Consider the following 143271-nt stretch of genomic DNA (forward strand, 5'->3'; position numbering starts at 1 on the left):
CAGATAAATGCTCCTCCTAAGGACTCTCCTAGCCCACGACTCAATACCGCAGCCTGCTTACAGCCCAGGAAGGCTAAAAGATGTGGAATTGCTTGTACGGTGTTCCTAGGAACTACGAAAGAAAAGATAGTTGGGGTTTTGCCCTTCAGGGCTACAACTAGGTTGAAAATTCACCTCTGTATGAACACCAGCAGAAAGATTTACACCCATGAAGTACCACTCAAAATAGGTTTTAAGTGAGAATTAATTGGTATCTGTACCTCTGAGCAGGGTGAATTTCCCCTGGGCCTGAATAAGTTCTGCCTGAGCCTTTCATGGAGTTATTATTTCTTTCATTAAAGGGGGAGAAAAAGGGATGAAAATCTCCACTGAGAACAGCTGGCTAATTTTCGCTCTTTCTTTATAACAAACTGAGGCCATGATCTGGTTGCTGGCAAGCACAGACCCAACATCTGCAGGAGGAGAGGCCTCTGGCCTCCCCAGCTCACTGGAATTTTCCAGCTGATGTGAAATATTTCCCAAGTTAATGACAGCGTCTGTTGAGGCAGGGATGGGGTAGCCAGGTGGTCAATTTTTTTGATACGTAGCTGGGTATCACAGGGCAAGTGACAGAAGGAAAACCCAAGCTTGTGCAGAGCTGGACTCCACAACCATGCTCCGAGGGGTTAGGTTTTCCTTCCATCCAAGGGAACAGGAACCTCATAAGGTCATGTTGGCCTTGTCCAGTTTGCACCTTGATTCACCTTGATTTGGGGGACCGGTATAAGGGAAGGGTCTAATATCAGTCCCGTGTCTCAAAAGATCCACCATCAGTCTCATAAACACTGATACCACGGTCTCCTCACCAGCAAATTTCCAAGAGCTTTACTCAGCAGGTCAATAAAGCTGTTTGTCTCCATGCCCACCTTGGGAAAATGAGGCCCAGTGCTGAGAAGTGACTTCCCAAGCTCGCCTGTCCAGCAGCACCATCAACCTCCTAAGGGCCAATGCATGGGAGGGCTCGTCCTTCACCTCCCATACCTTTGTGATTTGACTCCAGATGCTTCCAAAAGTCCTTTCAGGGCTGATCGATGGGTTCAGCATGAAATGAGACAGTGGGATGCACCCAGGGTACCTGCAGAGCAGTGATCGCATTTCCATTGGTATTTGCAGGACTGGCGCTGGGGGAGAAGGTGAGGAGTGAAAGCATCAGGACCAATCTCACCTCTAATTCTCATCAAGCTGAAATCCCCGAATCGGGGCATGGGAAGGCCCCAAATTAGCTAACTTAGTTAGTCTTAGAGACTAAGTGCCCTGGAGTGGTGATCCAGCAACTCTCACCTCCGAGCCCCTAAACACCCTCCATCCTCCTCAAAGTTCAGCCGCAAAACAAAGGGAGCCAGCTCCTGAGCAGGGACACGCCGGGCATCCGCGGGAAGGAGGCGGCTCAGGGGTTAAGGCTCTTGGCAGCATTTCAGTTGTACGATGCAATAAAATATTTTATGACATTTTTACAATATTGTGCAATGGGATTTTGAGACCTCAAAAGAAAACACTATGTAAAAGTAAGATGCAGCCGAGTGGAGCAAGCCCAGCAGGTACGAGTTCATCTCCTTCCCTCCCCTCTCTTCCCTTCTCCCGCTGCCCTCGCTGCAGGCAGGAGCACTTGCTCCCCAGCCCGGCTTCCCTGGCGCTTCTCGGCACATCTGTGCCGTTTTTATGTGCGTGCCACATACTTCCACAGTGAGCACATATTCCATGTTGCTACAAACAGCCCCAATAAACGTGGGAGCCAAGCGTGCCTAAATATTACAACATATTAAACACCTTTTAGCCTGATCCATAACCTTGTAATTGGTATAAAAATAACAAGACTCATCTTTAAATGGGATTCGACGGTGGCCGTTGTCTGTTTGCTGCACGACATCGCAGTTTGGGACACCGGTGGCAGGGCCAGGAGAAGCAAGCCTGCAGCAATCAGCTAAAATCCTAACTTGGTGGCCCCCAAAACTAACTCAAGTGATTCTGAATCCAGGAAAAACACGCTCATCTTGAAAGGATAGGGGGTGTTTCGTTTTACGATGGGACATGGAAAAAGAGCAGATGTCTGAAAGGAAGCGCTGAAGTGAGTTCATCAGAAGTAAAGCTTATCCCAGTGGTTCAGCATCTTCATGACTACGTGGAGGTCACCCGCATTCCAGAAGACCAAGGTCACCTCTGAGCAGTCCTTACTTTCCTGGAACAGCCGTGGCAAAGAGCCTCCAGCAGATGTGGGATTGTCGCCCAGATGTGCTGAGCACCGTTATCTCTGTCATTGCACCGTTAGTCCTTGTAGGAGATGGTCTAAGGTGAAAGCTCAGCTTGTCTCCAAGCCAGAGATCACTGAGGCTGCAAGAGCATCCTGGGGAAGTGCCACTGTCCTAGGGACAGGACACTGGACGAGCTCAGCCTGGTCAGGACCAGCAGGGTCATTTTGATGATCTTCTGTTCCTGCTCCAGAAATAAGGCTCCCCTTTGAATGCACCAGTTAGATAGAAATTTTGTCTGCAATTCCAAGGTAAATTTGTCCAGGACTGTTCCAGACGCTCTGAGATCAGAGATCGCTACGTAAAAACATGCAGGAGCTTTGAAACAAATCCCAAAGATTGGGTGGTGGAAGAGGAGTCTTTAGCTCCCCCTCGCAGGCTCTTCCTTCCCCGTTTCAACCCTTCTGGTAACAACGTGGGACAGGAATGTACTTTTATAACCGAGGCAGCGACGAGGTTCTTCTGTAATCACTTTATTCCAGGAACTGACACTCTTAAGAAAAATCCCAAATATCACAAGGCTTGGCATAAAATCATACAAATTGGCAACACTACATTCGGAGTGAGGCAAGCTAAGAAAAGCCTAATCCAATCTTATGCTTTAGAGTACCAGCGTAGCGGCAGCAGATTGCCTGGGGTGGTCGGGAAAGAAACGATTGTCCCCGCATGGGACGTGTCCAGGCTCTTGGCGGAGCAGAGAGGGGGTCTCAGAAGAAGCCCCAGCGTTTGAACTTCTGCAGGCAGAGACATCCGACGTCACGCCTTATTTGTCTGATCAAACGGAGCAAATCCCGCGCTCTGATCCTGCTGATGGCTCTAAATTGCTTTAACCGTTGTTAAATGAACCGCACAATATATTTTCTATGTAAGCAATTTTTTTTTCTTCTTCTTCTTTTTAACAGCTCTTCGGCCTGACTTCAGTAGGTGTTTCAGCTCCCTTGGAAGGTACTGCCGAGAAACTGGTGTACGTGAACTGGGTTTGCTCTTTTGTTTCCTCCTGGTGACTGTTCATGTGGTTTTTATTACATGGCTCCAGCCATGCCCAGAGCTTCTTTGCAGTGGATGCTGCACACCCTCACACGAAGGCACCTCTGTTTGGAAGGGTGTAATTGCAGCTTAATTAGGCAAGAGGGAGAAGGCTGACCTCCATGGGGTCAGCCCTTGGGTTGAGGCTGGACACGAGCCGTCTGGCCCCCCGCAGGCGGGAAGCCTCTGGCTCTTCCCAAAACAGGCTGCCCCTTGGCTTCCCCAAGGGGAGTGAAGCTGCTCTGTGGGAAGTGCAATGGGAAGAGTCGTCACCCATCCCATAAATCCCCCTTGTGTCAGCTCCTGCCTCTCCGCAGCACCGCTTCTCGCTGCCAAAGAAACTCTGTGGGTAAAAGCAACGAGAAAAGTTGTATCTTGAATTGCATTAACGCACCAGCCCGTTTGCTGCTGTGTTACTCAAGAGTTTTCCTCACCCCTTCCAGTTCTGAGGGTCTCATGTCCCTGTCCCCCCCCCCCAGACTTCACGTTTTTTGCAGTACTTTTGGAACTGGGTCAAACCTGGTACAAATTTAGATATCAAAAGTTTGAGCAAAACTAACATGTGACACCCTTTGGAAATCACAATGAATCTCTTGCTGCTGGGAAAGGTATTATTTGAAAGCCCCAAATTTTCTCACAGCGTGAATTTTCCAGCCAAATAGTTCCCAACTCAAACTGGTCGTGAAATGTAAAAAAAAAAACAACACCAAACAAACCAAACAAAAACAGGAAAAAATATCCTGGCCATACCTAGCTACCTCTCTCTTCAAATGCTAAATTACTCTGCTTTTCATGTCAAATTTGTAGCAAGTATCTCCAATTATGAGGAGTTTTCCTGGGATATGGTGAGGAGATTCTTTCGGTGTTACAAACTTGCTCCTGAATCTGTGTGCAAAATCCTGGAGGGCTGTTCTGGAAAACATCGTCCTCCCCGACAGAGGTGCTTCCCAGAGTGACACCTCAAGCCGTGGCTCTTCATAAGCCAAAGAACCACTTCTCTGGGGAGCTGCGGTTGGAGTGATGTTGTTTTGCTGGGGAACGTGGGCATTATCCTGCTCACACATTTATATACTGGATATTTGTGTGTTTCATGGGTGACGTAGTGAGTAAAGGATCTTAGTGTTCATCCATCCTTAGCACAATCTGCTTCTCACCTTGGTATTTTCCATGGGGTTTTTGATGAAACTCTTCCAGAGCCTCAAAAAAAATAATAATAAAAAAAATCCATCTTGCAGCAGGAGAGGCTCCTGGAGTCCTGAAGAGCTTTGGATGGAGAGCAGGAGCCCTGCAAAGGGACAGGTTGTGCGCCGAATCTCAGCTACATCAGGGTATGGGACACTGCTGGTTGTCCTCCCCTTGACAAATGTCCTTACCGTGAAGGGACCTCTTCGTTGGGCTGCTTCTCCCCTGCCTGCTAAGCCCTGTCAAAGTCACAGCCTCAACCGCTTAAAAACCTTAAAGGAAACAAGAAAAAGCTTTGGCTCAGAGCAAAGAAAGGGTTTTTACAAGGGATGGCAGGAGGGAAAATTTTCTCCTCTGAAGCAGTTGTGACTCCACCACTGGGCATGTCCATGCTCATAACTAGGGATCTCCACAATCCCAGTGAGTGGAAAACCCTTCCCATCTGCCTGCCTGTTTATCCAAGTCCCCCTCCAGCATCTCACAGAGTGCCCACCATTGCCTCTGAGTAGTTTTTCCCACTTTGGGCTTTCTTAAGACAAGAGGCCTTTGGTACCCCAGCTTGGGCTCCCAAAGCACCTGCAGATCATCTTGAAGGCTTCTTCTTCCTCTGCCGGTGGCAGTGGCTCTGCTGGGAGAGCTGGGAGTGTGCCTGAACACCGCCCCGGGCACCCTGGCTCCTGGGCCAGCTGCTATCGATGGCATCAGAACTTGGATTACATCAGTTCTTGTGACATTGCCCAACTGAAACCCTGCTCCCCAAGGGAGGCCCGGCTTAATTGACTGTGGTTATTAATATTGTATTATCAGCAGCCAGATGGTCCAGAGACAGGCAGTTTTCATTCATTTTACTGATGTCCTTCAGTGGAAAATTATTTCCACTTATCTTTCGTCCTCGTATACTTCAGGTAGAACAAAGTGCTAACAACAGCACCCTCCACCACGAGCAAAGTCACCACGAGGAAGTGCCTGGCTGGGGAGCAGACATGAAAAGGTGTCTGTGCAGGTTTTAATTAAAACAGCTCCATGGAATGGCTGGCGGGTAGGAGGAGGCGGTGGGTCCTTCCTGACAAGCCTGGGAAACACCCAGAGCAGCTTTGCTGGGGACGCTCTCCCCTTTGCTGTATTTGTTGGGGTTTTTTGCTTTTGCTGACTTTGACTGGTACTCGAAGAGCTCGCAGTGATGGGTGCTCAAAACACAAAAGCCCCCGGAGGCATCACCAAAGACTTTCCAGGTAAAGCCTCCACGCGCAGACAGACAGGACCCACACAGGTCCTTTGGCCAGTCAAAGCCTAAAACTCAAATGTGGAGTTCAGGAGCGAGGGGAAGAGCACCTTTAACAGCGCGGTCCTGGGAAGAAAAGTGACCATGGAGAGGTGCTTCAGGGAGGTCTTTAGCCAAGAGTTTTTCTGCCTCCAAGGACAGTCAGATGGGTACCTCTTCATAGGTCATTTCACTTGATCCTAGTTCCAGCATCGCCTGTTTGCTCCTTACACACTTGAGATTGCAAATGATGGTTCAGATAAACAGAAAGACCCTGGGCTATATATTGCCAGAGGAAATTGCCCTGTGTTGCTCCGCATGCACCATGGTGTGCAGGGTGGTCTCCACCTGAGGTCCTCAGCACTGAGCCCAGTCCTGGCTCTGACACCAGCTCACTCCGTGGCCCTTGTCATGTCCCTGGTGCCCACACAGATAGCCCAGCACAGCCCCTTCCTCATACACTTGCAGCATCGTGGCGTAGGCCAAGGCTTGTCCTGCAGGAAAGCATCTCTCCAAGGCATGGTGGTGACAGGGTTATCCAATGACAAGCTACCACCTCCCTCAAAGTGTCACCAGCACGTCAGATTGGGGATGAAGACCTCTGTCGTTAACTCCCCTCCTAATGAGTATTGCTGCTGACAGCTCCAGCGTGACCGCAGGGAAGGTTTGAGGGGGGGCTGGAGGCTCAGGCGGTGTGGACGGGGTATCAGTAGAACGTGCTGGTGGTACCAAGAGCTCTGGGGAACTGCTGTACTCAGACTCATGATATGATATAAATACAACAATCCTGCTATTCCTGTGCAAATTACAGCTTCAGCACAGCCTCTCTTTTCTCCTTGCAGCGGGAAGGGTATAATTTGGGGGATTTGCGAGGCTTTTACCCAACCATGTGCCCAGCCAGGCTCTCTGCCGGGCAGCCCTTTAGTCCCATGAGCATGGCTCTTGGGGCACAGCATGCATCCACCCTGCCCCTCCGGCCAGAGCACCGATCCTGCCCCACCACCCTCCTCCCCTCCCCGCAACACGGCCAAGGGTCGGAGCTTGCGCCGGTGCCTTGGCTAAAGCACATGGTCACTTGTGGAGTTTGTGGGAAGGAGGGGACGGTGGAGTCAAAGGGTGTTGGGGAGGCAGGACCATGATCTTGACAGCACAGCTCTGGCCCACGCTGGGCAGCTGCCAGTCGTCTCATGATGGACAACCCACCAAAGAATAGCTCTAGGAACAGTCATCAGATACCCAATGACATCGATAAACTGTATGGCGAGCTGTGGATCCCAAGCATCACAGAGGGGTGTTGTACCCTAAGGAAGCTGTGGGGAGCACAGCTCCTCAGAGGGAAACGGGCAACTCTAGAGTGTAATTCCCATCTCAGGCATAGATTTAGGTGCAAATTGCTCATTGCAGGCTATAGAGGAAGACCAAAGTAATAAATCCCTATTTAGGGGTCTTAGTGAAGTGCTTAAAACAAGAATCCTCTCTAAGGGACAGTGCTCAGACAATTATGATGATATTTTTGGGCCATCGGATGACTCAGGGTATTTTGGGATTTGCTGTGGAGACTTGTACTCCGTGGCCAGCAGGGTGATTTCACTGAGCTCAGTGGAGGTGCGACATCTCCTCCGCAGTTCCTCCTTGCTCAGCCCATGCTGTAGCAGCCCCAGCAGTGGGTCTCATTCCCATGGACGTGGGGTACAACCATCCCCTCCCCTTGCCCTGGTCACCAGACATGGGAACACAGGGTGCAAATTTGTGCCGGTGGCGTAACTCTCGTTCCTGGCCCAAATGCTGTGGTGCTTGGCCACGATATTTCACCATCTTGGCCAAACCTGAAGTCACTCCTCCTTCAAATATTAGTTTCTTAGATGAAGTTTCTCCTCCTCCCACAGCTGCCCAGTGAAAGGACACATCTCACACACAGCTAGAAGCAGAGCTGGTCAAAAGCACATTGCTCTGAAGGAAACCAGGGCTGGGCTGGAGCCCTGGAGTCTCCAGCGCTGCCTGGTGAGCCTCGGACACATCATAGAGTCACAGAATGGTTCGGGTTGGAAGGGACCTTAAAGCCCACCCAGTGGCACCCCCTGCCCTGGGCAGGGACACCTCCCACCAGCCCAGGTTGCTCCAAGCCCCGTCCAACCTGGCCTTGAACCCCTCCAGGGATGGGGCAGCCACAGCTTCTCTGGGCAACCTGGGCCAGGGGCTCACCACCCTCACAGCCAAGAATTTCTTCCTAATACCCAATCTAAATCTACCCTCTTTCAGTTTGAAACCCGGCTGATCATCCTCGGTGATGCTTCTCCAGCCTGGACCAGCCTGGGGCCCCCAGGGCCATGCTCCAGCGCAGCAGCCGGGACCTGCTCCGGGATGGAGCATCTGACCCCTGGTGTGCTTTATTTTCCTGTCGATCCACCTCGAGGGCTCACCTGATGCCGGCGCTGCCAGCACCGACGTGTGCTCCCCGGGCCGGCCGCTCGCTGGGAACATCACCAGCAAAATAGCAAACAGATGTCATCCAAGATCGTTCATAAATATTTCATAGCGGCCTGTGAGCCACCCGGTGAAAGACAGAGACCTCAGCGCCGGCTCCGAGCTTATTACTGAGCACCGACAAATGCTTCTAATTGGGTCGGTGACAACGACAATATTATTGACAGCAACAGAGGGAACAACCCGCTACAGTTTATTTGCTTTGCTGTGGGTAGCCGTGCTAATAAAATGTAAATTGCGGGTGATGGATAAGAATTTGTGGGGAGCTTCTTCTCTGCCTTATTAGATTAACACGGAAAAAACTTAAGCAAAGGGGGAGACGTCAGGGAACGGGGTGAAGCCTGCGGAGACGAGCGCTGCTCTGAGGGGCAGGCAGACGTGCGAAGGGAATCACTCGGCATTAAAGCACTCGGTGTTTTCAACCAGCTGCACCCAAACGGGGGCCATGGAGTGAGGAGGGTAGAGGAGTAGTTTCCAGAAATCCAACCTATTTGCTGCCAGATTGCTCAGTGATCCCAAAATCCCGTCGTGCCGCCCGTGAATGCTGTGAGCATGCCATTTTTCCCAAAGGGCTGCTACTGCAATCAGAGAAAAAAATCCCATTTTCTCAGCTGTCTCCCCGTGACAGAGATCTCAGAAAATGGGAGAAAAGAAATTAACTGGGAGAGGGTGCAGGACTCGAAAAGACTTTCCGTTTCTCTTCCTGGTTCGAGATCTGGTTTAGTGATGGTTTTGGCAGCGTCAGGTTGATGGTTGGACTAGATGAGCTGAAAGGTCCCTTCCAACCTGGGCAATTCTATGATTCTATGTATTTGCCACACGCCACTTCTTATTTCCCAAAGGCTGCAGTGCTGTCCCCGTGTCACCAGGGATGATGCGACACTTGATTTGTCGCTGTTTGCAGAGCATTTTGAGGTCTTTGCTGGAAAGGAGCTTTTATTAAAGTTCCTGCATGCTAAGAACTGCCTGGGACTAATAAACACGGTTTAAGAGAAGTAATTTGGGGACATGACAGCAGCTTGGTGCTGTGTGCTTTTGGGCACGTAATTGTGTGTGTGTGTGTGTGTGTGTGAGTGCAGGCAGTTCACTAATTCTCCTGAGATCCCCCTTCCGTTTGGAGGCAAAAGGCTCCCATATGAACGTAAGTCTTGGTATGGCAATATTTCGTATGCAAGTATTAATCCTCTTTTTAAGCAGCCCGTTTATTAAAACTCGGCAAGTTTCAATTTTTGAAGCCGGTTTCTTGAGATGTCATTATCCTCCTGCTGGAGCAGATTAGCGGATTGCTAGGAGGATGCAATTTGAGCTCAATTAATTCTGCTTCAAGTCCCAATTTGGTGTTGCTAAATAGCTCTCCAAACCTCTCATCAGGCCGGCCAGCGCTCGGCTGCCGGCTGAACGCTGCCTTGGGACGGCGTTTCTGCCGGGACCGTCCTGCCTGGCTCTGCCCAACGCCAGCCCTGTCCCCGCCAGGCAAGCGGCGCGCTTGCTCCATCGCTCCCTCTTTCCTAGAGGACTTCTACCAGACTTTCTGCTCCGTTACGCTAAAGTATCTCATGTGCTGGGAGTAAAAGGCTGCGCCGGTCTTGCAAAACGCCAAGCCCAGCATTCAATTTTTCTTCTCTTTTGCATCACTTTTTTTTTTTTTTTTTTTGGAGCAATCAGTTTCATGTTTTTCAGTTTTGGAGCAATTCAGTTTCGTATCTACTTGAATACAGCAACGAGAGGGAATGGCAGAGTAAAGCAGATGATAAAATATAAAGCAGTGAAATAAAAATAGTCAGTTTACAAGAGAGGGTTTCTCTTTTCTTTTTTTTTTTTTCTCCTTGGGTAAGACTTGCCTTGACGGTCATAAGTCGGATTAAACCAGAGCCTTGACTTAACCTGCCGAGCGCAGGGCCTGCAAGCCCTCACTCCCGTGGTTAGGTTTATGCGGGTGGAAATCGGGCTCCTGGCGTGGGTAAAGCGAAGACTCTGTAAGTCACCGCCGGAGCGGAGCCATCGACTGCTTGCTCTTCCAGGCAGGAATTGCCTTTTCTTTCTCTGCCTTTGCAAAACCTGTAAAATTGGGCCCGGAGCCAAGGCTATCCAAATCATTATTAATCTCGACCTAGTTTACAAACAGGTATCAAGTCCATTTCCTTCATCCCTGTCCTTCCCCTCTCTTCCTTCCTTGCTCTCCCTCTTGTGCTCACAAGTACATACTGCACGTCCTCTTTCCTCCTTCCAGCCAGCATCAGGTACAATCAACCTACCTTAATTATTTTTTTAACATAAATACGGACCTTATCACAATATTCAGGATTCATTCAGACTGTATCTGCTGTATCTACTCTCACCGGATGCTCAAGAGAGGGGAGTTTGGGTACCAGGAGGCCATCTAAGGCATCACCGTCAGCATCAATATGGAGTAGATGACTCTTGTAGCCCCATCTACTACTTTTATTTTAAGATAAGGGGGACTCCTGAAATGCAGACCATCTGAAAGAGAAAGGACTGGGGCAGGTGGGGGGATGGAGCTCATTTCTTGGCAAGGGAGGTGCAGTGCACAGAGTGTTCCCAGCCGTCGTGCAGAGGGAGGTAAAGACCCAGGACAGCTGCAGACTCGTTGCCCACAGCCTCCTTTCTCTCCAAATGTGAAAAAACAGACTCTGAATTGCCAGGTGGGACCACAGAGCCCAAACAGCAAAAGCGCTTGCGCTGAGCTCTAAGAAACTAGTGGAAATGCCCCCGTTCCTGTCTTCATAGTGGTCTTCTAGACGTCTCCGGGACTTGCTTTTGTGCTGCCGTCCACCTGCCCGCATCCTTTCAAGCATCACCCCGGGGCAGCTGCGCTGAGAAGGTTCAGTCCTGCGGCATCGCTGCAAGCACAAAGGCGCAAACCAGCGCGGACACTGTCCCGTGCCCCGAGCGTGGTGCTGTCATTTATGCCCAGCTGAGTGAGCGCAGGAACCTTTGGAGCTGGCAATACTTTGCACGAGTCGAGGGTGGTCCAAGGCGCTGGCAGCGCAGATGAGCCTCTCCGAACACATCGCCGAGGGAGGGCGGAAAACGCGGCTCGCTGAGAAATGTCAGCTTCAAAGGGATTCCCCACGTGCATTCCAGAGGCTTGGCCCGTCAGGCAGCAGCCTGAAAAAATACTCTGTCCCTAAAGGTCAGCACACATCACAGCGGTGGCCCGGCCGGGGAGTGAAGGGCACAGCTGAGGGACATGCCGGGAAGGTCCTGCCGCTGGCCACAGGTGCCACAGGCCAGCAATCCCCCGCCAAAACGCCTCTGCTGTCACCGCGTACTCTCTTCATTCCCCTTTGCGTTCAGGTTGGGACAGAAAGCCCAGTGACACCCAGCCTGCAGAGCAGAGAGGGCTTAAGTGCAGGAGTGCTGATGGCAGTGAGACCTTGCTCCCTGCGACGGATGGGGAAACCTCGGGAGAGATGCCACCGCCTCTGTGGTTGGTGTCCGATTGCCGTGGACCTGCTCACCTGAACGCTGCGGGGTGGACCATGGCAGCGTGGGGGCAGCCAGCGCCTTCTGCGCTCGATGAGCCCCAGCTGTGACGAGGAGGTGACCTGAACCCCTGCGCTGTCCCCTCGCAGCCAGCAACCTGTGCTCTCTTCTGAAATGTTCTCCTTCCCTGCTATAAAGCTTGCGGCATCAATGCCAATTGCCATCTTGCTGGTCCCACATCTTACAGCCAAACACACAGGTGGATTGTGTGGCTTTCCCGATGCTCTCCTTCACACACGGTGATATTAAAGTGTGGGAGCGCTCACTTGGGTGTATGTGAGCACGTTTTCCCCCAGGGATGTGCTCTGACCCACCCGTCCAGCTGCGCCCTATGGAGATGACATCCAAGCAGGGAAACCTGTATCACACCGCGTGTCCTGCAGCGCAAGCTCTGGCTCCGATGGGTCCGTACAGCCATGGCAGCACCGGGACAAGCAGCTCTGCATGGTGGCAGAGAAGCCGGGTCTGTGCTCCATCTTCTCTGCCCAGACCACCGCTGTCGCTCTGGTGGGGATGCTCCCGGGGGTGCTGAGGGCATCCCTCTCTGCTGCCAGCCACCCCCACACTGGCAGGTACCGGGGCTGCCTGCTTTCCCATGCGCTGCCATTGCCCCAGGGCAGCACATCGACCGCCGGCGGGGCTTTGCCACAGGCGAGGGGAGGGTATGGACACAGCAGCGAGGGCAGAGCGTGGGAAAGCAGCACAGTGCCAGCTCTTCAGCCGTCGTTTGTTCTACCGTTGGTGCGCAGAGGGGATAAATGCAGCCCTTCACGCTGCTAAAACACTCTTTCTCAAAGCCTGTACCAGGATTGGAGGTCGCGGTGGGCACAAAGGTGGTGCAAGTTTCTCAGATGGGCTGACTGCATCCAGCCCACCGTGCCGGGGCTGGGGGCTTGGGGCACAGTGTAGCTCATGGGGCTTCGCTACCCCCCTACTGTGGCTGCGCCGCAGCCCAGCCCTCTCTCAACAGCGCTCAGCAGCCCTTTCTGCTCGCAGGGATGCTGCCACGGCGGTGGGGGGTTTGTAGCTATTGACTGAAGGGCGCTGGATCGATACACAATCTGCGTTACCTTTGTGGTCGGGAATCCTCCAAAACACGGTTAAATGCTTGGGCAGACCCAAAGGAGGATGTCACAGCTGGAGATCATGACCCCAGCAGATGCCTCATCTTGTGGGGCCACCCTGCCTTTTCCGGATATCCCCATGGGATGATTCCCAGCTCACGGGAATGACTGTGAACCGCACAGGCAGGACTCGGATGCCAGCACATGGATATGAGCTTACCAGCCGGAGGCAGGACAGCTTTGTGCATAGACCCAAGACCCAACGGGCTTTACCCAATAAATGCCACCCGGGATAATCTTAATTTTGGAGCATGATTACAACCTTGGATCCTTTAGGATGTGCAAGTGTCCCAATAGAGCTGAAAGCAACAAGCCGGGTTGTTGTTTGGCCACCAAGTTGGGTGGCCAACATGGCCCAGGCCAACGCTGAGCTGCCCTTGCCGGGGCTGTACAGAGCTGCTTGGAGGTCAGAGCCACAGCCATCAACCCAAGAGGTCCTGCAGACCAGGATGCCAAGAAAATTTCTCTTTACACATTAATTTTCTTAGGAGAACCCCATGGCTTGGAGGGTCAGTAAGAGTATCAACTACACAGGGAGGGAGACCCAGAGCAGCTCATGTAGATGGCATGGAGGGGCTTCGACTGCTACATTTCTACACTTCTCTGCTGCAGTTTCCAGGGCTCTTTTGCCAGATTACATAAAATCATAGAATCATCTAGGTTGGAAGGGACCATTGAGATCATCGAGTCCAACCATCAGCCTAACACTGCCAAGTCCACCTCTAAACCATGTCCCTCAGCACCACGTCTACCCATCTTTTAAATACCTCCAGGGGTGGTGATTCCACCGCTTCCCTGGGCAGCCTGTTCCAATGCTTGACAACCCTTTCGGTGAAGACATTTTTCCTAATATCCATCCTAAACCTCCCCTGATGCAACTTGAGGCCGTTTTCTCTTGTCCCATCCCCTGTTCCTTGGGAGAAGAGACCGACCCCCCCTGGCCATCCCCTCCTTTCAGGGAGCTGCAGAGAGCGAGAAGGTCTCCCCTCAGCCTCCTCTTCTCCAGGCTGAACACCCCCAGCTCCCTCAGCCGCTCCTCACCAGACTTGTGCTCCAGACCCCTCACCAGCTCCGTCGCCCTTCTCTAGACATATCAACACCAAGTCTTTCAGCCGCTGCTGCGTCAGTCAACCAGCAGCTCATAATGCCCAGCCGGGCTGGAAAGAGAACAAGCAGCTGCCAAAAATCACAGCCCTGAGTCTCACCCCCATCCCCAGTGCTCAGGGCAGGGGCAGGAGCCGAACAGGCCTGGAGAAGGAGCAGGTCAGGGGATGCAGGGGGAGAGCAGGCAGGGAGGAAGATGCTTTTGGCAAGAAGAAGTAGAGCCGATTAGTGGAGATGTTGTTATTTTTTTAAAATGGGAACTCCCTGCAAAACACAGACATATTTTTCAAAGACCTTTCCCAGTGGTGCCGTATTACTGGAGGTGCTTTACCATTAAAATTACCATTACTCATTGATTAAACAAAAATTGCCCCCACCTTAAGGCTATCCTACATGCCACCTTCCCTTGGTGAAGACGATGTCGGAAAACTAGACCGCCGCCACCAAACCCCTCAAACGGGAGGTTCAAAAGGGTTGACCCAAGGGTGAGTATCACCATCCAGAAAGAAAAATCACCCGACATATCTCTAGAGCAATTAGATCCCGAAAGAAGGTGATTTGTTAACGCCGCGGGTCCTTCTCTTTTGTGCCGAGCCCAGACATCTGGCAGAAGCACGAGGGGCCGGTGGTGGCCGGCTCCATCCCCATTGCCGGCCAGCGAGCTGTGCTCATTGAAACACCAACCGCGATTCTCATGCAAATGGCTGGACGGCAAGAACAGATGTGAAACATTTGGTTCTGTTCTTGTTGGCTTGTAAAGAAATAATGTGACTGGAAGGGGGGAAAAAAGGGGCCAAGCAGGGTGCGGGGGGAGAAAGTTTACAACAATGGTTCTCCCTTGGTGGCCCGAAGCGATGGAGTTTATGTCAGGCCGTGCCAAATTCATATCTCTAAGTGAATGGGACTAGCCCTGTCAAGCTTTGAGGTAGGGGCAATACACAAATATTATAAATACAGGGAAGTGTAGAAGCTGTGTCATGTCCAGTGCGGAGCCATCAATCATCTCCTCCCCATCCTGAGTTTATAAAGTGGTTTCTGATGGTACTTAGACAGTTTACGCCGGCCGTGTGGACTGGCTGGAAAAGCTGACTGCATGCTCCAAGTATGTCGCGTTTGCTCTCAGGGAGCTCCGGTGATGAGGTGCCCTGGCAGGTTTTGTTGATATTAGCAGACGGGAAGAAAAAAGAATCCACCACCGCAAAGAAACAGGCAAGCCGAAAACACATGCTCCGTCTGAGCCCAGGCTGGATGGAGCACGGGGTGTCCGTCACCTCCCTCCCGGCAACCTTGTTCAGCGCACGGGGTGGGGAAATGGGGCCCATGGGAGAAGAAATCTGGTAGTGACACAGATGCACAATGATGTGCTCAGTCTACTCCCGTTTTTCATCATTCCTCTGGAACTACAGAGTTACTGTTGTCTGTTGGCATGGCATGCCCATCCAGACATAGATGTGTCTTCAAAAATGCGTGAGGCCCTTTTGCCGTGGACGTCCCTGCAGAGAAACCTGTGAAAACGCACAACCCTCAGTGAAAAATATGCATGACATGCAGATGCATAGAGCTTGCACATTGCAAACATGCAAATGCCCACCACAACCTTATGCATGCCATACCTCCATCTGCTCTCCTGTGCATGCATGCAACGCGAATGCTTATACACAGGCAAGAGCATCCCTTTGCACGCACACACGCTGAGTCCTGAGCTTGACTTTTCCCTGCCTTATCTATCTGGATCCCTCTGAGCTGGGACACAATCTCACAAAATGAAGGGGAACCTCAAGGCTGAGCTTTCCCTGCCTTTGGTAGTGACTGAGCCCTCCCAGCATATTGCTGCAGTTGCCTCCGAAGGCTCATGGGTGAACATGGAGGCCAGTAAGGGGGTCGAGAGATTGGGAAGGTGGAGTCTGGGGGGCTGGGAAGTGGCAGATCTGCTTAGTGCATGGCAGATGTGGAGGCCAAGAAGAGCCACTGTTGGTTATCAACATGTTCAGACTAACCTGGCTTCGTCTCAGCCCTCTTCCTTGTGTAGAGGAGGTGACCACGTCCTCCCTGGGCTTGTCCAGCTGAGGCTGGTCAGGTGGACCTGTCTAACCTTCACCCAGCCCCACCGCTTCTCTCGGCTGAACCTCACAGGCAGCTGCGTCGAGGGAAAGGTGTCTGCTGACGTTTTGTGAAGCACTAAAGATCGTGTTTTGAAACAGCCGAGCTGACGACTGCCTGTGCAGCTCGGTAATTACACACTCGGCGCTGTGCTGCACATGCAAATTAGGCTTAAAACGACACCGGGATATTGTGCTCCCAAGTCGTCAAAAGCTCGGTCCTGGGATTGCCTCCAAAACCCTCCAGGGCCTGGGACACACTCGCTGCCGGGCGGTCCCTGGGGGGGCTGGCTCTCGGGGAGTCACACCCGGCTCCGCTGGCATCCAGACCTCATCCCAGCGGGGCGACGGGCTTATCCGCGAGCTGGCGTGTGGGTGGGAATGCCCGTAACCACCCCAGAGCACACTGGCAGGTGGATGCACAACAGGGCAGGTTCCCCCTGTCCCTGAGATTTTTCTGGTGGGTCGAGCGCGGTGGTTGCCACCGCTGGGCCATTGCCCAGCCCTATCTCGAAGCCTCGGTGCGTTATCCAGGCGTGACTTCACCCGCCGCTGAAGCCCGGCCGTCTCCGAGCTGGCAGCGGTTTTTAGCACTGCCTAGCAGGAGCGCGGGCTGCCTGTGGATGGGATGCTAAGAATACAGTATTCAGCCCAAACTCCTGGGGTGATGCAAGCAGGCCAAATTTCCCATACAAGGCAGGAATGCGCGTCTCTCGTTCCCCCCTTCCAGCAGGAACTAATGCCGTGTTACTGCTTTGCTTCCTTTTAAAGTGCTCTCTTCAGCCCAGCGAAGCCAATAAGAGGAGCTGTCACAGCTCCGCTCAGCCGGGACGGAGCGGGAGCAGCAGCGCGGGGTCTCCCGGGGAGGGGGGCAATGCCGGAGCCCTTCCCTCGGCAGCCCCCAGGGATTTGCCGGCTCTGAGGCTGGTTTGCTGGGGGTACATCATTGCCCCTCTCTGCCTGGGGAACGGGAGGGCTCGGTGTTTTCTGGGTGTTACAAAGGCCCCGGGAGCACCGTGGGGCTCCGGGCTCGTGTCGTGTTGCTGGGCCGGTGGTTCCCAGATGTGATTTCAGCCCTCCTGAGGCGGGGGGGAGATATTTCAAAGGGATCGCATGTAAAGAGCAAACCATGAGACTCAAATCGGCGCCTCCCCTTTGAAGCCCCACACGTAAAAGGACGAGTTATTCCTTAAAACCTGCTGTAAAGGGCTTTATGCCCAGCACTGCATCAGTGGGTCTCTGGCTCTTCTGTCCAGCTCAGCTGCCCTGTCCCAGCCCTTCGGGAGCCTGATTCAGCCCCCAACACTCTCTAAGCATTGCTCGATGTCCGATAAAGTCCATGAAAAGACTGCCCTTAACTTCAGAGCCCCTTGGTTAAGCTTTTGGGGAGAGCCAAGGCTTTGGACGCTCTCTCATGTGGAGCGAAGTGAACCAGGACACGGGCACGTCTCCACCTGGGTGAGCCTTGTCTCCAGTCTGGTCCCTGGGGTCATGTTCTCCGGCTGGCGTGTCCATCCTGGACTGTGAAAACCTTACCGAGTAAATCTTCATCAAAGTCACCACTTCCCCACGAAACACGCCACCTTCCCCGCGAGCACATTTTTAACAGGGGAAAAAAATACTCATCAACAGTTTGAACCCAGCCTTGCTTGCGTGTTTAATATAGAACCGTAAATGCAGATTTAGGGTTTAATTTTCCCTGTATTGTTTTCGTTGTCTGGCTTGGCACTTCTTTGGAAAGGGGAGAATAATATTAAAAAGCACAAAAGGCCTGGAAGGTATTTATTGTTGTTCCAAGCCGTAGCCAGCCACAACTGTATCAAACCCAGCACAATGAAGCACACAGCGCACAAATAAAACGAGACACAAACAAAGGTAATAAAAGAGACAAGTATCTGTTTCAAAAGCACTGGAAGAGCAGCAGGAGTGTAACTACTTCATGTTCCAGCTAATATAGCTGTCTGGAGTGATCCTCGGGAAGCTATACCAGGGAGCAGTTTATGGGTTTCCCTTGGAGAGCTCTTGTAAATATTTGCCGGCGGTGGCTGAGGACCGTTGGGAGCGCCGGGGAGGTGTTCATCACCTCGCTTTGCCAGCCCAGCTAACGAACCCGCCGTTCGGGGTCCGTACAGCTCACCCTGCGCCGCGGGCTGTGGGCCAGGAGGTGTAGACAGGACACGGCGCTGTTATTCTCAGGACGTGCCCGATGCTGGCTTACTCCGAGAGTGGTTTTTTCCGCGGATGAGACATCCTGCCGCGCGAGCGCGCTTGGGTGTAACAGCTTGCTGTAATTCCCCTGCGCGCGGATTTGTACTGAGCACGGCGCGTCCCCGTCTCTGTGCCTGCCCCACAGCCCTCCAGGTGGAAATCCATTGCTTCCCGCAGCCCCCTGCTGCCTGGGGAGGGGTGGGGGTCATTCGAGCAGACCCAGAACAACACAATGCCTTTCCCCACCCAATTAAAGCCAAGATGAGAGCTGGTCTCAGCGCCCAGACCCCTCAATATAGCACCTAGACCTCTCCGTGTAGTTCTCAGACCCCTCAATGTACCACCCAGACCCCTCCATCTTGCTCCCAGACCCCTCAATGTAGCACCCAGGCCCCTCAATGTACCACCTAGATCCCTCTGTCTTGCTCCCAGACCCCTCAATGTAGCACCCCGACCCCTCCGTGTTGCTCCCAGACCCCTCAATGTAGCACCCCGACCCCTCCGTGTTGCTCCCAGACCCCTCAACGTACCACCCAGACCCCTCCGTGTTGCTCCCAGACCCCTCAATGTACCACTCAGACCCCTCCGTCTTGCTCCCAGACTTCTCCATGCACTTGCTCTTCAGGCTCACAGCCCTCTGCAGCCAAGCGAGTGCCACCGTGGCCCCACGGTACTGCTCTGCCTGGTGTAAAGGGGTCCTTGCCTGCTCTTGGGGTGTACTGGGGAGACTGCAGCCATTGCCCCGGTGCAAACAGGATGTGGACAGGGTGGGTGGTTGCTCGTCGGTAGGGTACCATGATTGGCAACATACCCAACATGTGTGTCTTAGATGGCTGAGGCGTCTCACAGATGCGGTACCAGTCCCCTGGGGCTGCTGGTTGCAGTAAGTGCCACTAGCTGAGGTCCATGGGGCTGCTTCTCTGCTGGACCTGCCCATGGATGAGCACCAGAGGTGGGTTTGGTGAGGCCCTGGGTCACTTCATGGGCCGCAGAAGGAGCTGGGGTGAGCAGGCACCCGGCCAAGTATCTCAGCAAAGCAGTGAGGCTGCCGAATTCGCCCTGCCTGACTCCGCTGCCTCCCAGCCTGTCCCACCATCACAGCAGTGGTAGGCCACCAAGCCCACAACTGGGAGCTGCGGCTTCAGTAAACAGGGGAGAGGCGAGATCAATCCCACTGGCCCCGGAGGCTCCATAGCCCACTCCAGCCTTTGGGAAACACTGATGCAGCTGCTTTCATGGGAGGCTGAGCTGTTAACGAGCTGTGGAGACCCTCCAGATAAATCATCAGCCCGTATATCTCAGGGAAGGACAAACAGGGATCATTTAAACGTCAGCCCTTTTACCCCCTAGATTATATTGCGCATGACAAAGCGCCCGGCTCCAGGCCATGCTCTCTCCTCCTTTTCGGCAGAGGCATCACCTGGGGCGTGATGGCGTTGGGAAGGGCAGGACCAGAAATCAGGACCCTGGTGGCAGCAGCCGGGCAGCCGCGGCTGGCAGCCCCCAGCTCCCGTCAGGGCTCTGAATCCCATTCAGTCTCCTCCTCTTACTGGTTCTTATTAATTCATGCTCCCGATCCGAGGCCTCCCAGATGTCCTCACATCCCGTGCCAGCTCTCTAATCAAGTTGGCCTGTTCTCCATCGCTGCCGGGCAGGAGGTATCAGACATGAGGTGGACACAGTGCCACGGCCAGGCAGCGGGTACAGAGATACGCTGCCTCCTGCCTCAGCCAAGGCAGGACTAAGATTTCACCCGCTTTTTGCCGACAGGTCTGCTTGCTTTTTGGGAGCAGGCATCGCATATTCTGCAGCAGGCCAAGTCATTTTGTCAGGTTAAGCGTGCGCAGGCTGAAAATACTCCCTCAAAACCTTTTTTTTTCTTTTATTTTCCTTTTTTTTTTTTTTCCCCTGGTCTATATGATATTTCATGTGGATAATCTTGTCCTTCAAAAAAAAACCAAAAAACTAAAACCAAAAGAAAAATCCCATCCCTACATTTTTAGTGTCTATGGCTCGATATTTCAGGATACCTTCTCAAGAAACCCCTCAGCACTGGAGACACTGCTCGGCTCTCCATAGAATCATAGAATGGTTCGGGTTGGAAGGGACCTTAAAGATCATCTAGTTCCAACCCCCTGCCCTGGGCAGGGAATAGAATCACAGAATGGTTCCTGTTGGAAGGGACCTTAAAGAACATCTCCAGCACCTGCCCTTACCTGCTGGACCCCACGGTGATGCTCGGCGAGGATGCAGCTCCCATTCCCGGTGCTGGCACGGCTCTGCGCCGTGCGCCCTGTGCCCCCTCAGCACGTGCTGCGCCTCGCGAGGGCTTTGCGGATCCCGTGAAAGCCCACAGCTCCTTTTTCAATAATACAGGAGCGTTCGGCTGGGACCTGGCTACGCCAGGCTCTGTACGTCCACATATTCTGCCCCAAAAATCTCGGTGGAGCCAGAACCCAGCCGGGAGCCAGAGTGATGGGGTGAGGCCACCATCCTCCTGCCACCGCTGCCAGCCTGGGGCTGGGGACATCCCAGGGCCGCCCAGGCCACAGCAGCGGCTCATCCCTGGCATCCCGGGCAATTCCCACCAGCCTTCCCCACGCCACACCTCGCTGGCTGCCGGTCCCACCGGCTCGCCAGGACAATGCATGTCCATACAATCCAAAGGCAAAAAGTCCTTGAACTTTCTGTGTGATTTCCAGGGGGGGAAAGCCCAGGAGATTACCGAGATCAATAGAGGATTTGGGTAAAACAGGACCCGCCATTGACTCCTCCTCCCTCTCCTCCAGGCTCTCAAATCCCGGGCTGCTGCTGGCCCGTCCCCATTAGCTATTGTTCCTATTCATCTTAGATGAAGGGGCTTTTGTTGTAGGAGCCCATGCGGGGTCACATCGCCCCTCGGTTATCAATCTGTTTCTCTCTCCTCTGTCCCATACTCCATCTCCCCGGTACAATGGGATGTTTTCTTCGGCAGCAGCTTCCTGACAGGCAGCGGTTCCCTTTGCCTTCAGACCTTATAATCACTTGTTAAGCTGCGCTAGCCTCGGGCTCCCCGGTCCCTTTTCCACCATACTCCCAGTTTAACCCCTGATCCCATCGACGCCACGGGTCACTGGGAAAGGGGAAAAAATACAGCCGTCCCAGTGGGGCTGGGGCGGGCTGTGCATGCACGAGGCATCCGAGCCGGAAGCCTTCCGCTTTCCCGATTGTATGGGAACACCTGGAAATATCGGACGGTGGAAGCCAAGTCTTCGGCTCCTGTTTGCCAAAGCGACAGAGGATTTGGGTTGCTGAGTTTAAGCCTTTGCAGACTCGCTTGCCACGGGGCTCTCCTGGTGTCCTGGTTTGAGGTTAGAGAGCATCTGTCATTCGTTTGGTGGCCAGCCCAGCCCAAACCACGACACCCGGATGCCCCGTGAAGGGACACCAAAAGAAGGGCATCCCAAACCAGCCCACTTGGAATGGGAAACCTCGCTGATGGGCTGCTGCTGGGGGCGGAGGGGGATTTTGGCACGCTGCAAGAGCCACGCTTGCTCTTCAGAAGTAGCACCAGAAACCACTTGTGCAGCGGAGCATCCCTCGAGGGGGAGGCAGGAAGGGAGCAAGCGATAAAACAATAAATAGATAAAAGGAGAAAGGAACGACCGATAAAAGGTAAGGAACGGGTGCGAACAGGACCCTGGAGGAGAGCCTGCCAGGAGCATCCCTGGGCTGAGCCCATGCCAGCAGCGCAGCCGGCGCCAGGAGCCGTGGGTCCCAGGCACGATGCGAGGTAGGGTGGCCACGCTCGCCTGCGCCCTGCTAGCCCACTGAGGCGGGGGGGAACGCACGCCCCCATGCCCACCATGGCACACGGAGCTCCTCCAGACCCCGGGGGATCCCAGCACCCCGCTGATGCCAGGCTGCGGGAAAGGTGCTGGTGCCTGTGATGGGGTGTAGTGAAAGGCGTTCAAACAGGTAGATCCATCAACGCGGCAGAAATTCAAGGGGAAAAGCAAGGGGCTGCGCAGAAAATGTTAAGTCAGTTGTGTAAGGGGCTGAGTGAAATGGAAAGCACCTTTCGCTCAAAGCCTCAAGGTCATTAAAAAAAAACAAAACCAAACCAAAACCACCCCACGTTATCCCTGAGAAGGGTTATTTTTGCATTGGGGATAAAATAGGTAAGAGATGTAAATTCTCAGAACTGGCTGGCATGACGTCAGCCACCCAACTTTTCTGGCTTTATGGGTAAGAGCATTCACCAGGCGGGTTTTGTACCGAGAGAAACTCAGCTGAAAATAAGGACAAAACCAGCCTGCTAATAAACCCCTATGGAATCTCGTTTCTGCAGCTCTACTAGCAGAGTCCGCAGCAATACGGGGTACAGGGGAGTGAAACTATTCGCTCTTTTATTTCCCTGTATTTCCCTTTTTACCAGGTAAAACACCTTCCTTCTCAGAGAGCTGTTGCTGCCGGAGCCACCGGTGCCTTCAGCCCCAGCAGGCAGAAACGATGAGTCAGGTTCTGAAAAAAAAATCACAAGATTGCCTTAAATATCGTAAGGCTGTTTTAAATCCAGATATATTTGGCTTATTGCTTTCTAGACACTGAAACTTTTTAAATAGACTCTGGTCATATTTTCCCTAGGCAACTAGCGACTTTTTAAAGGAAAGCTGAGATTCTCACCAATATTTCCAGGAAAAAAAGCAGCGAATGTGAGTCCTGCGATATGATCACAGCCGATACACGCGCGCATCGTCCCTCTGCGCTCTTTCACACCGATTTTACTTCTCTTTTCTTGTTTCCTCTGCTTGAAATGGGCATTTATTCAAACAGAAAACGTGGCATTGTTCTAAGCGTCTGGGCAAAAAGTATCATCATAACCAGCATAAAGAAGTCAAACCACTCTGCATTGATCGCCCTCCTTCTGCGGGGCCCACTCCAAAGCCCATTGATGTCAGCAAAGTCTTTTCATTGACTTCAATGAGCTTCGGATCACAGCGCAGATTTATAAAGGCATTTAGGTTCCTAATGATGTAAGTAGTTGCCTAGAGGTGTTAGGGGCCTAACCTGCTTATAGCCTTTTGTCAGTCACACCAGGCATCTGCTTACATGTTCAAGCATTGCAATACCTGCAACGCTACAGTATCCTGAAGTCGCCAAACATACCAAGTTGGAATTACGCTCGCTAATTTTAGATAAAGTGATCTGGCAGCGTTGCAGCTGGGGTGGGTACGGATTTGGAACTCCGTAGAGTCAAGATAAGTTTCCTCGTTGGGAAAAATGTCATAAAGGTGGGAGAAGATCTACTAGAATAATTCATTGCAAATAACATTTGTTATTAATTTTGGCCTGTTCACTATTTGGAAACACATTTTTATTAGCCAGCCAGCCCTGCAGATGGCTGATTATTATTCATTGCAATTTTTTCCTGCCTTTTCATTTAATAATTTGTGGATACGCCAGCTTTATTTCCAAGTAGTTGAAGTTTAATTCCTCCGCTAGGTCCACACCAAACAGAGGAGAAAAAAAAAAAAAGTAAGTCAAGTGTTTCATGTGCAAGTTTGTTTAAAAATTCTATAATCTATGACAAACATTTCAAATTAAAAGGACATTCCCACAGGCAATGAAATAATGAAGCCCTTAGAATCAGGCAGCCGAGGCATGAAGCTGATAGCTATTTCCACATTTTATGTACTCTCAAAGGAGAAGAGCAAATTCTGAGAGCAGTATCGTGTTGTGTTTGTAGATATTTCTTACCAACCGCGGGCCAGATTCTGCAGCCAGCCTGGGGGTAATTTGTTCAAGCGAGTGGGGAAAGGTCTGATTTCAGGTCTTTCTGTGCTGCGTTCAGCACAGTGCTTCGTGTAACTGTTGGCTGTTAATCCTGCAAATGTATTTTACACGCATGTCAGTGGTTTCACCGATTTTAAGGGGGACTGTTCTTCCATGGAAAGGTATTTGTGTATGTAGGGGGGGATGTGATTGTTGGGTAAATCAGGAATTTGTGCTCAGGTACCAGAGGGATGGTGGGGAGGAAATTAAAAAATCTGAGTGGACGGACAGAAAGGCAGATAGTGCGCGGTCAGACGGACATCACAGTCTCATCACACTGCACAAACTTAACAGAAAAGTCCTGGAGAGTTTGGCTGACAAACGAGCCTGTTTGCGGGCGGCGGGCTGGATTTCCCACTGCAGCTCCAGCGGGCGGCTGGAAAGTCAGTCAGCGCCGAGAGAAAAGCTGGAGAGAGCTGAGGGCTCCTCTCTGCCCCACGGGACACCCCTCTACCCCCCGGGACAGCCTGGGGGGCAACCTCGCAACAGCCTCCCGGGAACCTCCGCACCCCTCTATCCCCCGGGACAGGCTCCCGGACCCCCGCACATCAGTCTACCCCCCGGGACAGCCTCCTGGGCACCCCTGAATCCTACTACCCCCCAGGACAGCCTGGGGGGCACCCCCGCACCCCCCCGGACAGCCTCACGGACCCCCCCCTGCATCCCTCTACCCCCCGGGATAGGCTCTGGGGCACCCCCCAGGACAGCCTCCCGGACGCCCTGCATCCCTCAACCCCCGGGACAGCCTCCCGGAGAGCCCCCAGGACAGCCTTCTGGGCACCCCTGCATCCCTCTACCCCCCGGGACAGGCTCCGGGGCACCCCCGCACCCCCCAGGACAGCTTCATGGACCCCCCCGCATACCTCTACCCCCCGGGACAGGCTCCGGGGCACCCCCGCACCCCGCAGGACAGCCTCCCGGACCCCCCTGCATCCCTCAACTCCCCGGGACAGCCTCCCGGACAGTCCCCGGGACAGCCTCGGGGGCACCCTCGCACCCCGCTCCACTCGAAGGGGGTCGGCGGCGGCTTCCCCGCCGGGGGGGGTGGAGGGAGGGAGGTTCCGCACCACCCCCGCACCCCGCGGCTCTGCGGGGCCGGCCCGGGGGCGGCTCTGCCCCCCGCCCCCGCCGCGCCATTGGCCCGCCCCGCCCGCCCCGCTCCGCCCCGCACCCGGCGATGTCCCCGCCGAAGTTTGCCGCGGCGGGTGCCGCACGTGGGAGCCCCGCGCCGAGCCCCCGGCACCGCTGGGCTCCCGGCACCGCTTCCCCGACCGGGCCCGGAGCGGGGGCGGCGGCTCCCCCCCCCCTACCCCCCCTCCCCGTCGGGGGATGCCCCCCTGAAGCGCCGCCGCGGCGTGTCCCCCCGCGCTGGGGATGCGGCAGCGCGCAGCCCCCCGCCACCGCTGAGCGCTGCGCGGAGGGGCCGCGCCGGGGGGGCGGCCGCGGAGCATGGCCAAGGCGCCCGGCCGCCGCCTCGGGGTAGCATGGCCGTGAGCGCGGCGGCCCCCCCCGCCGCCGAGCCGCTGCCCCGCAGCATCTTCAAGAAGTTCCTGGTGATGCTCTGCTCCCTCCTCATGTCCCTCTACGTCTTCTACTGCCTGGCCGACCGCTGCCAGACCCTGCCCGGACCCATCATCGCTGCCGGCGCCGCCTCGGAGGAGGAGGAGGGCGGCGGCGGCGGGTACCTGGGGGGCTCGGCCGAGCTGCCCCCCTGGCAAGCGGCGGCGGCGCGGAGGAAGCGGCTGCTGCAGCGGCTCAAGCAGCGGCGGCGGCGGCAGGAGGCGGCGCCGGGGCAGGAGGTGGCGGCCGGGGGCGGCGGGAGCCGGGCCGGCGGCTCGGGCGGCGGCGGGGGCGGCGCGGCGGGGACCCCCGGCACCCTGACGCTGCTGCTGGGCGAGGGCACCAAGCGGCTGCCGCAGGCCATCATCATCGGGGTGAAGAAAGGAGGGACGCGGGCGCTGCTGGAGTTCCTGCGGGTGCATCCCGACGTCCGAGCCGTCGGGGCCGAGCCCCATTTCTTCGACCGCAACTACGAGCGGGGACTCGCCTGGTACAGGTACGGGACGGGCTGGGGCGGGCGGCGACACCGCGGCGACACCGGGGCCGGGGCCGTGGCCGAGCCGGCAGTGCCCCCCGCTGGCCACCGAGCCCCTCCGCCGCCCACCCGCGTCTCCCCGACCCCCAACCCCTCCTACTCCCCCCCCCCCCCCCCCAAGCCCCATCGCTGCTCCCCGGAGCCCCGTCCCCGCTCCCCAGACCCACCCGCCCATCCTTTTCTCACTCCCCAAATCCCCCACCCTCGCTTCCCCCGGCCCCGCTCTCCGTTTCTCAGTTCCCCAAGCACTCCGCCCCGTTCTCTCTCCCCCGTCCCCGCTCCCAGATCCCCCAGCCCCTCTCCCCCCATCCTCTCTCTCCCCCCGCTCTCCCATCCCTGCTCCCAAATCCCCTTCTCTCTCCCCCCCCACCTCCTCCTCCCTGCTCCCCGCCACCCCATCCCCTAACCCCCCACCCCTCCTCTCCCCCCGACGCCCAGCCCCGCTGCCCAGCCCACCCCCCAGCCCTCCTGCCCCGGAGCAGTGTCCCCCGTCCCCCCCCGGGATTCCCCCCTGCAGCCCGCGGTGCTGCAAGGTGGGGTTCATGGGAAGAGCAGTGGGTGCTCCATCACCCTGGGGACTGCATGTGGATGCTGAGGCAAAGTTAATCCTTGCCCCCCCCCCAAAAAGGAGCACAGGCCCCCCCCAAGATCTTGCTGCTCCCCCGACTCTTCTTGGGGGTGGCTTTGCAAAACCTGTGGCTGATCTAACTCCCAGCCCCGGCTGCCTCCCCTTGGAAATCATCGTATCGTCACCTCCCGCAACTCCCCGCCTGGAGATGCAGCTGTTAAAAGCGACTTTAACTATATTCAGCATGGAGAAAAAAAACCGTATTTCCCATGCAAATGTTTCAGCAGCCCAGTAACCCAAAATGTCAGTTCCAGGATCGTAACCCAGGTGCTCGCCTTGTCTAAGAAACGAGCAAAAAGGTAGATGGGGTTCTTCTTTCATTTAATTAGTGCTTTATTGAACCAAATAGAAAGTATCCCCTTTAAAACAAGACAGTAAAATGTTAAAGCCAAGAGGCAGGATTCTCATTAATGTTGTTTAGATGTTTTCCTCGTGCGTTTTAAAGTTAATAGAGGAGCCTCTTCTGGCAGATTCCTATGGAGAGGATTGGTTAGGGTGGGGGCGAAACTGCTCTTTTGCAGAGTGTGTCTGTGGCTTTTTTGAATGAACAAGCAAAAAGGAGAGGATTTCGGGTACCCCCGGAGCTTGTTTTACTTTCATGTTAAGCCCAGCTATTAGCAGAGAGGAGAGGATGATTTTGGCTCAGCTTGCGGTGACGGCATTGAAATGTGGAGTAGGATAGTACTGACAGTCCGAGTGTTTATGTAAAAGTCTTAACACGTGGAAATGATGAGCTTCCTGGTGTATCCGCCGGTGTCAGAGACACGCTGGGTTTTTGCAGGCGGCAGAGTGTGGGTTCTCCGAGAAGGAAGATTTCCTTTCGTGTGGGCTGAAGCTGTCTACAGAATTATATTTTTAGCGCGCGCTTATCCAATTTCCACATGCTGACCCCGTATCAGAAAGGAAACATTAAAAACGAATCTGAAAAACCTTGAGAACTTTAATCGAGTCTTGACTTTGAAAAATAAACACGCGGCTTTGGGGTGGCATCTACTGAAATCTATGGTGGATATGCAGAAAAGCTCATTTATCAAAGATGCTCTCCAAGCCTTGAGGAGCAGATGGCAGCGGAATAGACCCGCTTCTGGAAACAGTGCCTGAGCGGGGACCTAGACAGAGGAGGAGCCACAGGCATTTAGGGCATAGTACAGCCCTCCGTGTAGGGGATTTAATTTTCCAGAGGTTTGGTCTTGATCTTGCAGCTCTTACTCATTGGAGGTGCTGCCCTGCAGGCTGTTTGTGTAATCATTATGTTTTAGCATTTGGTACATGAGCTCTCCCATTAATTGCTGCAGTTTGTTTGTTCTGGTATTTGATGTACTGAATTTCGTCTCTTTTTTTTTTTTTTTTTTTTTTTTATTATTAGCCCTGTGGAGGCTGAGGTACAGTGAATTCTTTGTACGGGATTATTCCTTTGAGACCTAATCTTGCCAGCTTCGCTTGTATGAGTAATCTTTACTAACACCCAGAGTCCCGTCGTGATGGCAGAGCTGCAGTGTCAGCCCGCTGGTAACCGGTTACCAGCCTGTTATAAATACTTAAAATAATATCTGTCTCTCTCCACGGGTAATCTTTGCGGCGAGTTCAGTGCCGGGGAAATGGCCAGATGTTTGCCGGGGGTCCCGATTTCTTATCTTTGGCATCAGAGGCTTAGGTTTCACGTGGGTTTCTGTTTCCCGGCAAGTCAGACTAAACAGCATCATTACAAGGTATAAACAGTTGGGTTTGCTTTCAGTGCCCGCAGGAAGTCCCGTCCAAGGGAACAAAAAAAAAACCCCAAACCCTCTTGGTTTGCAGCGACAAAGGCTTGGAAATGGGGAAAAGGCAGCCAGCCTTCCCGGCTGATGGTCGCTGCCGGTGTCAGTAGAGCGCGGAGGTGGGCTGTGGCAAGGATGCCACACCAGCACCATGGCTGCGGGGTCTCGGGCTCGAGGGGAGCCCCGGTTCCTCCTGGAAACAAACAGGGCATGAGGGTGGATCGGGGCAGGGGCAGCGGGATGGTGCTCCGAAGGGGCTGGTTAGATGGTGGTACCCGGAGGGCAGCAGCTCGCGAGGCACGGGCTCAGCACGTGAAAGTCCCGTCACCTACCGGGGTGCCACGCAAGGCGCGGACACGCTGGCTGTTCAATCAAGGGGGATAATCGCTCGGCTCTTACAGCCCACACCGTGCCTGGGTGAGAGGCAGCCATCCTACCGGGAGGCTGATTTTATAAAAAAACAATCCCAGTGATTTAATTTGGGAAGTGTGACACCTCCGCGTGTGGCTTCAATACCAAGGGAAGTTGTGTGCCGAAAGCAGCTTTCTGTGTTTCGGGCTTGCAAGTCCCTTCTTCGTACGGGGACAAAAGGAGGGAGGGGGCAGCCCACAACGCTCGCATTGACGTCCCAGCGCAGAAATCTCTGCTCCAGCCCTGAACAAGGCTATTGAGCTAATGGAGTTCAATAGCAGGTGAGCACGGGCTTTAATAGAGTTGAACTGCCATCACCCACCTGGAATACAGCTGGGGAAAACTCCCAGAAGAGGTGCTAAAACAGTCAAGTTAAAAAAAAAAAAAAAAAAATCTGGATTAAAAAAAATATATCTATTTGCGGGTGATATTGTGAGTCTGGCTGGTTCCCTCTGATCCTTTGTTAGTCTCGCGCTGATTGAGCTGCCTGTTGGAATGTCATTATACTGTCAGTCACCCCAGGAACATTTATTTCGTATGTTTTAATCTCCCTGCCTCCGTCGCACCGATGCCAATTTCACTAGAGCGAAGCCAAGCTAATGTCGTTAGATTACACCCGATCCAGGGGAACATGAAAGATGATTCAAAGTTACTCCGTCAGGTTGGGAGTTTAAGTATCGCTCCTCCCCGATGCTTCCAGAGCTGGGGAGTTCTGTCTCCTAATTAGTGTCCTCTTGGGATTTTTCTCCAAGGCTTTTGTGTTGGTTTTTTTTTTTTCCTCTTCTTTTTAATCGAGGCAAGCACTGATGTTTCTGAGTCAAAGGGAACAGAGAACATCTCAGTTGCTGAGGGGGCAGAGGAAAAGGAGGTTTGTTTAGGGGGGGACGCGTGCTTACAGCAGCTGGGAGCAGCTGGGTCCCACCTTGTTGTGCCGTTTCCCAGCCTCAGTGCCTCAAACCAGGGTGAAATCGGAGCCCTGGGGACGGAGGAGCTCCTGCAGCAGCGGATGGCCTGCAGGTCCACGGGGTTTTGTGGTCGCCGTAATTCGGCAGCGCAGTCTCGGGGTGCTTTGTAAGCATGGAAGTGGCGTGGGAGCGTGGGGGTGGGAGGCAGGAGCATGTGGATGATGCCGGGGGGACACGGGGGAACCAGTACAATTCCTGAAAGGTGGAGCAGGACCCGATGGCCACCAGGAGGAAAGACCTTGCTGCAAAACACCCTGCGGGAGGGAGATGATGTAGTTGCCTTGCAGTGATCTTCTCCCCCACCTTACCTCGGCCATCCTTGCAGCCTCTGCAAGGAACACCAGGTCTTGCGTTCAGGCTGTGCCCAGCCCGGAGCATGGGTTGTGCCGTTGGACACGGAGTTGGAGCCGGTTTGGGTTTTCCGCTCCCTGCTGCGTGCACGCCTGCCTGTTGGAAGGGCTGGTTTAGCAGCACCTGCTCCTCGTCCTGGGAACATCTCGTCTCCCAAACACATCTGAATTACTAATAGCATCAAGCGCAGCCTGGAGCAGTTTCTCTGGAAATTGCAGCCTTGGACAACCACATGCTGAAGAGGATCAAGGTCCTTGTTTATTTATTAGCTGTGTAATCAGACACCTCCCCGTACCGAGCTGCTCAGGGTGCCAGATGCTGTATAAAAAGGGAACAAAAGATGGTCTTGTCCCCAAAGCGCAGGTAATTCGCTGTAAACAACAGCTGGATGTAGGCTGAGACAGGCGCAAGGACGGTGGAGAGCATGTCTGTTGGTTGGGCAGCATGGGTCTCCTGGCCAAGGAGCTGTTGGAGATGGAGGATGAGGTGGGTTTATGAGGAGATTCCTCACCGGGGAAGAGCAAGGGGAAGAAGGAGCTCGTTGGAAAGGCCGATGAGGCCAGGGCTGGGCTCACGGAGTACGTTATAAAAAGACAGTCGCTGGTTCTGGCGCTCATGTGCTTTGCCGCTGCCGTTGTGTGTGACCTGGACTCGGGTACTCCAAGGCATTTCGGTAAAAATTTGAAGTAGTTTGAAGGTTGGCACCCTACTGCTGGGGAGATGTCTTGGTGTGCCTCGGTTTTCCCATCTGTAAAGTGGGAGGGAAGTCGCTGCCCTGTGCTGCAGGGGTGGAACAGCAGGGTTGTGAGTCTGTGGCACCTCTCTCCGGCACAGAGATGGGGAGGTATATGGAGGGTGAGCTTGTTGGGCCATGCTGTTGTGTTAAATAACACCCAAAGCAGGTGAACCCCACCAGAGCTGCTGGCAGAGGTCTTGCAGCCTTGGCACAGCTTCTCGCTGTCCTCTCATGGCGAGGTGGAGTGCCATCTACTGTGCATGCCTGATGGATCCAGGGATGGCACTGCCCAGACACACACCACCAGCAAGATCTAGGTGTGAAGAGCTGCGGCTGGGCTCTTTCTCCTCTTCCTCCTTAAAAAAATCCCCAAAGGGTTATTATTTTCGGTCAGCGGAGAAGTTCGTATCCAGGGTTCATGTCCATTCCTGATGACAGGGTGAGCTCCTGAGCTGGCGTAGAAGCAGAGGTCAACCCCATTCCCATTAGGAAGCATCAAAATAAGTACTCGGGGTTTTATCGGACTCTTCTCTCAGCAGATCCTCTGGTCTGCACGGGGATGTACAGGGGAGGTTCAGAAGTCAATAGAACCCGTCCTCTTTGGTACGGCTTCACTCTCCCGTCCCTGGGGCGCAGGAGCCTGGAGAGGATCAGCACCATCTTCATCCACCCCATGGCTCGGCCTGGGGCACTTGGAAACCGGGGCTCCCCTGGCCCTGCCTGCTGGTGCTGAGCAATCTCGAAAATATGGCCTCAACTGTCCAAGATTTTGTCAGTTGAACTCATAGAGCCGGGTCTCGTGAAAAGCAGCGAAGCTCCAGCTGGCTGGGGCGAGAGCCCTTTTATGGCAAAAATTGTGATACTCGTCAGAGAAGCAGCAGATTCACCCTCCTTAAACCTCCTTGAACTAGGCCTCCTTTAAGGTCAGATCTTGCAAATCCTCACCTATGGACGTAGCCCGTCCTCCTGCCGTCGGCTCTGCTGCCTTCGGGGGGGCTCCTGGGAGTAATTGCCTGGAGTCCGGGGTCCGGGGCCGCGCTGCGGCTGCACCGTCGCCACCGGTGCGTCTGTTCACCGCAGCCGAGCTAGGATTTCACCCCGACCTTTTGAAGTCTATAATAAGAGCAGTTAGGTCTGGGGAGGGGGAGGGAGCTGGTGCCTTTCCAAAGAGTTCAGAGCAAACAAGAAGTGAGCAGAAAAACCTGAGAATAAACCCCCGTGAGCCCCCTCCCTGACACAGGCATTAAAGCTCCTGAGCTGCTAATTATGCCTTTCCCCTGGAGAATATCGAGGTAACCCAAACTGCTTTCACGGGGAAACAGCGGAGGCTGGCGAGGGGGAGCGGGGCCGGTTGTTGTGGCCATAAATCTCCGCAAATTCTCATTCCGTGCAGGTATTATGGAAGGGAAGTGGATTAGGTTGCAGTTAAAGCTGCATTGCTGGCGTTGGATACTGGGGGGGGGCAGTCTTACCTCGTTACAAAGCCCCCTGTGGGTCAGTGGGGCTGTTCATGCAAGGCCTGTAGGAGCAGGGTCACCCCGGGGACCGTGGCGGTGTCTCTGCCTGTCTCCTGCAAAACCCAGCTCCCGGGAAATTCAGTTTTCCGTGGTTTGGCGTTAAGCATGTTAACCTCCAAGCTGCGCCCTCCTGAGCCCTTGCGACTCCCCGGGGAGGACGTGAGCAGGACGGTGCCCGCAGTGAGAATATAAATAGAGTTGCCTGAGGAAGTGAATTATTCTTGGCGTTTCTTTCACCGAGTGATGCCATTCTGCGGGAGGAAATCTTTCAGCAAAAGAAATCGCCCGTTCCCTTCATGCATGGCAAGACCATCCTTCTTGTTTCCTGGAAGTGAGGAGATTCAGAACGTGCTCTTTCTGTTGCAACACCATCTGTTGCAGAGATATAAAGATCCCTGCTCAAACTCCCCCGGGCTCGAGGCTGCTGCCGGGTACGTCTCTGGTGGGAGATAAAGGAGAAACTTCCCATTGCTTCCCCGGAGGAGCTTTGGAAACCTCACGTGGTTGTTTTCCCCGCTGTCGAGCAGCCGTGCCCAAGCGTCGCATAAAAAAATCCCACCTGGGCAACTCCGGGCATCTGGACGCTCTCCTTGCACGAAGCCGGTGGCTGGAAACTGGGATGCCAACAGCTGGATCAGGTCTGACCACAACCACCCTTCCCACACCTTCCCCTGGCGAGAGATGTTCAGGTTCAAGGCGCAACATGGTGAGGGGAAGCTGGATATATTTTTTTTTAATAAATATATATATTTTTTTTTTATAAATATATATATGTAGAGAGAGAGACACACACACATAGCTCTTTTATGGGATCTTTTTTTGGTGAAAATTTCCAAAAGCCAGGCCGATCTGTTCTGACATCGCCCCTTGGAAAAGGGCTCCCTCCCGCAGCCCGTGCTCTCTGGGGAAGCCTTTTATGGGAAAACATCAAATCTGATTGTTTTGACTTCCGTGTTTATCTGCCGGTTTGTGTGTGTGTGTATGTGTGCGCTCACGTGCGCATCTTTGGGCTCTCAAATGTGGCGTTTTGTCGTTGACATTTCATTTCTGCTTTCATGGTGTTGTATCGTAACGTTTAATACTGCATCCCAGCATCTTTCCGTGTTATTTAAACACTTTTGCACGGTCTGAACTGGACTGTTTGGGAAGCCCTTGTTGGGGAGGAATCCCCAGGTGTTGGCATGTTCCAGCTCAGAGTTCAAGAAGTGAGGAAACGTCTGCATTTCCAGCCCGGGAGAAGGTCTGTGTCCTGACCCTCCGGCACCAGGCAAGTGAGCAAAAGGCAGGAGATGCGACTGCCGGGGAGAAGGGGTGTGCAGAGAGCCCGCGGAGGTGACCTGACTCTGCTGGGACCCCCAAAAACATGCCCCAGGATCAGCGACCCCATGATGCTGACGTGCTCCGAGCCCCTGTAACATGCCGCCTGGAGATGCCGCTTTCCCCATTTTGCATATGGACTTTTGTTGGCTCCGGAGTCCTTCCCCCGGCTGGAAATTTGCTCCTTAAATCCCTTCGGTCTCAAACTTTGCCGGACTCCGGGTTGTGCCTTGCCAAGTTTTGCTGGAAGCCTCAATAAAAAGGTGTTTTGGAGGACCCGGGGTCACCCAGCGCAGCAAGGCATGGCTGTCCCCTGTTCCTACTGGACCTGTGCCCATGGACGGGGGGAGCGGTGGGTTACCCTGGGTGCAATTAGTATCGTGCCATTAACACGCTGTGATTTGCATAGGTAAAACTGGTGATGGTGAGAGGAAGCCGTATGATGTGCCAAAGCCAGAAGTGGGGGAGATCTCCCTCCTCTGAGCCACAAACGCAGCATCAGTGGCCTCGCCATGGTGTTTCTCGCCTTCCAAAACCGTGCCGGTAGGAGGGGTTGGCAGAGCTGTGACAGGGCTGTCCCCCTGCGGTCTAGTCAGATCATCAGAGGGCTGGAGCCCCTCTGCTGTGAGGACAGGCTGAGAGATCTGGGGGGACTCAGCCCGGAGAAGAGAAGGCTCCGGGGAGACCTTCCAGCCCCTTCCAGTCCCTAAAGGGGCTCCAGGAAAGCTGGGGAGGGACTCTGGATCAGGGAGTGTAATGACAGGACACGGGGTAATGGCCTCAAACTGCAAGAGGGGAGATTTGGGTTGGATATCAGGCAGAAATTCTTGGCTGTGAGGGTGGTGAGCCCCTGGCCCAGGTTGCCCAGAGAAGCTGTGGCTGCCCCATCCCTGGAGGGGTTCAAGGACAGGTTGGCCGGGGCTTGGAGCAACCTGGGCTGGTGGGAGGTGTCCCTGCCCAGGGCAGGGGGTTGGAACTAGATGATCTGTAAGGTCCCTTCCAACCCGAACCACTCTGTGATTCTGTAGTCCCTGGGCTAGTACAGTGACATGGCCATCAGCAGTGCTAGTGGAATGGAGGACACTCCGCTCTACCAGTGACGAAACAGGCAGAAAAGCACCCAGAACCTCTGGCAGGGCAAGGCTCAGCACATGGGACCTCTTGGCATCTAGCTCCACGCTGCTGTTGGTCTCTAACTGTGGTGGGAAGGATGACTGTCTGGTTCAAGCATCAGCGATGGGTGTTTGGTGTGTGCTGAGCTTCCATCGGCATCAGCCGTGTCCCCCCAGGTGCTGCTTGGCTCCTCAACCCGCTCCTCATGCTGAAGGTCATGGAAAGTTCCCCTGACTCCTCTTACAAGGGTTGAGGGTGCTAATCCCCGTGTCCGGGCTAACTTCCAGCTCAGGTAATTCTAGTCTCTGCCCCTAAAAATGAACTCTGCGGTTTCAACGGGCTCCAGTTATCTTTGTTCCCCATCCATCGACCTGCTGGGCACCGTGCTGCTGGCAGAGACCAACCACGAGACTCGGGGTTGTGGCCTCCTGATGGCTGGGAAGTGGTCTTTCTTCTGGTCTGCAAGATGATTTGGGTTTTTCTCTGTGCAAAAGCTGCGTGTCCCGGCAAGGGATAAAGCTAATGTGCAATATTCTTGCCCTCTTGCACTGCTGAACTGCGCTGCGTGAATATTAATATTTGTCTGTAAATATTTGCCTGGTATTTATTGGTCTTGTCCCTGCGTGACAATGGTTGTTAGCTCCTTCTTCATCTCTGGAGAAGGCAAAAACCACAAGCCAAGTCTTACTGCACGCGGCGGGCAGAGCACGGGCAGTGACATGCCGAGCTGGGGGACAGGAGCCTGGGCTGGGGTCAGTGGCCGGATCAGCCGCCTCCTCCGCAGGGCTTGGTGAGACCCGGCTTGTGAACGCCGGTTCCACCAACGTCTCCTTGCCCTGGGTGCCCTGTCCCAACCAGCTTCCCCAGCAGGGCGGGGCTGCACGGAGGAAGAGGAGGAGGAGGAGGAAGATGCTCACGGGTGCGCTGGTGCCGCAGTGCTGGCTCTTCCTCAGCCCAGCTGCATTAGGCGCAGCGACCAGCACTTCCCACAGCCTCAGCTCATGGGGTTTACTGGGTTTCTTGCTTCGCTGACGCATTATGATGCCCCATCCCTGGAGGGGTTCAAGGCCAGGTTGGACGGGGCTCGGAGCAACCTGATCTAGTGGGAAGTGTCCCTGCCCAGGGCAGGTGGATGGAACTGGGTGATCTTTAAGGTCCCTTGCAGCCCAAACCATTCTGTGATTCTATGATTAGAGATGACACAGCTTTACCATGCGCTGGGAAAGTCCCTTCCACCTGCTTCTGGGTTGGGGGCCGTCACTCCTCCAGCCCCCCTGGCTGTCACAGCATTGGCCGTGTCTACAAGTCCACTTTATCTCCTTTGGTGCTCACTGTCCATCTCACATTGTCCATCTCACGTTTCCTCCTCCTGGGCGCTCCTGCGCTGTGGTACCGAGTGGCCGTGAGCTGTGAAACTCTCCCAGGAAGGATGCTCTTGGGCTCTGCTAGAGCCTCTCCCTGCAGCCGGGGGCCAGAAGCTGCTGAGAGGGCGATTTCATGGAGTGGCTGAGAAGGCACCGGCTGTCCCTCTCATGTCTCCATCTGTACTATCTTGGAATGACGCAGAAATAGGGACTTTTTCAGTGTGAGATTAAATTGTGAAACTGGCTGTTATGGGAGTTTTTTGCCTAAAAGACTCTAAAAGGGCTCCAGAAGCATTTAGCAAAGATGCGTCAGCAGCTGTTAAGGGTGAGGGATGAGAAGCAAAGTCCAGCTGAGGGAGTCCCCAAGCCTTGGCTGGGAGCGACCCGAGGGTTTGCTCCTGCTGCTGGCACGGGGTCAGGGAGACCCTGGGGTGACCCAGGGAGGCTCATCTTCCCGTAACTGTTATCGGGGAAAAATATGATTGGTGTTATTTGGTTAGAAATACACTTTCTGAGAGGAGATGAATTTTTCTCATTGGCATCGAATGGCTGGTGGTTGAGAGCGGAGAAGGGAGCGTTGCGCTTTGCACCCACGGTCTGGGTCATTCCGGTATAAATGACCGTCGAACGCCTGCACCCGGTCAGCCCCTGCGCTGAAGGGCCTGGACGTGTGTGCGCGACTGCGTTAGTCCATACCAGATGCAAAGGAAAAAAGATACCTCCTATCACCTAGGGGCTCATGAGAGCTGGGTAAGGATGGCTGAACTTTCTGAAGTTCAGATTTATGCACTCCTAAGGTACCCAAGGCTGCTCCCCAGCAGGCAGGGGCTGGAAGCGACCCGGCCCCGTGGGGTCAGGACAAACAACTAGAGCAGTTTAAGGTCCAGCTGCCCCAGTTCTTCATTTCTGCCCGTCTGCCAGAGGGTTTTGCTGCCTGGATGGAGGGCACGAGCCCTGCTCTTCCGCCCCGTGCAAACCTGCCCGGGTTTTAAAGAGCTGCCAGAGGTTTCTGAGCAATCACACAAAACCCAGCCCATCTGTGGGTTTGGGTGGCTGGAAGGTGATGTGTCCCCCAGGAGAGGCACGGCAGGGACGGCCACATCGCCCAGTCCTGCTCTCTGTGGCAGGAGGTCACGTAGCGAAGGAGAGATGTCGTGCTGGGTGCAGGTGGGGGGCAGGCAGGAGGGCAGGGGGAGCCCAGCGGGAGCCCAGCCCCATGTGCTGCGGCTGCTGGAAGGGAAACTTTCTGCCAACACTTGTGTCTCCAAAGAGAGACCAAACTTGCCTGGAGTAATCTCTCCATGTTGTCGCAAAGAGGTGAAGGATGAAACCACCACCTGGTCTAGTGGGAGGTGTCCCTGCCCAGGGCAGGGGCTTGGAACAAGATGGTCTTTAGGGTCCCTTCCAACCCAAACCATTCTGTGACGGATAGGGAGGATAGGGAGGCTCTACAGAGAGACTTGGATAGATTGGACCGATGGGCCAATGCTAACGGAATGAGCTTCAACAAGGCCAAGTGCCAGGTCCTGCACTTGGGCCACAACAACCCCATGCATCGCTCCAGGCTTGGGGCAGTGTGGCTGGAGAGCTGCCTGGCAGAAAAGGACCTGGGGGTTCCAGTTGACAAGCGGCTGAGCATGAGCCAGCAGCGTGCCTGGGTGGCCAAGAAAGCCAATGGCATCCTGGCTTGTATTAGAAATAGTGTGACCAGCAGAAGGAGGGAGGTGATCGTCCCCCTGTACTCAGCACTGGTGAGGCCACACCTTGAGTATCGTGTCCAGTTTTGGGCACCTCAACACGAGAGAGATATCGAGGTGCAGGAGCGAGTGCAGAGGGCAATGAAGGTGGTGAAGGGCCTGGAGAATAAATGTGATGAGGAGCGATTGAAGGAGCTGGGACAGTTCAGTTTGAGGAAGAGGAGGCTGAGGGGAGACCTCATCACTCTCTACAACTACTTGAAAGGACACTGCAGAGAGGTTGGTGCTGGTCTCTTCTCACAGGTAATTAGCGATAGAACAAGAGGGAATGGCTTCAAGCTGCAGCAGGAGAGGTTTAGACTGGACATTAGGGAAAAATTCTTCACAGAAAGAGTGGTCGGACACTGGAATAGGCTGCCCAGGGAGGGGGTGGAGTCACCATCCCTGAACGTGTTTAAGAGTTGTTTAGATGTGGTGTTGGGGGATATGGTGTAGGGGAGAACTTTGTAGAGTGGGGCTGATGGTTGGACTCGATGATCCCAAGGGTCTTTTCCAACCTAAATGATTCTATGATTCTGTGAAACATTAAATGCCTCACACCAAACAGTAAAGAGTTGTTTTGTCAGGCTGCTGCTCCTCCTTTGAGCTAGGATGGCCGGTTCCCACCTCGCTGTTGCCAAGCGTAGCAGGGTCTGGCTCGGGCAGGAGATGGGATTTTGCTGTGCGCCTGCAGCGACAGGAGAGCTGAGCGCCGGGGACGGCGTGGGCATTGCCGTGGCACAGACAGTGTCTGCTGCCTGTCTCCTGTGCCGTGTCCAGGGCAGCGGGGAGGCTTTGAGACACTCACTCAGCCTGGCTGGGCGGCGGTGAGCAAGGGCCTGTTCTGTCCTGTGCCTCAGTTTCCCCATCTGTGAAATGGGGTCATGCTGATGAGCTCACTCACAGAACACTACGGTCACTGCTAAAGGTGCTCTGGGGGGGGCTGGGACTTGGGTTTGCTGCAGTCGGGGAGCGCCAGCATCCCTCCCTCCAGCATCGCCCTCTCCGGCGTGCGTTTGCTCTGACCCTGGGCAGATGCAGAGAGTTGGACGCAGAGTCACATCGTGTTTAGATGGTTTTTTTCCCCGTGCACGGGGTGCGATTCCTGCTCAGCCCAGCACGGGAGCCGGGCTGGGGGCAGAAGCGCTCGGCCCCGGAGCTGCCATCGCAACAAGTCGTGATGGGGCTCTGCCTGCTTGCTCCTGGCTCTGCCACCCTCCCAGCAGCAGTAAATCCGCTGGAAGAGCCTCAGAAAGAAAGAATTTAGTAGGACACACAAGCGGTCAGCCCGGGAGCCTCCCAAGGGGCCGAGCCAGGGGGAAGGACTTCACGGCCTGCCCCACATGCCGTGCGCAGCAGCTAATTGAGTTTGACCAGCTCCAGTGCCGCGGGTCAGGGTCAGCCCCGGGCGGCAAAGCCTGCTGAGACGCCAGAGCCGCTTCGTTGGGCACCCGGACAGGTTGAGCTCTGCCCTGCCTGCGCGGGGGGTCCCGGCCCTCTGTCACATCGTGGGGACCGGCCGCCTGCGCGGCACGATGCGGCAGGGTCGGGCAGCCACGCTGTGAGCTGCGGGTTCCGAAGGGGGGGCTGCGCCTCCGAGTTTTCCAGCTTCATCCGCTCGTTGCTTCCTAATTGCAGTTGAGTTGTTTGGCCAAGTGACAGCGAACTGCCGGGTCGCAGCTGATGCCTGGATGTGTCCCCGTTTCTGGCGCTCCCATCCCTGCAGCCCGGCTATTCGAGGGGCTTTAGGACAGTAAAACCCAGCGTTCGTTGCCCTCCCTTCCAGCCTGCCCCAAAACGGAGGTGGGAGGAAGAAATCAGTGCTTCCTCATCACCGCCGGCTTCTGCAGGCCAGACGTAAAACCTCTGGATTCTTTGGTACATAAGAAATATGCTATTGCAGCACTGGAATTTTGAATTATTATTTATTTTTGGACAATATAAGCACCTCCCCAGCACATGCTTCCTCGGCTGTCACCCCAGAGCAATGTCCCCAGCCCTGCTCTCACTCGGAAGCTGCCTGGGCTTGGTCACATCATAGCCCCGGGAAGGCGCATGGGAAAGGCATCAGGGGTGGTGATCGCAGAGGCGAGGAAGGAATTTGGGTGTGTTTCCTCTGGAGTAAATCTGGCTTAAAATTATGAGGGACTCTGGATTTTATTAAAGCCCTGAAAGCAGCGTTGGCCAAATCCAGCAGCATTGTACAAGCTGGTGCAAGCCCACGCCTAGATGAAGGAGCCCCAGCCTGGGTGACCTGCAGAGCCACGCTCAACCCTGGCTGCTCCAGGGGCTTTCCTGGCCATCACCCCCTGGGGACGTCCTGGGTGAGTGGGATGGATGAGTCTGGACCCGGACAGGAGCCCACTGGGTGTTTCAGTATGGATGAGGACCCAGGTCCTTTTTCACCCCTCCATCTCTGGGAGCTTCTGCTGATTAGGGAACTGGAACACCTCTCTTATGAAGAAAGGCTGAGGAATTTGGGTCTTTTTAGTCTGGAAAAAAGACGCCTGAGGGGGGATCTTATCAACGCTTATCAATACTGAAAGGGGGGGTGTCAGGAGGATGGGGCCAGGCTCTTTTCAGTGGTGCCCGGGGACAGGACAAGGGGTAACGGGCACAAACTTGACCATAGGGAGTTCCACCTAAACACGAGGAGGAACTTCTTTGCTGTGAGGGTGGCAGAGCCCTGGCACAGGCTGCCCCGAGAGATGGTGGAGTCTCCGTCTCTGGAGACATCCCAAACCCGCCTGGAGGCGTTCCTGTGCCACCTGCTCTGGGTGACCCTGCTCTGGCAGGGGGTTGGACTGGGTGATCTCCAGAGGGCCCTGCCAACCCTACCATCTGTGATTCTGTGAATATCCCATGGTCAGCCCAGAGTGGGTGCCCTGGTGGGTCTGGCCTCTGCTCGTGGGCACCTTTGTGGTCACCTTGGTTGCTGGAGCCAGCTCTTCCTGCAGCTTCCCCTTTTCCTTACACATCCCCAGTATAAAGCCAGATTTGTCAGACCAGGGAGTCGTGCAGCGGCAGCCGAACCTGCTCTCGCGGGAGTCTGTCTGTCCGTCTGTCTGTGTGTCTGTCTGAGCGGGCTGTGCTCTTGCCTGCCTGCGGCTGCTGGGGTTGCCCGGTATCCCTGGATCCGCAGGCGGCTCTGCCCAATGTGGGGAATACATTTAGGAATTGTTTGACCCCTTGGCTTCCTGAAGACGCATCAACAAAGGGCTCCAGAGGAAGCTCTGTCCGGGCGGCTCTCCTAAACCGGGCATTAAACCCACATCGTATCCTAGGAAAGGGCTTGGAAGGAAAGCGCGCCGTGTACTGAAAGCCATCCCCTCCCTGCTCCGTCCTCGGGGAGGGGGCACTTACCGCAGCCCCATACTCAGCAGTGGAGCCCTGAGGTTCCTGCCCTGACCAACCTTTCCCAGCCCGCTCCAAGCCCTCACGTCCCAGAGCCATAAAACGGATTCCCACGGGATCCTGGGGATGAGGGGAAGGGAGAGACGCGGGTGCTCTCGCTCCCTCCTGCCCCCCCCCAGACACCCCCGGCAGAGCCGCAGCCGTGTCCCTTGCTGGGAGCCGGGGGCCACGGGGCACCCGGGGAAAAAGGGCCAGGAGGGAGCTTTAAGGAGTGATTAACGGCCTCGGCCACGGCAGGGCCATGGGTCAAAGAGGCCCAATTATTTCCTGGTGATATTCCTGCTGGAGTGGGGGTGATAAGCCGACACGGCAGATACGGGTCCACCTGCCCACCCCCCCACCCCGGCTCTGGAGCACAGCGAGGGCAGGGACGGTGGGGACACCCCTGAGCCCATTCTTCTCTCCGCAGCAGGGTTTCAGACACGAGCCCGTGGGTCACCCCGACATTGCTGACTCAGGCACGGCTTCCCCCCCCAGCCCCGCCTCAGCACAGGGTTCCAGGAATGCCGTCCTTCACATCTCCCACCAGGCAAATCATAGCCATCATATGTTTAGGGGAAAAATTGGATTTGCCTTGTAATCTAATCAATGTTAAATAACGGTAATTCTAACTCCGAGGCTCTATGTTTAAAGTGCTGTTGGTCTCTGGGGATCATCGGAGTTATTTAATCTAATGAAATCACCATTACAGTCTAATGAGGGTGCGCCACGGGGACGCCTTTCCTGGGGAGGAAAGCAATGGTTAAATAACGGGCAGTCGGGGGCCAAATATTCAGCGGGGGGGGGGAAACAGGCAGCGCGTGGTAAGTTGAAGGCTTCACCTCGTAGGGACCTGAAGCTCTTTGGCTGCACCTTTCTCATGGTAATGCCTCATTGCTGAAGACAGGGTGGTGGTAGCATGTGGCCAGGTCCCTCTTGGGCAGGCGGTGCCACCTTTCCCCTTTTTCTGGCCCATCATTTTATGGTTTTTAACCCATCTCAATACTTCATCCCGCGTCACGGCTTGCTGTGCTACCCCCAGCAGGTTGCTTCCCATGGTGGCTTTCCCCATGGTGGTCCAGGCTGGATCATCTGCTGGTTTTTAAGATGTTTACCCCAAAACCCGCTGTACTACTTTTTTTTTTTTTTTTTTCCCCTACATTTTCATTAAGCAGTTTTTCCCTTATCTCCTTTTTAGAGGGAGATAGGACCTGTTCCAGTTCACATTTCCCATGCTGGCTTCGCAGCGATTTCTGAGCCACCGGTCGATTCAGTCATTACGGGGCAAACCGAGCCGTATTGAGCTGGTTGCTTCCCGACGCGCTGAACTTATTGTATTCAAATATATTGGAGTTATATCAGCAGCCGGCAGGGACTCTGCTGCTGTCAAACGCCAGCACGGCTGTATCCCACGTCACCGGGGGAGTGTTCCTTCCCTGTAGTGTGTGCTCTAATTTCCCATTATTATTTCTTTAATAAGACCGATACTTACTGTACATCATTCATTTGCTGCTAAAATCGGAGCCATTAGAGCAATAAGTGGCAATTACCTTCTGAGCGGTGTGGCGTGTGAACCCCCCCAAAGGAGGAGGCTGAAACCTTGCCTTTCAGGAGCAAACGCCGGCGAGCGGCAGCGTGACACCAGAGCGGCTTCTTAGGGACATGTGGGTGTCTGCCGGGGGCACCCAGCATCCTCCGGAGGGAGGATGGCACCCATGGGTGCTGGGAGAGGACACGTCTGGCTTGGAATTGGTGGGTGATGGGGATGAGGAGGGGTTGTGGCTCTGCACGTGCTGCCGAGCTGCCTCGGGACATGTTGCCAATCCAGTGGTTGGGCTGCTCTGAGCTGCCCGTCCCCAGGGAGTCGCTTCTCCGCTGGAAAACAATCTCCATGCTGGAAAAAAAAAAATAAATAAAATAAAGGAACACGTCTGGTAATTTAATCATATTGAGTGCTCCTAAAAATCACGTCTGTGCTGCACAACAGCATGCCAGAGGTCTCTGGAGGAGCAGATGCAGTGGGAGCGGCGAGGATTCGGTGCAGAGAGATGGGGCAAAGGAGCGATTTCTGGAGGAGGGGGTTCTGAGAGCCCTGTCCCCACACGCCGCCCCGTCCTCCGTGACCGCAGCCCGGCCGGCACTGCGGGACCCCAGCCCTCGCCCCCGCTCTGTGCTCGGCCCGGCGTGGATGAGCCCCTCGCGCGGCGTGGGAGCGCAGCGATGCCCTGCGCGCTAACGAGGAGGTCCGGGGGCGAGGACTGTCCCCACGGGCGGCTCCGCAGCGGCAGCCGGGATGTCTGTGTTCATTATGCACATCCTTTTCATGCCGCCTTCATTATTCGCATGCTATCTAGTGTCATTAAGATATCAAGTTCATTTAGGTACATCCACATTGGCAGTTTAATTATGTCTGGGTACTACTCTGTATTTTATTCATGGACTATCTGGGGGCGGTTGTCAAACACAAGCCCAGGAGATAAAGGTTCGGTGGCTGCAGAATGCTAATGTCCTGCTGGTTCCCTTTTGACAAATACACATGCCAGTTATTACCAAACTGATTATTTCATTCATTAACACCACATACATCAGCTCCCTTCACCCAGTATTATTGTATACATTCATCTTTTCATAAACAATTACCTGACAAGGTTGGGAAAGGCAAGTACTGGGGAATTAATGCTCTGATGGGAAGTTGCTGGCGTGGGTTAGTAACAAGGTGCTGGGGGGGGTGTGTGGAGTGCCCCGTTAGCGTGATCGCTTCATTAATCAAATTAGGGACAATAGCACGTCACATGTGTGCCGTGTTTCCCAACAATACCGAACCCGCTGGCGTTGTGCCGGGGGCTCGGCGGATGGGGCTCCCTGTCCCTGTCCCTGTCCCTGTCCACTTTGCGGTGATGGGGGAGATGAAATAAAAGCCGGGGGACCTGGCGGGAAGGCTTGGAAAGCATTCGCTGCGGCCGGTCCATGGTGTGCGTTTCTCATCTGCCCTTTTCTTTTTTTTTTAACTATGATTATGATTATTGTCCTGAGGAACATTTGCATGAGAACAGGTTCTTTGTTTATTGTTTGTGCCCTTTTTCCGGCTTCCTCGTATCGCTTTCCTGGAGCTGTAACCCTCCATGATAGCATTGGCGGTGGTGGGAATGATTAAGGTGCCATGGACATGCAAGCATCTGGGGAACAAAACCCCCTGTGTCTTCTTTCTACATTTTTTAACTGTAAAAGGCTGGCCATGGAGGGAAAAAAAGTACAGAGAGACATGACCAGTGAAGGATAACCAAACTCATGAAATAAGCGATTCCTGCAGCTTTCTTGGAGATCGCGGAGAGACCCACCGGAGAGGACTAGTGGCACTGCTCGCTCAGCTGAAGGTCGCTCTCAAAGTCTGGATCTGCCGCCAGGAGCATCTTCCAGCACATTATGTCCAGCCTTAACCCCCATGGAAGGAATCAGACCTGGAGCCGCTCTCGGCCATTTCCCCTGAACACGCAGCCCAGTGTTCAGTATGTTCTTGGGCCCTTATTTATTTCTTTAAAGACGTTGTACCCTCAACTGTTTCCACCAGCAAGCTCGCTCCCTCCGGCAGGGAGAAGGAGCAGCTGCAGGAGGCCACCAACGCGGCCAGAATCAATTCAGCCTTTCACTCAAGCAGACACGCTCGGAAAGTAACGCTTCAGGGGTCACACTCCTGCACTACGCACTCCAGCGCGGGATTTGCAAACTAAATAAAGGATCCGAGTGAGCCTTAAGTGCCTAACTCCCTTAGGCCCCTTTGAAAAAAGCCCCGCTGGAATAACTAAGCAGCTCTCACTGTGCAAAAGCATTAATCCTCCTTGCTATCTCCACCAGCCTTTGATCACACTTCAAAATCTTCATCTCCAGGGGTCCTGTCTGGGCTTTCCAAAGTGCCTTAAGAGCAGACGTCTCGCTGCTTCTCGGCGAGACCTGGGCTCCCGAGACACGCAATCCCAGTTCAAAGCTCTTCACATGGGGATGGAAAGATCACACCACGCCAAGGGTCCCCGTGGTGCCACTGCCCTGCCAGGTGAGACCCCCGTGCCCCAACTGCGGGGTGATGCCCGACTGTCACCCCCCCCACGGTGGGCCACGGTGTCAGCATGGATTTGAAATCCCTGCTGCTGGTAAGAGCATCAGCCTGGGCTTCGCCAGTTTTTTCTGCATCTCCTTACGTTTTCCCGGGGGATGCGCAAGGAAAGAGGGAGCTGGGTTTTCTCCCCTTTGCGGATGCTGAGAAATGGAGGGGGAAGGAGGGTTGGGCTTGCTAAGCAGGGCAGCCCTGCAGAACGAGAGGGCTGGGGGTCATCTTCAGGAGCCGATGTGAAACCCCCAGCCCATGCCAGTTTGGTGCTGCGTGAGGAAGATGAGGGTTTATTGGCCTGGATCCAAATGACTCAAGTTGACTCGTGAAGCTGAGGTCACTAAGTGGGTTTTTTCATCCATTCATGTTCTGGAAGGCACTTTTCTTCCTTTTTTTTTTTTTCCCCACATTAACGATCTGGATTCATACTTAGAACCCTTGGTGTCACGCTAATGCCCAGGCGACAACTTCTGCCTCCCCCGAGCAGCGACGAGAAGGCGATCGTGGTACGGATCCACCGGACCTGAGCGAGATGCCGCACAATTCCCTCATGAAATTCACATCTGCCGTCAACTAAAACTTCCTGAAATGTGCCAGATGACTCCATTAGGTACCGGGTTAGACGCTGATGCGTTCCCTGGGAGGAGGTGGAATAGCTGAGCCCAGAAAAGAGCTCTTAATGCGCGACCTCGTGAGCCGTGGCTCAAACCCTCCCACAGACCGCGGGGCTGGAGGAGGGCAGGGTGCCATTCCTCGGCGCGGTTTCTGCCTTGCCCAGAACTTGCAAATTAGGCTAGGAGGAATCTTTTTAAGCTTTCTATTTTCTGGAAACTTTTGCCCTCTTCGCACTTGACTGCTTTGCTCCGGGAACGAAAGTAGGGAGCCCTTTTCCAGCCATTAAAGTTTCATTTAGCAAAAGGGCGAAGAATTGGCGAAGGAAGGATGAAGAATGACTGCGAGGGTGAACTTGTGTGACTCCATATATTTTAGATCATAGCCTGAGGTCAGGCTCTCTTTTTTTATAATACAGACAGAGGATTTTTTGGCCTTGCAGCAGGAGGAAACGTGTAGTGATATATAAAGAAGTCACTTCTCAGCATAATTTAAGAAAGAACCGCTGCTCTCAAAACGGCGGGGGGGGGGGCAGCTTTGAGGTGTTTGGCTCTTTCATAAAGCTCTCCGTTGATGCGTGCGCACACACACAAATATACATGAAGCATCTCCAGCAGTATAGGGCATGTCACGGTATTTCCCAAAACTTAATAATCTCTGTTGAATCGTTTAGGACTCCACAGCAATATCTTGGGGGGCCAGATCCTTTTATCTCTGCTGGGAATGGAGAAAGCCCCGCTCCCTGCTCCCAACAGACCCCGGCAGTCAGTCCATTAAACCTGCAGGGACGGGGCGGGGGGTGTCCAAAACTCCCCGAGAGTGGCCGGGTGGCCCGGCTGGGTCTCAGCCTGCTGCATCCACTGTATTTCCATTACTATTGCCAATTATTTCCCCATTTTTTTCCAATTTTAAATGTCCGCTTTTAAATTTCCCATTTTATTTCCAATATTATTTCCCTACCTCCGACTTCAGCTGCTTTAATTTAGCTGCTTTTAGCTCCTGCACTCACCGGGGCCTGATGTTTGGTCACTGAGGTCTGGAGGGATTTCTCCTCCTCCAGAGGGAAGAAGGATGGAGGACCACCTTTTTTTCCCCCAGTCACCTCCATTCAGTGGTTATCTGTGTCCTTCCAATTTCCAGACAACATTTTGTCCCCTTTCCTGCTGCCTGCAGCTTCTCCAGCTCCCGTTCCCATCCTAGATCTTCTCCCATCCTTCTCCTCTTCTTCCATGGGAGGAACGCATGCATGGCTGAAGGTGCACATGTGTTTGCGCCTAAGAAAAATGAGGCAGACATGGAAAACAAGCAAATCACATTATATATTGCAGGCAATAATGTGCCTCCCAGGGGACAGAGATAATATACTGAGAGACAAAGGAACAATAGACTTTGCTGGCCTGAGCGCTCACTTGATTGTGGCTTTTCTGGAATTATTCTTGACTTCCTCTGGGCGAGTGGTGGATCGGAGCTGATAAGAGATGGGGATGCGGTCTGGGGACTGCGGGGGGGATGTGCAGCGTTTCGTACGGGAGCCCTTGCGGTACATATTGCTCTTGGGGGCAGAGTCTGGCTCTGCCCAGGAGCCCCCGCGGCACAAGGGACGGGGGTTATTTTCACGCTGGCTGTGATTATTGTGGTTTGGAGCCACACGCCGCTGTCGGAGGGACTTTGTGCAGAGAACTGTGTTGGTTTGCGTTCCCATTAAGGAATTCCCATTAAGGGAGGGGGGAGCAGCAGAGAGTCACAGAATCACAGAATGGTTCGGGTTGGAAGGGACCTTAAAGCCCACCCAGTGCCACCCCCTGCCCTGGGCAGGGACACCTCCCACCAGCCCAGGTTGCTCCAAGCCCCGTCCAACCTGGCCTTGAACCCCTCCAGGGATGGGGCAGCCACAGCTTCTCTGGGCAACCTGGGCCAGGGGCTCACCGCCCTCACAGCAAAGAATTTCTTCCTCAGATCTCATCTAAATCTCCCCTCTTCCAGTTTGAAACCATTACCCCGTGTCTCCTGTCATTACACTCCCTGAGATTTGGATGCAGAAGGAGACATGGGGATGAACCCACTGGCATTAACCATACAGAGTGACCCCCCCAGCACCGCACCTGGGGCTCGGGGTGCTGTGGGACACCACGGGGCTGGTTGTCCCCGGGTTTGCAGGTGGCCGAGGCGGGGGCACGGGGCCAGGTTAAGGCAGAGGCTGTTGGTGCGTGATGGGGATGGTTTTGCTCATCAGCCCTGGCGGCGAGGAGCCCTCCAAGGCAAAGCACCGATGGCTTTTGGAAAAAATCCCAGCCAGGATGCTCTCCTGGGGGCTCCCCAAAGTTCCCTCTACAGCCGATGCTTTGAGATATGCTTCTCACTTCTCTTCTTTCCTTTCACCTCGCTTTCTCCATTTCTTCTTCCTTCCTTCCTTCCTTCCTTCCTTCCTTCCTTCCTTCCTTCCTTCCTTCCTTCCTTCCTTCCTTCCTTCCTTCCTTCCTTCCTTCCTTCCTTCCTTCCTTCCTTCCTCCCTCCCTTCCTTCCTTCCTCCTTTCCTTCCTTCTCTTTTTTCTTTCTCCATCTTCTTTCTTTTTTCTTTTCACCTTTGGCTTCTTTCTTTTCCTTCCTCTCCATCTTTCTCTTTCTTTCTGCCTTCTGCTCTTTCTTTTCTGTCTTGTCTTTCCACCTTTCTTAGACCTCAGCAAATTCCAGGAAGGCATCAGTTGTCTTTTAACACCCAAAGGAAAAATCGAAGGGAAGGGTTCAATTACTCGCATGAAAAATGAGTCTCCTAACCGAGGTCTATCCATTTGCGAGTTGTGCTTGTTTTAAAACTGAATTATAGAGACTGCGCGTTTTTCTGGAGACAAATGCATTAATTTTTTTTTTTTCTCAAAACAGACAAGGGGGAAGCAGAGGGAAAATAAGATAATAAGAGTTTCCCCAGTGATTTATATGCCTTTGTGAAAAATAATGGGGGCAGACGGCGACGCGCACCAGCCGCCCGTGGGGGAAGGGGCGGCGGGGGGCGGGGGGGTGGCAGGGACGACTGCGAGGAAAACTGCCAGAAGTCCAAGTAGGATTGTTGGTTTTAGATGATATAAGATCACTTTATGTCTCTGGCTGGCTTGAAAAATCTCTCTTTCTCTCCCTCTATATATACACACATGAAATATATGCCATAGGACGCACTTAAAATCAGCCCGGGCTATACTGTTTATACAGGGAAGGATTGTGTTTCTCGCCGACCTCTCCCCGGCCCACCTTCTTCTGCCGAAGGATAAACTGGGACCTTTGGAAAACAAAGTGGTGGCTACAGTTTTTAACGGATTTGCTCTTGCATATATTTATATAGGGCAGGCGAGCCCTTCCCCAGGGCCGGCCGCCTGCGCTCTCAGGCAAAAAAACAGGGGGGGGCTGAGTTTATTTTTATTTTTTTTTAATCTGTTCACTTTGGTTTGATTTATATGCTAAAAGAGATATTTTTATTACAGCGCATAGTAAATTGGGTTTCTTTATTGCTCATGAGAGCTGTTTTCCAAAATTGGACTATTTATATAGTACACTGATTGCAATGTATTTCCGATCTTAATGTCTAACTGTAGGGAATAAAAAAAATTATACCGAATCGTATTTTTTTTTAAAAAAAAACCTGCAGCCTCTTTTGAAATAGGATGAAATGGGTGAGTTTTTCTCGCGACGGCAGCTCCCAGGAAATCATCTCGTTTTAGCAAGTAAAGGCTTTTGGTGGGAACTGGAGACTCTGGGAGGGTTTGAAGCAGTTTTGTGGTTTGCCCATTGGCATAATCCACAGAAAATACATCCGGGGAGGCCAAAGGCCAGCGGGGCTGTGGTACCTTTGCTGATGGTTCTCTCCAATTACTTATAGGAATGATTCAATGAATTTATTCCCTGTTGGTTTCCGAGTAGAAAATCCTGCGGCGTTCAGATGGATGCGAGAGCAGAGGGAGGCTGGAAGCGATGCTTTAAAGCAAAACCTAAAGCTTTTCCAGGGCAGATGGTTAATTGTGTGGTTCAATTTATTTGCCTAATGCAAATCACGTCCTGTTTGCCCATGGCGCTGGGGGAACTGGATTCCTGTTTGTTTTGCTAAAAACTGGGCTGAGATTTCACTGCATCTTCTGCAGCTCCCACGTGAAGCTCCCCTGCAGCGAGAAGGCTTTGTGGTCCTCAGCAGAGGACCACCCTATCTCCAGGGCCGGTGGAGAGGAGGAACATCATCTCTGGAATGGGGATAAGCTGCCAACACCATGTTGGTTTGCAGGATTCAACTTCCCATCTTAGCATCATAGAATCGCGGAATGGTTTGGGTTAGAAGGGACTTTTAAAAGCCATCCAGTCCCACCCCCCTGCCATTAACAGGGGCATCTTCCACTAGGTCAGGTTGCTCAGGGCCATATCCAACCTGACCGTGAATGTTTCCAGGGATGGGGCATCTCCCATCCCTCTGGGCAACCTGGGCCAGTGTCTCGCCACCCTCAGCATAAAATAAAATTCTTCCTCTCCATGGCTCCGGGCCTGTGAAGGTGCTTTAGTGGATGGCAGCATCCCCTTCTCCCATCGCAAAACCAGGCACCGGGGTGGGTCTGGGTCCCCTGGCCCCCCCCGGTCCCCTCTGACCTCGGACCAGGAGGGCATTTTGGGGGGTTCCCAACTTCCCAAATGGGCCTAATTGAAGCCTAAAGAGATTTTTCACAGATTCATGGCTTTTCAAAGGAGAAATTTGCATATTAATAAGAAGCTGTTCAGACTGATTGGCTTAATGTGTTTGGGGTAAGTATAATTAAATGTCAAGGGAAATATATCATGAAGTAATGAAGCTGAAGCTAATTTATCAAAAAATGAGTCCTAGAGAGGGAGACATTTCCAATAATAAACAGTTCTTTAACCTTCCTCTTTAAGGTGATTTGCTTAGTCAGGGCTGAAATGGGTGGTCCTGAAGCTCCTTGAGTGAGAGAGAGGGGAGATGGTCACTGGTTTGGGGGTGGAGGTTTTCCCATGTTTCCCCCCGGTACAAACCCCTCTGCCCTGGCACCCCGAGGCCGAGCCCACCGGGGGGGTTCACCCGGGTCCGGGGGCAGGGGGGAAGGTGCAGCTCTGGTCCCTCCACTTCCGGGATGGGCTTAAGCAAGAAGAACAACCTTGAGGTTTCATTATATGAAATTTCATTGTATGAAATTTCATATGATCCTGGGTCAGTTCTGCCCTTTTTTTTTTTTTTCTCCTCCCCCAGTCTTTTCTGTTTATTCCATAAGCTTTTCAGAGCACGTGCCATCTCCCGCTCTGTCCACGTACTAGCCGGGGATAAAGATCAGCCCATACAGGCACAGCTTTAATACAAACAAACAAAAAAAAAATGCAGTGCACGTTCAGAATGGCGATGCAGGTCCCAAAACCGGGTAGTTTAACGTCAAAACTGAGGAGGGTGAGGCCCAGGCTGAAGGTCGTGCTGGTCCCTGCGAAGGCTGTGACTCTTCTGCATCCCACCGTGTGATGGGAAGAGGTTGTGAGCTCCTTCCCCACCGCGCAACCGTGCGGCGGGCAAACGGGCACGGGCTTTTCAGCAAACCTGCTGCTTTGGGTGAGCGCTGGGTTCACAGGATTCGTTTCCAGCCACGCGCTGACCCTTGTCTGCCACTCGCCTCCAGCGGCGACTTATTCCAGTGCATGGTGGGACGGGGAGCTCTTGGTTCGCGCTTCGAGCAAGGGGAGAAAGGCAGGTTGCAAGGCTGCAAAAAGGGCTTGTACCCATCGTCTCAGCTGGAAAATCCTCCTTTGGCACGATGCGGCAGAGAGGGGAATCATCAGGTTGCAGAATAATAGAGGCGTCTGTAGAAGAGAGCAGAACTCGTGTCCATTTTCATGAAGAGGAACAACAGTTACAACAAAAAACAGCACCAAAAAGCCAACAGAACCAGCCACCAGAAGCCTGAATTTCCCCAAGCAAGTCCATCTGGGAAGTGAGGAATCACTTTTCATTTGGGAGCTATGATGGGAATAGGATGAAATCACTGTGGGCCTGATTTACTCCCTTGTAAGAATCAGCTGGTGCTGCAGGGATTTGGCAAACGGCTCATGCCCTGCGCTTGGAGCCCCAACCGCTGCTGGGGTTGAGCTCTTACCAGGGAAGATACCGCAGAGACCGCGGAGATGTAAAAACAGGGGATCGAAAAATACGTGTGGCCGCTGTCGGAGGTGATGAGCGCTGGGTCCAGGGCTGCTGAGGAAGGGCAGGGTTTGTGCTCCCTGGAACACGGCATACGCCAAACCCGCACGCTGCCTAAAGCTGCTGGGCGAGCCGTGAAAGGAGCTGTAAGGCTGGGCCAAAGAGCAGGCTGGTAGCCAGGCCGAGGGGCAACCACTGCCGGACTCCTCGGCGGCAGCGATGCCTGATGAACCCATCCCCGAGCCCAGCAGAGAAAGCTCCTTTAGGTGGTGCCTGGTGGTGCCTCCATTCCCACATGAAGCGTGGAGACGTGGTGAAGGGGTCTATGGCCAAGGGCTCTGGGTGGCTGAGATTTACCAGCAACGCCACCGGGCAGGCCCCAGCATCCTCCCAGACGGATGCAGAAACGCACCGCGATGACTTGGCTTTTTAGCCATTGGAAAGAAAACAACTACAAAACGCCCCTTTTCCAGCCCAGCGGGTCAGCCCGGAGGAAGTGGTGGTGCCACCCCTGATGGCCTCAGCTCCGATGAGCTTCTTGTTCCAGCAAAGAAAATCAATGGCTTGCATGGCTAATGGCATCAGAGAGTTTCTGCTTGTCGATAGCACTTAGGCACTGGCGGTCTCCAGGAGATGCCCAGATGTGCTTCCCAGCACAGCAGATTCTTGGGAGCCTCTCGGTACGGTTCCTTCTCCCGGGCTGGTTGCAGGATGTCGGGACAGCAGCATCGCCTCTCGCCACCGGCATCGCCTTCGCTGGGAGCCAGGAGGCCACCGGGCACCTGCCCGAGCACAGGGCTCCCCGCTTACCTGCTGCCCTCACAGCAGCAGCTCTGCCCATCAATAATTAATCAGAGCAATTAGGCAGAGGGCTTGCATGCTGTAATTAGCCCTGATCAGTGCAACCTCCCTTCCCAGGGAGCAAGGCAGGAGCCGAGCACTGAAAGCACAGCGGGGGGGGGGGGGAAGACAGTGGTGTTGAGCAAAGGCTCCCGTGCAGCCCCTCTTGGTGTCCAGATGCTCCCCTGCCCCTTCGAGACACCCCATGGCCCCACTGCTGCCGGGACGGGGAAGATGCCACCCAGTTAAACCCTCGTCTGGGGGCTGCCAGGGGCAGAATGACCCCCTTATCTTGGGGACACTGCCGCTTCCTGACGGGTCACCCCGGCCCCGGCTGCGGGAGGGCGGCAGCCGCCCTGCCCTTGGCCAGGGATTGTTCCTGCTCTTCCTGAGCAGGGTCATGGCCCCATCCGTCCGGAAGGAGAGCGTCCACCTGCGGAGGTACCAGCAACAGCCCGTGCAGACAAGCCACTTTCTCTGCTGCGTTTCTTTGATGGGTTTCCCAGCTCCTCGGGAAGGAGAAGGCTTCTTGGCTGTGACCGCGTGTGACACTGGCTGTTACTCCTGTGGACGCGGCGCTGACAGTTTGGTGTCCAAGTCCCTGAGATGGTTGGAGTGGCTTTTCTTAAACGCTGGAGTGGTTAAACCGGCTGGTGGCAGGGAGCAGCGCTGCCCGGGGCACTCGGCATGCAACGGGGGGGTGCAATGGGGGGATCTGCTGAGGAACCCCCCCAAGAGACCAGTGCAGCCTCTCAGTTGGACCCGCAGATTCCCTGATGCCCGTGCGATAGCCGCAGTACGGATGCCCGGATGGGAATGGCCACCTGCCTCATCCCTCTGTCTCACCCTGCCCCGGCTGGACCCTGGGACCCGGCTTTGGTTGCTGCTGGGGGTTGGATGGGGACAGGGCAGATGTCTGGGGGGTTGGTCCCTGTGGCCCTGCGGGCTGCAGTTTAGGCAGAGGTTTGCAGCAGGGGTGCCGGCTGCGTCCCGCGTTGGGCTGTCAGCCGTCTCCTGAACTTCAGAGGGAGCTCACCAGGAAGGCGAGGAGGGAGGGACGGGAAGGCAGCTCCGCTGATAAGATGCTGCTTGACAGATACAGCGTGGAAACAGATGCTACCGGCTGCAGATGTAATGAGATACATAAATACCGAGACTTGCTCAAATAAACGCCAGCATCCGCCGTAAGAGCGAGCTCGGGAGCTCCCGCCGCCGCTGTGTGCAGCAGCAAGTGCAGAGCAGGCTGATTTGGTGGGGGGCGGGGGGGAGGAGACACCCTGCCTCTGCAACAGCATTTTATTCGGAAAGGTGGCATATTAACAGTGTGCCATGCTTATCCCCTGCAGCGATGCCCGCGGCACCCAGCAGTGACCATCCCTGCAGCCGCCAGCTCTGGCTTTTGGGGTATTTTCTAAGTGCGCAGAAGTAACGATATGCCCCGTGTGCTTTGGGAACTGCCTTTTCATCCCAGCACAGCTCCATCCAACGAGGCCCCGTCTTCATGCATACACTGATTTTTTTTTTTTTTTTAAACCCCTCTGGAGTAGCGGGGGTAGGGGAGAAAGGCTAAACCTGTGTCCTGGGAGGGCGCTGGGCGCAGGGAGCGTGCCAAGGTGGCAGGAGGCTCCTCGGCGCATCTCGGGGGAGCAAATAACCCAGGGACCATTTACCGCTGGTAGAACTGCAGCAGTCCTGCCGGCCGCCTTTCCAACCACAGCCAAGGGAACAGAACCAGGATTATCCCCGCGGGCGATGCCCTCATCCTGCAGGGTTTGCAGTGGTTCAGTGGGGACAGAAGAAAACCCAAGGCCCCTGACTGCACCACAGTTGCTTCGTGAGGGTGCGGGCATCCTCTGGGAGGTGATGGTTGTGTTGCCGGTCCCCTGATAACACCTAGAATTTGCTCACTGTTATCTTTACCCAGAGAAAAATGCCTCGGCAGCAGGACGGGTACAGATGGGAGAGACCCACGGTCTTTGCTGTCCCCTCCCAGGGCCGTTGCTGCCCTTATTCCTGCCCATTCCTGCCTCTTATTTTGCGTTGGGTGGGAAGGGACCTTTAAAGGCTGCACCCTCAGCCCAATCCATCCTCTGTTCAAACCAATGGCAAGAGTCTCCCTTCGATAGAACATCAGTTGGATTTAATTTTACATGGAGCAATGCGATGAGTGATTTCCTTTTTTCCTTCCAGGCCTCTCTCTGCGCTTTTGCCCCTCTCCTTTCAGCTTCCACGGTCCCGCAGCTTTTCTTGGAGATGTTCTTTTTAAATTTGTATCAGACTCTTGAAATGCATCTTTCCATTTATTGACTGCACAAAATAGGCAAAGCAGGAGGCTCAGCTAACTCCGACGTGCCCTCACAGCTCATCAAAGCACATTTAGAGCCTTGCTGGAGCTGCCAGGGCAGGCCAGCCCCTGGGCTGAGCCACTGGCCTCGCAGGAGGTGGCCTCATTCACCTCTTTAGGCAGCACTTTTTAATTTTTATATCCATACACGCTATTGGTTACATCAAGTTATCGGTCTTGCCAGAGCATCTTTCTTGTCAGTCATCTCCTGCACACACTGTAAGGGTGCTTCTGGGAGGGGGGGGGCTCGAGGGTGGGGGAAAGGCAAGGTTTGGATTTTTTTTTATTTTTTTTTTTAATAAATTTCTGTTGCAGAGTCACTACTTGGAATGATTTGGAAGAAAAAGAGACACGGCGGTGGGGGAGGAGAAGGCAACTCGCCGCTGGCCGTGGCAGCGCAGGGAGCAATGGGGGTGTGAGGCTGCATCACGCCGCCGTGCTTGCTGTGCCTCAGTTTCCCCACCCGCCTTGTTCGATAGCTTCGTGCCGGAGAAGGCTCCGTCTTTGCCCCGGGACTGCCAGCTCTGTTACGTGCCAGTCACCGTGGTGTCTGGCCCCTTCCCGGAGACAGAAATTCTGGTGGCATTTCTGTAGAGAAGTGCGAGGTGAAATAAGCTCCCGCCGGAGCAGTTAATTCTCTGCTCTCCTTGCCCTGCCGTAACATCTGCCGTCGTGCCAGTCACTTCATACATGACATACCGAAGGCAGCGCACAAGCCAGAGAGGCAGAAAGTGCCGTCAAGTGGGACTAAGGGGCACAAGAGTGCCAGCGCCATCTCGGGTGCTGCTTGGTTTTTCGGGTGGTTGGTGGAAGGCGGGGGGGGTTCCCTCAAGCCTTGAACGCTGCTGGCTCCCGGAGTTGAAAGAAATGGAATTTTTCTCCTTCCTCTCTTCCTCCCGTACATAAAGATCAGATAATTTTGCTCTAACAAGCCACTTTCATTTGTAACCGCGCTGTCGCTTCGTGGTGCAAAGGCGGGACGCGGGACGGGCGTTTGCTGGTGGGAGCGTGTCCCATCCTCCCCGTGACCTCGCGTTACATTTCTGGGAGCAGATTTGGCCCTTCCTTGCCGGAAAAGCTCTTCCGTGGGATTCGAGGTCCCACAGCTGATTGCAGAGCTGTTGGACTCTTTCGGAAAGAGCAGCATTTCTTTGATACGGTTTTTCCTGCGGTGACCTCTTCGCTGGCACTTCCTTAAAAACAACGCGTGCCCCCAGCAGAGACTTCCTTTCCCACCGCTGCTGGGGGCTGGGGCGCTCCAAACCCACCCAGACCCTGGCTGTTGAGTCCGGAGCAAACCCAAACTGCAAGAAAGCAAAAACCAAAGCAAGAAGTAACGCAGGGCAGGTTCCTTCTTTGCAGATCACCCTGAGGTGTTAATTCATTGGCAACTGATTTCGAGCCATGGAAACAGGGAGGCTCCTGGGATGCTCTAATACCTGCCTGGGGTGGGGGGGGTTCCTTCCCCGTCATTCCTTTGCATGTATCCCACTGCTTGGACCAGTAGCTCAGGCTACTGGCAAAGACAGAAAAAGCCCCCGGGGGCTGGAGCAAGGTGCCCCCCGGCCCAGGCTGCCCAGGGAAGGTGTCCTGGGGTGAGGGTGGGGGTAAGCGATGCCCTTCTGCTGCGTCTCCTAATCCCGCTGCAGCTTGCGGGCTGTGGAACGGAAAGATGCCGGTAGCTAAAATCACCATCCCCTTTGGGAAAGCCCAGCTGCGTGTAAACAGGCTGTGCGAAACCCGGCTTCACCTTCCTGCTTCATTCCCATCCTTTATCCAGCGGAGAATTCCCGGCCCGCGTGCCCTTTGGGGGCTGCGGCCAGGTCAGCGGGAAGGCGGCCAAAGCCCAGGGCAAACATCGGCGTGTTGGAGCCGGGGATCTGCAGCGGCGGCTCCTCCTTTGCCTGAAGGCGGGAGGGGAGAGCACGAGCCAGCCCGGCTGGAGGGGCCCAGGGACACAAACGATGTCCCCGCGCTGCCCCTGCCGTGCGGGTGCCCCGGCTGTGGGTGTTTCTACATCTCAGGACTTGGTGGACGGTGGGTTTGCGCTTTCAGGCCGTACCTCTGCCGTGTTTGCTGGGGTGGTTGCAGACCCGCTCTGCTCGTCCCTCCTGCTCCCAGAGAAGCTGTGGCGGCCCCGGGGACGGCCGAGGCTGTCGGGCGAGCGTGTGCCCACATCTCGGCCACCCCCAGATTGCTGGTGCTGGGACCGGGACATCAGCGCTTGGTTGAGCGGGGACTGATCTTTCTCCTTCACGATTCATTCACCCTGCGTTGGTCCCTGCTCCGGCACCGAGAAGCTGCATTGCTGCAAGCTGCAAACCCCTCTTCCAGGCTAAACCTGTTCTCCTCCTCCCTTCCATTGCAATCGCCATCTCAGGCAGGGCACAGACTCATTTTTCTGCTGCAGAGGAGCTCAAGGTAGACGTGGCCACGCTCTCAGATGGAGAAGGGTGTGCAAGACCCTGCAGCTGAGGCCCTGCGTCGGGCAGCTTGTTCTGGGTGATCATCTCAGTCCACCCAGCTGGGCTCTGAGGGGCGGCTTATTTAAAAAAAGTCATACTAGGCTTGCCAGGGAGAAGGCACTCACCTTCTGGAGTTAAAACTAGAGGAGATGATGCCCTTAGCAGATAATTGGGGCAGGTTTTACTAGAGAGCACGCGGGGCTGATGGCTGTAATCACGGCAGCTTTATTTATCGCTTTGGGTTGCGGTGCTGCGAGGCCTGATGAAGAGCCGCCCTTATCTGCCGACTTCAGCCTCCCGCCGGGAGAGGTCTGGACTAGATTTATGTGGGAAAGCTTTGCGGCAAGTCCATCCACACTGCTTTTAATGCCTTGCACACTGCGAAGGAGCCCAGGAGGGCCCCAGCAGGTCATGGCTTGGTCCATCTGGGAGCAAAGCAGCAGGTGGACTTCACACAGCAAACTCACCTTGACGTTTCTGGACCAAACACCGGGAGCTGCTCCCACCACTGTGTCAAACCCAGCAGCATGGGGCTGCTCCACTGCAGGGAACAGGCTGTCCCCTCCGAAAATCTAATTTCTGGAACAACCAATGCTTGTTTTCTCACTAGTCACCAGCTTCTCTTGCTGCTTGGAGTTGGTGGGACAGCAGCACAGGTCAGCTGAGGGAAAAGAGCTGCTTTAACCCATTTCCCATCCCCTGATGGAGCCGAGGCGGGTCCCCAGCACGAGCTGGTGGCAAACACCAACAACACGTATCATTGCATCCATTCCTCCAAGCTGAATTTCCCCAAACGCAACCCTCGGGTGCCTATCAGGAGGGAGCCTGATGTATTGTTCTGGTTTCTTGACGTAAAGTGGTGCTTTCTTCCCCAGAACTGTGCTCTTGCTAAGAACAGGGACTCAAGATCAGGTGGTGTCTCTCTGGACTCTGGTCTCCAGGGTTGAGCCAACAGCCTGCTTGCCCTGCAAAACTTAACGTCAAGATTTTTAAAGGCATCGTTGTACAGTCCATAAAGAGCTATAAAAGCCATACTAAACGTGACACCAAAGATCGGTTCCCACACCGGGAGTCTCTGAGGGTTGGGGGGCTGTTAATGGGGCATCCTGACGTGACACCAGCACTGAAGTGCCGATGGCAAGGACTGGCACACCAGGGTGCATCCCAGGAAATCATCAGGGGAACCACGTGCGTCGCTGGGACCTGGAACCACCTGGTGCTGAGCCCTGGCACAGCGTCACCCCCAGCCCGGCCCCCTGCGGCAGCCGGCCCTCCCCGGCCGGGAGCGGGAGGGTTTGCTGCAGCCGCCACGACGGAGGACACGTCCAAACCCCTGCCTTACCAAAGCGAAGTCCTGCCAGGCCCATCGGGGGGGGAAGGGGCGACAGCCCCCACGAGCAGCAGCCCTGTGAGCTACCTCCATGGGCTTTGGCTGGACACGGGAACGGCCACCTCGGACTCCGCTGCTGGGAAGAAAGTACGGACCTGGAAAAGGCCAGATATGAATATGCACACATAGCCGAAATGCTCCCTTTGAGGAAAGTCTTCCTCCCCTATTAAGTAATTAAATAAAGCCCCAAGCTCTACTAAAATTAAAATAACAGAATCCATTTATTCTGGCAGGGCTCACTGGTGGCTGCTCTTGCCAAAAACATTTTTGTGGTTCTTGTCTTTTCAAGTGGCTCTTTTGCAATAAAACCCAGATGCCATTAGTCCAGGGAGGCCTTCAGGCATCTGTTTACGTCCATGAAAGATGCCCTTTGTAATTAATTAATCTCCCAAAAGCTGCGGTAGCACATTCCCCGTGGCTCCTGGCGTGTCCCTGCCCGCCGGCCCTGGCAGCGGAGGTGCCTGCTCATTCCTGGGCGCTGAAGAAACCTTTTGTGCTGCAGCCTCGCCGCGAAAGGGGTTAAATCTCCTCCTTGGGAAGACACAGCGGAGATTTCAACACTTATCAAAACACAAACAGAAGTCAGCTTGCCTTCCCGCTGCCGCTTCAGCGGCTCCTGCTCTTGCTCAACAGTAGCTTGCAGTTGCAGGAGGTGGGGAGCAGCCGGGGACCCAGGGGGCAGGTGGTGGGAAAGGGGGGGTTCCACCCGGTTCCCGTGCCCTCTCGAGGGTTCAGGTGCTTCCAGCTGACTCCGTCGTCGCAGGGTTTCCAAACCGAAGGGCAACAACACACCACCTGAGCAATGCGGGCTCGGTGCACGTGGGGGGAGAAGGTGATTCATGAGACTGCCCTGAGCAAAAAGCCATACGAGCAGCTGCACCGAGCCGTCCAGCCCAGTGCCCTCTTCCAGATGGTGGCTGGTGTCTGGTATCTACAGAAGCGTGTACAAAAGCTGTGGTTTGTAGGGCTCCTTCCCCTGTTATCTCCTCCCTGCTGCAGGCAATTGGGGTTGGGGGCTCCCTATGGCTGAAGTAGGTCTGGGATTCTCACATGTCATCGCCACCAACTCACTTCATCCGCCGTGAATTTGGCCAGGCTGTTTCTGAGCCATTTACACTTTCGGCCTTTGCAGCATCAGGTGATGGCAAATCCCACCGTAGAATTACGTGTCTGCTCGGCAAAGGCCGTCCTCACGCTGGTTTTGAACCCCCGTCTCCATCCTTAGTGTCAGCAGCGATTGCCTTTATCTCTTGGCATCCTTCAGGATGTGCGAAAGCTCTCTCACCCCCCTCAGCTTGTTTCTTCTCCAGCCTGAATGTCCCTAATTCAGGGAGTTTCACCCAAACAGAAACCTTCAGCAAAGCCCAGAAGACATTTGGCTTCTCTAGGGCCAGGTCTTTGCTCAGCCTCTCTGTAACGTGGTTGCAAAGAGGAAGAAATGCTTTAGGAAGGGTCAGTCCTCGCTGCCTCATTTGTAACGTAACGACTCAGCCTGGGGTTTGGTTGTTATTGGTGTTTTTAGCTGTTGTTGGCTTTTCGTTGTTGCTTTTTTTGATAGATGAGTTTAATTTTGCTGGCATATTGCAGAGGTTTGCAAACCAGATGTTGCTGCTGCAGGACGGTGCGGGGCAGGCGGGGAGCAGTTCATCACGGCGCACGGGTGTCGCAGCCGCGGCAAGGTCAAAGACGAGGGGTCAGGGCTTGCGGGGGGGGGATGTGGGTCCCTGCTTCTTGGGACCTGGGGCCACAGTTGCCATGAGAACCGCTGGTGGCACGGCGGTGAACCTCACCGGCGCTGCAGCCACCTCCCCATCCATCTCCCATTCCCCCCCCCGGGAAGGACCGGACTGTTGGAAGGAAACCAAGGAAAACTCTGCTGAGAGCCTGGAAGGGGGGATTTTTTGTGTAACCAACTGATGACGGTGTGAATCACTGGTGTTTCGCAGATGCTGGCTCCTGTCCGGGGGTGATGTACAGGGTGATGCGATGTGAGGGGATGGGATGGGATGGGATGGGATGGGATGTGGCAGGCAAGGGGGAGCAAGGAGAGGAGCTGGGAGCACCCAAGAGGAGCAAGCGGCCGTTCATATGGCTCCTACACCTTCCTGGCTTGCCTTGTTTCACACGGAGGAGCTCAGGTTATCCTGCGGCCAAATCCTGCGATCCTTTAGCAAATCACACCCGATTCCTGGCCCAGAAGGGCTTGGGACTCTCAAGGGGACCGTGGGGCAGGATGGACCCTGGACGGAGCCCAAGCCCCTTCCCGCTCCCGGCTGGGAGAGCTTCCCAAAGCAGCCTGCGTGTAGGATTTCTTTGGGTGGAAGAAGGAAATTGCTGAGGTCAGGGGGCTGATATTGCACATTTTTATGTGACATCAGCGTGCTGCCACCTTGAAAATACCAAAAGATAGAGTCTTACATCCTGGCCCTTGAAAAATCCCTTGTGGCCTGCAGGAAGGCAGTGTTGTTACTCCAGAAATTCACTGTTATTCCAGGGAATTTAAGCCAATGCGCAGGAAACCTCAGTGTGGGCAGGGAGGAATTTAAAGGGATAGGACATTAGGAGTGTAGAGATGTGCCATCGCAAGAAGGGAGGTGGGACCCCCCCTCAGGAAGCCCCTTAGAAGCCTCGAATAGGCAAAATAGGTTTAGGTCTAATTCTAGGGAAACCGGCAGCCAAAGGAAGTGGGAAATCAGGAGGGTGTTTAGATGCTTTGCTGAATCAGAGCATTTCGGCTCCCTGACGATCCATGCAAGGACGGGAGCAAGCTGGGCTGGAGGCCTGAGGCTCAGGAGCATCCCGCCCTTGGCACCCGGGACATCCCCGAGCACTGCCTGTGCTCGGCTCCCCCACCGCGCCCAGGGGCGTTCGGCACTAACGTGTTCCCCTCTCTCCCTCTCCCAGAGACCTCATGCCCAGGACCCTGGAGGGGCAGATCACCATGGAGAAGACCCCCAGCTACTTCGTCACCAAGGAGGCCCCAGCCCGCATCTCCTCCATGTCCAAGGGCACGAAGCTCATCGTGGTGGTGCGGGACCCCGTGACCAGAGCCATCTCGGACTACACCCAGACGCTCTCCAAGAAGCCCGATATCCCCACCTTTGAGAGCCTGACCTTCAAAAACAGGACTACGGGCCTGATCGACACCTCGTGGAGCGCCATCCAGATTGGCATCTACGCCAAGCACCTGGAGAACTGGCTCCTCTACTTCCCCATCGGGCAGATCCTCTTCGTCAGCGGGGAGAGGCTGATCAGCGACCCCGCGGGGGAGCTGGGCAGGGTCCAGGACTTTCTGGGCCTCAAGAGGATCATCACCGACAAACACTTCTACTTCAACAAAACCAAGGGGTTCCCGTGCCTGAAGAAGGCGGAAGGCAGCAGCAAACCCCACTGCCTGGGGAAGACGAAAGGCAGGACCCACCCTGACATAGACCAGGAGGTGGTGCAGAGACTGCGGGACTTCTACCGGCCCTTCAACATGAAGTTCTACCAGATGACGGGGCAGGACTTCGGCTGGGACTGAGGCTGAAAAAAATAATTTAAGAAAAGGAAAATATAATATAATATATATTTTTTTTACATATCAGTAGAGAGGGGGGAAAATACAGAAAAAAAAAATAATAGTTGTGCTGAAACATGACTTGTTCTGATTTATTTTGTTCTTTTGACACTGCTTTGTTTTCTTTCGGAGATGAGGAGGTGTGTCCGCCCAGAAAAGGGGGCTGTGAACAGCAGCCTCGTCCTACTGACATCACCTGCAGCTCGGCTGCTTCCTTCAATGGGCCCAAGGTTTAGCGCCGTCTCTGTAAAAAAAAATAAAAATAAAAATATGCCGGTGCAAAGCTTTTAGATGTCCTCAGGTCCACCTCCAGAAATGACAGGGGTGCTTGGGGAAACTGGAGCTTTACTGGGAGGTCAGACAGATTTTGGCTTGCAAATACCACTTTAGACCAGACCTCATCACTTTTGACAAGGAAACAGAGGAGGCTTAATATCTAATTTGGCTTTCAAATCCTTACCTTGGGGGATTTTTTTTTACTGCATGAAACCTTTGGTGACACTTTTTTCATGTATTCGATTTTTTGTTTAAGTTTTGCTCCCCCTAAATCAAGTTCTTTTCATCAACCAAACTTATTTTTCATCCTACAGAAGCCAAAACCAATAATCCTTTGTTTTGTTTTGAGACAAAACAGTTTTGGTAGCCAAAAGTTGAAAGAAAGCAAATGATTCTTTTTGACTCTATGATGAAAATCGCCAGGTAGTCAAAAGGCCTCATTCACAGGAGTTGGCTCTAAACCAGTGGTCCCCGTTGCAGTGTGCCCCCCTTTTGCTACGCTGAGGTCTTTTTAATTGCTTTTCCCAGGGGGGGCCCATCTGAAGGGATTTGGGTGATGGGCACAGAAGGTCCACACTGAGATGCTGCTGCTCGTGGTACACCTGACTCAAAGGTGATGGGGGACCCACCATCCCACCATCGTACGCAGAAAACAAGTTCACAGTGTCCGGCGGGTGATATTTAAGCCATAATGAAGAACGTTTTAAGTTGGGTCAGTCTTAAAAAGGTGGAGAAAATGTTGTTTGGGGAAAAAAAAATGAACAAAAATTACATCCAGAAAGGGGAGAGAATGAGGAGAAGACAATGGACGATTTCTTGTCCTTTCATAAAGGAGAACCGAGGGGGAGGCAGGAACAAGAGCCCTGGGTGTGCAGGGCTTTAAAAATTGTCAGGCAAAACGAATCTCCTGTTTGCAATAACCAGGAGCTTTAAATTCTTTGCTTTGATCCTTATCGCCTTTTTTTGGCTGGTAAAAGTGTCTCAGCAACAGAAATCTATTAGCGAAGCAGGATCTTGTATTACTGTGGGCTCACTTATCTGCTGGCTCTTTATCTGCAGCGTTTTCTGGAGTATAGGAGCACCTAATTATCGCGTGGTGCTGTATAAACACCACACAATGATGCTCCCTCTCCTGAGTCTTAACTTTAAAAAGCCCCTGATGGGGTAAAACAAACTTAAGTGGGGGGATCACCTGGTAATGCGGTTAGGAAGAAGCCTGGGGACCAAGTTCACTGGCTGCCTGCACGTCCGCCGAGCTCTTAATAAAATCACAGCAGCACAAAGATTTCAAGGAGTCCAAAGAGAATTGTATCTGAAAGTACAGCTTAACCCAAGAGGGAGTCATCTCCACCTTGGGCTGTCCTGCTTAGGAAAACAGCTTGGTACCTGCTCAACTTCATGGCACCAAGGTCCACTGCAGGGGTTGAGCCACATCCCCGCCTCGGCTGCCCTGAGCCTCCTCCCTCCTGCCCATCCCTACACACCTCCCTCCCTTCCCAAGGATGCAGAGTCCTGGGATCTTCTCATCCCCTGAAGACACAAACCCAACATGGTTTTGTACGCAAGGCCCACTTCCCAATGTAATTAAAATAACCTCATTAGTGTTGCAAGGCCCTTCTCCCACCATTGTTGCCCCAAAGCCTTACCTGAGCTCGGTTTTCCGTACCCCGGCTGGTGGAGCGGTGGTGATGGGCTGGTGGCACCACGGCCGGGCTGTGCTCAGCAGCGTGTCCTGGCATGGCACAGCTCAGCGCCACCCTTGCTCCTTCCACTGATACCTCCACCCTCTTCCTATCATTCTCGTTCCAGCGTGTCCCATTTTAAGCCCCTTTTTGGCAACGTCCTGTACCACATCTGGGTAAACATCTTACGTCGTCGTCCTCTGCGAAGCCCTTGCAGCAGAAAGGCAGATGGGGGGGTCACAGACCCCCAACAGCCCTTTCTCTTACCTGCCTCCCTTCGGCCCCTCAGTGTTCATGTAAGAGATGACATGAGAAAATCAGAGATGGTCGAGCCGCTTTGGCTTCATGGGGTCATGGTTCCTCCCAGCATCTCTGCAGCTCATTGCTGGAGCTCAAAGCTCCCAAATTGGAAGAAGTTGGAATAGCGCTGGGCTCTTGGTAATGGTCTCCCCAGTGGTCTCACTGGAAACGAGGGGAGCAATCTGCTTTCTGCCCGTGCCGGCCAGATCAAGGGAGAATGGGCTCAAGGTGTAGCCGAAAGGATGGGGGTTAACTATCGGGAAAACCTTTCTAATAGCAAGGTTTGCTGGGGCAGGAATGGGAGATGGCCACCATCCCTCCCACGCTCTCCTCTTCCGTCCCAGGGCAAAAGCCAAGGTGGCGGCGAGGACAAGGCATCACTCAACTGAAACAACCAAAACATCGGCACAACCTCCCAGTGCCAGCACTACCGAGGCACAAAAATCCGAGGTTTTTCCAAGCTGAGAAGAAGATTTAAATATGCCATTTCTCTGGTATTTCAAGGAGACTTACGGTTGGGCTAATCTGTACATGCCTTTGACAAGTATAAATATCACTTAAGAGTATGATTTAAAAAAATCAATACAATTATATTGCTATTGTCTCTCATATGGTCACGTTTAGACTACTATAAAGCAGCTTTATAGGGCTACAGATTGTTCTTCCCGTATTGAACTAGCCAGAGCAACACCAAGCACCTTCATACAAATGAGTTTCTACAACTGCCACCAAATCACCGTCGTTAAATCAGTACCGTTTCGGTGTGTCCCCAAGCCTAACTATCATACGTGCCTTTAAAAAAACTCTTCCCAGCACACTGAACTCCGCTACATAGCCATATTTTCCCCAAAATGCTTGAAAGTTTTACTTCCGCTCGTTTCCGAGGGTTTGAATCCCTTGCTGCACACCTAGTAAAACTATTTAGGGCTCCGAGACCATAATTGATTTTTTTGATCTGGGCCATAAGTATTTTTGAAAAATCCCTCCGCGTATGAACAATGGCTTCTAAAAAGACGTCACGCAATCAAATTGCTTTGAACTCTAATAACATTTAAGCCTCTAAACTCTTTAGGCTTATTTTAAAATCCAGCCATGAAGTTTAGGCTATTTTAACCTGAGAATTGGAAGTAAACTATTGAAAACCGCACCCCTCCTAGGGCTACAGTATTGAGCATGTGTATTGGGGGGGGGGGAAGCAAAAGTAGCTATAAATAAAAAAGAAAGTGATCTATGAAGTTTATTTTTTTAAAAGCAGAAAAATCAATACATTACTGACGAGAAACTAATTAGTTGTATTAAAATTCTTCTGGTTTCAATAATCAAATGTGCACTGATGAAGCCTAGGCTTATATGCCACACAAATTATTTTAGAACATTTGTTTTAAAAAAGAACCCTTTATCTTTAAGGGTAAGGGTAATAATGAGAAGAAGCATCCTATCGATGCCAAGTGTCAAATTTATCATCGGGAAGAAATTTTTTACACTGAAGGTGGAGAGACGCCGGCCCAGGTTGCCCAGAGAGATGGGAGATGCCCCATCCCTGGAAACACTGAAGGTCACGTTGGATGCGGCTCTGAGCAGCCTGATCTAGTGGAAGATGTCCCTGCTCATGGCAGGGGGGTGGGAATGGATGGGCTTTAAAGGTCCCTTCCAACCCAAACGATTCTATGATTATTGAGCAGACGCATCTCCTTCGCCCCCCATTTGCAGCACCGCACGGGTGGCCTTGGTCAACAGGCAGTGGGGCTCTGTGGGGCACCCCAGCCCTGGTGCGCAGAAACCCCCAGCAGCTGGGGTGCTGAGCACAAGTATTGCCCCCAAAGGCTTCAAAAATCAGGTTTTTTTCCCCATTGACGGCACCGTGCTTTGGCACAGGCTTGTAGAGCCCGACTCAGGAAGGCAGTTGAACGGGAGACCTCCCTTCAGCCCCCTGCAGCAGCTCTTTGTACCGTGCTTCAACTGGCCACAGCTGGAAAATTTCGGAGAAATGGGTTTTTCTTTACCAGTGGAGTTTGGCAAGACAAAAACCGGCCCCTCTGCTGCTGTGAATCGCATCGTCGCGATTTCTGGAAGGGCAAGGTCCGGGCTGCCGCGTCCACGTTGTAGTAGTTGGCGCTGATTTGGTGCAGCGGGGAATTTAATCAACTCCTGAGGAAATGCTGCCACCCAATAATTTACACAGTTAAAAGGAATATAAACACCAACGTGCCATGAAGGACGGCGTATGAGACTCCTCTGCGTGCTATTCGGGGTGGTCTTTTGGGGTGCAGCACTAAGAAGGCAAATTTCCAGCAGTGATTTGGCCATGCCTACCCTGCACTGAGCGGCTTTTGACTAACACCGATCCTCAGCCTCCTCGGTTCTCCCCCGTACACACTAGCACACACAACGTTAGGTCTCCAGATTGGGGGGGAAAAAAAAAAAAAAATAACAAAATTGCCCATTTTCTTAACCATTAAAAAAAAGACTTGTTCGCATATAACAGTTTCTGGGTTTTTCTCTCCTCCCTCCCCGTTGCTTGGTGATACTGTCATCCTTCTCCCTTTGGTGCTATTCCAGTATGAAACAGACTGATTTTAATTTAATTTAAGAATGAAAAAGCACACATTTAATAAAGTTTACGGGTACTGAGAGGCTGTGCTCTCTTTTTGCTGGCGGCAGCAACCTGGAAAGAGTGGGCAGGTTAATGAAAAAGGGGAAAAGACGGAATTACCCGTTTGCGTCTGATTTTAGTCTCCTAAACCTAACGCACCCCGTGGCAGCTGGTGGGGGGGGGCTGTGAACTCCCCAGTGGACCTCGGTCTTGTCGCCATCATTTCCATGACCTCCCATCTTCCACTTCACGTTTCTCCACGTAGTTTGATCGTATTCCTTTCTTGAGATTGCAAAACACCCTTGAAAAGTCAGGTCTTCTCGCCATTCCCCCCCCGGCCCTGCCACGTCCCCAGCGTTTCGCCACCGCGTTTGATGAATTCCTGCGTTCCCCCGACCTGGCAGGAGAGGAACGGACCCAACTCACGACGCATTGCGTGAAACCTGAGGTGGAAGCAATTCACCAAGAAATATATACAGCGGAGCAGCCCCCCTGTATCAGGTTTTCTGTGTGGTCAAGTAAAGTGATATTCTATTTACTTTTTTAGATGTATAAACAGATTAAGTCCCAGGGAAAATATGCTCCCAAACTTCATAATATTTTATTAAACCACTGACGTTTAATATAATCTTTTGGCTTCCACAGAAAAATGTTCCATTTCTTTTCTGAGCACCTTTGATTTTATTTTCTTTTAATTACCGTTATCCGGAGTTAACAATGTGGGTTTTGCACTCCACCCAGCGAGGACTATCCAGATTAGAAGTGGGGAATTTTGCTGAAATACAGCAATATCTATGTGGTGGTAAGAAGTCAACGACGCCTGGGTGGAAAACTCGGGAGAAGCCAACGTGCAGAATGAATTCCCCTCCGCCAGGCAATAACAAGGCTGCATTCCTCAATTCATAGCATTTATTACCTAAGACGTTGGCCAGCCATGGCTTTTGAAAAAAAAATGATACCTCCTTCATCTTACGCCTGTCCGCACCGCTGTGCCGGGGCTGGCGCTGCTCAAGCTCGCTCCATCCCGGAGGCTGCGCAGCTCGTTGCTCCGCGGGGAAAGTTCTCATTAATTCGGGTCCGACACTGCCCTCAGGCTCAGCGCCGCACCGTGTGAACGCAGCTTTGGATGCATCGTCTCTCCGGGTGTGAAGTTGTGAGCGAAGGCCAACACCGTGGTGAGCCTCCAGCGCACCGTTTGGCCTGGGATCTTCCACATCTGATGACCGAGAAACGCCCTACGGACAGCTCGGCTCACAGGGAAAGCTGCTGGCAGCCAAGGAGAGCTCTTCCAGAAAGACTCAGCACCTCCATTTCGGCATCGTTAAATAGGAATGATAATGGTAATAATAATCTCATGGTTCTTAAGACAACTGTGTGACTCCTGGAGGCCAAATTTGCTGGTGGGAGTGTTACCTGAGGTCCTCAGTGCAGCAGAGGAACTTCAAACACAGCTTTATCAGCCACAAGTACGTGCTCACCTGCCAAACCTCTTTGCTATTTCCTCTCCTTCAACTCAGAACAGTCCTGGTAGTGGAGGGTCCTTCTTCATAGACACACCAGCATCTGGCCTCTCCGAGTTCCTCCATTAACACCGGCGCAATGGTGATGTTGCAGACAGGATTAGACGTGCTCAGCCATGGTTTCTCCAGCTCATTTCTTTTGTTCTTTCACCAGCAGCCGTGATTTAGGGCATGTGAGCAACATCTAAAGGAAATGACTGAGAGGTATTGGCTGGGGAGCACTTACCTTCCCTTGTACGGGGCTTATGGAACAGAATCAATAGATTTTCTATCCTGCTCGCTGCTGGAGACCCCCCATGGCTGGGCACAGAAGAGATGGCAACGGAGTGAAAAAATTTCTCCCGAGAAGGACAAGTTCAAGAGCACAGAGGAAAGCGGCCGAAAGCATCGTTATCGATGGGGCAAACGCAGTCAGGAATCTCATTACTTGCCTCTTGGCACCGCCCCCCCACCCCGCCCCAGCTGCACGCATGCTGCCTGGTCTGCAGCACAGTGGGGCTTTGCTGGGGCGAAACGGCTTCAGCGGCCTCCCAGGACCCACGGCTTCGGGGAGCGCAGAAGGGTTGGTGGTTGCCCTTGCAATCGGGGCAGGCTCCGGTGAGGCGCGGGGCTGGTGGAAGCAGGGCAGCCAGCGTCCAGCATCTTCCACGCACGTTATCGGTTCAGCAGCAGCACGGGATTTGCTGGATGGCCGGGAGCCATTTCCTACTTGTTTTTTTTAATCAGGTCTTCCGGCCAAAAGAGCGTGTCTGCTAAGCTCAGACAGGGTCTGTTGTCCAAAATGAAGCCACAGTCCAAGGACACCAATCCAGGGGCACACCCTACCCCACAGACGTGTCTCTAGCCCCCTGCCATAGGAATTATAAAAATATAACCAACGGCATCACTACACCATGATTATAAAAAACTGTGGTCCCCTGTAACTGAAACCCAGTATTGGCCTGAGACCAAACTCCTCCATATTCCACAATTGGAAGATTCAAGGTTAAATTAAGAAATTACTTGTATGGCTGCCCCACACGAGCTGCTGGCAGGGCTGGGGCTCAGGACACGGCCAGCTCTGCCCATGTAATTTGGATATTGCCCCTGTTTTGGTGAGCGGGAGGTGCCAGATGAGCTCTCCCCGGCCAGCAGTTACCCCACTGGCACCAGCCCTGTCATCCGGAGCAGACACTCATGTAAGGGGCGTCTGGACGATGCTGCTGGTGCCGTGATGGACTGCCCGTGTACATCATTGCGTCTGCCGTCAGGACCAAATCTGGGCTTTCACTGCCTCAGAAAAACTTATTAATGGCAGAGCTGGCTGATCTCCAGCCGCAGCCCCCCGCGCCCCGGCACGGCCAGATCCCGGCTGTGGATCCTACCTCCGCCAAACTGGAGCTGTGGCTTGTTTTCCAGGCAGTGTGAGAACGTCCATCCGAAGTTGGAGCTTCACTTTTCAACCACCTGAACCCCTCTCCGACATAACACACCCCGGAGCTGGGGAGTTCACGGGGCTCATGCCGCACGTTGGACCCTCGGCACTGGTGCTCCGGAGGGAAATGCCACACAGGAACCTGCCCGGCCACAGCCACTGCCCGGGCGGCCAAACTGGCCAGGGGAATTCATCCCGGTTTGACACCCCGTATTTTACCAGCTTTACTAAAGCGAATATTGTCATATGCTTCTACTTTTCGAGGAGCTGAGCTGTCCTTTAGGTAGCAGCTGCCAGCATAAATATACACGAGGAACAGGTTTTTAGTTCCTGAAAAATGTCTAAAAACTGTAAACAATTCTCAAGTCATACGGGGATAAACACTCAGAATTTCAATATTGTTTACAGTTTAAAAAAACAACAGTCGCTTGAGTTCAGTCAAGCCAAGCATTTTGGATAGATAATTTTTGAACATTTGGTTTCAATTCTCCCAAAACTTCAGCAAAGAAGCCCCATTCACGCTAAACTTAGCTTACAATTCAAAATGAAAAGTATTACTGACTAGAAAACCGGATGTTTCTATTTCAAAAAAGCAACCGTCTCAGATATTGGACCATCTTGGAAGACCCTTTGACAAAAAGAAAAAACAAAAACACTCGGTCAGGAAGTTTATCCAGCCTCATCTTCTCCTGCTTAAAGTTTCCGTTTGGTCGAATTAGTTGTTTACTTTGCTTAACAAACAAGAATGCTCTGTCAAAAATGAAAATTCCTGACGTGTCCCATTTGTCAGCCCGAGAGCAGAAACTCTCCTCCTCGGCCCAGTCCTTCCCGCCGGCACTGCAGCCTTCCTCCCTGCCACCGGCCCCCGCTCCCCCCGCAGACGCTTTGCAACGGGGCAGAGTGGAAAACAGAGTTCTTTAATTTCCTCTTTGCATTAGACTTCATTAGGAAAAATCCAGAGGCCCCTCACCGAGCAAACGTCTGCATTTGCATGTCTTCTGTGGATGTTTGAATTATATTTTCCTGTAGGGTTTTTTTCTTTTTTTTCTTCCTTTTCTTGTGTCTTTCCTGCCCCACTGACACCGCACTCCTTCTGTGCTCACAATTAATTCCTGAAATAATTTTTTTTCACTTCTGCTACTCTCTCTCAGCTGGATGGCTCACAGGAACATAATTTGCTAGCTCTGTTGTTAGGAAATTAGCCATTTAAGCTATTTGTTGGTATTAGTGATTACCCAGTCAAGTTACATGGCAGTCCTCCCATTCCCAGGCTGCGTAAGACATCTCTCAGGAAGAAAGTAGGAGAAAATAATTACTAACAAACATTACAGGGTGCATTTTGGATGCTTCACTTCACTAAAATGCATCAGATCTGACGGTTTCTGGATTAGGTATTTGATGTTACCAGTTTGCAATCACCAAATTCTACTTCGTGACCGCATTCATGAAATTATTTGCAGATCTGGACTTTTAAACGTGTTGAAGACACCTCTGTAATCATTCCTAAGTACAGCCACCAAGGCCGGGATAAATAATGCGAAGTAAGGCCAGGAAGAGGAAGAGCACCGGTAAGAAACGCAAACACCCAACGGTGCAGCATCCAGATAGATGCAGCCCCGTCCCTGCCAGGCTAAGGGAGGTTCAACCAACACTTTTCTCACCAGACCAGCCTTTGGACAAGAAAACAAGAGCTAAACCCTTTCTCCAAGCTTGTGGCTCCTAGTAAGGCACTTGATTTCCAACACAGAACAAGTGGGAACTAAACCTTTTTTCGCTGCTGTGTAGGGGGTAAACACGGCCCAACATGCCCAGTTATGGGAATGGGGCTCTGTGGGCTCAGGAAGCCAACCCGTCTATCCTCAACCACAACCAAGCCAACTCTGTTGCCCTAAACATTCCCCAGATCTCGAGCCTGCCTTGGCCTCTTCCTTCCTCTCCCATGGGCTCTCTTTTCCCATTTGCTTCCCAGCAGCATCCTGCTTCCCTGCCCGAGCACCGGCTATCAGGAAGGCTTCTGCTTGTCTCCATCCCTACAAGACCCTCGGTAGCTTGTACGCACACCAGGAAAAAAACACCACAAACAAGCTGTTAAGACTGTGCAGCCCTTTAGCGACGCTGACTGTGTCCAGAGCAGAGCCCCGCTGCTCCCCGGGACAGCTGGACTGCACATTCCCACCCCTTGTGAAGACTGAGACCATCCAGGACGCAGATGGGAAAGCAAATTAATTGTCAGCCTGTGGGACATCACTGATGAACAGCAAGGGAGGCCAACTCCCCCTTGACTGGATCTGTTGCCTTCTCACAGGAGCATTTTGACTCGTCTTCCTTTATCTACCAGCTGCAGTTTTAGACTCCTAGGGGAGGATGCAGGAGAAAGCAGGAGAAGGGAGAAGGACAAGATCTCCGAATCGGTTGTCCCCAGCCCGTTGTGCCCTGGGGTGGTAGCACCGAGGCTGAAAAAAGAGCCAAAGAGAACAGCCTACTACTTGTTCTCCTACAAAGGACCTCAAGGTCTCACAGGCGACGTATTACTTCAGAATATAGTGGTTGTCCTCTGATCCAGATTCCCTAGACAGACATGGGCGTGCGTTTGTGCACACACAGGGGTGTTCGTGTGGGAGACTGGAGCATTTTCAGCTTTGGCAAGCTCTCCTTGCACATCAGAGAGTTACGGCTCTGAAATACAGGGGAGGCAACAGGGGGAAAAAAAAAAAACAAAAAAAAAGACTCCCAGATGTTGCATTTGACTTTCTATCAGGCTCTTTGCTACCTGTGTGGCCCTGGCAAAGCACCGGGGCTTCTTGGATGCGAGCTCCCGTGCTCCTGCTGGATCCATCCCGAGATAGGGAGCTGGCTGGTGGTCAGAGAGGAGAAGCCAAGCTGCAGCTATTCCCTCCCTCCACTCCCAACCCGTGGGCTGTGCTCCAGTATCTCTGCTGAGAGAGGGAAAGAAGTTTTTTATTAATCAAATGAAATAAAGACTGAAGGGATGAAAGGGAAGGTTCAAGGGAGCTGCAGGTGGGGAGACACCGAGGAACTGGAGCGCAGCAGCTGTTTCTATAAGGCTTCCTCCTGCAGAAACATTAGCTGTCCCTCACACCCCTTCTCTGCTCCATCCCCAGCTTGGCCTTGGAGCAATGCGGCTTTTCCACCCCCTCCTTCCAGCCAGCCCTCTCCCGCCACGCACACCCACAGCGTCTCTGGGCACTGCCAAGCACCAGCCATCACGCTCAGAGCTGCCCGCACACACGGCTCCGTTAAGAAAAGCAAGTAATTCTGTCAGATATGGGTTTTGGGGATTTCTGCGCTCACCCCTTGGCCACCATCCTTTCCTGTACCAACCACCCGAACCCAGGGTTAAGCAAAGGAATGAGCTTCAGAGCATGAGAATTATTCTCGGCCTTTGTAATCCCAGTTCCAATTTATCGGCATAAAACCTATCAATCAGTTTTCTTTGGCTAACTTCCTGTTGGAAACTCCTTTTCCAAGCTCACCTTCTTTTCCAGCACCACCACACCCATCTCCAACCAGAAATGACACCAAGGACTCCTACGCTCATCCATACGCACAGGGCGTAGCTCCATCCTCGGGCTTAAGATTTAGGGACTTTGCACCACGGTCAATTGGAAACAGAGACACTCAATCATCCGCCCGTTCTTTTTATACTACATCCCACAAGCGCTGAAATGCAGCCAAGTTTGGGAGGTATCGGTAGTTTGGTGGACAGCTGATCTCTGTGAAGCGATATGCAAGCCAGCTCAGGAGGATATTGTATTCCAAGGCAACCGAAGCATATTTCTGGTTTTACATCAAATTCTCTGCTACCTTTTGGCAGAAGGCTCTCTATACATAAGGTCTTGTTTGAAGATTCATGTTCTTGGCATCCTTGCGCTCACGTTGGCTGCTGCAGAACTCCTTCGCGTCTGCAAGGGTTTGCATTTGCGCATCATCCACATCAACTCACATCAGGCATAGCCAGGTCCTGGTCACTTCTGACCCCTCTCCATGCTGTCAGGCGAGAGCTGAGCTAGTGTTCTGCAGCTGGTGGGTCCAGCCAGCCCTTTAGCAACCACTGCAGCAGGTTCAGGCTGAAAGGCTCAGTCTCCAAAGAGCCCGAGGAGCCCGTGGATGGAGCTGGCTGGGACTCGGAAGGCAGGGGAACCTTTCCTCCTAGGGCCCTGCGCTGCATTTCCCTGTTGAGCCAGTTGTAATGGGAAATGACAGCTGATGAAAGCTGCTATTCACGGCCCTCTAAACAGTTCGTTACCCCCCTCCTCGTTCCAGCCCTTCGATGAGATTCACTCTGGCTTGAGTCCAAGCGCAGAGACCGAAGCGGCTGGAGAACCCACCGCAGCGGCGGTGGCCGGGGCCGTACTGCGGCAGGGCTTTCTGGCTGTGCATCACAGCCACCAGCGGAGAACAGCCGTAGGCTACGTCCTGCCCAGCCCAGCTCTCCTTCTGTTCAGCTGATATTGCGTTTCAGGTGAGACACTGATAGTCACCAAGGCCCCATTTGTGCATGTCTATAGGTTTATACCTCCCTCCTCTATAGGAGTACCTCCCCAAATCCCTCCAGATGTGTACGCATCTGGGGACACACGCACAGAGCAGGCACAACATCTACCACTCTGTGGTTTATCTGTATCCGGCCCCTTTTGTCACTCCAGAACACACACTGATTGTTTGCTGCAGGAGTGCCGCACTGCTTCAAGCCTTAAATGCCTTCTCCAAGCCCTTGGGCTCCTAGACATCCCCCCTCTTCTCAACATTGTCAGCTCTAAAAGACCTTTCATAGAATCACAGAATGGTTCGGATTGGAAGGGACCTTAAAGCCCACCCAGTGCCACCCCCTGCCCTGGGCAGGGACACCTCCCACCAGCCCAGGTTGCTCCAAGCCCCATCCAGCCTGGCCTTGAACCCCTCCAGGGATGGGGCAGCCACAGCTTCTCTGGGCAACCTGGGCCAGGGGCTCACCACCCTCACAGCAAAGAATTTCTTCCTCAGATCTCATCTAAATCTCCACCCTTTCAGGTTCAAACTGTTACCCCTCATCCTATTGCTACACCCCCTCATAAAGAGTCCCTTCCCCATCTCTCTGGTAGACCCCCTTCAGGGACTGGAAGGGGCTCTAAGGTCTCCCCAGAGCCTTCTCTTCTCCAGGCTGAACGCCCCCAGCTCTCTCAGCCTGTCCTCACAGCAGAGGGGCTCCAGCCCTCCCAGCATCTTTGTAGCTTCCTCTGGACCCGTTCCAACAGGTCCATGTCCTTCCTGTGGTGAGGGCTCCAAAAGCTGGACACAGTGCTCCTCACTAGCTATCAGTGGGTTTCACCACTAACCCCTGGGGTGGCTTCCTGCACAAGGTATCTGGAATTTAGATTGGATCTTGCCTGTAAGATCCTAGGCAGCTCCACACCTTGAGATGTAGGCCGAAAAGCTGAAGGAGGATTCAGAGAAGACCCATGAGAATGGCTGAAATCCTGAAAAGCCCTGGAAATCTCACCATGAGTGAAGAAGCCAAGGAAAAAAAAAAAAAAATCTATCTGGCTTAACAGCAACCTTTTCTCAGACTGAGAGAAGAGATCCAAGACATACAAGGATCTGAGCTTGCACCAGAGCCTTTGGTCACTCATTTAGGTGCCTAAGTTTGATCATCTAAGTCTAGATTTAATCGTCCTCTGTTGTGGGTTGGCGAGCTGTGCTATGGAGTTTGAATTAATTCTTCTATTTCTACGTCACCGTTCTGAGACTCAACGGATGTAAATGATTTTACCCGGCAAAAAGACACCACAGTGGTGCCAGGAAAAGAATTCCTACCCACAGGCCCTGAGACTGCAAGACAGGCAGTCAAATAAAAGGGTGAACACAGCTTTTTGAAAAGAAATCTCAAGAAACCAACTCTCACCTCTCAAACTCTGACTGTGGCATCGTTTTACAAAGAAGGGATTCCTGCATGGGATAATTAAAGACAGACGTTTCAGCAAGGATAACCTGGTGGATAACAACATAGTGGCAGCGGGCCAGGGCCAGCCACTGGTGCCTTTCCTCCTGGAGACCCATGATGGTGCCACAACTGCGACCAGCGGGAACGGACAAAAATTCTTTGTCACAATCTAACCCTTCTGGGCTCGTCCATCTGCTGCACCAAGCCCTTCACTCCTTGTCTTTGCACTCATGGAAAATGCCATCCAGGATTGTACTCACCAAAGCTTCGGAGCTGAGATCTGGTCCATGCCATGGATCACTAACGAGGTGCTCTCTCCAGATGCACTTGCACTCCATCAGCTGTCAAAGCCAAGGGGATCACCTGAGAAGGATGTATCAAATGAGCGTCATTAGCTTATAAAGCCAAGTGCCAAAACTTCATCAGCCACTGACCTGAGAAGAACCAGGAGTACTGAAAGACACCTTGTCACGGGGGAACACCAATTCACCCCCCAGGTCTCCGGGAAGCCAACAAAGCTTCTTTTTGTGTCTGGTTGTGGAACAAGACAAATCCAACACTTCTGGCACACAGTAACACTCCGTTTCCCATCGTGGGGGGAGAGGAAGGGGGGCCCAAGGAACCATCACTAGTTAGGCCAGTACTGTCTCACTGTTTTCATGCCTGCCTGTATCTGTCTCCTGACCATTTTCCCTTTATCTTTTTGAGGCTAAGGACCTACAGCAACTGAATTTTAGCCATCACCCTTTGGTGCTCTCAGAGTAGAAACCTCCATGTCCAGAGGAGCTCGGTGTTCCACAGGAGCAGGGTACGGTGCAGCTGGGATTTTCAGAGAGGGCTGGTGGGGCCATGAGCTGCTGCTGCTGACTCTGAGGAGGAAGGACCAGGGGATCTGCGTCTCCCTGGAAGGATTTCCATTTCCACAGCAGACTTTCAAAAACATTAGCAGCCACAGTCCAAGAAGCAAAATGTCCGTTTGTGGGTAATAAACCCAGACAGATACCTCCTGCACGCAAACAGCCAGTGCCTCTGAGACAAGACGCTCTAAATAAATAATCAACAAATCCCAGAGCTGAATGCACAGTTGCTATTTGCATCATAAATAAATGAGGAGGCTTTTATTTACTCATCCTGGGGGCAGAGCACATAACAGAGGGGCTCCTCAGAGCTCCTGTGCCAGAAATTGTCATTGCTTTAGCACAACCACTCGGGTCCCACCAGCTGGTTGCTCCTGGGGCAATGCACAGCTCGCCAGTGAGAAGGGAAAATAAACGCGATGTCTCCGTCATCATGGAGCACTCAGCTCCCTGCTGACCTCCCTTAGCTGGCACGGTGGGGAGGACATGGAGCCAGCACCCAGGGACGTGTCTGAGCTGCCACAGCCCTGCTAGCCAGGGAGATGGAGGTTGGAGGCTCCATCACACTGGGAAGATCCGCAGATCCACCGAAAGACAGCCATGTTTGTCACCATTAGAGACATCGCTCCTGGTTGTAAACCATCCTCTAATGGCTCCACGGGGCTAGCCGCACAAGGAACATGTAGGTCCTTCTCGCTACTAAAGCTAGAGGACATCGTTTTGCATCAGGAAGCCATTGCACAGTTTGAGGAGAAGGCCATGCTCCAGGGAGCACTCTGAGAAGGAGCAGCCCAAAGGAAAATTAGGAGTTTTGATAAAGAAAAATAGTCCCATAGTGGTGGAGAGAAGCCAGTCAGTGCCCCCAAACTCCGTGAAAAGCCTCAAGAAATGGAAAAACTCTACCAAAAAATAGCGAACTGGAAAATCTCAAGATGCTTTCCACAGAAGACACCTGCTCAGTACCTCCCTTCTCCCCACAAATTTCATTTGGGAATGCAGTGAACCACCAGCTGTTCTTTCTGTGAGGCCAACAGTAAATCCTCTACCCCCCATCACTCCTCGGGGTCAAACCTGCTCTTGGACAAGCGACTACCTTGAAACTGCATCAACCTTGCAACAGGGGCACCCCGGTGTCATTCAACAAAAGCCAAACCAAACCACAAAGAAGAACAGAAGACAAAAGTTCCCATTTCTTTCCCTTAACACCCACTGAACAGGGAAAACAGTTAGTGCCATTTCCAAAGAGAAAAGCCACCTTTCAGCCACAAAATATATCCCTGGAGATCCAGCACACTGGCGTCTGGCTTGGTTTTATTTACTTATGTATCAAGTGCTATTGATCCGTTTGCTTCAAGCAAACCAGCGAGCAGTGAAACCTTTTCTGCTCTTCATGTCCTGAAAACTGCATTTTTTTCCTTGTTGGGTTGGGGGGTGACAAACAGCCAGAGCTCAGAGCGGCTCAGAGCACACACGTGCAGCCTGACCCCATCCGTCAGCTGCAACGGCATCCCGAGCCCGCAGCTCTATTTGGGATTATCAATAAAACACAAGTGGATCCAGGGAGGTCCCACCCCTGGACACCATGGTGGCTCCTTGCCTTGTTGGTGGCACAAGGAGGACAACACGCGGGCCAGATAAACTGTAGTGTAGAGCCAGGAACTGAATTCAAGCCTTGCATCCAAAACGCAAGGTCGCCCTTCCCCATAAATCACTGTCCTGCAACTCCACGTGCATCTTTGATGATTGGACGGGGCCAGTCCTAAGCAGATGCAACACAACATCGTGTGGAAGCCCAAACCAGACCCTTTAGGAACAACTTCTCCCCAAATCAGATTGTTATCTAATCCCACCACTAACTCCGCTGTCTATTCACACAACTATTTTACCAGCTATCCGACAGCCAAAATGCATTTCTATGCTTGAACGGTTCATTGCCAGGATTTGTGTTTCTAATACAGCTGCGAGAAGACCACGGCTTTGTGCGCTGATCCCACTGAGATGGTCTCCTCTCCTGCCTCCGCATGGGGGGTGCCTTGGTCCACTGGGTCCCAGCGAGAAAGGCCCATTGCCAGCCTCCGATTTGGTGCTAGGATTTATACCTCTTTCCTTACAGGAATGTGAGCTGCTCCAGCACTCATCGGGCTGGCACCAAACTGCTAATACTGTTCAAAATCAGTGCTGGTAGAAAAATGTGTCATAAAATTTATTTTGCAAAGGAAAAGTCATTTTTAGTTGGGTTTTTTTTGGTGGGGTTTTTTTTTGGTTTTTTTTTTTTTTTTAAAGAAAGCTATTTCCTCTTCCCACACCACCGCCACTCAATCCTCCCCCACCCCACTGAAATCACGTCTCATCTTGCAGAGGAAATTTTGATTTTTCATTGGGGAAAAAAAAAAAAAAAAAAAAGAAAAAAAAAAAGCCAAACAAACCGAAGTGAATTATTTTGGCACGAAGCCGATGTGTTTCAGCTCCAACGTATTGCCACAACACCTCCAGCATTAAGTACCCCAACCTGGGAATGGCAGCAGGCGTACAGCTGCCATGAGGACGGGCGGCAGCACAGCCAAAGCAAACTGGTTTGGTTTTCCAGTAAAACATGCGGCTTTCCAGCTCAAAAAAAGATTGGTTTACCTTCTTGTACACGCACGTTAGCGTATAGCCTCTTGCTACAGAAACAGGGTAGGTTTCCTATAGGACTTGGTGGGTTATTTATTGCCAGGAATGAGTAGATGAACCCACACGGTTAAGACAAGATGCTGCTGGCCCTGGGAAATGGGGTCCTGCCTCTGCCACTGCACCTCCTAGACCTGCCTTCACCCCGGCCCAGCTCCTCCTGACCCGTCCCGTAGGGAAAGCAGCAGGAAATCACGTAGTAAACCCCGTGCCCGCATGGGCAGCGTGGCACAAGTGAGGGTTGCTCAGGCGGGAGGAACGCTGGCTCAAATTCCTCCGGGGTGCGAGACTTTGCAGCTTTATCAATTGCTATTTTTAACACAGCTGGGGGTCGTGCAGCTTTCCCGGCTCATAAGAAAATCGAGAAAAAGCAAAATTTCACTCGGTGGCACTACCTGTGTCACGGATGGTACACGGGTGATGCATTTCAACCTAAAAGATTAAAGTTTTGCAGTCCTATAAACAACTGTAAAGAAGCTCTGATAATGGGAAATGTCAGGAAACTTAATAACAACAGAGATTAGCGCCCTGCCTGTAGCACGTTGTTGCTGCATTCAGCCAGCTTTTTATATATAATGTCGACAGCTCCATACGAGCTGTGAATAGTTTCCTATCTCCTCTAAGCCTGGAGCCTCCAGGAACATGACTGACTTCCCTAGAGCTGTTTTGGATTTACACTGGCTCTGCTGAAACCAGGATTGAACAGCCAGAGCAGACCGAGGGAAGCCAACCCCGTCGCTCCAAAACTAGAGGAGCCGTGTCGCTTTACCAACGGGAGGATGGAGGAAACGCGCTTTGGATCTCTCTCCTGCCTTGGCAGAAATCCGCGCCCCCTCTTCCAGCTCCAGTAGAGCTGTGATGATTTACAGCAGTGGGGGATCGGGTCCTCCGCTCGTAGCGCTGCGGGATGATGGAGACAATGCTGATGGCAGAGACCTGTCCCGTTTCTAAGCCCAGGACGAATTAACGGCTCAGTTTAATCAAGACGACGGGCAGGTTTTTCCAAATTGGATGGAAGGGAAGCGCGCTGAAGGCCAGCAAGGAGCATCCTCTGCTAACAGACACCCCCCAGCAGCCCCCCAGTCCCCAATAACCCGCTCCTAACGCTGGTCTGGGAAAGCCGAGATGGTCAGCACACCACCAGCTGCATCCCTGCCTCTTCCACTCACCTTCCCACCGCCCTCAGCTCCACAGCCCAACGTTCCACACCCGGCGTGGCATTCCCAAGAGCTCCTCAGCGGCATTCCTTAAATCTCTGATAATGGATGGGATTTTGACAGGAACGTCCCCTTAAAGTCCTCCCTGGTCTCCAAATCATCTTCTATGGTGTTGAGGGCTGCTCTTTTGCTCACGGTATCTCTAAAAATACACAAAGATACAAAAGAAATCCCCTCCCCAAACTTTTCGAACCAAAAAATAAATGACGTGATTAATTATTCTGAAAAAAGTCTGTTTATAGTTTGGAGTCCATAAAACAGAATGCCTGATTTAATACACTATCCGAGAATGTGCTGTTTTTCATTTCAGCACAATCAAGACCTAAATCTGTGTCTCCCTCTCTCTCATCTGAGCTGGAAATGGTTTTATATTCCATCTTGCTTTAAATTATACACATCAAGTTTATAATGGGACACGGTCTATTCTGTTGCCAAAACCTGCTCTGTAAGATCATCTATTAAACTGTATTTATTTTTTATGACAAACAAGAAAAATGACAAAACAGCTACCGAGCTTCTGCTAATGAGGACCAAATGCCTCCCCAGGCACCGTTCCTATTACAGGCATCCGCACAGGAGCTGCCTTCACGTCCTCCCACCCGCCAGCGATGGCCGAAGGAAGATGCAGGGCTTTATAAACCCCACTATCAGCCCCGGGGGATCACGGCTCTTGCTGTCTGCACTTGGCTACGAGATCTGGGGTCAGGAGCTGTATCCCAGTGGGATTCAAGCAAGGAAACTCAGCCCTGGAAGAGGGAGAGAAAAGCTATTTGAAGAAAGGCGATGGGAGAGCCCCCGACCGGTGTTCAGCCTCTCACCTGGGATGAGGGTGTGGGAAAACAAGACTGGTGGGACGTTAGTTAAAGCTGAGGCTTTGGGGCTGGCAGGTGGGGAACCATAAGAGGGGCAGGTTCCCCAGCCGACCCAATCCTCCTCCCAGCTCCTGGGGATGAGACTCCCCCGAGTCTTGAAGGGGCTACAGGGACCCTCAGCTGGAGCAAAGCCATGGCTCTGAGTCCTGATTCTGCCTCCCAAGAAATTCTGGCCTAAAAAATGACCTCGAGGAGGTTGCCAGATGAGCACTGGGCATGGGAAGACGTCTTTCACTCCCTGGGGCCCCACCAGACGCTCCAAACTCTTTTAGTAGCACAGACTTTAGAAAACACCTTCTGCTACCCAACAAGTCCACCCAGGCTGGGTGAAATCAAGCCATGGCCCATATGCATCTCGAGATGCAGATCTTTACCCAGCCAGCAGGATCTATCGGTCTATAGATTGATAATAAAGACAACATAAGAGTGTCCAACCTGCCTTGGTGCCCTGAAAAGGAGTGTTAGAAAGTGGGGACCCGGGAAGGCGTGGAGGCAGAGCCATGCTGGGGTGAGAGGACCTCCATGACATGCCCCAACCCCTCAGGACTCATTGCCTCCCCTCCGCCGGCAGCACCACCCCAGTGCAGCCCAGGAAGGTAACGTGGGTGGGAGCCAGCACCCGCACCCACCTCCCCGGCCCCGCGGCAGCTTTGCATGCAGCCACAGAGCAGGCCATGGCCGAGGCCATTCCCAGCAGGATGTTTGTTCCTTCCTTCCCCGCCCTCAGCTTTTGCATGGCAAAGGAGGGAGCTGCAGGGGAATGCAAAGTGCTCCATCAACGTGCTCCTCCGCAGGTCGCCAGCACTGAGGATGTTGCTCTGACCCAACCACCCTCGACCCTGGGTCTGAAACCAGCCTGGGCATCAGGGCAGACTCATGTACACCCATTTCTCATGTCCATGTTTTATTCCTGGAGACATGGCAACAAGAAGACCCTTCAGCGACCAGTACAAACAGGCCTCCAGTAGTGCAGGGTGCGTTATACACGTGCTAAGATTTTTAGCATTGAAGGAAAAAAGCAAACGCTGTATGGAAAGTGGAAGACATCTTGGAGAAATCCCTTCAAGCCTGGTGTTTCATCTGCTCTGCCAGACACCAAAAGAGTCCTGGGATTTTTCTTATGAGCGTTGACTTTGGAGGTTTCCCTTAGCTAAATGATTGCTTATTATGGCACTAAGCGACCGTCCTACCTGGCTCTTCGCCACAACCACAGCGGTGGCCACATTCTGCAACACTTTGGGAACCCCCATTAGAGGCGAGCAAGCCTGCCCATGTTTCCTTGGCAGGAAAGCAGGCTATGACATGAGATCTGTGGCTAAAAATCACCATAAACCTAATGCTATTTCAGTTTAAACGACAGCTACATCTATACTACAGCGTTAATGTAAAAAGGCCTTTCCTTAGCATCCTATTCGTTTGTTTTCACCATGCTAGTTGCCAGTGAGCACAACAAGCTTTTAATACTGGGCATGGCAACCCACGCCATTACAATAAATTCCTTATGTATCACATGAATAGCTAGACACATGAATAATTTAACCATGGTTTAATCAACATTAAACTAACGGTTTAATCAAGACCAACTATGTCATCTTTCCCTAAAAGAACTACAGACCAAGGCTCTGGCTCTGGTTTCGCAGCATAGGAAGAACACACGTATCTTCAGTGACGTTTTAAACAAATTAATCATGCATTTCTCCATGGCACCAGCGAGGCGAGGGCTGGAGCGCGTTAGCCGTCCCTTCTCCTGCTCCACCCAAAAAGTCTTCTACATCCTTTCTGCTGGAACTGCAGAGCGAGTTGGACGCGATGGAAAGGAGGTTGTGGAAGCAAAGTCCGTGCCAGCCTGCCAGCCCCGGCCTGTGCCAGGTTTGCACACTTGTGCACGTGTGCGTGTGTGTGTCCCTACGTCCCTGTTCATGCCCACATGTGCCGAATCGGGTCCGCACCTTGGACCTGGGAACATCACCCAGCCACAGCAGGCAGAGCAAGAGAAGAGCCGGGGGCAGGAGCTTGGTGCTCCTGCGCTAGACTTGCTGCAAAGGTGGAAATACCATGGAAGTAAGGAAAAGTTATGCGGCAACTGCCATCAGCTGGAAAGAGCAGAACCACTCAGGCTAAGCAGAGAGCACTGGCATGAGCGACCACGCGCAGGAGGCCGGAAAATCACAGCCCTGGTGCAATCCCCCAGGCAGCGGGAGAGACCTGATGAGCCAAACGCAGAAGGGATCACCCACAAACAAATGGAGGAAAGATCATCCATGGACATCTGCTGGCCTCCAGAAAGGACCAGAGAACCACGGTCCTCCCATTCTCCGCAGGAGCCCCCGGAGACCGGCAGAGCCCTGGCAGCTGCTCAGTGCCAAGTCCACGGGAGCTGGACCCCGCGGTTTCAGAGTTAGGTCAGGAGATGCCTGTCTGAAGTGCTGCTGTGATGGGCCACGGGAAGGATGGTTTGGGTGCTCGGTCTCCACTCCCCAACCATGTTGTCTGGGATGCACAAGGGCCCTTTGGCTAGCAGGGGTCAGTGGTGCTCCCCAGGGGACATTTCCGGCCTCAGATGGGACACCTGACCTGGGACACCACCAGTGAAGCTGCGGTATTTGAGGTTTCCATTTTCAGAGAAGAACTAAAACTCGCCACAGAAAATACGGATGAAAGCAACATCTTTCACCGTTGGACCTCCAGCAGCCGCCGTGCAAAACGTGCGGCGCACACTGCACATTTCCAACGCCGTCAATAACGGGGACAGCGGCGTCTGACACCCAGCTCCCCCCGCAAAGCACCACCCTCGGCAGTATTTGCATTTCTCAAGAGCCCATGAGATTTTTGAAGGAGAAAATTGCTAGCTACAAGCTCAAACTCAATGGCAGCCCGTCAAATCCTCCCTCTCCGGACCCTTCAAGACACTTACTAAAGCCCTTGTGAAGCCCAGATCTGCCTCTGCCCATGTCCTCTGATTTATTAACTGTTTTAAAGGAGTTTATGGCTGTTACTGCAGCCGGAGATCACTGTGAACTCTCAGCCCGCACTGCTGGCTCGGAGCTGCACGTTTGTTCCTCTCCAAAATTCACAGCCACGCTGATTTTATTCCAAGCAGCTAGGGCATCCTACAGTCCAAATGGTTCATTATCTCTGGCTTTCTTTAAAAGGTCAAGAAATGCTCTCTGCTTGGCAGATGGACTAGCGCAGGAGTCGCGAAGTCTCAGGATTTGTAACTCAACAAGGTTATTAAATTGCGAACTCTATCCTGAGCAGAGGCAACACCAAAAGTCTGTCTAAAGTTTTTAAGAAAAAAAAAAAAAGGGGTTATTTTGAGAAAATGATTTTTTTTTTCCATTTTCTTAAAAAAAAAAATCAAGGAAAAAAATAAGAAGTCGGATCTCAAATCAAGTAACTCTGTTCTACAAATAAGTCCATTTCTCGTTCTTCCGGTATTTGTTTTCTAACCTGTTGCCTCCAGGCCCTTCTCCCTTTTCTTAAACTTTTTATTCCACCGCAGCTACTGAAGGACAGAAAGAAAAGACAAGAAAAGAGGAGGAAATCCCTCTCTCAAATAATCTACTGATTCAGCAGCTCTTCAGTTCCCACTGCCTTCATGTTCTATAGAGAAATTCAAAGCTCACCAGCACCAGACATGACCTCCAGCTGCGAGGGCAGGCGGCAGTCCCCGTGCGCCGAGCGAGCACCGCTGGGGCCACTTGTGCTGCTTTGGGCTGGGTGGGCGCAGGTGGGCACCCGCGGCCTGCGCTCACGTCCCAGCCGGGCACCAAGAATGGGATGGCGCAAGCAGGGATGACAGCGCGGCATCAAAAACCCACACCCCCCTCTTCGTCTCCGAGCGCTTTGCCACCGAGTCTTGCTGATCTTTTAAGCTAGAAGAGATCAAACGAAGACAAATGCACCAAGCACGGAATAATAATGAGCCCCCAAAACAGACAACCTCTGGGAGTTTGCAGCGCTGCTGCAAAACACGGATCTGACTGATGTGAATCCCTGCTCCTTGCCAGCAAGCACGTCTTGCCTGGCGCACCAGGACGGTGGTGCCTCTTTGGCTCCGGTTTTCGCAGGAGCCAGGATGCTCAGGAGCTGCTCCCGTGCAACCCCGAGTTCTCGTTACCCTTTGCATCCCCACAGCTCTCCATGGAGTACTGGACTGTAATCACGAATACCAGCCCCAAATTCCCAGGGCGGCTCAAAGGGTGAAGGCAGTGGCTGCAGATCCAGACGTGCCGCTGCCAGGCAGGGAAAGGAATAGATGGGTTTGCCAGTCCGGGTGGGAATTGCAGCGTGTGGCCGTGCAGGCATTAGCAGCCCTATGCCGGTCTGCAAAGGGCGCTCACTCCAACGGCCCTGCTGGGGGGGTCTGAGCTTGGCAATTCCACCTCAGGCTTCCAGTTTGCAAAATTACAAGTTAGGGAGAGACAGTAACTCTGGCTGGTGCATCCGCACATCGAGAACGAGTGTCTTGACGAGCTCTGGGGCACACGGGGCTTCAAGTGGCTCTAGGGATGGAGGTTCCCTCTCGGACCGAAAAATGATGCTCCTTAGCATGCCCCGAAGGATCCCTGAGCCCACTGCCCTGCCCCACAGCCGAGCTCTGCAAGCCGCACTGCTCTGCCGCACGGCTGAGCTCTCCACATCCACACACTGCCAACTTACACCAGCAGAGGATGGGTCCCTCCCAGCCCCTCGAGGCAGGACCCGTCCAAGGCTGCGGTTGCGACTCTGCGCCTTTTTGTCACCCCCCAAAAGGCACCTAAACACCCGGTACTGCTCAGCCTGATAAACCAAACCATTGTACCTTTAAGGCACCGCTCCAGAAAGAAAAGGCCTTTCAGCGCAGTGAATAGCATCGCTTTAACTCCACGCACCATCTGTTTGCCAAGATGAAGAGCTCCGGGCTGGCAGAGGCTTAGTCATTCGGACAAGAATAGGTCCCACTGTACTTACACTTCCCAGCTCCCAAAATAAAAACCGCGGCAAGTCATTGACTTCACTTACCCTGTAGCAAGCACAGAGCTGGTGTGAGGAAACACCCGACTCAGCTGTTATCTCCTCCCAACACAGAACCAAAAGACGAGCACAGCCCTGGGACCCCCACGGTCAACGGTGCCTTTGAGCAGCCTTATCAAATCTGGTTATTTTTCAGAGAGGGAAGGAGAATTACTGCTTTAGAGCATCCTTACAAATATTCCTGACAACCCTGCCACATATAGACCCATATCATGCCATTCTACCGGGAAAAAATACATGACAGATCCCAATGGCCAAGATTCAGTGTGTGCTGGGGTGCTCAAGGTGCCAGCAGCTCCCTCCAGGCTCTACGTGTCCCTGGGGATTGAAGTCTGGCCGCACACCCAAATTTCAGCATCTGAGAAACTAGCTCAAGAGATGATTTTGAACAGAATTCTCTAAGCCAGGATATCTGGGGAGAGAGAGGTGGGTACACCTTCCACAACTTGAAACCTCAGATGCCTCTTGTTCCTCAAACCCAGCAGGGTCCGTAAGACTCCCACCTCGCTGCAATTCCCGGGCAGGACCACGTGATGCAGCCAGCACCGCGCGCACCGCTTTGTTATTGTAGGGTTGCCCAAGGACACAGTGCTATTCCCTACATGCACGGGAAGCCTGGACCACCTCCAGCACCCCACCAGGCCCTGGGACATGGCGCAGTGCCACCTCCCCAGTGCTGGAAGAAGCCAGGCATCTGTGCAGCCCTGAAATCTGCTTCACTACCCAAAGTTTTGCCGCTGTTACTCCCCCCTTCCAAAATCTTGCCAGCCAGGAGGAGGAGGCAGCGGGTGCGGGGTTGCAATTCATTTTCCCTGTGGAAACAGGCTTTCCCCAAATATCCCCTGGGGGCAGCTCCCCGCAGTCCCATTTGTGCCTCCAGCCACCTCTATCTGGTATGTGCTGGAAGAGCTTCCGGCCCATGGAGCAGATGGTGCCATTTGAACAAAATTGGTGATAGGTATTTAGCTAAGAGCCCGAGGGGAAACATTTGGAGCTGTCGGGTAAATAACCCTCCGTGGGCCAAATTCAGCTCTCCATCACTGCTGCGGGGAGCAGGGAGAGCACCGCCTGTGCCTCACGGCTGCTCACCTGGGAGCCAAACCCACCAGCTGGCATCACCACCACCACAGGGCCTCTGCAGATGTGCCCCGAGTGTCCCCGCCGGCGTGTGGTCCCCTCTGCCCGTGGCAGGAGAGCCAGGGCTGCTGCCCAGGTACCGGCTGGCTTGGCATCAGCTAAGCCAGCAGCAGCAACTGAAATTCCCCCTCCCCGTTCCTGTCCCACCCTTTGGGGACATCAAGAGAGCACATCCCCTCCTCCAGCTCAGATGTCCATCCTTCCTCTGCCCGAATCCTGGGAGAAATCTGGTCTCAGCCCTCCATCGCCTCTAAAAAGCCACACAGCCCTGTCACTCGGTGCCACGTCCCACGTGGCTACACAGCGATGCTGCCTGGACCCTCCCCACGCTTTAGTTTACAGGTGGCACAAACATCTTCACACACTTCAGAGCAGATGTCCCCGGGACCCTGACGTCCCCGTGATAACCCGCTTGTCCCTGTGACCCCATTTGCCCTCTTCTATTTGCCACGCAGAACCCTGACTTTCACCCAGAGCCCAGCCCTCGCTGCTCCTGCACCATAAACCCTGTGGCTTGGATGGGGACGCAGCTATTCAGCCCCAGCCCTGAAACAAATCCCCTCGTGCCCTTTCCTGTGCATTGCCCGCCTTCTCCAGGACTGGGGGTCTCTGTTCCCCACCAGATCCCAGGAGATCTCCGCTGGGGAGCGAGGGCTGGGCGAGCCCAGGGAAGCAGCCCGGGGAGTGGCCGACCTTGCTCCGGGTTTTCTGGCTTCTTTCACTTGTGGCCCAACCTCAACAGTATTTAAATATCATCTCCTTGCTCTCCCCTCCCGTTCTTTTTGTCACCTGCAAATTTAGATTAACAAGGAGGTTTGACAAAGTGCTACTGTATATGTTAATAAACCCATTAGTGTCGGCCCGCCTGACGTATAACCTGCAGAGCCTCCAATGTTTACTAATATGATTGTCAAAGCAGAGGAACATTACTTTTTAATGACATTTCATATCACTTCAGTTGAAGTAATATCCTGGGACATGATAATCAGAAAGCCATTTAGCCACAAAACTATGTGCTGAATAGAGGCTGGTGCATGAAAGATGCTCATTTTGTCAGAATTAAAACATTTGTGTTTGCTTCATAAGTTGTAAGCGCACTTGTGGAGGAGAAACACGCTGTGAAATATTTATTGGAAGCAGCTCGGTTCAGGTAAATGGGGCTTCAAAATGAAATGCTGGGAAAGGTTATTATTATATTCACTGTATCTTTTGCACGCAATACATCAATTGACAATTCATACATATGATATGCTTAATAAACCAACAAGATTTTAGAACTTCCCTGTAAAGAACATTTCTGAAGTGGTGCAACTGGCCATTACTTGCCCAGGTGAATTTATTGCTGCTTTCAGAGTAGGGGAACGGCTGCGAGACAGACTGAGATGGAGTTTGATTTTTATAGAGCACCTCTCATGGTCCAGGAGATTCCAAAACGCTTTACAAAGTCATGAGGGTGGTAAGAGGACAGCGGTGACACGGTGACTGCAGACAGTCCTGCTGCCCTTATTAATAGTCCTCTCCCAGGCTTGGCTTTTCAGGGCCATCTCGGAGCTTTGCACCGAGCTCCAGAGGCAGCGGATCGAGGAGCAGAGGATGCTCAGCCAGGGGAGAGCGAACCGGGGAACTCCCCGACACATCCCCCACCGCCTCCGAGCTGCACTGGGGTCACTGAATAAAACAAAGAAATTATCCCGGGCCAGATAAAGATGCACAAATTAATAATAAATTAATAATTTCTCCTTTTTTGAAATAATAAAATCAAGGGGATCCCCCCCATCAATCTGGTCAGAACAACCCTTCTGGTAGAAACTAGCAATTGATTTAGTTAAAGTCTCCCATCGGATGGTGGATAGAGCTGATTAAAGCTGTGCATGCACTATTAATAGGAGCAGGATGCTGCTCTGTCATTATTATTAATTATGCTGCTGTGATTACTATCTGTTCATCCATCCATCCATCCTCCCTTCTATAATCCCAGCGCTGGCCAAGTATGTATGAATAAAAATTCGTCCTCTCTTTTTGTTCCCAGTTTGCCAGGGGCGGGGCAGAAAAAAAAAAAAAAAGGACCAAAAAACTTAATTTACAGGATTTCTTATTAATACGTGTGAGAGTGTGAGTGTGTCTGTGTGTGAGAAAGTGCGCGAGTGGGTGGTGGGAGATGCGTGGGTGCGACGCATGTGGGAGCATTCGTCTGTGAAAAATGCACAAAGGGAAAAGTTAAGTCAAAGAAAAAGACTTTGTGTTTCATGTCGAAGCCACCGGGTTCCCGCAGCATCCTCCCTTCCGCAGGAGCAGTCCCACGGATGGGGTCGGACCCCCTGGGAACCCCTCGCCCACGCTCAAAAGCACGTCCCTACCTGGGAGCCAGGTTCTCCTGAACTCTCGGCCACTGTCCCCAGGACAGTCAGAATTTTTCCGTCACCAAATAATTAGACTGCGATAAGAGGAAACAAATGGGCCCTCGGAGCAGAGAGGGCTGCAATAAGAGATGAATTATTAGTCCAAGATGGAAATCTCTTTTGATAAATGACTGGCCCCAAGCAAGGAAGGATTCAGCAAAACACAACGACGTCCTTGTTGTGACACAGGGAAGAGGAAGGAACAACCTTATAAGGGGCAACAAAGCCTCCGCACTACCACCTTCACCAATTGATTAATCAAGCGTATCCCACGACATCAATATGTGTCCCTCTTTGCATTAGTTACAGCCTCTAAATGCGGAGGACAGGGATGATGTGTTCGGTTCAGGACCTGGTTTGAAACCGCGGCTGAGGCTGCCCTGACAAACTCTGCCGCGGAGGGCACCGGGACAGAGGGGAGAGCAGAGCCCGATACGTCCCAAGGAGCGGTGCCAGAAGCCAGTCGATCCATACAGCACTCCAAAGCTAACACAAACCAGCACAGAGCCACAGCGGCCCGGGAACAAAACAAGGAAAGGAGAGAGAACCAGGTTTTTCCCTTTTTCCTGTTCCGCAAAGAGCCCGGCTCAGCGGGGTGGGGCGATGCCTCATGCTCCAAGTGAAAGAACTGCCGTTTATTAATACCGGCCCAATTCCTGAGAGTTTTAAAGCCTAGTTCGGGGGGGGGGGAATAAAATCCACTGGCGTCACTGAAAATAAACCTGACAATGCGGCACCGGGCAAAGCACTGAAATCAGCAGGTTTTAACATCACAGCTTCGCCTGGGCTTTGAAGATGCGGTTGGGGAGGGGGTCGGTACATCTAACTCCAAGCAAGGTACAAGAAGGACCCCAAGACCTCTGTGGATTAATACCCAGCCACGAGCAATGATGACACTATGGGAGTTTCTAAGTCCCTATAGCCTGGAATGCAGTTATCCCTGGGGAATGGTAACTGGGACCTCTGGTATCACTATTTTTAGTGAGAGATTTAAGTAGAAACAGCAGAAATGTACATATATATATATGTATGCTACGTAACACATATATATACTTTTAAAAAAGCTGACAGAAATAGCTCGAGCTGGAATCACTGAACATATTTCTCTTTGTCCTCCCCCAGAAACCGCTACCAAAACATACCTCTTCATCTAACGAGATTAGCAAGGTACCATGCTAGATCTTTATTAGTTAAAGCTGACCATAGCGCAAAACCTGGCCTGAATCGCAAACGAGCCGACTGCCAGAATGAGGAGCACAAGCAGATTTATTCCAAATGGGTCTCTGCTCTTCGCCTTGGGGAATATGCTTCCTTCTCTTTAACTCCCTGACAACTGGTAGCCAAAGTTCAGCTCTCCTCGCGCTCCCCAAAGCCAGCGGTACCAGCACTTCCCGCTCACGCTGGCTGAATTCCGGCCCACCGGCCGTGGCGATTTGCACAAACACAAGGTTAAGAGAGAAACAAACTTATTTACTGTGATGGCTCACAGTAGGATTTAGCATCGAGGACATTTATATATGGCAATTCCTGCCTTCTCTACTTTACTTGACTGGCAGCTTGAAGAGACCAAAATATCAAATACTAACAGTGGAGCCCTGGATGGTGATAATCAGCCGTACTGATTTTCACAGCCATCTTCTGCCCTCAGGCGAGTTAGTGTGGCTCCCAATGTTTTTCTTTGGTAAAAATGGGGGCAGGGAAGAACAAGTGAAAAAGATAATTTCTATTATGGAACGAAGGATGCTGGCCTAGCCTCACATGTAGTGGCCGATAGGAAATCTTTCACGAGATCGGCACATTCCTTTCCCGGGTCACACCCAGAACCTCCTTTTAAAGGTCTCAGGAGGACCAGCACATGCCCTGGGGGAAGGAACAGAGGCCAAAGCATGGCCATGTATGAGCGTTTCACTGCAAACAAGTTTCTTGCTTTGGAGTAGAAATGGGAAGCATACGCAGAACAGATCTGGTTTCCATCAGCCCGTTATTTATAGCATCGGTTTCACACCATGGATTATACACACTCGTGCTTGTTCTTTCAGGCTCGCTCAGTGCTCTGCCGCCCTTCCTTCTTACCTGAGCGATGAATCTGCGTGTTTTACCCTGCCGTGATCAGGCTGTTCATGTCTCATTTAGTTGTGCCTTCACTAAATACGCTCCACAGAGCTTGGCTGCTCAAGAAATCAGAGTCTGCAAGCAGAGAATCTCCAAAACATCCATCTGAGCCTTGGGCTAAGGTGGTGAACACAGACTAGTTTATCAATGGTGCACAAGGGAGAGATCTCTTGGAGTCTTTGATTCACAGGCCCCAGAGGACTAACTACCTCTCTACAGTTGGATCAATTGAAAACACCTTTGGCACAGAGAAAAATATGGTCTCGTGAAACAGCAAGTTACTCTGCTCAGCTATTGCACTCTAACGGCTGCACGGTGGCAAAGACTTGATATGAAGTCCCACCTCAGCCAACTCACCGGAGACTGCACCGAAGACCTCCAATGCTGCCATCCCGTATTAAACAGCAGAGCTCTCTAGCTGGGCAGGAAAAAAGCTCCGACGCAGCACAGTTCACAAGGAAATCTGCAGCCCATCCGCTTGCTGATTACTCATAGAGAGCAGAGCGAGGGTGGTAGGTCCCATCTGGTACGCCTGGAGTCATCCAACGTTGTTCTAAGTAGTGAGGTTAAACAATGGCTGTTTAGTCTCTGCTCTTGATTGAATGAGATTTGTTGTCCATAATAAAACCCCTGGCACATGATCAGTCATTGCATACAAACCCAAATTACACAAAGAAAAGCCAGGATAGTGTCAAAAAGCTCTAAAACATCATTAAAAGAGAGGCCATCCTCATTCAACACATTCTGAAGAGCCCTCAGAAAATGACGGTATTCCTCAGGTTCCCCTCAGGTAGACATGAGGGTGGAGAACATGGCTGATGGCTCTCCTTGGAAGTTCCCTGCCAATGTCTGCATCACAACACAAAGACTGAGACAATTTCTAAGATACCCAGGACAAAACAACAGAAGATGACACAACACTGTCCCTGAGGCCACAATCACCAGCATCAACCACCTATCCCTGCTAGATTCAACCAGGAAAGCAGGACATGAGTCTACATCACAAACGTGACATCTTCCCTCAAACCCGCAAAAGTAAAATTGAGAGCAGCCTAGATAGCCTCCTTTGGAGACGTAAGCCTGCCAAGCTGTCCTCCAGTAGGACCTCACAACCAGACTAGGGGCTCCACAGCTGCTGCAACGGGCAGCAGAACAGGCGTGTTATGCCAGAGTCACCTTCTGGGCAACTGTAGCTTAGTGAGCGTTGACTTAGTTACCAGAAAAACATGTAAGCACCTAGACTAAGCAAGATGTACTCAGAAGACTAGGTGACAGGCTGGTCTACTACTAGACCTGTAGGTGGTTCAAGTTAGGGGAGATGGATCTCACACCCTTCTTCTGGAATTTGAGGGCTTGATTCAGGTGCCTGAAGGCAGATACCTGTATCTCGTGCCACTGCAGATGTGGAAGATCTGCCAGTTCCACACAGACGTCTCAAATGGCACGATGTGCTTATCGAGCAACCGAACGGTACCTGAGTAGGAATTCCAGAGGGAACTGCAATTACAGTTCGAGGGCTGTGGGGTGGAGGGGAGCTGCTCACTCTGAGATACTTAAGGTGCTTAATAATTTAGCTTATCAAAAAGTTAAGAGGAAGAAGTACCTTATTAACAATAAAGAGCACTTACTAAAGAGGAGATCTCTTATAGCAGAACTCTCTTTAATCTAACAGACAAAGCCGTATCAACATCCAATGGCTGGAAGCCAAAACTAGACAAATTCAAACTGCACGGAAGGTGCCAGTTTGTAATTGAAAGAGTAATGAGCCATTGGAATTACTCGCCCCGGGCTGTGATGGATTCTCCACCATCTGAGTGGATGCTGTTCTAGAAAGTGCCACATTGCAGGCACATATTTCTGTGTTCGGGAATTATTGGTAAAGGCTTTCCAGCTTGCAGGAGTTGTTTGTGCTCTAAAAAACAAACAAAAGCAGTATTATGCTGCTCAGTTAAAGATGGAGAAGGGAGGTATGGTGAGTTTAAGCAGACAGCCTGTGACAGTGCTAGGAAGAGGACTCGGGTCACTTAAATGTCATTGCCCAGCCACTCTTCCACTCTCCAGAGGAGCTCCCAGCCCCGAAGCACCCTGCATTTTCCCGGCAGCACCCTCAGCTAGGTGAGAGCTGGCTCAGAAAGTAAACTCAAGAGTCACAAGGCAGGGTTCAAATGAGAGACAGGGAATGGATTCTATTAGCCAAGCACTTCTACTGGGAACACCTCCAGCAACACCTCCGAAGCTGCTCCTTATGAGAAGTCTGAGAAGAACAGGACATCCAGGTGGAGCATGGGTTTGCTGAGCTTTCTCCGTGCCTTTGTCCAACACAACCGTGCTCACAGAGCCCTCGATCGTACACCCACGTACTATGGAGGGGTGCTCTGCAGATGACCTGCTCTCTTTCCTTCTCTTCCCAAGGAGCATTCCCATCTCCTGCATACGACATAGGACAAAGTACACATAAGAGGTATAGTTTCCTCATATTTCCAGCAGGCAGGAAAAAGAGAAAGCCACAGGGGAAACGGTCATCTGCCAAGACACCTCCGTGCTGGACCCATTGTACGGGAACGGCTGCTGCCAGTCATCATGGAAGAGCAATAAACACCCAGGCTCAGATACTCCCTCATTGAGAAAGTCTATTTTGCTGACTTCAAGAGTACGTAATAAAAATTAGCAGGAAGGGCAAACAGAGGTAAAAGCGCGTGAAGGCTAGACTGACTCACTGTTGGGCCCCGGGAAAGAGGTAAAGCCCAGAACTGGGTGAATAAATGATTTCTTTGCTTCTCTGGTAAATAATTTCAGGTTGCCCTCACAAAAAGACACAGAGATCGATTCACTTGAAATAAAAACAAGTTTTAAAGATGCTTAGATATCAAAAAAAATATTTCGCCAACTTTGTCTAAGTTTCGTTTCAGGGCTGTGAAAAAGGCTTTTGAGAAATTAAATGTAGGTAAATTTCTAAGACACCTGTTTTGAAATAACCGAGAGAAGCATGCCAGCTTGGAAAAGACAAAATAAAACCTTTTGAGTTAGAACCACTACAGGTAGTCTTTCTTGGCTGAAAAGATGTAATAAATTTGTGGATAGTTTTTATAAAACCCCTGCAGATGCACTGGTAAGATTTCACGTAGACCATAACCAGGAAGGACTCTACAACACACCGGCTTGGAACAGCCCAAACAGAGAAACTCTGTTCCTCCTCCTCTCCCCAGTCTTTGCCTGCAAACACATCACCACAGTTAACGCACAAAACACCATTCATTATAGTCAGAATCCAGGAGCACAAAGTTAGCTCTTACACTGAGGCTGGGATCAAAACCCAACACGAACCTTAAAAAGCAAGGGTGAAATATCGAGCTCTCTGAAAGTTCAAACAGAAACAAATGTTACTGTTTCTCAGGCAAATGTGAAAAGATTATAAAAGTTATCTTTAGCTTTATTCATTTGAGTTTACTCACTCTCATCCAGAAGGTGCTCCAGATTTACACGTGGTAGGGTGGCTCGGGGCAAAATTCAGCCCCTAGTGACGATACTTCGGGTTCACACCACCACTGTGTACCCAACTGCCTGGGCTCAAAGAAGCCAGCGCTGCTCAACGTTCAGCCTCATTCTGCAAGTCTTTGGTTCAAGACCTCTGTTACCTGAGGCTTATATGTGCCTCCTGAACATCTACAGGGCTCCTAGAAGCGCTCCGTGATCCCAGTATAAGTTACCAGGAATAGTTATGGCTCCAAGTACACAGGTTCTTAATGACTCAGAAGCTACTGGAAATTTCCAGACCTTCGTTGAGAAATTACATGGCTAAGAATTACCCAAGCTGTTGTGGACATGAGAGGGATTGTTATTACATTAATATCATTCTTCAGGTGGGAACGTAACCACAGAGAGACTGAAACAACCCACGCGAAGGCACATGGGATGTCAAGACATCCTGAGAAACAGAGAACAATCAAACCACATTTGGCCAAGGCCAGCCCAGTGGCTTGCCCTTCCTTGTGACGGTCAACGGAAAATTTCAGCAGGTGACAGAGGGAAGAAAAATTTGGCTGGATGAGCCTGAGAAGGGAAACAGAGGCCAAAATTTAGGGAGAAACTCCCGCCTGCAAGCCTGGCTGAATAGACTCCTGAAGGAACCATCTCACTTAGGGCATTTTCCTTGGACCGAGTGAAACCCCACAAAATACACCCTGGGCAACCCTTTGTACGCCATGGCAGATGGGCCCCATCACTTCATGGGCTGAGCAGGTATTCTCCATGCCTCACTACAACACTTTGGTGTTTCTGCAGCACAAATGCATCACCCTTGGCCAAATTAACTAAGCCTATGCTGTAGCCTTCAGCTTTTTCAGCCCTGTGGGCCTGGCCCAGCTGGAGAAGCTGTGGTCTTCCTTAGCAGAAGGACTGCCACAGGATCTTCTGTGCTTTTTTTTTTTTTTTTTTCAATCAAACTTTGCAAAACCAGTGGGTTTCATGAGTACTTGCAAGAAGTAAGAGCCCCTGGATCTTTTCTGGCAAGGCTTATTTTGATTTCTCCGCTAAGAAGAGCAGTGAGACGACGAAGAACTGCCTCCTGAACAGGAACACTGTGGGACTCAGGCAGGGGGGAAAAAAAAAATAAAAAAAATCGGGAGATAATAATCACTGGTCTGTGCATCCTTCCTGCTTCCAAACTTCCAGGCTGGCTGTTTTCCGAAATGACTGCCCAGGTTTGCATCGGCTCAGGTACCCCAGGAGGCTGAATACACACAGCTACAGATACCCCTTCCCTTCGAGCAGCCAGTATGACACTGCCCGAACCACAGGAAAAGCGGGACGGATGAGAAATTCTTCCCTCACAACGGGAAATACAGCAACCAGGATACCAAGAGGGTGGTCTGCCTGTTAATTCAGGAGACAGAATTCAAACTGAAAGCTCCATGTGGAGCAAATTAGCAGAAACTAATTCTAATCCGTCCCACGCTGGCACAGAGGCACGTCAGCCCTGCTTAAAATTGCACCTCCCTTCAGATCTAGGCTGCCCCTCGTCCTACGTGGAGAGAAAAAAGGACGGGGAGAGGCTGCATCACAATCTGCGTGCAGATGGTCCATATTATTGAACCTCTGCGGACTATCAGCCACTTGCCCCTGTGCCCCATGATAAATCACAGTCTCCTTCAATGTTCTCGGGGAAGAGCAACGCTCTCCCGGGCTCTGATTGGGTTGAAAGCCTTGACTAGTTAAGGAGATGTAAATACTGAGCCCCTATCAGCCTGTAATTGTCATCATCATCCTGTTTAGGGAACTGCTCACATCTTTGAGCAGTTACTCCGTGTCTCCTCCACCCCAGGAGAAGGTCTGGAGCCCATTTCCGGCAGCCGGCAGAGAGCTGCTTTTCTTTCGTTGACACAAACAGAGTTTGTCAGCTTGTGCATCCTTGCTTTCTGCTTGGTTTGAAGTTGCTGCAGAGGCCTTGGGAGCAGCTCAGCAGCTGGAAACAGAGAACTCGCAACCCTCGCCACAAAGGTGCCCATTCAGCAGCCGCCGGTCCCCCAGGTCCTACCCAACAAGAGCATCCTCTGTGCGGTGGCCTTTGGGACGGGGTCCTCGGTCCCCGCCTGAGCTGGGGGAAGTGACACTTCCAGTGGCTCTCGTGGAAGGCAGAGCCAAAACGTGTGCATTCACTTTCTTCTGCAGACAGAAAACTGAAGAAACACCCCGCTGGGCCAAAATAAATACATTTGGCATCTTTCCTGCGTCTGCACCGGCACGTTCGTGGCGCTGAAACTGAAAACAGGCCTGAGCCTTATTTACACTAAAATCTCTTTCCATCACTTTGGCAGTAGGAAGGGGCTTAGTCTTGGTACATATTATATTTTCTTTTCAACATGTGTAAATGAGGATCAAGCTTTTACGTTGCTTAAAATAGATGTAAATGACCCTTTATGCTGTCAGAACGGTGTCGAGAGGCCTTCCTGCAATAAAAAAATCAGCCCCATTATGCTTTCATATCATGCTCCATTCGTTTAGTTCTAGTTTCCCAAACTTGGGCAGTTCCCCTTGACCGTGGCAATCTGTGCTGAGATTTTACGCAGCTGGGACTAAAACCAGAGGCAGAAGAAGGTGCGTGAGCTCAGACAGAAACACATCGAAACCTTCAATCTAAACTGGACTTGAAGCCCCACCTGGAAGACTCCCCATTCCCAGCGGGCTCTAGGCCATCTGTGATAGATTTATTCTTCCAATCAGTTGTTTTGAAGACTTTTTAAAAAAACATTGTATGTTCCAGTCCTCTTTACAAAACCATGAAAGGGAGAAAAAGGCAGAGAGAGAACAAGAAGACATGCTGGGCTGCCATCAGGGTTTTGATGCCTCACAGATGGACTTGCCATGCCTCCTGCTCGAGCCCAGGGGAAGCCACTACCACATATCCCTGCCCAAGCCACTGCCTTTGCTCAGTTACCAGTTTGCTCATTGCACATCGGAGGAGACGCTGACAAGAAAGGAACCGGCCTTCCTTCGATCTCTACTACCAAATGCATCAATTTTCCTTGAAGAGATAGTCTCTGAGCACTGACCACACCAGGCAGATGAACGAATGGCTGTATGAGGTACCCAAGTTTTTTGGTGGTTAAGGCCGGTGATGGGACCCCCATCCCTTCTGATTAATGAGGAGGAGATCCATTAGCCAGCAAGCACTGCCCAAGGAGCAGGCTCAGCCCAGACAACCTGGCAGCCCAGGAGAAGGTCCCTCTGGCTTAGGCAGCCCATGCCCTTGGGCTCAGTCCTGAAGAAAGTGTCTCCAGGTACCTCAGGGATGCACAGCCCTGCGTTTCCACCTTTCTGTCGCTCCGTACGGCAAGTAAATTACTAGAGCCCTTAAAAGAAGGTGATATATTTCCACATTGTTGTCTTTTGCCAGTGAGGAAGCTCTAGAGCCAAGAGGGGGCTGGCTGTTACCCTGATTAATTACTGTCGGTGCTCCTTCCTGCCCAAACTGCCTTCTCCCCTTTCAGCTCCTACTTGTAGTGTGAACTACTGAAAGAGAAGGGCTTTCATTCCACCTTCTGGACTATTAAATCCAGATCCCATCCACACTACCGCGGCCCCAGCCTCTCTCGCTCCGCCAAATAAGGTCCGCTCATAAACTGCGCCGTTCCTTCGGAGCCACCATCGCATGCAGAGACGTCCCGACAGGTCATCAATACCATCCGCCCCTAAGAGCTGGAGAAAGTGCTACTTGACCCAACTGCAAAATAAGTTACTGGAATATGCTGAAGCCGTGTCAGCCCATCCCATCCCCAGAGCCACTCTGCGGGCACCGCCTGGCCCAGGCACGGCAGCCAGGCCAGGAGAACCCAGCCGAAGGGCAGAACATTTACAGGAACTATCATTTTAGTTTTCCTTCCGAAGAATGCACAAGGGATAGTCAACACTTTCCTTAACCCCACCTCCTCTTTTCCTCTGTAAAATAACCCTCTCTCCAGCTTCACCAGCTGAATGCTACTTCACAGCTTTTCTCCAGGAGCAGTTGCAGTTGGAAACACCCAGACAAATCTTATCCAAGAGTTTATGAGGAACAGCTCAGAGACACCCTGAAAACTGCAGTGTGCTACCTGGAGTGCTGCAGATTATTATTACTTCTCTAATCTCGGTATAGTTCTGGGTAAGGTTTTAATTGGGCATTGTATTTCAAAGCCAGGGAGTAGGATCTATGCAAAGCACTGGATAGTTTCTGCATTAATTGACCATCAAATCCTTCCCCTTTGCATCTGCATTCTATTATTAGAGAATGTAAAGCAGTTTATAGGGCTTTTAACCTCTTCATGCAAACACTCTGTGGAAGTTATGCTGCTGCAGGGACCATATTAGCTTTATAGACTTCTTTTCTAATCCAAGGAGAGGGAAAAAAGGGAGAAGAGACAGATGAAATGAATGATTTTTGATGGCATAAATTCAGCTGGTGTAAATTAGCACAACTCCGTTAACTTTGGTAGAGTTATGCTGATTTATGCCAGCAAAAGATCAGACATTTGATCTGCAATGAGGTCCTTGTTCTCAAAAGACCAAAACAGTACTAGACAAATCTTCACAGACCACTTACCAGCCTTCTCAATTCCATTCTTCCCTGCTGCATGGAAAAGCCCGGATCGGATGCCAGGGAACCATCTGGCAAACTGGGTACCAATAGCACGCACGCACACTGTCTGCGCAGTCACCTGGAGGAAAGTCACCTTCCAGCAAGTCACTTGGGTGACCTCTGTGACCACCAGCCTGTCCCCAGGGCTCCCGTGAGTGTCAGAGGAAAGGCAGAACCACGCTGTGGAGTGGAAGCATAAACTGCATCTTGCAGTCTCTAACTAAAGCTGCTGAGCTCTACTTTCTTCAGGGTCTCATGGTTGGGCTCCTCAGGGAGTAAGCACCATTCACAGGTCAAAAGTACCAAGATGGAGGCAAGCCAAACTGTCATGGGTTCCTGTGTGCACAGGAGATGTGCAGGCCAGGTGTTACCACCAAGGTAGGAAAACAAGCATCAAGAAGAACTGGGGTGTCCTGGGCTGATAGCCCCTCCCTTGCACAGGGCACTGGTTCCAAGCAGCGCCAGACCAAGCCTGTGGGTCTCGTGGGACCTGCAGCAATTCACCCTGATGGCTGAACCCTGCTCGGTAGCCACAGCTTCCACTCAAAGTAACATGAGTGCTCAGTACCTCATCCTGTCCCAGGGTGAGAGCCAACGTCCATTATTCCCACTCAACCGAAGATCAGAAGGATGACCAACCTGTCGCACCAAAGGACGACTTAGCACATTATCCTGTCTCTAACCCAAAGAAGAGCAGATGCCTAGAGAAAGCAACATCAGCGTAGTACATATACGGTACTTCCCCTTCCGAAGAGCTGGATTCCCCCAACAGAGGAGCTTGACACCTTCAAACCCAAACAACTGTTGCAGGAAGAGCAGGAAGCAAGCCTTGGTCCCACCTTAACCGTGGCAGGAGAGAAAAGGGGTAGTAGTGTGTTGCCTCCTTCAGAAGAGTCATCGTCACAAGATGAAATCTCTTCTTACAAAAACCAGACAAGACAAGCACTGTTTCATCTCCCAGCTCTGTGCAGCAGGGTGAGAAGGAAAACTCACCACCTCGCTTGCCACCTTTGCCTGTTTTCTTCACACGATTGTTCCACCGCCCCACAAGCAGGTGGGATTCCCATTTTGCAAATCCCTACGCTATTTCTTTGTTTCATAGTAACCCCAAATGTCACTAGACAGAGCCCAGGACAGCGATTATGAGCATGCAAACAACGGTGTAAGTGCCAGCATAATTATCTTGTTCCTAAGCACTCGACAATGCTTCCAAGTATCTTGTATTTAGTTACTTGGTAAGGTCCTGAACGTCTGGCGCTCAGGCACTATGGTTTTATTGCTACAGAATGAGCCAGAAACTATTCAAAAGCTTTAAAAGGTCTTTTTAAATAGTCAGAATGAATTTACAGTGTTGGCTGCCTGGCAAACGCAACAGGCATTTCAAGTGGAAAGGAACAGTCCTTTATTGCATCTGCTGTTGGCATTTAGGGCACCCTGATCACTAACAATTCCTCAGCTCTAACGCTCGGCATCCTGCAGGCTGCTGGCTGGGCAAAAGCAAGGGGAGCGACAGACCGAGAAGAAAGGGTCTAGGTGAAAGAAAAGCCTGGGTTTAGAATTAGTTGGAAATTTTCATTACAATTCAAAAGAAAATGATCATTTTTCACCCAAAACGTCACAGAAATGCCTTGGTTTCCATCACCTGCTAGTGAAACAGAAGCTGGGCTCCACCAGTAAACCTCTCCTGGCTCTGCCTGCCCGGAATGTGTCCCACCTGCCTCTCTGTGTGCCACCTCACCTCAGGTGTCCAGGTCTGGCACCCGGGACTTTCTAGAAACCAGAGCTTTTGACAAACTGTTCTGGAGTTGACTTCTGAACAGTGCTGGTGTCCTTGAGCAATACTGCCAAGGAGATGAGGCTGAGACCGACCTCAAACCAAGTGCAACCCTCCCTCCACCCAAGTCCATGGCTATTGACACCCCGTCTCAGCCACTTCTTGACACCACCATCATTAACCCAGCTGGTGGCAAGGCCACTTAGTCTCAAGCAGCATGGCAGAGGGGAGGAACAGCGGATGCTTTTCTGACGGTCTGAAAAGCCCAGAATAATTTGCCATTTCTTGTGACTGGGACAGAGTAGAGGGATGCAGGAGCAAGGGGTTCCTAAGGCCAGTTTATGTCTGGGGTTAAAAAGCCATTGGACGAGCAGCTGGAACAGCCATTGCATGTGTGGAGAGATGAATGAAGATTCATACAACTCTGGGGACTACAGGAAAGGACTTCTCCAAATGCTCCTGCTCCATCTTAGCTAAGAATGAAGCCCACAGCACTCCTCGCCATTCCCATGCTCCCACTCCCCTCCCCAGCATCCACCAGCGTTCCTCCACCCACACCTGCAGGGTCACCCATCCCAAGCCCAAAACAGGTCCCTTCCCTCTCACATGCCTGTGCAATACCCAGCCTTGTCACTTTGGGCTCCAAGACCCTCCCGCACGATGGAAGCACAGCAAAGGGCAATCATGTAGGAAATCCTCCATTACTTTCTACTCCACTTGGCCTCTTTCTCTACAAGAAAATGTGAGGCAGGGACTGACCTACATCCCCTTCACAGGAGTTGGCTCCAATCTCCCGTCTCAGGCTAGATATTTCCTGACTTGGTCGATTACCCTTATTCTGGGGCCTTTATCTCCCCGTTCGGGGCACAAGAAGGCTGTCTGTCTTCTCCACCAGATTGTGAAGGCCAACTCCCCTGTCCTTCCTTGGCAACACTTCTAGAAAACGCAAGTTTTCTCAGGACACTGATGGAAGGCAATTAGCAAAGATGATGATAGTCCGGAAAACATCTTAGAAAGGCTGAAAAGAATAATTTAAAGGTATTATTATTAATGATGGCAATTACAGTACTAGAAAGCTCAGTGGTTTTTCAAACAGGACTGAGAAAGGAAAAGGAACAAACCCAAGCAACCTCTAGGAGAATGCAAGAGAAGCAGTAATGAGCTGTGGAAATCAAACAAGATCAGTCTCGGAACAACCAAGCCAAATCCCCTGCTTGAGTAAACCAGTGCGGGTCCCCTAGAGTTCAGGGGCTGGGGGAGAACCACGGCTACCTCCCTCTGACCAGGGCAGAGGATATTAAAGCTGAGCTTTCCAAAAACCTTTCGGGAAGTCAGCTCAAAGTCACTGCAATTAAATGAGCCAAGGAATTCCCCCGAGGCTGTGCAAGAATCTCCGCGCGCGCTGTTCTGCTGAGCTCTCCTCCCGAGAGTCACCAAAACCAGCGTCACCCACCTATGACACCCCGACGGGCATTTCAACTTTCCTACGTGCCATCAGGCCGACAGCCTGGGACGTTTCCTGAGGACCGTGCAAAGGCCACCGAGCTGACCGGTCGTTAATTCTCAGGAAGCACCCACTGCCTCATTGGCAATTACTTAAACAAACTTCCTTTTCATGGTGTCTGAGCCAAGGCCTTTCTTTCTGACACGTCCCAATAAAGTTTTATTTAAGGTAAGATAACATGAGGGTTATGCACCCGAGCCGGGCTGCACCTGACTAAACACCGGGCCCATCGGCAGTGGCCGGATGGCTCGAGCAGGGTTTCACCGCTCTCCTCTCCTCCGCGGCCAGCACGGCCCCTTCCAGCTCGCAGCGAAACCGCCCGCGTATCATTTCCCCTTATATATGCAGCGTATATCCTTCGTGCAAATCTGTCTCATAAATCACTGCATCCCAGGTGCACCACGGAGGAATTTGCTAGGAAAATACCGTTCCAAGCGGAGGACCCAGCATACCACCGTGGTCTTTAGGAGGGGTAATAGCCAGGATAGGGGTGACTTGGAGACCTGCCAGCCTCCGAAAATGATTCATCCTGCCTGACCTTAAATCGCGGATCCTGACTGTTGCAGATGGAGCTGCCTCCGCGGGCAGGAAGCGTCAGTCATGGCCGTGTTCATATCCCCTCCCTGCCCGTGGCTACAGGGCCCCGATGGCACGTGAGAACCCCCAGCTTGAGAACCTGGGGTTTGGGTTACGAACTACCCCAAAATAACCAAAACAAGGGTCTCCAGAAACACCAACCCGAAGCGTCACTTATTAACACGCACAGAACCAACCCCAGCAATTTGCCTTCGGCGACTTCACTAAAAGCTGCAGCTTGTGTTTATCTCACCTGCATGATTTTGAGAAAAATCTTATTCATTTCAGTGATTTATACTTCTATCAGCTGAGATCCTGGTCCCAAAACTCCAAGAATTTCTTAAATTATAACACTTGTGGTCTTTCAAGTGATCATTTTATCTCTGATTTTACCCAGACATCTCAGTCTGCCGCAGTTAATCCAACAATACCCCAAACGTCTCTAGTTCTCACATATTTCCGCAGCACTTGGTATTCTCCCAAACAACTTATTCATATTTACCGATGTCAGGAATACACTTTGCTAACCAGACCTTCGACCCATCTCCATGTAGACCCGTGAGATACTGTAGAGTTGTTTGCAAAAGTGGGACTCACTTTTCAGAGAAGGCAGCATTAAGTTACCAAAGTACAGATCCATTTAAGTCAAAAGTTTAATAGTTTCGCTGTGGCAAACGCAAATCTCAGCATATCAAAGAGTCAAAGGAGGAATATTGTACTCAGCTGAGAAAATGGACAAGCAGTCAGACACAAAAGCCTTTCTACAGCTCTGACAAAGAAACAATAAACTCAAGCTCCTGTAGAGCTTAGCTTAAACCAAAAGGATAGAAAAAGGAGACAAAATATGTAATTAAGGTATTTCCCTCTATTGATATTAACTACAGTAATGGAGTAACATATAAGCCATACAAAACCTTAACATTCATAAGAAAAAATAAACTAGAAAGGTTTGGGATTTTCAGTAACGCCCTGGAAACGGCTATTTTAGACCATTTAGACCACATCAGAGGTATTCAAGACTTTATCCACTTTCCCACGGCCAGTACTAGCCGTCGGCTACAGCAGCAGACATCGGGAGCCCAGGGTAGCTCTCGGTGGGTCTCTGGCCCCACGGTGCTGGAGCTTAGCACTGCCCACGGGTATTTATAACTCTGAGGAGGCTGAAAAGGATCGATTGGGAGCAGGGACAAACGGCAACACGGGACTGCTCAAACATAACCATCCACCCGCTGCTTCACCTCCTGCAGGCAGCTGAAGGATGGTGACACATCTCGTCCCGAGCAGCTCGTGGTTGGCATGTGCTGCCAGACGGGAGGAATTCTATTGCTCGGTGTGTTCATTACTGCACCTCTCAATACCATGGGCCAGCTGACGTCCACCAGACACCACTGTTGGTGCTAGCATTCCCCAGAGAGGTCCTGGTGCGCTCCCAGCTTCCCTGTTAGGTCCAGAAAGACACACAAATGTCTCTCCCAGAGGCAGTCCAGGAGGGAGCAGGCTTGTCCAAACACACGTCGGGGACAAGGCTCCTGCCATCTACTGAAATGCTTTGACCCCTGCCCTCCTGGAATGAAACCAGCCCCTCAAAACTACCAGCGTGAGGAACCGAAAATTGCAAATGACTTAAAGTGGGATGGAAAACTCCCGAGTTTGACGATCACAAGCTGAGGCTGCTAATCTTCTTGTCATGGGAGCAGACTCACCCGGCGGAAGGGAATTCCTGCCTTTGACTGGACTAATTAAAGGCATCGAACTCTGCACCCGTTATGGCTTGATGTGCCTTAATCCGATGTGACATTCGACATACGCGAGGAACGCAGACGCGCACATGCGGTTCTCATTGCTCAAAGGGGTTTGGCATCCGTGGGGGTGTCCCAGCCACAGCATGCTTCCCCAGCTCGCCCCACTGGGGTGAGCTGTGTGGGGTGGCAAAGTGGGGGATAATCACTCATCCCGCCTCAGAGCCACTAACGGCCCGGGGTGGCTAGACACTCTGCACAAGGTCCCATTTAGGGGAGAGGAGTGTGGTCTAACCCAACACTGAAAGGTCGCTTGAGAAGGTGGGGATGGGAACGGGATTCAAAGCTCAAGTGAAATGAAGTGGAAGGTGCCGAATGAGCCGTGCCCATCTCTCTCCCGTGCAGGTACAGGAACAACCAGTCGCTGCGCCTTGGGAGTGCAGAGGATTTCCAATCGTGATGGCACATGAGATTGTAAAGATCTCAAATTAGGTAAGATTTAAGACACAAGATGAATCAACAGGGTATTTTTGGATGGAGCGATGTGAATCATGAATATTGCTTGTGTTCCTTACCTCCTGTCCAGGACTGGCCTCTTCAAGTCCAGGGATAGGTCGTCGCACTCAACCACACTCAGCAAAATCCTGAACCAGCCCTGGGAAGAAAACTTGCTTTAGACACTGATGGGAAGGAGACAAACCTGTTCATACTTCAAAGACAAAAGCCCCCTTCTCCGCAGAGCATTGCAGGGTAGGAAGCAGCCACGGGGGCACCCGTGCAGCCCCGGACCAGCCGAGCACTCCCACCCAGTGATCCCGCAGCGCTGGAGACGGCACGGGAGGGCAGATGGTGGCAGACGAGCCTGGGATGGTCGTGCCATGGGACCACCTGGCTCTGAAGACCTGGGTTGAGACGAAAGCCCTGACAAACAATACAGCTTTCTCAATGGCACTGCAAGAAAACAACTTCCCTCTTCAATTATTGGTTTTTCTGTAAAAGATGAGAGTCCCATACCACTATTACTTGCACTGTCAACTCCAAGCTAGTTGGTCTGCGAGTTCGTATGGCAGCAGGTGGTGTGTTTACATCCGAAGGTCCCAAGTTCATTTCCAGTTAATGATCCATAAGAGGGACTGCAGCATTCTTCTAGGAAGATTGCTTGGAAGCAACCGATAGACTGCTTCGGCTAGGGTGGAAACAAAGCACTGAAATATTGTCACAAGTTATAAATCTGGCGAAGTCAGCGATGCTCTATAAGGAACAGTAACGTTTAGTGCACACTAGTACCAATAGCTGGTCAGTAAAAGCCTCTCCACAGTTTTAAAAAAAAAAAAAAAGATGGTGATTTCGGTACAACTGAAATGCAGAACATGTTCAAATTCATATTTAATAAAGCAATTATTGTTTATTAGTGAAGTACCAATTGATTATTAAAAACACATTTATTGAGGCTGGACCACAAGGTAACAGATATGTACCTCTGGCATAGCTGTGAAACCTCAGTAAATAGCGATTATTAGAAACAGATTTATTGAGGCCTAACGATACCGTAAGATGTGTATCAGTTACAGAGCTCTTAAAACCCGGTCAGCATGTTCTTAAGCCATTTTTACTGAGGGTTTATAGCTCAGCAGTAGGGCTACATGTCTTCATTTAGGGTTGTTAAGCCACATGGAATATCATCTGAATGCTCATGTGATACTTAATTAAGGTGGCGTTTGCAGGGAAGAGACTACGGCAACCAACAAGAACCAGGAAAAATCACAATCATTTTCCTGCTTCCAAAAACGCAGATCAGGGCTGCCATTTGAGCTGGTGTCGAACCTTTTCAGTAATCCCTGAACCCCTCTTTCGGTGGAGCACGTGGACCACAGGTGATGTGAGGACAGGACCACGCGACACGCAGAGTCGCCTCCATGCCGGTGCCCGACGCCACGTGCAGAGCGCGTCCTCCTGCCCTTGGCCACGCGGCTCCGACCTCCGCCAGGCTCTGACCAACGCGCACTCAACCGGCCATGGTGCTCCCCGAGGGCCTTTGCCGAGTCTCTATATCAGCGCTGTCGCTGCAAACTGACTAATCAAACCTGCAATGACACGAAAACTGGACAGAGGCCAAACGCTGCCCGGGAGGAGAGAGCGGAGCAGCACGGTGAGACCAGCGAGGCTGCAGACCATGAGCGCAGCAGGCGGAGGGAACCCCAGATGTGCCGTCCTTGCTTATTCATAGAGAGCAAATCCCCTCCCACCCTTTCCTTCTTAAATGCTTAGAGACTTGCCCGGTAAAGCCACCCTTCCCTGCCACCTGCTTCTGCTGCCAGACCCGACGTCTCCATCCCACGCACGTGGGGCACCAGACTACAGCAGAGCCACTGGAGAATCCCCAGCGCCGACCGAGCCTTTCCCATGGCTCGGGATGAATACAGGAGACCATCTCCCCAGAGACGCAGCCAGCAAAACAAAGAGGCAGTGTGGAAACTACAGCCGGAGTGAAGGCAGCGATTTTGCCCAGATCATGCAGAACGGCTGGGGCAAAGCCCAGGGGAGAAGAGAGGTCTGCTCCTTTTCTTTCGCCATGCCTTAAGACCTCCCGGTCTCCCCACCGGAGGAGGAGGGGCAAAAGGAGCCCAGATTACCGAAGAACTCCCCTAGCTCCAGTCTCCTCTGTTCAAATTTATATATTCCACTACAGGTGACATCATGATTGCTGGAGTCTGACAGGTGATGCTGTAAAATGCATGAAACCATAAAAATTTCAACAGCAGCAAGCTCCATTGCCGCTACATCTGACAGCACTTAGCTGCCCAGCTAACACAAATATTATAAAAGCACTCGGGAAAGAAATCCAACCTGCCTGACCTCAGTTTTGGACTAATAAACAGTACAGCATGACCAGATTTCACCCACATATAATAAACAGACAGCTTTTAAAGAAATGAAAGCAGGGTGTTGGTAGGTGTAAAGGACTGAGGAAAGAGATGAGTTAAAAGTTGGCAAAGTCATTGCTGAAGGCAGAGGGCTCGGCTCCCTGCTTTCTGCCACTCCGTCTCCCTGCCAGGAGGAGATCTGTCTCAGGAACTGCGTAACTATACCTGCAGAGAGACGCTCGCTGGTGTTACACAGCCAGACCAGGGGTGGGTTATTGCCTAAACCATGTCAGAGCACCCGATGTTCATTTCTGCCCTTTCCATGGGGAAAGAGTGAGTAATCTTGTCTCCCAAAGTTAGACAGCAAGTGAATCCAAGAGAATTATTGCCATTTCTTTCGCCACCCTCAGCATTACATTTTAAAAGGCCAAGGATCTTGGCTTTTGGATACTGCTTTCTGCTGTGAGGTCCCTCTCATCTCCCCGGAGGATGAAAGCCCCTTGCCTTGGCTCCATGCAAAGCTCTCTCTGAATGAAGACACTCCAGTAGGCAACAGCCTCCCAAAACCATGGAGGCAAGTCAGGAAGACAGGGGTTGATGGCTCCAGCCAGGGAAGGGATCTTTCAAACCAGACACGATGAAACGGATCTTCAACTTCTCCAGGGAGAACTGGTGTCCATGGGCTATTTTGGGATTAGTTAGATGGGCAGAAGGAGCTTGTCACCTTCCAACTGGCCACCCCAAAAGCTTTCCGGGCAGAAGTTGAGAACCAACGCTGGCTGTTCTTGGTCACCTCTCAGAGACCCTCTGGATAATCCACAGGGTCCAATCTCCAACCCACCCTGCACCCATGCACCGGCCACCAGCACCCCCAGTACAGCTCTGCGCAGGGACTGTCCCAGCACCAGCGCCACCAGAGTCTGTGCCCAGTAAACAAAGGGGCACCCAACCCCCTGGGCCAAAAAAGCGCACCTGGAATCCGATACGCTGTTAGATCGTAGCGACAGTCTATTGAGACAGGCAAGCAACAGAAGTTACTATAAATACATATATAGCTCCATTAAATCCTCCTTTATCGAAATGATTGGAGAGCTGTCTCCGAGCTCGCTCGCTCCCAGGGACGCCAACAGAAGAGGGGGAGCGAGCGGAGCCGCCGGCACCAATGGGGCTGCCCCACTCCGGAGCTGCGTTACCAGGCAAAACAAATACAGCATCAAAATGACATTATCATCCCCGCAGCTACGGTAACTAGCAATGACAGTCAACCTTCTAAGTGCGGCTTTAGATATTAAAGATAGACACGTTTAAATATCATTTTTTCAACCAAAGAGAAAGCGCTATTGCAAAATTCTATCCAGCATTTTTAATCACAGGTTTTACCAAGCACTTCAGTGGAAAGTGGGTGATCATTTTTTCACAAAATCAGCGCTGTTTTTTCACCACCGCAGATCTCCTTTTTCTACTGAACTAACTAGTGATAGATTCAGCAGATTTTTCAAACAGTTTTTAGTTCCTGAAAAAATATGCATAGTGAAAAAAATGAAAAGTGCATTCTCTGGACCAAGTTTAAATCTTTTTCGCATAAATGGTTCCCCATTTTGCAGTCAGATTTATCAGAACTGACACCAACTGATGGAAATGTGATGGCTACAGGCAGTAATTAAAAGCACCTGACGCAGACCAGTACGGGACAGCAATTCCTCAGCGAGGAACATCAGCCCCTACCGTAGTGGGGGACAGGACAAATTGTTACCAAGGGGGACTTCACCTTTCCCACTCCAGTTCTTCCAAGGCTCCAGTTCACCAGCCAGGTCCAGCTACAAAAACCCCAAATCACATATTTTTACAAATACAAGCAGACATCGACGTGAGTTAAGTGTGGTCTCTGCAGTCACCTTCATGCAGAGCCAGAAAGATATTTAGGCACCTGATTTAAGCTAAAATAAAGTAGATGTCCTGATGCCCATGGGAAGTTTCCTGCCTAATCCCTCCCCGGATCGCATCCCACACTTCCCTGCTGCTTCTCCACTGCAAAATGCGGTGGAAAATGCTAGCAGGACTTCCCAGAGTCACACCACTTCCAACTGGGGTTGCGCAAGGGCTCAGCTACTCTAATTAAAACAAAGCCATTACCAGGAAATGAGCTCTCCCTGACTAGCACAGGAGAGCAGCTCTGGATTAAGCACTCCCATCTCCTGCTGCTGCCAACCTCTCTGGATAACTTCCTGACAGAGACACCAGCCCGAAGGGAGCAGGAGCAGCCATCCCGGGCTCCCTACGGATGGTGCGGAGCTGAGGGAATCCCCGTTAATTCATATCAAACCAGGAGATGGCACTCCACAACATGCAGACTAACGCCTGGGCTTTGCATACCCCTAAAAACCTCCCTTTTGTGCCCGGCAAGCGGCTTCTCCCACCCATCGGCATCTCCGGGAGTTATCAGCTGTAGCGTGTCCCTAACAGGTCCCCGGGGAGGTGACATCGAGTAGCCACCAGCCACTGGCAGGCAGCGGGACGGCAGCGCTGCCCTATACCTGCAGCCGTCCTACGGCACCACCTGGCTCCCAGCCGCTCCGGTTTGCAACCTTAGGGTCTCTTTAATGCAATCCCCCCCCCTCTTTTTTATGGAATAGGCAAAAAAAAAAAAAAAAAAAAAGAAAAAAAGGCAATAATAACCGATCATAAAAAATCAAAATCGTTTACCTTTCAGGAGGCAACTCAGCGCAGGCTATTACAGGGTAATTTGGTACATCATAAAGTTTCCTATTAGAACAGAAAATAGGGCTGCTTGCATGAGCTGCCAATTGGAAATAAAATAGCAGTGGGGTCGCGATCATTAGCGTCGCTTTTTCTATTAGGTTTGCTTTCCGTGGGGGTGGGAAGAGGAGGGAGACTGAGATGCAGGTGAAAGCAGAGGAGACGGGTCTGGAAGACGGGAGAGACGAACAGAAGGCTGCTCTTTATGTTTATGAACGGTCTCGTCTTGCACCTTTTGCGTTTACAGCGGAGAGCCCCAGAGAGTGGCGGTGGATGCGGGATGAGTCCCCAGGGTGTCCAGTCTCCCGAGGTACACAACAGCCCAGCAGGAGCAGCTCAGAAGAGTGGCAGCTCATTTATGCTACTAGGGAACACAAGCATACGTTTTGCAAAAAAAGCAAACAAACAAAATGCTGAAATTGAGATAAAACCAGGCCAGAACGAGAGCAAACTGGCCTGTTACTGCGACCGGCCACTGTTGCAAATAAAGGCCCCCAGGTGCTGGCATGCACATGCATTTCTCAGCACGCTTCCCTGTGCTGTTGGCAATCTGTGACATTGATCCCGTGCCTCTTACGCTTCTCCAGTTACTAGTTATATGGAAGGGCACGCAAAGCACCCAGAGAAGCCCAGTCTCCTGCCAGCTGCGTTACAATTGCCAGAAACAACTTCCCTGGGCTTGTCTGCGCGTGGCACAGTGAAACACAGCCCCATATCGCAGGGGGGAAGTGCCATGTCCAAGACTGCAGAGGAGAGCGGTGGCAGAGGCAGGAATGATGTCCAGGTTCTTGAGTTTGCACTCCCTAGGACAGCCTGAGTGGAGTACTGCATCCAGCTCTGGGGTCCTCAACACAAGAAGGACATGGACCTGTTGGAGCAGGTCCAGAGGAGGCCACGAAGATGATTCGAGGGCTGGAGCCCCTCTGCTGTGAGGACAGGCTGAGAGAGCTGGGGGGGTTCAGCCTGGAGAAGAGAAGGCTCCGGGAAGACCCTAGAGCCCCTTCCAGTCTCTAAAGGGGGCCTACAGGAAGGATGGGGAGGGACTCTGGAGCAGGGAGTGTAATGATAGGACACGGGGTAATGGCCTCAAACTGCAAGAGGGGAGATTTAGATTGAATATCAGGGAGAAATTCTTTGCTGTGAGGGTGGTGAGCCCCTGGCCCAGGTTGCCCAGAGAAGCTGTGGCTGCCCCATCCCTGGAGGGGTTCAAGGCCAGGTTGGACGGGGCTTGGAGCAACCTGGACTGGTGGGAGGTGTCCCTGCCCAGGGCAGGGGGGTGGAATGAGGTGATCTTTACGGTCCCTTCCAACCCAAACCATTCTGTGATTCTGTGAAGCTATCACCCCAGTCCATAGGGAGAGCGGCACAGAAGGATGGCTGAAGCATTTTGCTTCGGGAAAGCAACATAAATTATGCTTTTGTTCCTGTGAAGGAGGAAAAAAGCCTCTTCCCTCTGTTAGGAGGTTCGTTACGCTACTGCTCACACTAACAGTCTGCTTCCCCAGGTGACTGCTTGGTGAGATGGAGGGATCAGCTCACCTCCACGCTGCGGCACAGCGATGGATCCCCATCACATCAACCACAGACACCATAAAAGAAACTGGTCCATGGCGATCAGAGGGCAGAGTCTGAGGCACAGGGGCCACGAAGGGCCATGGAGCCCACAAACCAAGAGTAAGCAATAATGACATGATCTGTTTGTTAATAATCATCCCATGGTTCCCATAAAAACCCTCACGCCCTCTCGAGAGCTCCGTCCTACTGCATTATTCCTCGCAATTTATTAAGACAAATTGTTCCTGCACCACAGTTGGAAAGTAACTGAAACCAGCAGCGCTGTCTCCATCTCGTGGGGAACTGAAACCCGGCCAACACTGTGTCACTGCGCGCTGAACAGATCTGTGGTTTCCCTACCTCCCCGCTTCTTCCCTTGGCTTGTGGGTGGTTTGCCTCTCACTTGCTTGTGACATCCAGTTCCCTCTTGTCCTGGCATTCCAATCATCCCTGCAATCATCTCCCACCTTTGTGCTCCGGTGCTGCAGCAGGTCCTCCTCTGCTTGGGGACGGCCACCCACGGCAGGGCGAGACCGCAGGCAGGGGGAAGCCACCCAAAGCTGCACCTGGAAAACCTCTTTTGTCAGCAACAGCAGCATCTGCAGGAGAGGCCCTGCTACAGCCAGACCCACAGGTGTCTTCCAGCCTTGAAACCCCCAAACAGAGCTCACGCAACCCTTGTGCCTCTTCAGCGAAGGTGCTTTCACAGCAGACAGGGAGAGGGCACGGTGCAGGGGATGCAGCACGGCTCCTGGTACTCACGGAGCTGCTGGCTGACTTGGCTTTCATTTGCCTTCACCTCTCAGTGGAAAAGAAGCAAACGCTGGGTTCCCTGCCAAGGCACCACGTGTCTCACATGGGCATCGCCTCCTCCGGCCCCCGGCGTGCTGCAAACCCACACCTCACAGGAGCATCCCGACACTTGGAACCGCTCAGACACGGGAAACACCCATGGCACACACTCGGTGTTTCCAGCAAGCAAAGCACCACGAAAATAAGCAAGTGGCATGGCAAAATTTTTGGCAGCTTCCTGGGAGAATAACGTGAAGATTCATTGACAAGGTCTTCTGCTGCCTGACAGCTACGCTGCTGCGACAAGGATGAGTGAAAATCTGCCCCATGCCAACAATCCACGTGGCCCAAAAGCTGCAAAGCCCCAGGTTCCCACCACATCTGCTGTCCCTTGCCTTTGCAAACCCCATTAGATGATCACAAGAGCAACCCTCTGGGAAGCGTTAGGTAAAACCGCTCGTCTTGTGGCCGCTGCAGCCGAAGGGCTGGGCTGATGCGCTCCTCCTGCAGACACACACACAGCTCTGCAAGCCGAAAGCGGATCCATCCCCAAATACCAGCTGGAGGCGACACTCAGATGGGCCGATGTGGTGATACTAAAGGTCAGCGCAGAGGTTGAGCGCTGAGGTGAGTGTTTGATTAAACCGGGTGGGTGAGGGTTTTTCAGGGATCTGTCAGGGATGGAAGTGAAAGGTTTATGGAGTGCTGGCGGGCGCTCCTGACAGCGCTGGAGACGACGTGGATTTGGCACGGGCTGTAGCAGCGTTCTTCCCTCGTCGTCTGATTTCCAAGCTCCAAAGGCCTTGGGGTGATGGAAGAAACTTTGCTACACAACATTTTTGGTTTTATGTTCCACCATATCACAACCATCCTTGAATCTTGTGCCACGCAAGGGGCTGTTCACATTTATTCTCAACATCTTCCTACAAGACTTTGCTCTACCCATCAATTCACCCCCACCCTCACAGATTTGATAGCCCATAACACAGTTATTAGGCCATGGCAGGTACTCCATGATGCAACTTTCAGTCATAGTCATCTTTTATGACCAGGACTCATTCCTTAACCCTTTTCTTTTCCTTCTATCTTGCTTTGATTGTGGCTTTTCTTATTAATTAAATGGCAAGTTTCAATAGCCTGAGATTGAATTATAAGGCTTGTTTAGAGCAAACAGAATGATCAGAGCAAAGGGTGGAAGCTATATATGTAATATATACATATACTTAAGATACAGAACTTTGCTTCCAGACGTTTGGAACAGATTAAATAGAGGATCAAATTAACTAGTGATTGAATTAAGTGGAAAGCATCTCATTACCTAAAAGACGGAAACATGTGTCATTTTAAAACAGCTAAAAATAAAGCAAGAATGGGTCGAAATGAAAAGCAGGAACCTTGCAAATGTCAGCCAAATTTGGGCTCTGTTGAGCCCTCCAAATGCGAAGGCTGTAAATAAGGTGGGTTTTGCTGCATAGTGGGAGCTGCTGGGAAATGATGGGCTTGGAAAACAGATGTTGCCAAAAGGAGCTGCTGCACATCGCATTCCATACGTTTGCAATCAAAGAAATGAGTGCAGGGCGAAAGGGGTCTTATCCCGGGATGCCCAGGACAACGTCTTCACCCACAGGCACCACCCTGGGCTTTGGATCTCTTACTTGGTTGAAAAAACAGAGTAACTCCGCGTACCCTGTCAACTAGATGAACCGTTCACTCTCAGTCAACGACTTTAATTTGCTCTTGCTGCTCACTGCCCAGAGAGTTATTCAACCAGATTGTGTTCCAAGTATTTCACAGAGAGGACCAAACCTGGTGATAAAAATGTATCTCTTTAGCCCCAGATTAGGACATCTTGTTGCTGTCTTAATTCAGCACCTTTACTCAAGGGCTCACTCTTCTTTTTTCCAGACACTTAATTTCCCTTGAAATAGATGGGAAAACCAGAGAGAGCCTTCAGATCCAGGCTTTTGTTTCACCATGAAAGAACGGAGATCATCTCACACGTTTCTCCCCTCCTGTGATATTGATGCTCATCTTCCTTCCTGCTCATCTGGACCTTACAAATTCCAGTCACTTCTCTTCCTGACACAACATTTCACTTAGCGATGCATCAGATGGAAATTGTACCGAGCTGCCACGGAGCGCAGGAAATCAGTTTTTCACTCCACCAAACTCCAGTCCCAAATTCAGGATGAGGAATAAGGCCTTGGCCCTTTGCTACCTAACATTGTATTTTTTCCTTTTGTTCCTTTATATATATCACATTTTGACAAATGCAAGTGGAACTTTTCCAAGATAAATAACGTTATCTTTGCAGAACCCTACGGCACCCCATGGCAACTCATTATTTTTCAATTAAATTTACTGTTCATTGGCAGTTGCTCTGCTTTAATTTTCTGCCATTTGTTTACTGAAGAACGAAATGCATAACACAAAGCCCTATAAAAGTCAGACTAAGTTAATTAAATGTGAAACTGGGAAACCCTAACTTTGCCTCCAGAGCAATTTTATCATGAGATCTCCTTAAAAATGTCACTTTTTGCAGGAATTTATTTAGACATATGCAACCACTATTAATTAAATGTGCGGTCCCTTCACAACTCTCTCCAAAAGACACTTAGCAGTATTTTGTAACCACTGATTGTAGAAACGAGAGTTCACAAGATTCACAAAGCCAGATGAAGAAAATATTTTTCAGTCAGACCAGTATTTTTAGACTCCTTACATGTTTCTGAGTTATTTCGGCTTAACGCAGGGTACCTAAGTACCAGTTTGGAAGCAACGCACCATATTATATTCCTTCTGTTGTCAAGAAGACCTGATTTTATTCCTTGATAGGACCACAGGTTTGATCGATGGCAACGCTGTCAAGTACGTAGGCTTTTATCAACCATTTTACATACAAACAAAAATACTCTGATTAGGGCCTGCCACTAGCTGCACACTGCACATCACATGGATCAGGAAACGACTGCACAATAGACATCAAAAATTAATCAAGACACAAACCTTGGCTGACGACATTCCTAGACAATGTCAGAAATAATTTTAAGCAACAGTATTCAGTATTTGCATGCCCCTCTCCATCTGAGCTAGACAGCCCAGATAAATCACACCTGACAAGTACCTATTTCTCTGCTTGGGTGATGGAGACCTTGGTATCTCCTCAGATATGGCTGTCTACACTGCAAATCATCGTATCTGTTCAGGTGAAGTCCATCCCCACAGCCTCAGAGGGGGGCGTCTAACACAAACCCACCACCCAGACACTCCTGCCAACCATGGAAACTCGCACCCTCATCCAACCCTAAGAGAGGTCCGTAAAATAGGTGACGTGAGTCGTCACTTAAAAGTGCCACTTTCCCACCACCGCTTGGAGCAACAGCCTATACAATTTCCTGAGGTAAGTCACCAAATTTTAGCTTGAAAGCAACTTCTCCCAATCTAAGAGTAGAATTTGACAGAATTTGACATGTCAGAAATAGCTTTCCAGTGCTAAAAGATTCCCAGCTTGGAATTTGAAACTCCAGATTTATTTCTGAAGCCACCAGCCGTGCTGACGAGGAAAGGGCAGTCTTTTCCAAGAGGCACAAATTAGAAACAACATGAATAATTAGCAGAGGACTATGAAGCTGGATCAAAGCCTCCATTTAGGTACCCAAAAGCTAGTCTGAACGAGACCGAAGCCAAGGCTTCAATATTTTGTTGGGACAAATTAACTTCAAAAGAGAGACGTACTAATTGCACCTATAGAGGTTTGGCCCTGGTTCTTACTGCAGGAATTAGCAACCCAAACTCCAGCTCGACGGGAAGAAGGTTTGTCCCGGTTGGAGCAACACACAGAGGTCTGGGCAGAGCATATGGCATGCATGGGAGTGTGGGCTTGATCTCTGTGCTACTGATCTCCCGGGAGGCAGAGAGCGGTGCCTGAGACGGCAGCACCTTGAGGCAGGTGCAAGTGAAAGGCAGTGTGACGGTGTTGAGGTGAGCTTTACATCTTGGGCAAGGTGAGAGAAGCACAGTGTCAACAGCTAATAAGTTTATAACGGGGTTTCTTCCTCAAGCCAAATTCAGCCCAGATTTATAACTCCCCCATACCACTCTGAACTTTCCGACACTCCTCCTGAAACATTTCATTATTGCTCAATTACTGTCATGTTCTCTTAAAGACCTAGAGGGGGGAGAAGGTCTCCATTTGGAGACCAGATGCCATTTCCATAGATACTCACAAAACCGTGCTGCGCAATAAATAATCCATTCATCCTTCAGAAACAGGCTTTGAGGATATGATAAGTTTAAAAAAAAGTGAAAACTGTGACATGTTCTATGTGTAATGGAAACTAAGCAGAAACTACGATGTTAAATTGGTGGCGGGGCACCTTTGGCTCGTAGCGGGGCCAGACTGTCTGTCTGACTTGGAGGTAACAGAAGTAAAAATCCTCCACAGCACTAATGCTGGTCACGCTGAGAGACACCAAACACCGGGGCTGTCAACCCACCATCAGCAGATGTGCACAAAACAGGATTATAGCAACAATTTGCAGGAGCTTGTTCCAGGCACTCATGGTGGGCTGATCCCAGAATGGGAATGACGCACCATGCAGGAGGTTAATGGGGAAGGAGAAGCGTGGAGCTGAGCCCGCTCACCAGGACACACGTACCATCTACACACAAGCTTGGCACCCACCTAAGATAAGCTCTGGAGATTGAGAAACCAAGTATGTTCCAGGTCTAAAAGCGGGTTTGACCACTTGTTCATAAGGTCTGGGCAGACTGGGCTTCAGGCACCACAGCCCACTCCAGCACTGGAGGTCTTAAATTCAGTATCCTTCACCAGAAGACACGGTGAAGGAAGTGCCTTAGACTACAGATCCTACTGGGCTTAAACCCCACCCTTGAGCTAGGTCTCTGTCTTCAGATTTGTGAATCAACTGATGGCACTTCCACAGCACATTATCATCCAAACCGTTCCTTCTGCTTTGATACTTGTAACAAGTCTCTGTTTGTACATATGGAAACCACATTATATATTCCAGATGGAAATTCATATTCTATTTCAGAGAAGGAAACAAGAGCTATTTCATACTAGATGCATAATTTGTTGTGTGAATATGAAATACGTGACTGCCTCACATGGTATGTTGTGAGCTAATCATAAAAAAATATAATGAAAAAGGTCCCATCTGTCTCTAAACCCTATAATCCAACTGTTCTCAGCTAACTCCGCCTCTGCCAGTACCTGGTACACATACAGCAAGGAGAGTTTTCTGTGCCAGGGAAATACTGAAAACCAGAAGAACGTGTACAAAGCCGCAGCTAAAGTTTCATCCGAGGGAGTGAGAAAACGTCTTGGAGAGAACAGAGACCTTATGACACCTCTTCAGCTGACTGAAGTCATTCCCCAACTCTTCAAATTGTTCTTGACCTGCTTTTTTATCTGGGCTACCCTCTAATTACATTCTTAACATAATTTCCCCGCAGTTCCCTGAAAAGCCTTAATGGGATCACTGGGAAAGATCCAGCTGCACATTAGAAAGCGCGGGGGCAAAGTGCTGTCCCCGCAAGACGATGGGAATATTGCCACTGCCGTCGGCGAGGCTGCGATGTCAAACTGGAGCTTGCTGGCTGCAGAAGCAGCTCTGCCACGCTAAGTCAGAAGATCTGGGGCAAAATGGCAGTAGGTGGGTCTGACATCCTCTGCCTCTTCTGCTGCGGTCTCATTTACCTGCAACCGAATTCCTGAGCCTGACCTTACAGTTCTATCGCAACAGCACCAAAGGAGCTTCTCCCCCGGCACCTAAGGGACCATTTATGGAGAATTACCCCATAGGAAACAGCGATCTTTGTCTGTTCCTTGTATTTAGCTTTCAGTGTGTTACTGCAACCGCTTCAGCTCGCTCACCTCAAAAAATAAAACAGATAATGAAATGGCAGCAGGAGGTGTTACCAAGCTCCCAGGACTGTTAGGACATTTCCATCTAAAGGCACCAAAAAGAAGCCCCAAGTCTCAGCTGGCAGCTCACTGTAATTTTTTATGCTTTCAGTCTTCCATACCAAAAATTTCAGTTTGTTAGATGGTTTGGACCTAACAATGGGCAAGGGTCATAAACGGGATGGCTACAGGCTCTCCTGTACTTGATGTCTATCACATAGTTGCCTGGAGTTAGGGGGTGCCAGACCTTCTGAAAAACACGGTGGTTTCCAATCCTTTCCATTAACTACTTCCCTTCTCCTCCTCATAGGGACCACTGCTACCCCACTGTCACCTTCTGCACCATCTGAGATGCTGTGCTACAGCCATCGCAGCACGACTGTGCTCAACCACTCATGGAGGATCTCCATCGTTCTTGGTGCTGGATGAGGACAGTGGCAAGGTGAGGGAGATCTGTCACTCGTGAAGGATGGTGTCACTCCGGAGCTGCATCGCTGGATCTCCATGCCCAGGACCCATGGACTTCAATGCCAGATGGTGCAGCTCACTTTAAAGGGCTCTTTTTTTAACCTCAAAGAAACTATTTTCAAACAAGAGCCCTTTTATTGCTATGCCAGTTTCAAGCCATGCTGAAGCTCTTAAACATCTGGGCCTGGGCCGTTGCCTTTTAAATTTAACCGGTCCATCAGCAATTGCATTCCAGTAGTATGAGTTGTGTCTGTCTCTCCCCAGGCCTGCACTCCATTTCCCCTTCAAAATAGGCCTTATTTACCATCACCCCCTTACGTCTCTTTTCCTATCTCGCACGTGAAGTCTGGCAGGAATGGTGTGGCAGAGGCTCTCTCCCCCGAGGGCTCCTCCTCAGACCGAGGAAACACACGGAGGGCATTAGCAGGAAATTTGTTAAATATGGCTCTCAGGGGAACATGGGAAGCAGATCTTACTATTTAGGTGGGCAAAATAAACATGACCCAAAAAAAAGAAAGAAAAAAATGCCGTAACTACCAAGCAATCCCCTGCAGCCCTTTCCAAATGAAGCGGGATGGAAAATTCCCTCTTGACCCCAGGTTTGGAGACTGAGTGCAACAGTCAGACACCAAAGAGAACATGATGCCACCAGAAGGTCTGAAGCGAGCTGCTTACCCCCTGCCGTGCTCCAGGCTCCAGGGCTACAGAGACCTGGAAGAGCTCCCCCAACCCACAAGAAACCAAATTATGCATCAAGGGAGAAAACCATTCCTTCCCGATCTCAAAGGCAAACAGAACCAGCCAGGGAACACCGAATTTATATAAATACGGTACAAATAAAGAGTGATCTGATCTCTTTTCAAACCCATTGGAGATACCAACAGGTTAGGTGCGCTTTTCAAGCCCTAGGAATTCGCTGCTTTGTCATATGACCCCTTCTGTAAATTTATCAGACTTCATCTTAAAACAATCCCCCAAACCAACCCAAGGATACCTCAGCCCTTTTAATCACAGCAAGTCACTAGAATTCCTACTGACAGGGATGTCCACAATATTTCTCAGGTTCTTTCCAATTTCCATGCCTCCGAGCTGTAGAACCAGACTGTCCCCACCAAAGCGCAGGCACTTCCCTCAGCTCTCTCTTCATCCAAAGAGCAAAGGCAGCTACCAAATCGGTGAGACCACTGAAATCCAGATCATCCTCTGGTCATTCCTCTCTCTCTCCATTGTTGAGGGTGATGACGTTCTACCTTAGATGCCACAGTTAAGGCCCCAAGTTTAATGGGATGAATCTTTGCCATCCTACAAGTTTAACCCACTTACAGGATTACACAAAAGCAGTTGCCTGGATTAAGATAATTTTGCTGGCTTGAATCCATTTAACTAAGCAATGCAGATCACTGTAACCTAATGTCTTCTCCTTGGGATTTATCACCCCATCACCTTTGTCCACCCTGTATTTCTCCAGGAATTTACACCATCCCCTTAGAGGGTTCCAAATGAACAGTTACTTCACGGCTTGATTCAGAGCCTACTGCAGTCAATTAGAGACTTAGGTACACTTCAACAGGTTTTAGATCTGACCCTTTAGAACTCTTTTTAGTTACAAACCATGTAAATGTTTTAATCAAGAGGTCATGCACTAATGAATTAAAAATTACCCTGTAAGTGTCTTGGCCAACCACGCGGACGTGTTTCTGACAGGATCCCTCTTCCATCATACCAGTGACTGACATCCATGAACTTTGCCACCTCCGTTGAAAGAAAGGCAAATTAGCAATGACGTTATTTACACCTCCCATAGCTCCCAGGGATTTCTCCAAGCCCATTGCCTCGTGCTTCTTGTGCCTCCTCGCCTGGAAATCTCCCCACGTTGGGATGCGTCTCTTTACAAAAATGATGTAAGAAAATACCCAGAACAACATGTAACAAGGAAAGGCAGGGGAAGGGGGCGGTGGCGAAGGCACAGGACTGGCCTAATGTGTCACACGCTTTTGGGAAACTGGTCCACTCTGGTCTTCAGCTTGCTTTAGTTCAGTTTTTGAGATCCACACGAGGAGAGCTGCCGCCTTCTACGTGTTTTCCAAGTTTCACCCCAATTGCACCAGTGCTCAGCTGCAGCCCTGGCTGCTCTCACCAACAAAGTGAAAGCACCAACAGCGGCGTTTGTTCAGGTGGCCTTTACTGCTGGCTCTGTCACCTTTTCTCTTGACTTGGTTGTAAATCCCTCCCGGATCCTTTTTAACACAAGAGGTAGGGAGAAGGCAGAATCCCTCCAGCTAACGGACTTGGGTTAAAACAAAGCATTTCATTCAAGAGCAGTTGTTTGCCTTGGGAGGCAAACACTGACTTTTACAAACAACAGACAACATGGGGATTTTGGGTGACTGCTGCAATGTTTTCTAGCTGGATGGTAAACAGCCAGGTAACCACTGACACCGTCTTGACGCAGGGTTTGAGGTTCCTCCCCTTTTCCCTGAGGACAATAATCCAAGATCCTACTAGAGAAACAAATGATTTATCATAGCAGGGTGCCTCATTAAGATTTATCACAAACTCTTACGATAGCTCAGGAAAACTGCTTCCAGGAGTTATCCAATATACCAGAATTAACAAGACAGCCCCTCAGATGGAACCGCGCTATCCAAATCCCTTTACACTGAGACCTGCAGCCCAGAAACGCTACGACAGCCACAGCAGCTGCCCGACATTAACAGATATCTGCAATTTTTAACAAGAATCAGGCACAGAGCCGTTCCGAGCCCCAGCTATAAAACTGATGAACTGAGAGGAATATCACAAAGAGAGAGCGGAAAAACACAGCATCATACCATAGCTATTTGATTGTGATTTATGTCCCACTCCACCTCGCCTTATCATAGCTGAGCTTTTCAGGAGGAAAACACTGCACACACTGTACAGGAATGGCTTTTGGTCCTGGACGTGTAGCTCTGCTGCCTCATATGTCTGGAACGGGGGCTGTAGACAGTCCCACCACACAAAACCAACACTGGCTCCCACCAAGAAAGCGTGTGTGCCACTGCTGGATGCATTGATGGCACCTGCTTGGCCACACAGCCCTGCCCACACTGCTGAAGTTTCACTACAGCCTTGAAATGCGTGCAACAGAAAGGCTGGCATCGATTCCCTTGGGGACATCGCTGCCTCGGCCGCGCCAAAGTCTTCATCAGCCGTCACAAGCTGACTTCAACGCGCAGACAGCTGGGAGAGAGAGAAGGTGATACCTGGCACAGAACTGACAACCAGATCATTTTGCCAGTTTCCAGAACCAGACTTTTCACTGTTTTGTTTCAAAGTCACATTTTTGCTTGCTTGTCTAAAAGCCAACCATGTTTTAAAGAAAAATGGTTGAACATACAAGTCAGAAATAACCCCCAAATGAAGCAAAATACTGGGGTAAAATGCAATAATTCAGTTGTCCAAGTATTATTTTGTTTTCCAGGACAACAACAACAACCAAAAAAAAGCAACTTTTCTATTTAGCATGATCGCTTGTTCTTTACGTCAGGATTGCCGAGTTGGCCAGCCACTCCATGTATCTGTATTTCCCACACCTATCCCCTAACGTGTTGGAGAGGGGCCAAATGTGGCTACTTACAGCATCGAATGGAAATGCTCTGAACCATCCTTGAGACAGGTAACCAGCTCTCTCCATTTAACGACCGCAGACCCAGCCCTCTGCATTGCGATTGAAGTAACTTGAAGAAGGTGCAGAGCCCAGAGCAGCTACTGCCCTTCAGCGGTGAAATAACTGTTTTTGCAGTGAGCTCAGTAACACAGGGGAAAGCTGCCCAGTGTGTGAAAAGATCCAGGACACCATTTTTCAGCCTGTTTTTCCCATCAGTGTGTAATGTCATCCAGCTCGTACACGGCTGATCTAGAGCATCCCTTCCAGGGAGATATCCGGGTTCAAGGTGAAGCATCCAAGCTAGAATGAATTTCCCCCTTGCCTTGGTCAGCTGCTCCACCGGGAAATTACGGTGTTGCTCCACAGTTGTTTTATTTCCAACCTAACTTCAACTTCCATCCCCTGGATCTTCTTATATCCATTACACATCAAAAATCTTCTCCTGGTGCAGGGAATTACCTACCATGATCACATTGCCTCCAAACTTTCTGTTCAGCAAGCCAAACGGACTGAGCTCTCTAAGCCTGCCTCTCCTTCCAGACCTTGGCTCACCCTATTACAGTTGAGGCATCCTCCAACACGTATCTAAGAAGAGAATAAAAGCCATCAGGCCATTTGTAGGGTCATAATCCTGGCGCTTTGCCAATGAGCGTCACCCAGAGAAATTGCCCCAGCTGCAAACACCGACCTACCAGAGACGGGGTTTGTCAGAAGGGAGGGAATCACGGGCTCCGGAGCTCCTCAAAGGCTTTCATGAGCAGCCAGTTGCAACATTTCCTGATGTCAATTATCCATCAGCTCACAAGTCTCTGGCGATCTCCACTCGTTTGTGAGCTTTGAGGTTTGTTCTTCGCCATGGTGCTGTGCAACGTCCGTGAGAGTTGTGTGCGGTGTTTGAATGGTTTCACTCAAAACGGCACCTGTCCATGGGGAAGATGACAATTCTCCAAACAACCGGCTCATCCTTTCAGCACTTGCATGGGAGGGGTCCAAAGAACGTTTTTCATCAACAAAGCTCTCTCTGGGTACCACTGACAGCCAGAGCTTCCAGTCAAGGCACGCTGAGGTGAAAGACCAAGGAATGCCATTCCTTCTCAGAGCCGATTCCTCCGCTGTGAAACCACCATCCAAAGAAAACACATTAAAATCAATGTCCTTAAAAATGACAAGCCCTGGAAAAAAAAAAAAAAAACCACAAACGCACTCTGCAAACAGAGATGGTCAATCCAAAGCTTTTCAGGAGGCAACCTCCAGCTGCCAGGCTGCCTGTCACAACACTCACCCACAGTTTTTCCCCCGTGAAATATTGCTCACCTTGCTGGAACCAGCGGGCTGCCGCTCGTTTGCTCCGGCGGCACTACAGAAGCGTGGAGCAGGCTGCGCCTCGCCATATTTTTTCAGCCCGAAGAAAGTCAAATCTATCCATCGACACACACAGTCGCTCTGCAGAAAGCGCATCCCGACGCGGAGGGGGCTCCATGTTTCCCCGCCGGCTGTGCTGGTGGTCTCCTGAACCCGGCTTTGCTGTCTCAGCAGCAGCTGTAATTATGGAGCCCAAGGAAGCAGATAAACAAGAAGTTGAACAATTTTGTGAGTGAATTTAGGGCTTGTGATAACAAAGACAGAAAAGCACCGCAGCCAGGCAGGGCATGGGGGAACACTGTAGTTTTTCATCTAGTTTGACTAAGGCGACCCAGCAGGAACGCGCTGCATCAGCCCTGGTGCCGTGCGGAGCTGAAGCAGCGAGCAGGCGTCCTCTGCGCAGCTCCAGCGATTCCCCCAGGACCCCATCCAGATCTGCCGACACCCCAGCAATCCCCCCGGGATGGCAGCACTGGTTCTGGCCTCAGCCCTCACTGAGCCACCCCAGTGCTAAGGGCTACCACGCAAAATACGGTCACACTCCTGAGACCTGAACCTTACACCTTGTTGCCGATGGAGCAATGCACCTCACTCATAGAGAGAAGCAGCGATACCTTTATTGATATAAAACAGGGATTTAACCAAGTTGGATAGTAAATGCGACTGTTTGAACAATATTTGAGATGGCAAGGCACACTGGGTTATTTACTGCATAGAGCATAGGGTCAGACAGAGCCGTCGGGGAGACCCTCCCGTTGAGTCACGAGGTTCGGAAAGGACCCCCCTGGCTTTCTAAACTCCTTCTCAGAGAGGAGTCTAGATGTGGCTGGATCCAATCCTAGCCCCAGACTCGGTCAACAGTTTATATCTAAAGGATTATAAATGTGCAATCAATCCTTTATATAACTCAGCTAACATTACAAAGTTCAGCATGCTATCAGTCACTTACCGAGGATCTGTTGCGGCAAGGAATCATTGAATCTCGAGAAGTAACCCTGAGAGGAGTCCCTACGCAAGGGGAGATCCTGGCATGCAGCCCGTTGCCGTGCAGGAATGCTCAAAGGCTGTTCACCATTTATGGAGGCAAGATGATTGACCTATAGTCATATTTGCATGCTGACCACAGTACCGATATTGCTCAAGTTAGCCATTGGCTATTGTGCTGTTATCTGTCTCCCTGACACCACGTTGAGGCCCAGATGCCGCCATCACGACTACATGCACCATTGTGACCACCACGGGCGGTTATCACTTGGGCAGGGCTATGGGAGATAAAGGTCGGGTTGGCGCCTGGGGAGGGGGAGCACACTGTCACACGCCTCCGGCTACCTACATACCATCCCCTCTCCCCAAACCATCTACCTCCTCACCCACAGCAGCCTTCCAGCCTGGTCCTGACCTTCTTGCGTACAGACTGCAAACTACAGGGAAGCACGGCAGGAGCAGCAGGGATCATTCCTGCTTTAAATGGAGAGACAGCCTAGCCGTTAAAAGAAACTATTAAGGGAAATGGTGGATTATCCACCACATGGTCTCTTCAGACCAAGAGTGGGAGAGGTGTTTCAGCCAGAAATGAGTTAGTGGGCTCAGTGGTGAGGTTAATGGACAAAATTTTATAGTCTGCTATTCATAAGGTAAGGCTAGATAAGGCCTTAGATGTTTCCAGCACTCATGTGTCCATATGTCTGAACAAATGGATGAGGGATTAATAGAGAGTCTCTTGCAGGCCACTCTACTCCTAAATTCAATTATGGGGAATGTGGAGAAAGTTTATACAACAGTAGCATTTTCTCCCGTGTCTGGCATGGAGGGAAGCCAGTACTGATCTCTATATTCAACACCCCGTATCACGTTTCAGCGCTCTCTGGATCTGGTTACCAGCACTGACCTTCCAGTCTCATTCATGCCACTGGCAAGGAAGAAAACTGTCCATCAAGTGCATCTTCACTCGGGAGCAACGGCTTGAGCCCAGGATGTCCTCAGACGGCCCGGGCTGTCCCCAGAAGTCCCAGCATGACCGAAGGAAATATTGACAGTGGAGACGAGTTACGTTGGTGTGAGCAAATATCTGCTCCTTGAGCCAAGGAGGTCCTTTGGGGCCCACACTCTGGGCAGCAGCAGCAGCTTCACGCGCTCTCTTTGTGCTCACTCAATCACCGGCAGAAGTAGTTTCTGCAGCAGAAACCAAAAGCACACGATGCTGCAGCTGGTGGCTTGAGAAGAATCAACATCTTCCAACACCATCTTCCGGGCACTGCGAGCCCCTGTTTCAGCAACATTTCTCCAATGCCTGTGAAGTAATCAGCAATAGCTCTTACCACTGTCTTCTAATGGAAGACGACCTCATTAATTACATTACACTGAGTCAGCTTAGCATGCTCAGAGATAATAAAAACACTGTCAGCCCTTCTCCCAAAATAAGCTGCAAACTCACATTTTACAGACACTTAGACAAAGATCCCACGATAAAAATAGGATACCTTGTGTTTAAATATTTTCCATCGTGCCCTAGACTATCTGATTCCTTAAATATTTCCTACAAGAATCAGTTCACCCACTCCTGAACTGCCTGCACCAGACAAAACGCTATTTGTATTTTAGGGTATCCAGCAGAAATAGCAAAATGCATCTCGTTAAGAGGATGGAACAACCCTGCTCAGACTTTAATGAAGCATCGGTATTAATACATACCTGCATCACCTTAAAAGCATCAAGAGCCCTTCACAGCATCACCACCTTTCCCAGCACGACCTCTCCTGCTCCCACCCAAGGTCGCTGGTTCCGTGGAGGAACCTCCTCTGCTGGCTCATCAACTCCATCTAAATGAATGTGGTTGTTAATATAGACTAATCTGCATATTGTTCATGATGTTAATGCCTTTCACTTATAAACCCCACTGTTTCCCAGTGCCTCTGCTGTATAAGGCAAAACATTTACACCCTAAACGTACAAGCGAGGCTGTTTAAGCACTTCACAATATACGCTGCGCTTAACGTAGTGCATCCACAGGCCCAGCTTCGTCCCCTCTGACCTTAAATATATCAAAGAACATAATTTATGAGAGTTACGCCAATGGTTATTAGAGAAAGGCAGAAGGGTTGAATCACCTTCTAGATGTACCTCTTTTTCTTTGCTGATTTTTTAGGGCGCCTACAGTAACTAGGGATGGGAACCATCCCACGCTAACTACTACATGGTACGAAAGAAGCCATAACTTCTTTAAGGGAGACAAAAATGTTATCTTTGGGAAAAGAAAAAATATTTCTACTTAGGATTTCGAAGATGTTTTGAAATGTTTAAAGCTTTCCTTCCCAAGTCCGTTTGTTTCAAAAAGTTATCAGCCTTTAATTTTTAAAGAGAGAGCTAAATGGTTTTGGAGCATGCAGCTGAAGCAAAATGACTCAAATGGAACATTTTGGGTATTCTATTTATTTTGCTGAATAATCTTCCCCTTAGTGTGATCAGAAAGAAACCAAGAAACATTTTTTAGTTTAACAAACAAAAGTAAAAAAAAAAAACCAATTATTCAGAGTTCTAGTTCTGAGCTCTTTTGAAAAATCTACCTTTTTGATATGCTTGAGATCATTTAAAGATATTAAGAAATACAGCTATGTGCACCAAATTAAAGGGAGCATCAAAATATTAGAAGCAAAATAAAGGCTTTAAACCAAATCTCCATAAAAACCAGTGAAAACATTTGACAATTATTTATATTTCCAATAAAACAGGTGATTTTTCAATTAAAATGGAGATACAATCTTTCTTCAAAGTAATGAAAATGCAAATACGCAGTACTAGAGAAATTAGGCTGGGAAACCGCATATATACAGAAAATAGGTCACGTTGCACCGAGTGAAAGAGGGAGGGAAAAGTGGAAAATTAAAGGCAAAACACAAACTGAATTCCAGTTCTTATTTCTCAGCAGCACCCTTTTAAAAAAACCACCCTTTAAGTTTTCTCTCCAAACACTGAATCAACAAGGAAAAGGGCACCAGGCTCTGACCTTCCTTTAATAATACATTGGCAGTTTTTCCTTTGGAGGGAAAAACATTTTGTAAGAGGAAAGACAAATAATCCCAACTAGATGAATAAATTTGTTAACAGAGCGAGCTGAAAAAGGAAGCACCACCAATCAGGACAGACCCTCTGTTTTTATTTTAGCACCTTTTCTTTTCTTTTCTTTTTTTCTTTTTTTTTTTTTAAATTATTTAAAATAATATTTGGAATACCACGGGGTGTTAGGGAAAACAGAGCCTACCCTGAGCTGCCAGGAGGAGCTCAGCCCCGCTGGGCAGCTGAAGAACGAAGCACTGGAGAGGCAGAGACGCGGTGGGGAGAAAACCCCCTCTCCTCTTTCCATTCTTGTTTTCACTCCTGTCTCAGAGGTCACTGGTTTATTTCATTAACCAAGTGGTGTCTCCCAGGACTGCGAGGCTGATCCTGCTCTCGGTTATCCCACCGGAGAAGAGGTTCAACGACATTTCCATGATGTTGAAACCATGGTGCCTTGGTCCAAGTCCTGGATTTCTGGCAGGGATGGGACCAAGCTAAAGCAGCTCATCAAGGTTTCAGGTAACCTGAAGCAAAAATGTTAGGAAGGGAAGAGGACACGTCAAAAATGGGCATCACGGTCAGGTATGTTAGATATCCCCAACACAGGGACCGGTCCCTGGGGTAACGCATGCCGGAGCCCCCAGCCCCACACAGTTTCCCCAGGTGAACAGGGTACATTATTGCTCTGCACTTTGCGAGATCAATCCAGCAACGGTTTGAATGAGGTGACAGTCAAGACTTCCCTTGAGCGTCTATAACGTTAAAGATTCCCGCTACACAGGAGGAACCGGACTATCCTTCAGTAACAGATTCCCTTCTCAGAGAAGGCTTTGGCCTCCAGCAAAGTCCATCCTGCAACGTGCCAGGAGTGAGAGCAAGAGGAGAATCAAACCCTCCAAGTTCAACGAAAAAGATTTAGTCCCTGACACAAAAATGTTATTCTCTCTGAACCAGGCACAAAACTGGAAGGGACAAAGTTACAGCCTGGCCCCAGAAGAGATAATCTTGCCCTGAGCTGGAGGTAGGATCACCCTCGCCTTGACATGCTCTTTCCCTGATCTCATTTATTTTGTACCCTTGCTCATCTCATGCTTTAAAAACAAAAAAAATCCCCAAACGACCAAAATGCAGAAATTAATTCTTGCTAAAATTCTTTCCATGATTACCGTGTAAATAATAATCTGGTAAAATGAGTGATACAAATCTCCTTTAATGACTCATTCACCACATTTCTGCCCTTGCCTTTCAGTCCTCAGCATCAGTAGTGTGGTGTTTCGTCTTCTACCCATCAATTGATACTTAAATAATGCATAAAACTGTCTTATTAAATGCATGTTGAATATTTATTTGGAAGCTCATCACAAGTTGAAAGATAACCTTCATTTTCAATTCCCTTTGGGATAATCAGCTAATTGGGTATCAGCAGAAGCTCAGCCTCTTCAGTCTGCTGCTAGTCAGCGTTAGAGCCCCTTCTAACAATGCCTCCAACGCGCACCGAGAGGCTGAGGCCCTCGTGCTGCTTTGTCAAACTCCAGCTAATCCACGAGACGGACACAAAAGGAAAGATAATAAAAGCGGTCGCAGTCACCCACTTCTTCTTCAGTCTCGCTTGTGCTTTTGGATTTGGGCCAGACCCAGGCAGGAAAGGGCCATCCGCTTCCTTGAGCTAACTCCTGAAACCAAGGCCTGGCACCTGCGGTTTTCGCACAAACTCAAGAGCTCTATGGGACCTCCCGGCAGCAGCGCAGCAAGCTCTTGCTTGTTCCTAATATATGTTGCATTAAAGCATCCTGCGATAAATTCACTCCTTAGAATTACAGGGTCTGTGATACCGTCTGGACCGTATCCGACTCCGACCGGCAGAGCTGTTTCCCGTTCGTCACAATCAGGTAGCTGTTAATGAAATCAGTTAAGTAATCATGCCGCAAAGGCAGAAACCAACTCTACTCTCTGTTGAAGAATCCTCTCTCCTCTTTAAAGAGCACACTGACTCATTTTCAGAGGGCTGCTCCAGACCCCCGCCGTGGAACAGCTCAACATGGGAAGGTTGTTGGTAAAATGTCATTTATTCTGCGCTGCTGATTATTTTCTTTTATTTTCTTCACAAAGAAACACAGTGGTATCAATGAATTAGAGAGAGGGAGGTGTATTATATCAATGCGGTAAAAAAAAAAAATGAAGGACTGGTTGAATGAGGGGCCAGCCCAGACACACCTCATTTCTGCGAGCATTACATTAAAAGCCCGCTGACGGCACAGGAGCCACCAAAGCCTTTGGCAGACGGGCAGTTGCCCGTGGCTGACACGTTCTGCAGTACAAGACCTGACAAATCGGCACATGGAAGAAATTTACCCATGCCCAGAGAGCTCGTCGGGTCTTTGGCAGCTGCTGCAAATAGCTGCGCAGGGACAAAACAGAAGCACTTATGTGTAATACTGTCTTGCAGGCTTGTCAAATTCACTTTAAGAGGAAATTCAGTCAAACAACACTTGTACGGCAAACGCCTACTAATTTTCATACATTTGATTATTGCGAGCTAATGCTGTTTCCCTCCTCCTCCTTGCCATCGCTGCTCAGAATGAGGAGCGCTCCACCAGCACACGGCAAGGCATCCCGCGGGATACAGGAATTGTGCTGCGTAGCAGGAACCGCTTCTACCTTTGCACTTGGGAAGTATTTTCAATCTCATTCCTTTTCTCCCCGACCACCTGCATGAGTTTCAGCTGGATACTTCTTACCTGGGATCAGCAAGGAAACGCAGAAAGAGCTCCAGAACTTCCCAATAAATGTAGCCTCAGATTTTCACCAGTTCTGAGTTTCCTCCTGCGTAGAAAGGAATAGCGAGCATGAAAATCCCAAAGTGTGTTCCCCAGACTTACCAAACTGTAAAGCAGAGCATGGAATTTCTAAGAATCTAAAGTAAAGTGACAAAGTGGTTTGTGATTTAAAACTATTTGACAACCAGGTCCTGTAAGAAAGATCTAATCTGTGGCGGTTTTGTCCAAATTAAGTCTAATAATGACAAATAAGAGGCTTTACACGCTTCTGGAATGAGACCCGAGCGGCGTGCAGAGAGCAGCCAAGGGCTCAGCCTGCCCCGAAATCGAACCTCGTGGTGTGACATGGGGAGGAGAAAATCAACACACAGGGTAAGTGAGCACAGACACAGCCTGGAAGAAAAAAGGAGGCACAAAACAGAGAAAAATAGGCACTTTCAGAGCTAATATCTGCTTACTTTAGGCAGGTACCTTAGGAGGCGAGGAACCACATGGAGGGCTGGTGTCTCCGCAGGGAGCTGGAGCCCATTCGTTCATCTGGTGGCATCTATGTTTAGGCGGAAAAGCCTTGCTCTGGTGAATGAGGAAAGATCCTTTCAGCCCTCACCAGCTAAATCTTACTCCCCTCTCCACATTTCATTTCACAGCCGGATTCCCCCATCCCAAATTAAAAGGCAGTTCCTTTGCCAATCCGCAGGTGCCCGGCAGAGGCAGGGCTGCCCCGTGATGAGGCGATGGGCCCGCGCGTGTCTGGCCGTTGGGACCCAAACCAGAGCGATTCACACGAAGGGAGAGGAGCTGCCTCTCCCCGCACGGCAGCTCTTCCCTCCTCTTCCTCCCCACAAGGACAGAGGAATCCAGCGAGATGGATAAACCGTGCCACGGAGCCAAGGGTCCCTTCCTACCCCTCTGTAGGGATGAATAAAGGCTCTCACTGGAACCTTAAATATTTTCACAATCAATCATCTAAATATTAACTTCCGACGCATGCGGGTGACAGACCAACTATGTTTTTTTCTGAGAAAGCTGATTCTACATCTGTCTGCCTCCCTTCAAAAAGCGATGAAGAAACGCAAGCGTCTCCGAGGTGCATCCGATAGCCGAGCCGGGCTCCATCCTGTTAATCAGGTCTCTCCGCCGCATCCACTGCTGGGAAAGCACAGGTTCTCTGGGCTTGCTGGGATTCGGACTGGAAACGTTGCGCACAAAGAAGTCCTCAGTTTCCAGATGTTTTGAATTTTCTGTGTATTTGGAAAAAATAAAATGACTCTTTAATACTGAGAATAGTTAGCGATATTGGATTTGGAGAGTGCGAGGGGGGAATGAGCCAAACTGAAATGTGTGGTGGATCTTTCTCCGGTGTTTTACACATGCAGAGAGAGAATAAAAAAATGTGGCAATTGTTATTTTGTGGGATATTTAATTCCTCCAACTAATTGTGCAGGAAACTAGCTTTAGTTTTCATTCTCCCCTTCTTTACAGTTTTGTTTTGTTTTTTCAAGTCTTCCCCACCTTCCCTTCCTTCTTGGAGAGAAAATCAGAAATTAAAAATTTGCCCTTCCCCATAATTTAATTTTTTTCAGACTGCTCTGTCAATTTATAACCAACCTTTTCCCCAGGTAGACCCCAGGTAGCCTTTGACATGTTTTAAAAACTCAATGCCTACAGTAAGGTTCCTAATTCCATACTTCCAGCAACAAAAGCATGAGCCGGTTTAAAAAAAAAAAAAATGCTGAGCGTGCAGCAGCTCCCAATAAATTTCACACCCCTGCAAAAGTCCTGTTGTCGGGAACTGTTTTCATCCTTTCATTTGCAGGTTGCCTTCATTACTTCCTTCCCTTGGGTCACGAAAAGGCTGTTAGTGACATCTTCCATTTACCAGGTGCAGTAGTATAAACTCAGAGTAACTCCACTAAACTTAATGTGCTTAATGTAGATGCTCTGGATTTGCCTTGCTGCAAATGACATCAGAATTTGTCCCAGCCACAGGAGCCAGAAGGAGGTCAAACGCTTTACATACATTACCTCCTCTTCGGCATGCTAATGATGTGCAATTTTCAAATGCTTTTCCCCAGACGCTGCAGTTCCAGGAACAGCACTAAAAGCACTACAAGGATACAAGGCAGATTTCACCATCGCAGCAGGTGTATGACCAGCGAAGGTACCAGCCTGACGGTGGCAAACCTTATTTTTGTGAGTTTAGAGAGAAAAAGATTTGGCAGTATCCAAAAGATATCAACAAAGCCACCTTTGCTAATGCTGCTTATCATAGAATGGTTTGGGTTGGAAGGGACCTTTAAAGGCAATCTAGTCCCGCGCTCCTGCAATCAGCAGGGACATCTTCAAGTAGATCAGGTGGCTCAGAGCCCCATCCAGCCCGACCTTGGACCCTTCCAGTGACGGAGCATCTACCACCTCTCTGGGCTATCCCACTTATTGACCACCGTAACGCCTTTCCCCATTCCCAGAAAAATCAGTTCTGGCCACTCCAGCAGACAGAAGCCACGTTGGCCATGAGCACCTTCCTCCACTAGCCAAGGACTCGAGGGTGCGAGAGATCTGCGATGGCACATGCACCTCTTGGGACACACTCCCCTCCCCGGGGCATTGGGACACAGCCGTCCAGCAGCCTTAAATCCCAACTGGCTTCTGCTTTGCCTGAAGTGGACAAATGCCTCTCCTGATTTTCGGTTCAGCCATGTCCTGCCATCTGGTCCTGGTTTCCCTGAGGTTACCTGCGCAGCTCCAGCGTTTGAACGTGGGCTGAAGCACATGTGGTTTTAAGCTGGATGTTAATTAGAAACATTTAGTGCGTCAAACCTATGACTAATGCACAGAGTTTCGAGTGAAACAACCCAGAGTCCCACAGATCCACGCTCCTTCCCTCTACTGCAAGACTTCAGGGGGGAAAAGAGCTTTTTTTAAAGCAAAACAAGGTCAGAGGCTTGGTCACTGTAAAGCAGCCTATTTGTATTGGAGACAATGAAGGTTGGCATGAAAGTCTGGCCTGAAAACTGTACGCTACATTAAAAATAATATGAAAAATGTCACAATACTACTCTGCTTTCTTATTAACAAACGCAGCTGCGAGGCATGATTAAGGGTGCTCATCATTCCCATTGTAATTATGAGGTATTATTTGTAATACCATTTTTAAATTTGCCTCTCAGTAATCCACTGAAGAAAATCTGATTTCCGTTCACTTCATTATTGTGGTTTTGGTGTCAGAATAATACAGAACTGCTTTGTTTTGACCGGTGGAACAGACCCAGTTTTCATGGGGCAAAAAAGATTGCAATGACTGAAGGAAAAAAAAAAAAAAAGAGCAAGAGACAATTTGGGAATTCATCAGGTTCAAACATTAATTTCACAGTTTGCTTTTTTTAGAAAAGCACAGACCATTTAGCAGATGAAAGCTGCCTCTCACCTCCGCTATTCTGAACTTCCAGGACCTCACCAAAACGCGCAAGAAGTTTCTTCAGGTCAATTTTGGGACAGCTCGGCTTTGGCAGGGAATCGCAGGGCTCCAGATCTCAGCGGTCCAAACCAAATATGTTTTGAATTTTGCCGTATATCTGGCTTATTACATTCCTGATAAAGAGTCCCAAGATACTACTGTCAGTGAACTATGGAGTGTTTCTCAGGAGCAGCATAAACATCCCCTAGCACATCCTTTACCCAGGCTGGTCACCTCTTCCCATTAAACGCCCGACAATATTCTGATACGGTATCTGAAAAAAATAGTGGGTGAGCATGAAATGAAAGGCAATCGTATCTACATTTACACAAGGCAGCGACTTAAATTCTGGCCTATTCTAATCATAAATTTTCTTAATATTCTTTAAAACTTGTTATTTTGATGTAATCGCCTACGAGTATTTGCAATACACTATCAAGTTTTAAAGCTGCTGACTGCTTCTCACCCTCGCTTGTTTACACAACTCTGCCAAACTTTAATGATTTGAGATGAGATTTTACAGGTGAACAATCTGCCTCCAGCAATATTTTCTTTTTAATTTATATCTAAAATGACCTGACCCTTTCTGGGATGAGGACAGAAGCAAAAATAACATTCTTCACCTACGTTAAACAGTTCAAGCAACTTCTTCCTTAAAAATTCCTCACCGCCTTTCCCGCTTTGGGGCAGGCATTTTACTGGGGGGTACCCTTGTGGTTGTCCTTGAGAAAACAGGGGCAATTTACAAGCTTTTGTAAAGGCAGAGTTTGCACAAGCTCAGAAAAACTTACATTTGCAGAAACCTCAACCCGTGTGGGGCACATTCCAGCCCGGAGCAGAGCGGAGTTGGTCTTTCCCCAGCTGCAGCTCCGGCCACCGCTGCAGACCCAAAACGCGTCGGGGGGCTGGAGGAGGGTGGACGGGGGCTCCTGTTCACAGAATCAGAGACTGGTGGGGGTTAGAAGGGACCTCTGGAGATCACCCAGTCCAACCCCCTGCCAGAGCAGGGTCACCCAGAGCAGGTGGCACAGGAATGCCTCCAGGTGGGTTTGGGATGTCTCCAGAGACGGAGACTCCACCACCTCTCGGGGCAGCCTGTGCCAGGGCTCTGCCACCCTCACAGCAAAGAAGTTCCTCCTCGTGTTGAGGTGGAACTCCCTATGGTCAAGTTTGTGCCCGTTACAGAATCACAGAATGGTTCGGGTTGGAAAGGACCTTAAAGCCCACCCAGTGCCACCCCCTGCCCTGGGCAGGGACACCTCCCACCAGCCCAGGTTGCTCCAAGCCCCGTCCAACCTGGCCTTGAACCCCTCCAGGGATGGGGCAGCCACAGCTTCTCTGGGCAACCTGGGCCAGGGGCTCACCACCCTCACAGCAAACAATTTCTCCCTGATATCCAACCTAAATCTCCCCTTTTTCGGTTTGAAGCCATTACCCCGTGTCCTATCATTACACTGCCAGACAAAGAGTCCCTCCCCATCCTTCCTGTAGTCCCCTTTACGCACTGGAAGGCTGCTATAAGGTCTCCTTGGAGCCTTCTCTTCTCCAGGCTGAACAGCCCCAACTCTCTCAGCCTGTCACTTATCCTGTCTCTCAGCCTTACCTCTTGTCCTGTCCCCGGGCACCACTGAAAAGAGCCTGGCCCCATCCTCCTGACATCCCCCCCTTTCAGTATTTATAAGCATTGATAAAGATCCCCCCCTCATTTTTTTTTTCCCCAGACTAGAAAGACCCAAGTCCCTCAGTCTTTCTTCATAAGAGAGATGTTCCTGTTACGAATCCTTTGTTCTTAACTCACTGGCGCTCAGTACAACATTAAAAAATATCTTTGTATCCTGCTCCCATTAGAGCGCTGAGTGGGAAACGTTAGAGAGGGTTTTGTGACTGCTCTGAAGGACACCAAAATCAAGCCAACACTGCACATCACCGTTGGGACACATGGAGGAAAGGTGCTTAGTTCTTATGAATAAAGATGTATCAAACTCCTCATCCTTGATGATGCCAACGAGAAAGCCCAGGGCATGATCTCGGCTGAAATGGAAGGAGGAGCTTCCAGGCCGAGCAGACAGAAGCACCCAGGCGCAGCACGCCCGGCCGCGGGGCTGCAACAGGGATTTGCCCCGTCCCCGTTTTGAGTGACCCGCCTGAAACGTTTCAGAGGGAGGATCAATATCTTCAAGCCAGGCAACGCCAGGCACTTCCCAAAAGTCAGCCCTGCCGACTGTATCGGGAGTTCGGCACTAAAAAAGTCAGAGCGTCTGGCTCAGAAACACGCAGTTCAGCATAGCCAAAAAGAACAGACTGACCCATTAAATCTTCTACAAACTGCGCTGCAAGAGCCTTTATATTCCCTGAACCTTCGGCAACCCTGAGCAAGCATTCAATTCCGGCTGGTTTCTAGAAGCTGGCAAAACTGTGGGGCCTCTTTTCTGCTTTATGCTGGCTTGTTTCCTCCAACTGTGCACACACTTTAAAGGACTTTTCATGGTATCTGAGATGATGGTCACTAAAAATAAAGCAGGTAACAGGAGCTAACGGCCTGCAAACACAAGCTGTTTCTAGGTTGGCAAGCGAAGGTATGAAGCATTTTTCTTTTCTTCTTCTGCCTTCCTTCTGCTTTTTCCTTCCCCAGTTCCCTCTTTTCTTAACCCAAATCCCTTAATCTCAGTGCTGATAATTGTAATCACTCTAATATGTAGCCATCCGAGCAGCTCAGAAATGTCCATGTTGGGCCAGTCCCTCTCGTGGTGAGGAAGAATAAATACGAAAAGCACATGGACTCCTCCAGAATTTTAATTTAAAACAAATATAGAGTGAGGATTAATCACTTTTCCACTGAAGGCTGGCTTTTGTTGGGGGCTTCTGAACCCACGGTGCTCTTTAATCAAAGGAAGAAAACGATGATGGGGGGTGGCAATTGGAAGAGCTGATGGAGACGGGCTGGATTTTCTCCAGATTCTACTGTTCTGACCCACGACCAGAGCTGTGGTTAACGTATCAGTGAGACGATTCCCTCCTTCAGCTGCTGGTTTTTGGCAAACAATCCAAGGATCGTAGCGGGTCAGCGCAGAAATATGCTGCACGGCAAGGGTCTCTTCCAGGGAGAAATGGCACACGAAGGGGCAGGCCAACTGCGCCGCAGGGCAAAAGGGGACAGTGAGAGCAGGGGCTGTGGAGTGTGAACATCTTCCCCAGCGCAGAAGAAACCTATTTTACAAGCAACAGAGCACTGATGGGCCTTGGGGAGAGCTGATGAGCTCATTAACACCTGCCATGGGTCAAAACTTTGGAGTCTTCGAGGGGGAGGTTGGGATGGGAATTAGAAAGCAGTGATTGCAATCTGAATTTGTACTACTCAGGTACACAGGACGTTGGCTTTCCAGTCATGTACCCAATTAGAGATTATAATTTTTAATTAACCTCCTTAGCAGTTCTTGAAGGACCACAAATTTCTCTGACAAGACAACCTACTTATTATACAGGCAGGGACGCTTTCAACATTGCAAATGTTCTAGGGCTGGCTCCCTTTGCCTGTCTCCACAGTGATGGCTCCTAGACCACCAACCATAGCACAGGCGAGAAAAGTTTGACCAGAAATGTCAAACCGGCAAGCGAATCTGATCCACGATATAGCTGATTTTCTTTCAGGTGAGTATATCGAGCCAGGAAAGCAGGCATCAATGATATCTCGCAGCATCCAGGTGCAGGAGCGGGCTGCCATACATCAGAGCACCGTTGCCTGCACGTCCCCTGCCAACAGTGGTGGGGACATCCAGCCCTGAGCGACAGCTCGTGTGAAAGCAAGAAGCAGGCCTGGGGACAAAAAAAATGGTCTAATCTGAAAATCCAAAGCCTAAGAAAATCTCCAGCCTAGGATGAGAATACGGTGAGCCACTCCAAGCACAAGGTGACCTGTTTTTTCCCCATTTCTGATGGTTCCGATCCTCCCAAGTCCCCATGCAGCCGCGCTGTGAAATCCATTTGAAACATCAGAGGGAGATTGTGCATCAAACTAAAATAAATTCTCCCACCCACCCAACCCCCTTATAGGCCAACAAAAGGCTCCCCCTCTCTCTGCTACACCCATTTCACCACCTTTGGCTCGGCAGCTCAAGTACTTCATGGAAATCAAGCAGGTATTTGATTCCCTTGAAAATCCAAATTGAGATTCTTATTTTATTCTATTCTCTTAAGCCCAGATAGAAAAATAGGTTTATACAAATAAATAAAAAAATAATAACCTGCCATTTAAATCCTGTTCAGGCAATTAGCTCAGTGCCTAGCTCTGTGCTAATGTGATCGCCTTTCTTTGTTTGTTCCTATTTATACTGCTCTTTAAAGTTCATTAAAATCACTGCTGCTATCTCACACAGAACAACTGTTCAAAACATCAGTGTCACGCAGTCAGGAAATTTATGCTTTGAAGTTCCCTCCTTTATTCATTTTTATCAGGGCTTTTTTTTTTCCTCCTTTTCTTTTTTTCCTTTCTTTTTCTATTTTTTTTTTCTTAATGACTAAACCAGTTTTATGCTCTTCACAGTTATTCCAAAATCTGTTCCTCCTGACACGGAGCTGATACATCATTCCACGCTCATAACCCTTTTTCTCATTTTCATCATTTCTCTCCCCGCTTGCTTTGGCTCTCTGCTAAGTCCATCACAGCTTTGTTTTTATATCCTCATCGCTGTATTTTATAGCTCAGTAAAACCTAGAAAGCTGCTTCAGAAAACACACATGCCAGCCCTTTGATGTTTGTGTTTGTGTGGCAGCTTGCTGGAACGTGTCAGCGCTCGCACGGAGACAAAGCCCCGCCAACCCGCCAGACACGGGGCTGCGGGCAGCCCAGCAAAAGGGACAATAAAAGGGGAACAGGTGAACGCTCTCCTCTCCAACCCCAATCGAGATAAATCGCCTTTTTTTTTCGGCAGCTTTTCCAAAGAGGTTCAGCCCAGTCCCCCACCCCACAGTGAACTGCTGCTGCTTTTCCAGTATTAGAAGCTCCGTGGGACAGAAGAGGCGTCTCCCCGAGGGGGTCGCCGTGAGAATGCTTCTTTCACAGAATTACAACGTGGTTGGGGTTGGAAGACGGCTGGAGCTCATCTAGTCCAACCCCTACCAAAGCAAGTTCACCTGGAGCAGGTTGGACACGATCGCATCCAGAGAAGGAGACTCCACACCTTGTCTGGGCAACCTCTTCCAGTGCTCTGGCACCCTCAAAGTGAAGAAGTTCTTCCTCACGTTGAGATGGAATTTCCTGCGTTCCAGTTTGTGCCCGTTGCCCCTTGGTCCTGTCGCTGGGCACCACTGAGCTTTTGCTTTGAGCTCGCTGTCCTCCTGCACGCTGCCCAAAAGCAAAAGGCGACACCTCTGGGTGGACACCGCTGCTGAGTGATGGAGGGCGGCCAGTGCAGATCCTTGGCAAGGGCACAGTCAGGCTCAGGAGCAGGTGGAGGATGTTTGTAAAAATAACGAGGATTTGGCTGTGAGCTGGCTGGAGAAGGAAGAGAGGCCAGCTTCATGTTTCTGCATCCTAAGAATTGTGCTTGACAGCTTTGCAGCAAAACACCTTTCTTGTCCCAGGAGGCAACGTCCTGCCCCTCTCCACCACATCCGCAGGGAGCCATGGGACAACGTCCTGCCCCTCTCCGCCACATCTGCAGGGAGCCACAGGACAGGATCTCCAATGGCACCTACAGATTGTCTCCGCTGTGGCCAAGGACAACATATTCAGCTGCCGTAAATCCATGCTAAGGGAGCCCAGCCCAATTACCAGCCTTGCCTCAGCTTGCAGCAGGGTCCCCCCATGCCAGACCTGGGACAGAGAGGTGCACCCCAAACGCTTTGGTGTCTAAGCAGACAACTCAGAGGGTGCAAAGCAGGAACAGCGCTGCAGGGGAGTGACCGACCTCGCGTCCAACAATAGACCAATTTTAACAAACATTTTAAAAAGAGTTCTTTTCAGAGCGGTGCTGTATCCGCCAGGTGACACTGCCTGGGTACCCGCACAAAGCCCAGCCTGCAGAGGATTGGGAGGAGAAACGTGGATTGATTCTGGATGTGTCCATCAATAAAGTCCAGATCACTGACTATCACCTGCTTTAACCATCAGCCTGTTCTCTTCTGCTGGTCTTCAACAGATTTTGGATTAGACGTGGAGGCTCATAAAGACCAGATTACTTGTACGATTACTCAGAAGCAGATCTGTGGATCATTTTAGTTGCATATACTAAAATTTCACTTTTTAAATAAAACAGTTAAAAATACTGTTCAAGCCAAATACAGGTTACAAGACTGCATAATTTTGTACCGACGCCCTTTAGAAAGCGATATTTCCCTCTTACCCAGAAGAACTGGAGAAACTGATATGCTGAGAATGAGCAGAAGACCTCTGTCGGGAGCCAGAATTGTTCTGCAGCCTGCAGTAATTAACGAGTGCTGTAGACCATCACTTAATATGATACAAAGAGCACTGCCAAATCTCAGGATTATATCTGGAGCTTTACTCTCAAGTCCCCTGCGTCTGAAAACATGTGATTTTAAGAAAATCTCAGCTTTAATTTTTTTAAATGCTCTTCTAAATTCTACAGCTTCAGAGGAAAGCTTGAAACATGAATACTAAAGGCTACCAAAAGCAGAACAAAGAGTTCAGTATTAATGTATTTATTTTTTTTAACTTTTTCTTCTAAGCTGCCTCTTGAGTTAAGGGCCTGATTCATGGTATTTTGGCTACCAGCAGTTGGTGGTGCTCAATCTGTCACAGTAAATAATGGGCGCCGTGAGCCAGCCTTTAGCAGTTTTAAAAATAATTCTGGCTCCCAGACAAGAAGGGTCAGTCGATGGCTGGGACACGTTACCACCACCATGTTTGCACCTTGCACAGAGGAGACACCACCCCATCTCTTCCAGGGCTTCTGAAAGAGGAAAACTTTTTTTTTCTCCACTAAA

At 51.2% G+C, this 143271-nt stretch overlaps 1 protein-coding gene across 1 annotated transcript; it reads left to right on the plus strand.

Moving 5' to 3' along the window:
* Positions 1 to 25291: 25291 nt before the first annotated feature.
* Positions 25292 to 67998, plus strand: HS3ST3A1 (heparan sulfate-glucosamine 3-sulfotransferase 3A1). The gene is made up of 2 exons (XM_074607739.1): positions 25292 to 26150; positions 62301 to 67998. The coding sequence occupies exons 1-2, from the start codon at positions 25579 to 25581 to the stop codon at positions 62917 to 62919; spliced, it is 1191 nt and encodes a 396-aa protein (XP_074463840.1). The 5' UTR covers positions 25292 to 25578; the 3' UTR covers positions 62920 to 67998.
* Positions 67999 to 143271: the final 75273 nt, after the last annotated feature.

The sequence above is a fragment of the Larus michahellis genome, chromosome 14 (genome assembly GCF_964199755.1).
Source record: "Larus michahellis chromosome 14, bLarMic1.1, whole genome shotgun sequence".
Taxonomy (NCBI): domain Eukaryota; kingdom Metazoa; phylum Chordata; class Aves; order Charadriiformes; family Laridae; genus Larus; species Larus michahellis.

Excerpts from the sequence above, each read along its gene's own strand:
- HS3ST3A1 (XM_074607739.1), top strand. The coding sequence starts at position 25,579 with ATGGCCGTGAGCGCGGCGGCCCCCCCCGCCGCCGAGCCGCTGCCCCGC. Across the intron at positions 26,151-62,300 it reads CGGGGACTCGCCTGGTACAG|AGACCTCATGCCCAGGACCC; the intron begins GTACGGGACGGG and ends TCCCTCTCCCAG.